This window comes from Somniosus microcephalus, chromosome 30 (assembly GCF_052327205.1).
Source record: "Somniosus microcephalus isolate GS21.2 chromosome 30, FLI_Smic_1.0, whole genome shotgun sequence".
NCBI classification, from domain to species: Eukaryota; Metazoa; Chordata; class Chondrichthyes; order Squaliformes; family Somniosidae; genus Somniosus; species Somniosus microcephalus.
Window position 1 is genome coordinate 34,365,502 of NC_141016.1, and position 144,179 is coordinate 34,509,680.

General features: G+C 47.0%; 1 protein-coding gene across 1 annotated transcript; it reads right to left on the reverse strand.

Moving 5' to 3' along the window:
• Positions 1–5,162: 5,162 nt before the first annotated feature.
• Positions 5,163–47,854, reverse strand: LOC147098122 (scavenger receptor cysteine-rich domain-containing protein DMBT1-like). Its single transcript, XM_085971335.1, has 16 exons — positions 47,809–47,854; positions 40,558–40,590; positions 39,452–39,766; positions 32,882–33,196; positions 30,085–30,399; positions 28,606–28,920; positions 26,701–27,015; positions 14,924–15,241; positions 14,764–14,841; positions 14,358–14,675; positions 14,184–14,223; positions 13,872–13,990; positions 12,796–12,903; positions 8,630–8,740; positions 5,774–5,905; positions 5,163–5,323 (listed from the first exon to the last, which is right to left on the reverse strand). The coding sequence occupies exons 1-16, from the start codon at positions 47,852–47,854 to the stop codon at positions 5,163–5,165; spliced, it is 3,039 nt and encodes a 1,012-aa protein (XP_085827461.1).
• Between the last annotated feature and the right edge of the window lie 96,325 nt (positions 47,855–144,179).

The following is a 144,179-nucleotide window of genomic DNA, read 5'->3' on the forward strand; positions in this document are numbered from 1 at the left end:
TGAGGTCAGTGACATACTTGGGAACAATGGCTTGATGTTTGCTAGTGGGGTCATGGTCAAGGCGAAGGTAGGAGGAGGTGTTGGAGAGTTTGCGTTCAGCTTCCGCACGGTAGAGGTCAGTTCGCCAAACAACAACAGCACCACCCTTATCAGCAGGTTTAATGATAATGTTAGGTTTGGATTGGACAGAACGGAGTGCTGCAAGTTCAGAGAGAGGTAGGTTGGAGTGAGAGAGGGGAGCAGAGAAATGGAGACAGCTGATGTCAAGTCGGCAGTTAGCAATGAAAAGATCTAGAGAGGGTAAAGGCCAGAGGGAGGGTTCCAAGTAGAAGGAGAATTTAGAAAACGGGAGAAAGCATCAGCCATGCGGGGGAAAACTCCTGGCCAGAGAAGTGGGCATGCAGATGAAGGCAATGGAAGAAGAGCTCAGCATCGTGCCGAGCTCGAAATTCATTCAGTTAGGGGCATAAGGGGATGAAGCTCAGGCCTTTGCTGAGGACTGATCGTTCGGGGTCAGAGAGGGGAAGGTCAGAGGGGATAGTGAAAACATGGCCAATCCTTTCTCCCGCTTTCTAAATGCTCCTTCTACTTGGACCCCTCCCTCTGGCCTTTACCCTCTCTAGATCTTTTCGTTGCTAACTGCCGACGTGACATCGGCCATCTCAATTTCTGTGCTCCCCTCTCTCACTCCAACCTACCTCCCTCTGAACTTGCAGCACTCCATTCTCTCCGACCCAACCCTAACATTATCATTAAACCTGCTGATAAGGGTGGTGCTGTTGTTGTTTGGCGAACCAACCTCTACCGTGTGGAAGCTGAACGCCAACTCTCCAACACCTCCTCCAACCTCTGCCTGGACCATGACCCCATTAGCAAACATCAAGCCATTGTTTCCAAGTGTGTCACTGTCCTCATCTCCACTGGAGATCTACCCTCCATGGCCGCCAACCTCATAGTCCCCCAACGCTGCACACCCTGCTTCTAACTACTTCCCGAGATCCACAAACAGGACTGCCCTGGTAGACCCATCGTTTCAGCCTGTTCTTGCCCCACGGATCTTATTTCTTCCTATCTCCACTCTATTTTTTCTCCCCTTCTCCAGTCTCTTCCCACCTACATTCGCGACTCTTCCGACGCCCTCCGTCACTTCAACAGTTTCCAGTTTATTGGCCCCAACCATCTCCTTTTCACTATGGACGTCCAATCCCTCTACACTTCCATCCCCCACCAGGGCGGACTTTGGGCGCTCCGTTTCTTCCTTGAACAGAGGCCCAACCAGTCCCCGTCAACCACCACCCTCCTCTGCCTGGCTGAACTTGTTCTCACGTTGAACAACTTTTCCTTTGACTCCACTCACTTCCACCAAATTAAGGGTGTTGCTATGGGAACCCGCATGGGCCCTAGCTGTGCCAGCCTGTTCATGGGATATGTGGAACATTCTTTGTTCCAGTCCTACTCAGGTCCCCTCCCTCACCTCTTTTTCTGGTACATCGATGACTGTACTGGTGCCATTTCCTGCTCTCGCCCTGAACTAGATAAGTTCATTCACTTTACTTCCAATTTCCACCCATCCCTCACCTTCACATGGTCCATCTCCGACTCTTCCCTTCCCTTCGTTGACTTCTCCGTCGCCATTTCTGGCGATCGGCTTTCGACCAACATCCACTACAAGCCCACCAACTCCCACAGCTACCTGGACTACACTTCCTCCCACCCCGCTTCCTGTAAGGACTCTATTCCATTCTCCCAGTTTCTCCGTCTCCGTCGCGTCTGTTCTGACGATGCCACCTTCCATACCAGTGCTTCCAACATGTCTTCCTTTTTCCTCAACCGAGGATTCCTCTCTACCGTGGTTGACACGGCCCTTGACCGTGTCCATTCTATTTCCCGCACTGCTGCTCTCACCCCTTCCCCTCTTTAATAGAACCACGATAGCGTTCCACTTGTCCTCACCTTTCACCTCACCAGCCTCCACATTCAATGGATCATCCTCCGCCATTTCCGCCACCTCCAACGTGATCCCACCACCAAACACATCTTCCCCTCACCTCCCCTTTCAGCATTCCAAAGGGACCGCTCCCCCCGCGACACCCTGGTCCATTCCTCAATCACCCCCAACAGCCCTTCTCCTTTGCCCGGCACCTTCCCGTGCAAGCATCTGCCCTTTTACCTCCTCCCTTCCCACTGTCCAGGGTCCCAAGCACCCCTTCCAGGTGAAACAGCGATTTACTTGTACTTCTTGCAATTTAATATACTGTACTTGCTGCTCACAATGCGGTCTCCTCTACATTGGGGAGACCAAACGCAGATTGGGCGACCGCTTTGCGGAACACCTCCGTTCAGTCCGTAAGGGTGACCCTGAGCATCTGGTCGCCTGTCACTTTAATTCACCGCTTCACTCCCGCTGTGATCTCACTGTCCTCGGCCTGTTACACTGTTCCAATGAAGCTCAAGGTAAGCTCTAGGAACAGCACCTCATCTTTTGATTAGGCACTTTACAGCCTTCCGGACTCAACATTCAGTTCAACAATTTCAGATAATTATCCCTGCCCCCATTTTTCATGCAGTATGATTTTTGCCATTCCCATTTGCAACATTTTATCTTTCCTGCCTCTTACAAAAGTACAGGATGTTCTTTCAATTCCTTCCTCCCCTCCTAACCAACCCCCCTGTCTCTGATCCTGCTTAATATCTGTTACATCTCCAGGTTTTTCCAGTTCTGATGAAGGGTCCCAGACCTGAAACATTAACTCTGTCTCTTTCTCCACGGATGCTGCCTGGCCTGCTGAGTATTTCCAGCATTTTCTGATCGAAATTTTCTTGACAGATCCTCCGTATCCCCGGGAGATGGGCCTCTGCGGGTGGAGATTTCCGCTATTTGCCCAACTTGCGCCCGCTGAATGCCTGTGAAGTTCTTATGCCTGATAAATGCAGGTGTAACGCCTGCTGTTACCAGAATAAGAGTTTTAAAAAATAGCAAACTAAAATGTGATCACTCATTTATACATAAAAAAAACTGTGGAATAATGTAAGTTGATTTTTATCCCCGTTAATACATTTAATTTTTTTTAAAAACTTAAAATTTCGTTTAAAATAATTAATTAAATGGCATTTTAATTAATTTTACAAATGTAATTTATTTATTTATTTTATGTGTTTGTTTATTTTTAAAGTGATCCCCATTCATATTTATGGGAGCTCCGGACGCACCAAACTCCCAGAAGTATGAATGGCGATTCCCTTCTTTTATTGGTTGAGCCGGCCCATGTGATCCCAGGGGCGCTTGTGAGCCGCATGCGCACCTGAGATCCCTGGGCCTCTGCCCGCGCGGACCCGGAGAAGCCCAGGATCGCGAGACTCCAAACCTCCCGGGCCACCAGGGAAATGCGGAGATTTTTTACAGGTCGGAGGCTTCCACCCGCGGGAAGCCTCCGATCGCAAATTGTGGGCCTTTGTGTTTAGACCCCACAAGGTGGCGCTATTTTCAACACACAACAACAGCGACTCCCTTATCAGCAGAATTAATGATAATGTCAGGTTTGTACCTGAGAGAATGGAATGCTGCAATTCACAGGGACATGGATCAGAGTGAGGGAAGCGAGGATTCACTGAATCACTCCTGCCCTCCATCCTATCACAGACCTTCAGCCTTTTGATCTTTTCATGCCCCCTTTTCCCTGGCTCTTTATTTACTAAAAGCGGTTAATCTGACATTTTAAATTTCTGAAGATATCACTGACATGAAACGTTAACTTTTTCTCTTCCACAGATGCTGCCTGACCTGCTGAGTGGTTCCAGCATTTCCTGTTTTATTTATAATAATGTTCGCCCTCTGCTGGTGGACACTTGCCATTGCAGTGGTCACACTGATGGAATAAGCATCGCCACCTGCTGGCGGACACTGCACGGTACAGTCGTTTTGCTGATTGAGTGACCATTGCTCCCTGCGGCTGAATAACTGAAATATTTAGCTTTTAGAATTAAAGTCCAAAAACAGTGGCCGTGGAACTCTGATTAGATTCTCCTGGTCTCCTGCCATACGCCGAATTCCCAGGGACAGGTGTCGTGCAGCAAAACAACATTGTGCTGTATCTAGGGATTGGTGTGTGTTTACTGATGGGACATAATAAAAACATGAACATGGACAAAGGCACAGATTTCAAATAATATTTAATAAATGCATTTTTATTTTTCAACGCAATGTACATCACCATTTCCAGTAGGAGACTGCAGCAGTCTCTGTACATTGAGTATATGGCGGTGCAGGGACCAGTTACAATAAAGGGAGATAAAACAGACAGACTATTCCTTTGACCCCCTGCGGGTTCTGAACAATCTTAAATGGAGGATGTAAAAGTGAAGCGGTTACAAAATGAAGTTCATATAAAACCTTCAGCAATAAACAGATGTTCTTAATCTCTTTTACACAGTTGCTTAATCCACGCAGAGCAGTGTATTACAGTATTACTGTAGACAGAGCAATGATCCGAATACATTCTTCCTGTTTTATAATGTTTAATTAAGCAGAACGCAGCCAGAATATAGACAAAAGCTAAATCTATGTATTTCAAAACAAATTAACATGGCGATTGATCAAATAAAATGATGTTTATATCGTGAAGAAAAGCACATTCAGCATGTTCACACTGTTCGTTAAGTTAATGGATATTCTCTCAGATTTAACACAGGTTATTTCCCGCTACACTGTGACACGCCCCGGGATATCGCATCCAGGATTTTCCACTTAATTCTCTCTGAAAGGAAAAAAAAACACCTTGAGAGAGCGAGAAAGAGGATTAAACAATTCAACAACACACCATACAATCAAATGGAGTCTTTTTCACTACTCAGAATGTTCTCTCTGATACTTCACTTCAATTAGCCTTTTATTTAAATAATAAATAAACAACATCTTCTCTCTGACAGTTTCAGTATCATTTGCCGTTAAACACACTCCCCACAATCACAGAATTGAATTAATTACAGCCAGTATAATGGGGTATTTATTCCCACAGTAAATACACAGCATGTTCTCTCTGCTAGTTTCAGTATCACTAACGGTTGAACACACCGCCCATTGTCACACAGTAGAATCCACCCGGGACTGAACACTCCCCCAGCACTGGGACACAAACAATGCAACAGATAATAAAACATTGCTCTTACCGGCTTGACGTAGATGTAACATTTTCAGCCACACAGTCACTGCCCATCGGTGGCGGAATGTCCGGGGTTGTGAACGTGTCACAGTGAACATGGTCATTGTTACCAGGAGTGGAAGGAACCGGTAAACCGGGATCAGTGCGGGTCTGAGAGCTGTACACTGTGGGAGAGACAGATTATGGGTTAATGATGGCGGTAAAACCCGCATCAGTGTGGGTCACATATATCTGTCAATTTGGTGAAGGGGCTGGACTTTGTTGGTCTGTGAGTGGAAGAGAATTGTTTTCTACCCACACCCCCGTGCTGTGTTTTACCGCTGGGTGACAGCAGACGAGGTGCATTTAATATCCGAGAATCGGGCGGGTCAGTTTGAGCACTGGAATGAATCCTGGTGCGAATATTAACAAGGAAGATAATCCACACTGAACAGCATCAGGGTCTCTTTTCTAGAATATCTCTTTTCTAGAACACTTCATTTCCTGTAATCACAACATGACTTAAATCAACCATCGCTCTGTGTCACCGCCGATTGAAAGGGAATTTAAAACAGCGCCAGCCCATTCCTACACAGAGGGCTGGTGACTGCGGGAATGTCAGAGATGTAACTCACCGAGAGTGGAGAGATCACCGCCGGCACTTTTGAGTGTGAGGAGAACATCAGGAGCACCGTCCAGCAGAAAGTGACCACCCTGAGTGTCAGTGACTCCAGTCTCAACATCGTCATAATCGCCCGGAACCGGACCTGGGAGGAAATAGAGATTTCCACTGAAACCAAATGCCAGCACTGAGTACTCAGAATGATATTATTATAAATCAATCTACCCGGGCCTTGCAGGGCGGGAGAGTGGACCAATGTGGTCTTCGGGTGAAGTGGGGTTATCTGGGGCAATGATTGGACCGTGTCGTGTCGAGGTAGTTTAGTCTCCGTGTTAAAGTCACAAATATCGCATTGAATCACCCACCCAACCTGCACACACAATTCACATTTCACGGCCCATAGAGCCGTGTGAGGAAACACAATGAACTGAATGTTTCCTTCCATTATACCATTGGGGGAAATCGATATGATTTTGTTTCAAATCCAAAGTATTTCCACAACATTTTGTAACTAAAATCACTGTCCAGTACTACGGATCCTTGGCGCTGTCATTTTTCGGCGAGTAAGCTCTGATGTCTTTAGTTGTTGGTTTTAGGTAATAAACTGTGTGAAGTCCAACAAATGCTTGTAGTAATTGGGATTTTTACCCACCCTGAATAGTGGCGGTGTTCCCTTCAGGATTTTCTGATCCCGGATCAATTTCACCCAAAATGTCACTGGTGTAATATTCGATCTGATTGAGGGAGTCAAAGGAACCAGAAACTGTCAAACACAAAAAATGGAGATTGATAGCACATTGGAGCAGACAACATAATCCCTTCATCGACCCATTGACAAAATCCTGGAATTTGGTAACTGACACCATTGTGGGGGATCATTCACTACAAGGACTGTAGTGGTTCAGAGGAAGGCCCACCACTACCTTATCAGGGCAACAATGGATGGACCATAAATGTCGGCCCTCCCTGCAGTCAGACACAATAATGTACAGTTCATTAGTACAGGTAATACCTCAGGTATCAGAGCAGAGAAAATAGTGTATAACACAGTCGGTTAGTACAGAGAGAGTGAGCGGGGTTTCCTGCTCATGATCCCCCTTGGACATGACAGCAGCACACCCAGCCCAGTCAACACTGCAAAGTCCTGCTCACGAACATCTGGGGACTTGTTCCAAAATTGTGCGAGCTGTCCACAGACTAGCAAGCAACAGCCTGACATATGATGCTCACAGAATCATACATTAAAGCCATTAGGTAACCTCTCCAACACCAACCCTTGGTATGTCTTGTCCCACCGGCAGGATAGACCCACCAGGGGTGGCGGTACAGTGCTATACATTCGGGAGGGAGTGGTAATGGGAGTGCTGAACATTGACTCCAGCACCATGAAGTCTTATGGCTTCAGGTCGAGCTGGGCAAGGAAACCAGCTGCTGATTACCACCTACCACCCTCCCTCAGCTGCTGAATCAGTACTCCTCCATGTTGGACACCACTTGGAAGAAGCACTGAGGGCAGCAAGGTTACAGAATTTACAGAATCAACGGTTCAGATCAAAGCTCTGCAGTCCTGTCACATCCAGTAGTGAATGGTGGCGGATAATGAAATATCTAATGGGAGGAAGAGGCTTCATCAATATCCCCATCCCCAATGATGGTGGAGCTTAGCACGTGAGTGAAAAATACAAGGCTGCAATGTTTGCAACCATCTTCAGCCGGAAGTGCCGAGTGGATGATCCATATCGGCCTCCTCCTCAGGTCCCCAATATCACAGAAGCCAGTCTGCAGCCAACTCAATTCACTCCACGTGGTATCAAGAAATGGCTGAATGCACTGGATACAGCAAAGGCTATGGGCTCTAACAACATGCCGGCTGAAGACCTGTGCTCCAGAACCAGCGACGCCTCTAGCCAAGCTGTCCCAGTACAGCTACAGCACTGGCATGTACCCAACAATGTGGAAAACTGCCCAGGTATGACTTGTTCACAAAATGCAGGACAAATCCTATCCGGCCCATTATCGCTCCATCAGCAAAGAAATGGAAGGTGTCACCATTGACCAGACACATAAATACTATGACTACAAGAGCAGATCAGAGGCTTGGTATTCTACGGCGACTGTCTCATTTCCTGACTGCCCAAAGCCTTTCCAGCATCTACAAGGCACAAGTCAGGAGTGTGCTGGAATACTCTCCACTTGCCTGGATGAGTGCAGCTCCTGCAACACTCAAGAAGCTCAACACCATTGAGGACAATTCAGCCCGCTTGATTGGCACCCCATCCAGCACCCTCCACCACCAGTGCCCCGTGGCTCCAGTGTGTACCATCTACAAGATACACTGCAGCAACTCACCAAGGCGTCTTCAGCAGTACCTCCCAAACCCGCGACCTCTACCACCTAGAAGGACAAGGCCAGCAGGCACCTGGGACCACCATCTACTGCAAGTTCCCTCCAAGTTGCACACCATTCTGACATGGAAATATATCGACATTCCTTCATCGTCGTTGGGTCAAAATCCTGTAACTCCCTCTGTAACTGCACTGTGGGAATACCCTCACCACAGGGACTCAAGCGGTTCAAGAAGGCATCTCACCTCCACCTTCTCAAGGGCAATTAGGGATGGGCAATAAATGTTGGCCTTGCCAGCCAATCCAGGAACGGAAAAAAAATCCATTGTGGGAAATTAACATGACCTTGTTTCAAATCCAAATTATTTCTACAATATTTTTTAACCAAATCCACTGTCCGGTATTGTGGGTCCTTGTCAGTGTCATTAATCGGCAAGTAAGCTTTTTATCTTTAGTTGTTGGTTTTAGGTAGTAGAAAGCGTGAAGTGCAAAAAAGAGATTGTAGGAAGTAAAAATGTACCCACCCTGAATACTGGAGGACTTCCCTTCAGGATTTTCTGATCCCGGGTCAGTGTCACCCAAAACGTCACTGGTGTAATATTCAATCTGATTGAGGGAGTCAGTGGAACCATAAACTGTCAAACACAAATAATGGATGGTTATTGGAGAGGTTGTTCAGGATATCGGAGCAGAAAACATAAACCGGATTTTCCGGGGCCTATGATCGCATACACACAACGTACATGATCATAAGTGTCCCACAAGTTCCGTGTTTCCACATGTGATGCACTTGAACAAAAACGCAGAGCTTGCAATCTGTCAAGATTCTGTTTGACAGATGGTGCTCACCCGCAGGAAATGGACATTCGCAGGCGCAGGATTCAGCTCTTTGCCCAACTACCGCCCAGCGAATGAACACAACACTTACACCTGGTAAAAGCAAGAGTAAGGCCTTCTTGTACGATAGCAAAATACTGCAGATGTTGGAAATCCGAAATAACAACAGAAAATGCTGGAAAAACTCAGCAAGTCAGGCAACATCCGTGGAGAGAAATTTGAGTTGACGTTTCGGGTTTGACCCTTCTTCAAAACTGGAGAGAAAAGGAACTAGATCGAAGGCAGGGCTGCGATCGGACAAAAGAATAAAAGAACCAAAAGAAGTAAAAGAGAAGTAAAAGGCCTTCTTGTACCAGTGTAAGCATTTAAATACACAGTAAAATACATTTATTTAAATGATTTAAACATACATAAACGTTTAAAATTAGTTTCCGATATTTTATGCCCCTTGAAAAAAGTTTAAATTTATTTTTCAAAATATTTAATTTTCTTTTAAATGTTTAATTACATTTTATTTTAATTAATTTTGACCATGTGATGATTTACTTTTATTTCAGTTTTGTTAAAATGTATTTTTTAGGGGATTCCTATTATGCTTACGTGGATTCCGTATGTAAATATTTGTCCTTCAATCAACATAACAAGAACAGATTATCCGGTCATTATCACATTGCTGTTTGTGGGAGCTTGCTGTGCGTAACTTGCCTGCCGCATTTTCCACATTGCAACAGTGACTGCACTCTAAAAGTACTTCATTAATTGTAAAGCGCTTTGAGGCGTCCAGTTGTCATAAAAGGCGCTATATAAATGCAAGTCTTTCTTTAAATTGAATCCCCATAAGAATAATGAGAACCCCCTTTGTGATTTATTGGGCTGGCCCACCTGATCCCAGGGGCGCTTGCAAGTGCTCCTGGGATACGTGGGCCTTTACACAGGCATATGCCTGGAGGCCCAGGAGCGCAAATGTCCGAAGGTCCAGGGGCAGCAGGTAGGTGCTGAGTTTACTTGTGGTTCAGAGGCATTCACCCGCGGGAAGCCTCCAACTGCAATTTCCAGCCCTATCCCGGATTTTCCGTGGCCTAAGACGGCGTACACACACCATCGTAAGTTTCCCGCAAGTTCCGGGGTTCCGCGCGTGATGCCCGACAATCCAGAACTTGCAATCTGTCCAGATTCTGTTTTACACATCGTTGGAATCCGCAGGATATTGACATTCACTGGTGCAGAGTTGGACTATTTGCCCAACTGCTGCCCAGCGAATGCCCACGAAACCCTTATGCCTGCTAAAAACAGTGGTATGGCATTTTTTTTACCAGCGTAAGGGTTTAAATAATTCTTGAAATAAATTTTTTAAAGTGATGTAAATATTTAAAATTAGTTTAGGTTATTTTTGCCCCTTTAAAAATGTTTATATTTAGTCTACAAGAAAAATGGTTTTAAATTGTATTTTAACTGATTTGGAACCTCTGATTATTTATTTTGATTTAAGTGGTGTGAAACTGCGCTTTCAATTTGCGGTCGCAGGCTTCCCGCGGGCGGTTGCCTCCGAGCCGCAAGAATAGTGCGAACCGACCTGATGGTCACGGATATTCGGACACTTGCGCTCCTGGGCCTCTCCGCGCACACCTGTGTAAAGGCCCACGTATCCCGGGGCGCACGCACTTCGCAAATACCTTGGGATCACGTGGGCCGGCCCAACCAATCATAAAGGGGAATCCCCATAATCATGATAGGAATCCCCTAAAAAAGACAATTACACACCAGTTAAATAAAAACAAATCATTACACATTCAAAATGAATTAAAATACAATTTAATGAAACTTATAAAGCTAAAGTTTAATTTTGCGAAATATAAATTTAAATGTTTTACAGGGGCTTAAAATAACCTAAACTAATTTTAAAGGTTTGTTATTTTTATCTAATTTTAAAAGTATTTTAATAGTTACTTAAAGTCTTACGCTGTTAAAAAAAAGTCCTTATCGCTGCTTTTACCAGGTGTAAATTTCACGGGCATTCGCTGGGCAGTAGTTGGGTAAATAGCCCAGCTCTCCCCAGCGAATGTTCATTTCCGGGGATGCGGTGGATCTGTCGAGCTGAAACTTGACAAATCGTATGTTCTGAGTTTTCGCGCATGTTCATCGTGGAAACCCAGTGGTTGCGGGGCACTAGCGGCTGCGTACACACCGCGTACTCGGTCATCGGCCCAAGAAAATCTGGACCATTCTGGTTACCGAGACTCCATACTAAAATGGAATCCCCATACGCAAAATAGGAATTCCCCATTGAGATTGATTGGACTGGCACACTGCTTGCGAACCGCTTGCGCCCCTGGGATATGGGGCATTTACGCATGTGGATGCCTGCAGGCCCAGGAGCGGAACAGAGCAAAGGTCTGGAGGCAGAAGGTAGCTGCATACTTTTCTTGTAGGAAGTCACACAACACCAGGTTATAGTCCAACAGCTTTATTTGAAATCACAAGCTTCCGGAGCGCTGCTCCTTCATCCACCTGACGAAGGAGCAGCGCTCCGAAAGTTTGTGATTTCAAATAAAGCTGTTGGACTATAACCTGGTGTTGTGTGACTTCCTACATTTGTCCACCCCAGTCCAACACCGGCATCTCCACATCATGGCTACTTTTCTTGTAGTTCAGAGTCGTTCGCCCGTGGCAGGACTCCAACTGCAATTTCGAGGCCAATTTTGGGCCATATTTTCTGATCAGAGACTTCCCGCGTGCGGAGGCCGTCGATCTGGAAAAAATCCACGGGCTTACCCGAGGGCTCCCGAGGTGAATATAGTTCTGCTCCTGGGCCTCTCCAAGTCTAAAGGCGCCGGGCCCACGTATCCCAGAGGCACATGCGGTTCGCAAGCGTCCCTGGGACCATGTGGGCACCGGGGAGCCAATCAAAGAAGGAAATCTCCCTTCATACACTTGACACACAGTCCGGAAACAGTAAAACTTTAAATACATTTTAAAATAAGCCATCACCTTTTGAAAATTAGTTGAAATTACAAAAAGTTAAATATTTTTTAAAAAATGAAATTTTTTGAACAAAATAATTAAAGTTTTTTACGGGGCTAGAAATAAACTGACCTTTTTGAAAGTATTTTTACATGATAACTGAGTGAAAACATTGTTTTGTTTTACTTTTTAATACTCTTATCCTGGTTAAAGCAGGCCTGCTTTTACCTGGTGTAAGAATTGTTTGGGTTTACTGCGGGCGGAGGGTCTCCAGAAAGCGGAACTCTCTGCCCGCGGAGGCCCTTCTCCAGGGCAGGCGGAGGATCTGTCTAGGCCATTCTTGACTGATCGGAAAAGCTGGTTTTCAGCACATCCGCTGTGCATGCGTGAAACCGGCATTTCCGATGTCCCTGCGGGTGCGTACACAGCGCGTAAACACCCGTAAGGATCAGAATATCTGGCCAAAGGAAAGGCGATAAGTGAAGGAATGAAGATGGTTTCAATCGATCTGTGACTTCATGTCATGTTTGAGTGAATATAAAGTAAAAGAATACAATCAGCCGCTGGGTTTATTATTCCTGGGCACAGATATCTGAGGGAGTCCGTGTGGAGCCGGGTGGGAAATAGAAACAGCGTCTCTGCTCGCTGTTTACACCCAAACCATAAACCCGCTCTTTGAGCAATGCCGACCAGTGGAAATCTTCCCAAACCATTGCTGTTCTCACTATACACATGGACACAGAGACACTCTCACTGTAATAGGACTCCTTCACATGGGGACAGTGAGCGGACTGCTGATCGTGTCCAGTCAGTACATTCACCACTAAAAGGAGTGTTTAAGGGGAGGCAACATTTGTCCAGTGAAGATTCGATATCAACGGAAAATACAGACCTGAACCCTGGGTCTGAGCGGAATCCTCGCCAGGGGGAATATTCTCAATCTCTTCATAAATTGCTTGGTACAAACCAGCAAGTGACTCCCTGCCGCGAGCGACAGCACCTGTTGGAGGGAGGGCGGGGAGATTAACATGTTGATTCACTTCACGCGCGTTTCACGGGAATTCATCTGCGAATAAATCCAAATAACAGATATAGTGATATTCAAGGGACAGAATCAGTTAGCGTGAAAGTGGAGGAGTTTAGTTGTGTTTGTGATTCCGTGTGTGTGTCTGTGTCTCTGTACAGACACATGTTCACCTCCAGCAGACTGCGGCCAGTTGTATTGACCTGGGGAAGAGGGAATGAGGGGGTATCAGGAGAAATGAGCTCCAGTTGAGCGCTCGGTTACGGGGCCACACGGGGAGTTCAGCTGAAGAGAAGCTGGGTGAAGTTGACTGATCTCTGCGGACAGCATCAGTTTGGAAGCGCGAGTGACGAGCTGATGGTTCTCTGGCATGTCCCGTCATTGTGAGAGGAGCCTCGCTGTGTACACAGAGCAGGAGTGTGTTGGGTGGGTGAGATAGGAGAGGAATAGTTGTGTTGGGATGTAGAGTAATCACCAGAGAATGCAGAAAGTCCTATAAAACTGTCACCTCTCAACATGGTGGGCAGAACCCGGTCAGAGAGTTCGAGATTGGGCATCCGGACCCAGAAACTAAAGGGGTGGAACGGATACCCAATGGATAAATGAAGAACAACAGACCAATAAATAACTGAGCGCACAGCCTAAACAGTTCAATAAACTTTCTGTCCCATTGTTGCAGCAAGTAAATTCTTCAGGAATCACATGTACCGGCTGATGAACTGGGACAGTGAATGTGAACACTTTAAATAACTCTCCATTTTAAATGTCCTATTTTACTAAATCGGGCAGCACATTGAATGGAACATTTCGCCAAAAGCTAATTCAGATTTATTGCTAACAAGACAACATGACACTCTATGGAAAATGTAGTGAACTGGAGACTCGCCCGGATATGAAGCGATCTGAGATCAAGTGTTAATTCAGCGGCAAGATATGAGCCTCACCTCTTCTTGTTGCCTTTCTCTGTATTACCGCCGTCAGTGCGATCAGCTCACAGATTAGAAGGACTCCGAGCGTTATGCAGATGGCAACAAGGAAGGAGGTGGTTTTTCCTCCCTTTCCTTAATCACAAGATTACAGAAAGATTAAAACACAGACACAGTCCGCCTTGTATTTTAAAAATGTTCCAGTCAATTTGGAACCGATCACGTGATCTTCAGAAATTAACAAAATCAAGAAAATCTCAATAACACCAATACCACTAATACGATCGCTAACATCAATACTAATAATAGTACTAATAATGATAAGTAGCTGCAGGTGTGGAAGGAGAAGCAGCAGGAGGCAAATCGAGTTCTGTGGAATATATTGTACAAACATTTCATGAACTTCAAACATTAGGATTTTATATTAAAAATATAAACGTTGTTCTTAATTTGCGAAATCCATGAGTAATGATCACAGAACGAGGAAACCCCTGCGACCCTTACCGGAACAAATCACACTGGCATGTTCCTTGGGATCACAGTCATGCTGACCTGGCGGTGAGGAACGACAGTCGGACAGAAAGGATTCACTTCCGGTGCACTTCACCTCATCCAGCCAGATAAGACCAGCACCCTGGGCCATGGCGGCCCCTCCAGCGACCAATAGAGCGGAGCCGCAACCCAGCTGTCTGCAGACAACATTGGCATCGGCCATATCCCAGGAGTCATCACACACCGTGCCCCAGCTGTTATTGGACAATATCTCCACTCTGCCGGAGCAATTGGTGTTGCCTCCAACCAGGCGCAACGGTTGTCCCGAGTCTATCAAAGAGAATCATTGATTGTTATTTATTTAGTACAAGCCTGGAATACAAGTCAGATAGTTGGTATAATGAAGAGGAGGAAGCACCTGGTGAATGTTTATGTTTAGAACCAGATTCTCGAATGCAGACCCTTGAACTGTGGGATCTCTTCGGCAGTTTGACTTCTGTTGAGAAGAGAAATATGCTGACTGTATTGGACAGCAATGTTGAAATGACACCCGCACATTGAGAGGTTCCTTGTGTTACCTGAACAAGCAACACCTGCATCCTCCCTGTGATCACAGTTGTGTTCCCCCCACGGGTCTGTCTGACACTGCCAAAGGAAGGATTCGTCCGAATCACACTCCATCGCATCGAGCCAAATGGGTCCAGATCCCGCTCCGAATATCCGAGTATCATAATCAATAGATGTGAGGGGGCCGCACTGTAACTGTTTACAGATCACTTCTGCATCATGCCAATCCAGTTTATCTGAGCACACTGTTCCCCAGGTCCCATTGTAGAACACTTCCACTCTTCCCTCACAGCGATGCTTTCCATTCACCAGTCGTATCTCTTTGTGCTCTGTCAATGAAACAAGAAATATCCAGGTGTTTCGATTGATCACTCTCTGTGTTCATACTGCACAACACATGTTGTACCGGCTGTGGTCACTCGTGTCGATAATTATTTCAGAAATTTAATAGAAATACAGCTAGAAATCGAAAATAAAACAAACAATAAAAACAGAGCATTCTGGAAATACTCAGCAGATCAGGCAGCATCTGCGGAGAGAGAAACCGAATTCGATTTCCAGGACGATGACCATTCGTCAGAACTTGAATAAAGTTAGAGATGTAACAGGTTTTAAGCAAGTACAGGAGCGGGAAATTGGGGAGGGGAGGAAGGAACAAAAGGGAAAGTCAGTGATAGGGTGGAAGGCAGGAGAGATTGAGAGACAAAAGGGATGATGGTGCGAGGCAAAAGGAGATGATAATGGGACAAGGACAGAAACAAAATACAAACGCAAAATACTGTGGATGCTGAAAATCTGAAATAAAAACAAAAAGTGCTGGAAATACTCAGCAGGTCAGGCAGCATCTGTGGAGAGAGAAACAGAGTTAATGTTTCAGGACGATGACCCTTTCGTCAGATCTGGAAAATGCTGGAGTTGGAACAGGTTTTTAAGCAAGTACAGGAGCGGGAAATTGGGGAGGAGAGAAAGAACAAAAGGGAAGGTCTGTGATAGAGTGGAAGGCAGGAGAGTTTGAGAGCCAAAAGGGATGATGGTGCAAGGCAAAAGGAGATGGTAATGGGGCAAAATAAACAAAAGATGTGTCCAGAGGAGGTATTAATAGGAATAACAGAATCATCAGCAATCGCTACTGCACGAAAACATTTGGGCAGAGGTTATGATCTGATATTGCTGAACTTAATGTTGAGTCCTGAACTCTGTAAATTTCCTTACCGAAAGATGAAGTGCTTCTTCTTCGAGTTTACATTGAGCTTCATTGACTGGTGCAGGAGTTTGAAGACAGCGAGGTCAGAGTGGGAGGGGGGCAAAGAATAAAAATGACAGGTCACTGGAAGCTTGGTGTCAGCTTGCAGACTGAATGGAGGTGTTCCACAAAGCGAACACCAATCTGCGTTTGGCCTCCCCAATGTAGAGGGGACCGCATCGTGAGCAGCGAATGCTCAATACTAAATTTAAAGAAGTACAAATAAATCGCTGTTCCACCTGGAAGGAGTGTTTGGAGCCCTGGATGGTGGGAAGGGAAGTGGTAAAATGGCAGCTATTGATTCTCCTGCGCTTGCATGGGAAGGTGCTGTGGGAAGGCGATGGGGTGTTGGGGGTGATTGAGGAGTGGACCAGGGTGTCGCAGACGCAACGGTCCATTCAGAATGCTGAAAGGGGAGGGGACATGTGTTTGGTGGTGGGAACATGCTGGAAGTGGCAGAAATGTTGGAGGTTGATCTGTTGAATGCGAAGGCTGGTGGGGTCGAAGGTAAAGACAAGGGGAACCATATCGTGGTTCTGCGAGGGAGGAATGGGGTGAGAGCAGAGGTACGGGCAATGGAAAGGACAGTTCGAGTGCCCTTTCAACCATGGTGGAGGGGACTCCTCGGTTGAGGAAAAAGGAAGACATATCGGAAACACTAGGATGGAAGGTGGCATCATCAGAACAGATGCGATGGAGATGGAGAAACTGGGAGAATGGAATAGAATCCTTCCAGGAAGCAGCCTGGGAGGAAATGTAGTTAAGTTAGCTGTGGGAGTCAGTAGGCTTATAGCAGATATTGGTTGTTAGCCTATCCCCAGAAATGGAGAGAGAGATGTCGAGGAAGGGAAGAGTCTCAGATTGACCATGTGAAGGCCAGGTAGCGCTGGAAATTGCTCACAAAGTTGATGACATTTGCCAGTTCGGCACAAAAGGAGGAAATGGCATCGATACAGTCATCAACGTTCCAGAATCAGATGTGAGGGATGGGGCCTGAGTAGGAATGGAACAAAGAATGTTCCACATATCCCACGAAAAGACAAGCACAGCTAGGATACATACGGCTTCCCATAGCAACGCCATTTATTTGGAAGAAGTGAGTGGAGTCAAATGAGACGTTGTTCAATGTGAGAGCATTTTCAGCCAGGCAGGGGAGAATGGTGGTGGATGGTGACTGGTTGACCCACCATTCAATGAAGAAGCTGAGAATATTCAGGCCGTCCTGGTGGGGGATGGATGTGTAGAGTCCATGGTGAAAAGCAGATCGGTAGTGCCAGGAAACTGGAAGCTGTTCAAGTAGTGGAAGGTGTCAGAAGATTCGTGGATGCATGTGTGAAGAGGCTGGATAAGTTGAGAAAAAAAGTCGAGATAGGAAGGAATCATTTCCATGGGGCGAGAACAGGCTGAAACATTGGGTCTACCAGGGCAGTCCTGTTTGTAGATCTTGGGGTGGAGGTAGAATCGGGCTGTGTGGGGTTGGGGGTCTATGAGGTTGGAGGCCATTGAGGGAAGATGCGGTCGGCGACCGTCTTTCAAACAATGGCTTGATGTTCGGTGGTGGGGTCTTGGTCCACGGGGAGGTACGAGGTGGCTTCAGAGACTGGGCGTTCAGACTCTACAAGTTAGAGGTCGGTTCGCCAATCAACAGCAGCGCCACCCTTGCCAGCTGGTTTAATGACAATATTAGGATTAGATACAAGAGAATGGATCGCTGCAATGTCAGAGGGAGGTAGATTAGAGTGAGTGAGTGGAGCAGAGAAACTGAGACGGCCGATGTCACGTTGGCAGTTCCCAATGAAAGGAACTAGAGACGGTAGGAGGCCAGAGCAACGGGTATAGGGGGAACGAGAATTCTGAAGATGGTAGGAAGCATCCACTGTGCGGGGGCAGATTCTGGCCAGATAAGTGGGCACGGAGGTGATGGTGATGGAAGATTAGTGCAGCATTGTGCCGATCTCGAAATTCACTGAGTTAGGGGCATATGGGATGCTGATCATATGGGGTCAGACCGGATAGTGAAAACACAGCAAGGGCTGAAATTGAAAGTTCGATGTCAGCTCAAGGAACAGCTCCTCATCAATTGATTAGACACATTACAGCCTTCCAGATTCAAAATTGAGTTAAACAATTTCAGAACATAACTTTGCTGTAATTTTTTCAGATGGCAGCCATTGCTGATGATTCTGCGGTTCCCATTTACACCTCCACTAGACCCAACTTTAGTTTCTTTACTTGTCCCATTACCATCTGCTTTTGCTTGGCACCATCACCAGTTTTGTCATTTATTCTCCCCTGACTTTGCGTATGTTCTTTGCTCCACTCCCAGCTTTCCCACTACTGTACTTGCTTAAAAACCTGTTACATATTTTTCCAGTTCTGATGAAAAACCATCGATCTCAAACGTTAACTCTGTCAGTGTCACCAAAGATGCTGCCTGACCTGCATAATATTTCCAGCATTTTCTGTTTTTATTTCAGATATCCAGCAACTACAGTGTTTTGCTTTCATATGTAATAAAGAATAACCAACATGGATTTCAAAGAGAAAGTCATGCTTTACCAACGTTATTGAATTAATGAAGAAGTTACAGAAAATATAGACAAGGGTAATGTGGTGGGTGCAATATACGGGGATTTGAAAAAGGTCTTCGATACGTTAGCGCGTCATAGAAACAGGACTGAGGTCAGGCGATGTGGAGTCAGAGGACAAGTAGCAGAATAGATAGCTAGCTGGCTACAAAACAGAAAACAGATAGTTGGGGTTAAAGGTATTTATCAGACTGGCAGAAGCTCAGAACTGGTGTTCCCCAAGGATCGGTGCAGGGACTGCTACTGTTCATCATTTACATAAACGATTTGGACTTGGGATTTGGAAGTACAATTTTAAATAAATGGAGTACACAAATCTGGGGGCTATAGTTAATACTGAGGAAGATTGCAACAAAATATTAGAAGATATTAATAAACTTGCAGAATGGGCGTGTAAATGGTAAATTAATATTTATATCAGTAAGTGTTAGGTGGTGCATTTTCATAAGCAGCATAAGGAGGCCACAAAATCTTTGGAAAATAAACGCTTAATTGGGATAGAGGAACAAAAGATAGACTTTAACTAATAATTAAAACTAGCAATGGAAGTTAACAAGGGCATAAAAACGTAAACAAAGCAAGGAGGTTCAATTCAAGTGGAATTTAATTGAAAAGCAAGGATATTACTTTAAACGATAGCAAAATACTATAGATGCTGGAAATCCGAAATAACAACAGAAAATGCTGGAAAAACTCAGCAGGCCAGGCAACATCCATGGAGAGAGAAATAGAGTCAACGTTTCAGGTCAAAACCCTTTGTCAAGTCTGAAAAAACACAGGGAGTGAAACACGTTAAAAGGCCAGGCTGGGAGAGAACAAAAGAGAAGTGATGAAACATTAAGCAGTATTCAAAACGAGACGAGATGGTGATAGGAATAGTGGAGAAAATAAACAGCTCTAGATTAGGTGTGAAATAAATGTGCTGGCAGAATGGGAGACAGCTGCCATGTGGGAGAGAAAAAAAGGGGGAGGGCCAAAACAAAGTTATGGATAAAAAATATAAGTAAAAATGTAATGGGGGCCGAGGTCTGAGTGGGAATGGGGCGGTGAATTAAAAGGACAGGCGACCGGAAGCTCGGGGTCATCCTTATGGACTGAACGGAGGTATTCTGCAAAGCGGTCACCCAATCCGCGTTTGGTCTCCCCAATGTAGAGGAGACCACATCGTGAGCAGCGAATACATTATACTAGTTTGCAAGAAGTACAAATAAATCGCTGTTTCACCTGGAAGGGGTGTTTGGGGCCCTGGCCAGTGGGAAGGGGGAAGGTATAAGGGCAGGTGTTGCATCTCCTGTGCTTGCACGGGTAGGTTCTGGGCAAAGGGGAAGGGGTGCTGGGGGTGATAGAGGAGTGGACTAGGGTGTCTTGGAGGGAGTGGTCACTACTCAATGCTGAAAGGGGAGGGGAGGGGAAGATGCGTTTGGTGGTGGGATCATGTTGGAGGTGGCGGAAGATGATCCGTTGAGTGTGGAGGCTGGTGGGGTGAAAGGTGAGGACAAGGGGAAACCTATCGTGGGTCCGGGAGGGAGGGGCAGGGATGAGGGCAGATGTGCGGTGATAGAATGGACATGATCGAGGGCTGTGTCAACCATGGTAGAGGGGAATCCTCGGTTGAGGAAATAGGAAGGCATGTCGGAATCACTGGTGTGGAAGGTGGCATCGACGAAGCAGATGCAGGGGAGATGGAGAAACTGGGAGAATGTATAGAGTCCTTACAGGAGTCGGAGTGGGAGGAAGTGTAGTCCACGTAGCTGTGGGAGTCAGTGGGCTTGTAGTGAATGTTGGTCAATAACCTATCCCCAGAGATGGAAACGGAGAAGTCGAGGAAGAAACATAGAAACATAGAAGATAGGAGCAGAAGTAGGCCATTCGGCCCCTCGAGCCTGCTCCGCCATTCAATGAGATCATGGCTGATCATCCAAACTCAGTACCCTGTCCCTGCCTTCTCCCAATATCCCTTGATCCCTTTAGCCTTAAGAAATATATCTAACACCTTCTTCAATATATTTAATGAATTGGCCTCTACTGCCTTCTGTGGTAGTGAATTCCACAGGTTCACCACTCTGTGGGTGAAGAAATTCCTCCTCAGCTCTGTCCTAAATGGCTTCCCCCTTATCCTTAGACTGTGACAATTGGTTCTGCATTCCCCCGCCATCAGGAACATCCTTCCTGCATCTAGTCTGTCTAGTCCTGTTAGAATTTTATAAGTTTCAATGAGATCCCCTGTCATTCTTCTAAACTCCAGCAAGTATAAGCCCAATCGACCCAATCTCTCCTCATACGTCATTCCTGCCATCCCAGGTATCAGTCTGGTGAATCTTCGCTGCACTCCCTCCATGGCAAGAACATCCTTCCTCAGATAAGGCGACCAAAACTGCACACAATAGTCAAGGTGTGGACTCACCAATGCCCTGTACAACTGCAGCAATACATCCTTGTTCCTGTACTCAAACCCTCTCGCTACGAAGGCCAACATACCATTTGACTTCTCAACCACCTCCTGCACCTGCATGCTTACCTTCAGCGACTGGTGCACAAGGACACCCAGCTCTCGTTGCACTTCCACTTCTCCCAAACTATTGCCGTTCAGACATTAATCTGCCTTGCTGTTTTTGCCACCGAAGTGGATAACCTCGCATTTATCCACATTATACTGCATCTGCCATGCATCTGCCCAATCACCAAACCTGTCCAAAACATGCTGGAGTTTCTCGGCACCCTCCTCACAGCACACACACCCACCCAGCTTTGTGTCGTCTGCAAACTTGGAGATATTACATCTAGTTTCCTCGTCTAGATCATTAATATATATTGTGAATGGCTGGGGTCCTAGGACCGATCCCTGCAGTACCCCAGTTGTCACAACCTGCCACTCAGAAAAAAAACCGTTTATTCCAACTCTTTGCTTCCTGTCTGCCAACCAGTCATCTATCCACGTCAGTACCTTGCCCCCAATCCCATGCGCCTTAACATTATATGCTAACCTCTTATGCGGGGCCTTATCAAAAGCCTTCTGAAAGTCCAAATACACCACATCCACTGGTTCTCCCTTATCTATTCTACCAGTTACATCCTCATAAAATTCCAGTAGATTAGTCAGGCACGATTTACCTTTTGTAAATCCATGTTGACTTTGCCCGATCTTGTCACTGTTTTCCAAGTGCTCTACTATTACATTTTTTATAATGGACTCTAGCATTTTCCCTACTACTGATGTCAGGCTTACCGGTCTATAATTCCCCATTTTCTCTCTACCACCTTTTTTGAACAGTGGGGGAACATTAGCTACCCTCCAATCCATGGGAACTGTTCCAGAGTCTATAGAATTTTGGATGATGACCAGCATTGTATCTACTATTTCTAGGGCCACTTCCTTAAGTACCCTAGGATGTAGATGATCAGGCCCTGGGCATTTATTGGCCTTCAATCGCATCAATTTCCCTAACACCATTTCCCTACAAATACCGATTTCATTCAGTTCCTCCTTCTCATTAGAACCTATGTTCGCCGACATCTCTTGGAGGTTATTTTTGTCCTCCTTTCTGAAAACAGAACCAATGTATGTATTTAATTGATCTGCCATTTCTGTGTTCCCCATTAAAAAATCCCCTGATTCTGATGGCAAGGGACCTATGTTTGACTTCACCAATCTTTTTCTCTTCACATATCTATAAAAGCTTTTACAGTCAGTTTTTATGTTCACTGAAGCTTACTCTCATACTCTATTTCCCCCTCTTGATTAATCCCCTTTTCCTCCTTTGCTGAACCCTAAACTGCTCCCAATCCTCAGGTTTACTGCTTTTTCTGGCCAATTTGTATGTCCTCTCCTTGGATCTTATGCTATCCCTAATTTCCCTTGTTACCCACTGTTCAGTCACCTTTTTTGTTTTATTTTTATGCCAAACAGGGATGAACAAATTCTGTAGTTCATCCGTGCGATCTTTGAATGTTTGCCATTGCCTATCCACCCAATCAATCCTACCCAGCTCGCAACTCATATCATTGTAGTTTCATTTATTTAAATTCAGGACCCTAGTCTCTGAGTCAACTACTTCACTCTCCATCTTAATGAAGAATTCTATCACATTTTGATCGCTCCTCCCCAAGGGGCCTAGCGCAACAAGATTGCTAATTAATCCTTTCTCATGACATAGTACGCAGTCTAAGATGCCCTTGTCTCTAGTTGGTTCCTCGGCATATTGGTCCAGGAAAGCATCCCGTATACGCTCCAGGAATTTCTCCTCCACAGTATTGTTACTTATTTCGTTAGCCCAATCTATATGTAGATTAAAGTCTCCCATGATAACTGCTGTGCCCTTATTGCACGCTTCTCTAATTTCCCATTTAATGCCATCCCCAACGTTCGCATTACTGTTTGGGGGACTGTCTGCCACTCCCACTAACGTTTTCTGCTCCTTGGTATTTCTCAGTTCTACCCATACAGATTCCACATCATCAGAGCTAATATCCTTCCTTACAATTGTGTTAATGCCCTCTTACCAGCAATGCTACCCCACCTCCTTTTCATTTTTGCCTGTCTTTCCTGAATATTGAATACGCCTGGATGTTGCATTCCCTGTCTTGGACACCCTGGAGCCATGTTTCCATAATCCCTATCATATCATATCCATTTACTTCTATTTGCACAGCTAATTCATCCACATTATTACGAATGCTCCTCGCATTAAGAGACAAAGCCTTCAGGCTTGTTTTTTAAACACTCTTAGACCTTTTAGAATTATTATTTACTGTGGCTATGTTTTGTTTAAACCCTTGATTTCTCTGACTGCCACCTTTGCTTGTCTCCTTCCTGTCTTTTGCTTCTATCATTGTTCCCCTTTCATCTGCCTCCCTGCTCACGTTCCCAACCCCCTGCCATTTTAGTTTAAACCTTCCCCTAGAGCACTAGCAAACAATCCCCCTAGGACATCAGTCCCGGTCCTGCCCAGGTGCAAACCATCCAGTTTGTACTAGTCCCACCTCCCCCAGAGCCGGTTGCAATGTCCCAGGAATTTGAATCCCTCCCCCTTGCGCCATTCCTCTAGCCATGTATTTATCTATTTCTACACTGACTAGCACGTGGCACTGGTAGCAATCCTGAGATTACTACCTTTGAGGCCCTATTTTTTAAATTTACCTCCTAACTCCCTATATTCAGCTTTTAGGACCTCATCCCGTTTTTTAGCTATATCGTTGGTACCTATATGCACCATTACAACTGGCTGTTCACTTTCCCCTTCCAAAATGGGAAGGGAAGAGTCAGAGATGTACCATGTGAAGGTGAGAGAAGGGTGGAAATTGGAGGCAAAGTGAATGGAATTGTGTAGCTCAGGGCGAGAGCAGGAAACGGCACCGATACATTCATCAATGTACCGGAAAAAGAGGTGAGGAAGGGAACCCGAGTGGGACTGGAACAAAGCGTGTTCCACATATCCCACAAAAATGCAGGCATAGCTAGGACCCATGAGGGTACCCATAGCAACACCTTTGATTTGGAGGAAATGAGTGGAGTCAAAAGAGAAGTTGTTCAATGTGAGAACAAGTTCAGCCTGTCAGAGTAGGGTGGTGGTGGATGGGGAATGGTCGGGACTCTGTTCAAGGAAGAAGCGGAGTGCCATCAGGCCATCTTGGTGGGGGATGGAAATGTAGAGGGATTGTACGTCCATGGTGAAAAGGAGGTGGTTGGGGCCAGGAAACTGCAAAATGTTAAAGTGGCGGAGAGCGTCAGAAGTGTCGCGGATGTAGGTGGGAAGAGACTGGACAAGTGGAGAAAAGATAGAGTCGAGATAGGAAGAGATAAGTTCCGTGGGGCAAGAACAGGCTGAAACAATGGGTCTAGCAGGGCAGTCCTGTTTGTGGATCTTGGGAAGGAGGTAGAAGCGGGCTGTGCAGGGATGGGGAACTATGAGGTTGGTGGCCGCTGGGGGAAGATCTCGAGAGTAGATGAGGTCAGTGACGGTCTTGGAAAAGATGGATTGGTGTTCGGTAGTGGGGTCATGGTCCAGGTGGAGGTGGGATGAGGTGTCGGATAGTTGGCATTCAGCTTCCGCTAGGTAGAGGTCAGTTGGCCAAACAACAACAGCACCACCCTTATCAGCAGGTTTAATGGCATGTCAGAGTTGGTTTAGAGAATGGAGTGCTGCAATTTCAGTGGGATGTAGGTTGGAGTTAGTGAGGGGAGCAGTGAAATGGAGACAGCCAATGTCATGGCAGCAGAACCTTTTTCCTCAACCGAGGATTCCCCTCTACCATGGTTGACATGGCCCTCGACCGTGTCCATTCTATCTCCCGCACTTCTGCCCTCACCCCTGCCCCTCCCTCCCGGAACCACGAAAGGCTTCCCTTGTCCTCTCCTTTTACCCCACCAGCCTCCACATTCAATGAATCAACCTCCGCCATTTCTGCCACCTCCAACGTGATCCCACCACCAAATGCATCTTCCCCTCCCCTCCCCTTTCAGCATTCCATAGGGACAGCTCCCTCCGAGACACTCTAGTCCACTCCTCTATAACCGCCCGCACCCATTCCCCTTCGCTCGACACCATCCTGTGCATGCGCAGGAGATGCAACACCTGCCCTTATAGCTCCCCCCTTCCCACTGTCCAGGGCCCCAAACAGCCCTTCCAGCTGAAACAATGATTTACTTGTACTTCTTGCAATCTAGTATACTGTATTTGCTGCTCACGATGTGGTCTCTTCTACATTGGGGAGACCAAACGCACATTCAGTGACCACTTTGTGGAACACCTCCGTTCTGTCCATAAAGGTGACCCCGAGCTTCCTGTCGCCTGTCATTTTAATTCACCGCTCCATTCCCACTCAGACCTCACTGTACTCGGGCACTTGCATTGTTCCATGGAAGCTCAGCATAAGCTCGAGGAACAGCACCTCATCTTCCGATTAGGCACTTTACAGCCTTCCAGACTCAATATCGAGTTCAACAATTTCAGATCATAACCTCGGCCCCCATTACATTTTAACTTATATTTTATCCACATCTTTGTTTTGGCCCTCCCCCCTTTTTCTCTCTCCCACATGGCAGCTGCCTCCCATTCTGCCAGCGCATTTCACACCTAATCTAGAGCCGTCTTTTGTCTCCAGTAGTCCTATCACCATCTCGTCTCGTTTTCAATACCTCTTAATGTCTCTTCACTTCTCTTTTGCTCTCTCCCAGCCTGGCCTTTTAATGTGTTTCATTTCCTGGGCTTTTTCAGTCTTGACAAAGGGTTTCGACCTGGCACGTTGACTCTATTTCTCTCTCCATGGATGTTGCCTGGCCTGCTGAGTTTTTCCAGCATTTTCTGTTGTTATTTTTGAAATTACTTTAAAACTTGTATGGAAACTTGGTTTAGAACCCACTTAGAGTAATGTATAGTATACTGGTCTAAAAAAGGATACACAAGCACTGCAGAAAGAGCAAAAAACGAGTTGCAAAAATGATACCAGAACACAAAGTTTAGAACTATCAAATAAGACTGAATAGGCTGCGGCTCTTTTCTCTAGAAAAGAGAAGGCTGAAGGGTGTCCTCAAAGAGGTCTTTAAAATTATGAAGGGAATAGGTAGGTGGACATAGAGAAGATGTTTCCAATTGTGGGGAGTCCAGAACAAGGTTACCTGTATATAAAATAGCCGCTTGTCCAACAGGGAATTCAGGAGAAACCTCTTTACCCAGAGAGTGGTTAGAATGTGGAACTTGCTACCACATAGAGTAGTTGAGGCGAATAGCGTAGATGCTTTTAGTTGAAGCTAGATATGTACATGAGGGAGAATGAACAAAAGGATATGGAGATAGAGTTAGATGAAGTACGGAGTGAGGAGGCACGTGCGGAGCAAAGATATCGCACAGACCATTTGGGTCAAATGGCCGGTTTCTGTGCTGTAGATTCTGTGTAAAACCTCCCGAGTAAAGCCTCGCATATAACCCTGCAGAAATGAGCAGATAGAAAGCTCCCTTACCTGAACACACCACCCTCACATCTTCTTTATGACTCCAGTCGTGTTTACCCCACGGCGCTGAGGGACATTCCCACAGAAACGATTCGTTTCCCGAACAGTGCAGTTCATCCAACCAAACTGGGCCTGAACTTTGTCCACAAGCAGCAGGAAGTTCCACATCCACCGCATTTCCGCAACCCAGCTGTTTGCAAACCACGTTAGCGTCGGCCAGGTCCCAGGAATCATCACAAACTGAGCCCCAGGTCCCATTGTAATAAACCTCCACTCGCCCAGCACATGGGCTTGCACCGCCGGACAGCCTTAACTGCACGTGTCCTGTTAGAGAACAATACAGGAGGATTATACTTCAAATATACATTTATCTCATCACTCAATCCAAACATTGCTGCTCCTCCAGCTAAAAAAATGGTGCTTTATATGTGTCTGTGACAGGTACATGATATTATATCCCGCAACATCTGTCTGCACTTACATATTACATAGAATTATACAGAATGTACAGCACAGAGTCAGGCCATTCGGCCCAAAGGGTCCAACCCGGTATTCATGCTCCACACTAACCTCCTCCCACCCCACTTCCCCTAATCCTTTCAGGATAACATTCTATTCATTTCTCCATCGTTCGATTTATTGCCTCCAGTTCTCCCGTTTGGTTTGGAATGCTGTGCACATAGATGTACAGCCAATATAATTTGTTTTTATTAATTGTGCTACTCACTTTATTTTTAACAATCAATTTATAATTCTGTTCTATAAGTGTATCTGTTCCCTAACCGTTAATCTTACCCGTATTGGTTACCTTGGTCTGACATTCACTCACACCTCCTCTTTCTTTTATCTTCAGGCTTATGTTAATTTCACCAGATTCCTCCCCCCGTAATACTAGCTTATAGACTTATCCACAGCTTTATTTATCACTTCCGCTGCACACTGCATACTGCAGAATGCAACGTACGTACAGCATAATGGAACTTACACCATTTCAGGCCCAGAATGTCTGTCTACATTCACATGCTGTGTAATAACACTAAGACCAGTCCATGCCAAAACATCCTTCCATACTTATACACAACATAATGGAACTTAGACCAGTGAATCTCCAGCACATCTGTCTGCACTTTTATGCTGCACAATGGAACTGATTTGCAAACTCGGCCGCATTTGACCGCCGAGCTGAGCTTCCAATCCCACGTGCTCTCCGTCACAAAGACCGCCGACTTCCACCTCTGTATCATCACTCACCTCCGTCCCTGCCTCGGCCCATCTGCTGCTGAAACGCCGTCCTCCCATCCTGCACCCTCCATAACCTTCAGCTCACCCGAAAACTTCTGATATCCTGACCCGCACCAAGTCACACTCACCATCATCCCTGTGCTCACTGCTCTGCATTGGCTTCCTGTCCGGCAAAGACTCCAGTTTTAAATTACCATCCTCAGGTTCAAATATCACTATAACCGCCTCCAGCCCTAATCATTTCGGGAACTCTACTTTTCTGCAAATGTGGCCTCTTGTGCATCATTCACTTCCTCCCTCCACAATTGGCGGCCGTGAATTTCTCCGTCTTGGTCCCAAGATCAGGAATTCCCTCCCTAAACCTTCCGCCTCTCCTGGTTTAAGACCAGCTCTTGATCTTACCCAAATGGCCAGGCTTTTAGTCGCCTGTTCTAATACCTTCATCTCTCTTCCTGTGAAGCACCTTACGACGGTTGTCTTTCGTTTAAGGCGCTATATAAATGCAAGTTCTCGTTTTTTTCCAGTTCTGCCCGTGTCCTCTCGCTTTTCGCTCATCCCCTGAGTTAAATAACTGGTGTAGAGACACCGAGGAACAAGTGACCAATTTACCACTTTTCTCAGCAGATTAGCTATTCCCTTTGATGGTTCTGTAAAATTGAACCATTTGTTCACCTGAACACAGGACCCCTACGCCGATGCTGTCATTGAGAGATGGATTCAATGTGAATGAGCTGCAGTTCCGGAGCTGAGGCTCGTTTCCTTCACACTGGACATCATTCACCCACACGGGCCCTTCACTCTCTCCGTACTTTGAAGAGTTATAAGCGGCTATCGCAGAGCCGCAGCCCAGCTGTCTGCAGACCACGTTGGCATCATTTAGGTCCCAGAGGTTGTCCCGCACTCTCCCCCAGCTGCCGTTGTAGTAAATCTCCACTCGGCCGTAACAGCGGCTTCCCCCATTAGTCAGTCTCGGCGGCCAACCTTCATCTACAAACAGAAACACATTGCGAGCAACGGGTAAACTGAGCCAAAATATTCCATAATTTACTAACTCTCACCCGGACAGTTATTGTTAATTTTAATGATTATATTTCTGTAATAATTACCCACAAGGTTTGTAGGCAGATCCTCTCCGCCAATTCCTTTTCTCAGTGAATTGATTTTAGAGAGATGCCGAGCAGCTTCCGGAGGCTAATCTGGGGAAAGGGGCTAAAAACTAACTGGGGGCGGGCGGCCCAGGCCAGCTATTGATACGAGCTGTGATCAAAGGCAGGAGCACGGGCACAAAATAGCTTCTGGCTGCTCACAGTTCAGCTAATGTGGAGAGAAACAAACAGAAGTGTAATTGATAGAGCGCTTCCCAGGACGGCCCAAAGCTCTTCACAGCCACTGAAGTACTTCTGATTTGTTGTCACTGCGACAGCGGTGGGACAGGCCGGAGGGGCTGAAGGGCCTCCTCCTGTCCACATGTTGCGATGTTTTAAGTGTGAAACGCGAGAGCTGATTTGCGCTCAGTCAGTCCCCACAAACAGCAATGAGATAACGAACCAGATAATCTGTTATAAGGTGGGGCTGGTTGATGGATAAATGTGTTCCAGGACACCGGGATAACTGTGATGTGCGTAAAGTTCGTGAATAATCAGAGAGACAGAGCAGTTTATGGATATTAAAACTCATCTCGCACTATTTATCTGGCAAGAAATTAACAGAATGTTCTGTGAAAATGCAGCTGATCTATGCGGAGAATTCTATGTTGATTCATATTTGAACCGCTAACATTGATAACGGTCCCAACACTGCTGCAGTGTTTCCGTGCTATAGCAGTGGTCCCGGGGGCTTTTTGCCGTTTCAATAGCTGTTGGTGGCGAACGCTGGGTGTTGCTCTGTATTTACAAAGATTTACACCGTAACACGAGATATGTATTTATTAAACGTGCACTGGATTGAAAGCCTTTGATTCATTGCTAATATACTTCAGTCCAATCGACCGACACACACACCTCAGACTCGCTTAGTGTCAGAGGAAGAAGGTGATCTTGATCAGTAAAACGAGTGAATCAGTGACTTACAGAAATAGTGCCACTGGTGTGAGACTCTGCTCGACAGGAGAACAGTTGGTGTATTTCAGTTCAATACACTGAGTGGACTCACCCGAGCAGATGACACTGGTGTCATTTCCATGTGAGCAGCTAAACTGATCCCAGGATGAAACCGGACAATCCCACAATCGGGACTCGTTCCCCCGGCACCTGTAGTTCTCCTTCCACACTGGGCCGGTTCCCTCCCCAAAGTGAGCTGCTCCCGGGGTTGCGGTGACTGCCCCGCACTGAAGGTGCTCACAGACCACGCTGGCATCTTCGAAACCGAAATAAACATCACACAGAGTCCCCCACTGGTCTCCGTGTAGCACTTCCACCCGGCCGGAGCACCTGTTCTCCCCACCGACCAATCGTGGTCCATGGTTCCCTGTTTTGGAAACAAATACAGATTCAAATAGAATGTAAATCACCTTTAGTATATATAAGGGGCAAAATAGAAAATGGGGGAAGCTTATCCACCACTATCGCACTTCCGTAATTTATCAAATAGTTATTTCTTTGTCGCAATCAAAGTTACTGCAAGACCCCAAGAAGTTGTGTGATAACTCAAAGTTGACAGCTCTTCCTGAAAAACTAATGGAATGTTGGCCGTTATCTCAACGGGCTTGGAATATAAAAGTGAGGAAGTGATGTTTCAGTTGTACCGAGTCTTGGTCAGACACAAACTGGGGCACTGCTCTCAGTTTTGGGCACCGCATTTCAGAAAAGATATATTGGCCTTGGAGGTGTTGCAGCGCAGATTCAGCAGAATGACAACAGTGCTTAAAGTGATGGAGGGACTGGATGTTTAAGGTGGTGGATGGGCAGGCAATCAAGTGGACGGCTTTCATCTGGATAGTGTCGGAATTCTTGAGTATTGTTGCAGCTGCACCCAACTAGAGAGGATTCTATCAACTCCTGACCTGAGCCTTGCCGGTGGTGGAGAGGCTTTGGGGAGTCAGAAGGTGGGCCACTCGCTGCAGAATACCCAGCATCTGACCTGCCGTATTAGACACGGCATTTATGTGGCTGATCATGTAGGGTTTCTAGTGAAAGGCCACACAGAGGATATTGATGGTGGGGGATCGGCGATGGTAAAGCCAATTAATATCAAGAGGAGGTGGTCAGAGTTTGTCATGTTGGAGATGGTCATTGCCTGACCCTTGTGTGGCAGGAATGTTACTCGTGAACTATCAGCCCAAGTCTGGATGATGTCCACGTCTTGGTGCAAGTGGCCATGGCTTGCTTCATTATCTAAGGAATTGCGAATGGAGCTGAACACTCTGCAATCATCAGCAAACAGCACCACTTCTGACGTTATGTTGGAGGGAAGGCAACTTATGAAGCAGCTGACGATAGTTGGGACAAAGACTGAAATTGGGAAGAAACTTTTCACATAAAGAGTAGTGGAAATCTGGAATTTCTCCACCTGCTCCCTAAAGGAAAGCCTTTGCATGCTGTGTTCAATCGAAATGTTCAACACTGTGATAGATTCTTGTTTGTTAAGGGTAGCAAGGAATATGGCTCAAAGGAAGATAAATAGAGTTGAGATACATATCAGTCATGATCTAATAGAATGACCGAACAGGCTAGAGGTAGGGAATCACCTATTTATGATCATATGGATTTGTTTCCCATCATATCAGCTGTGGGGAGTAAAGAGAATTGATTCCATAATATAACTGCCCAATCTTCTCCCTCTGGCCTGATTGTACTGACCAGTGCGGGAGTACAGCCGCCCCCTGATACCCTGCTGTTCAGTAAGTGTGACTCTGGACAGGGTGGGTCGAAATGCTATTGCCATGTGGTACAATTAATGGGGCCTGGTGTTCACATCAAAGTATCTAATTAGGTCAATGCGCGTTTATGAAGTCAATGTCCGACTTTTGGGGACAATGGTCAATTATCTAGGTCAGTGAACAGTTAATGAGATAAGTGATCAGTGTCTTGTTACTACGATTGATGCTAATTAAAGTGACTGCACCACTGAGAAGTTCAGTGCGGGTCCCCTAAGTCAGTGTACCGGTAAAGTTGACGGTGCACGGCTGGTGACATCATTGCGCTGTTAATCAAGTGAATGTCGGGCTAATGACCGCAGTGCAGGCACCATCACACAGGAGCATCAGCAATGGAAATGGTGCCCGGGGTTTAGGACAGTGTCGGTTTAATGACGTCAGCGGATGGGTAAGGAGCGCAGTGAAGGGACCAGAAAGTCCGTGTTTGGGCAACGAGGACAATCGACCGCCCATAACATCAGTGCACGACAAATCAAGTCAGAATCAAGGGATGGTTAACAAAAAAGGAACCAAACTAATGACGTCAATGCACAGTTCATCAAGTCAGCTTATTTTTAGGAAGGGTTCTGAGTTGTTACTTAAGTTAACCTGTAGTTAATAAAGTCTGTAATTTGTTAATGAGTCAAAGTACATTGAACGATGTTCTCGGTCAATGATGTCAGCGTGTGATTAATGATGATAACCCGTCGTGAATGAGGCGGTGTCCTATTAATGAACCTACCGTGATGGTCTATGAGGTGTGCACAAGTTTAATGAGACAGTGCGCGACTAGCGAGTTGTTAGACACCGATTGTGACATCAACTGTCTAAGAGAAAAATACGTTCAGTGCAGGCGGTAAATAAACTAGCAACAAATCTGCTTACTTCAGAAGAAACCTTTAAGTTTAGAAACTTTCTATTGACAAATTATTGCGGATATTTTGACGTGTTCGGCCAGACCTATAACAATAATAGTAAACTGTAAGGACTAGTTTATATATGATATTGTTAGAGAGAAACACAGGAATGTCACCTTCCTCAGTTTTCCCAATATTAAGGAGGAAGTTGTCTGTTGTTCAGTAAGTCTGTACTCACCGGAGCAGATCACACTGGCATCGTTCCTGTGGGTGCACTGGTGGTGATTTACTGGAGAAAGAGGGCAGCCAACCAGACTTGTCTCGCTGCCTGTACATTCAAAGGCATCACTCCGTAGAAGTCCAGTGCCCTCTCCAAAATAAGCCCCTCTTGGCACGGACACCGCGGCTCCACACTGAAGCTGAGCACAGGCCACATTGGCGTCATTCAAATCCCAGTGAAGGTCGCACACTGTTCCCCAGGTTTCACCGTACTGGACCTCCAGTCTGCCCGAGCATGGGGAGTCTCCGGATACTAGTCTAGGAAATCTGTGATCTGAATAATCATAATAATCACAATACTCACGATATTCACCATAAAATATTTACAAATGAATACACATCTGATTAATGACAGATCTGACACTATTGGTTCTCAGATTGGTTCCATTCTGGTCCAATACCGATGATGCTGTTTTTCCTCTAACGCTATTGGTTATAATGTGACTGTCTGGCTTTTTATAATATTGCTTTATTTGTTGGTACCTTACCCAGTGGCCGTCACTCTGATGTTACAAACACGCACTGTATCAGCAGAGAGAACGCGGCAAAGTATCGATAGAGAGAGAAGAGTAAATCGAAGTCAAGCAATCTCTGTCCTCCCTGCACCCACTTTGGGTTCGCTCCTCTGCGGGCCGCATCCATGTTCTCCTTCAGAAAGCAGAGGCCGAGATGGGCCGGCAGAGGGCGCCCTCGCTTTCACCCTGTAACTGAAGGACACCGAGGGGAGAATTTCCCGACCACCCCGCCTCCCTCCAGGCACACACTGCCTTTACACAACACACGATGCATCCGTTTGATGATGACGGTTGGAGCCGGTAGAGCGCATTAACCCAGAATGACCCTAAAGACGGCTTTTCGCATCTGCCTTTTCAATGATTCTATTTTCCTCAATCAATCTACACCAGATTCCAGACCAGTCCTCCATCGCTCTCTGTGAGAAGAATATCCGGACACCAGTCCTAAGTCTGTCTTTCTCTCCCTTCAGTATTTCACACCTTGTTGTATTGACATGTTCAAATTAAAGTTTTCTTTTCTCAGATTCACCATTTCGCCCCATTTACTGCCTCCAGCAGATCACTTCCCGCTACAAGGCCCATTATTCAGCACAGTGGTTTGTAGAGATCTGACTCCAGTTTTGGCTCTACACCACTTCCAGGGTTTAATTGTCCCTGCGTACCTGGTTACCGGAACTATACACGGTGCACAAGGCGAGTCCTGGACAGAGCACTGTCTAGTTTAACTCTGAGCTCTTGTGCCTCGTGACCGGATGTATACACACAGCACAAGGCGTGACTGGATGGAGCTGTGTTCGGTTTAATCCAGACACCCTGATTGGCCCTGCACTCTTTTGCTTACATAGTTGAGCATTCGGTTTGTTTGCTGATTGCTGTTGTTCGCTGATTGGGCATCAGAGGATCAAGGCCAAGAACTACGCTCGATCAAAAACAGATAGAGCCGTGAATTTCTAAATGGTGAAAAGGTAGAAACATTGAAGGCTCAAAGAAATTGAGGGGTACGTGTACACAGATCAATAAACTGCAGTGGTCAGTTACATAAACATAATAAAAAATGCTAATGGAATGTTAGCCTTTATATCTAGAGGGCTAAAATTTAAATGGGAGGAGGTTTACCTACAGCTATACAGCGCCCTGGTTACCCCACACCTGGAGAGCTGGGTACAGTTGTGGGCACCGCACCACAGAACGAAGATATTGGCCTTGGAAGGAGTGCAGCGCAAATTCACCAGAACACTGCCAGTGCTCCAAGGGTTAAATTATGAGGAGGGATGACATGAACCAGGCTTGTATTAACTGAAGTTTAGAAGGTTAAGGGGAAATTTAAATGGTGTTTATAGAATTTTGAAAGGAACTGGTAGGACAGATAGAGAGAAACTTCTTCCACTGGCGGGAAGTCTGGGACCAGGGGACAGAACCTTTAAATCAGAGCCAGGCCATTCAATAGAGTTCAGGAACAATTCTTCACATTAAGGTTGGTAAAAGTGTGGAACTCCTTCCCACAAAAAGCAGTAGATGCAAGCTCAATTAATAATATTACATCGCCATATAGGGACCGGTCTCTAACATCAGATTTAAAGTTTTACAGTGAAATTCCCATAACCACTTATTCATTTAATCAAACACTTCAGCAAATGTCCTCACAAGACGACGACTACAGTGACCATGATTGATGAAAAACACGGGCCGGAGTGCAGATTTCCAGCCATGTTCTCTCTCTTCCCCACTCGCTCTCCCCTCGGTTCCTGTTTAACTGAGACAGAGAGTGCCGATGTGAAGGGAGCCGCAGTGATCCCGATCCTCCCTCATCGACCTCCTCCACTAACAGCGAGTAACCGTTCAGCACATACACCGAATTACCTGGATTAAGTTCGGGGAACGTAGATCCACAGTCAGCACAGCTCTCAGTAAACAGGATCTCTTAACTCCGACCAACACTTATACTATCGGATCCAGGCCGTTCCCTTTGATAACCGGGTCCCAGACCGCTCCCTTTGATAACCGGACCCAGACCACTCCCTTTGATAACCGGACCCAGACCGCTCCCTTTGATAACCGGACCCAGACCGCTCCCTTTCATAACCGGACCCAGACCGCTCCCTTTCATAACCGGACCCAGACCGCTCCCTTTCATAACCGGACCCAGACCGCTCCCTTTCATAACCGGGACCCAGACCGCTCCCTTTGAGAACCGCGACCCAGACTGCTCCCTTTGATAACCGGGTCCCAGACAGATTGTGTTAATCCTGGGAAATCCGCATTTTTATTTTCTCTTACTGAAATGAACTAAATCAATGATTATATTATGCATTCTAGTTTAAAGATTTCATAGTGTTATTGCTTCATTTATAACCATACTTGTAAACCGTGATTATAACTATACTTGTAAACCCTGATGTAATATGCCATGGGTAGACCTGATTAGATTTTAAAATGGAATAAACCGAGGCGCTGGGCCTCCATTGATTAACTTTTTAAAAGTGCCTCTCAGCAAACATAATAATAAGAACAGACAGCGTGTCTGTGGGAACACAACTAGCAAGGTCCTGTGTGGCTGCCACTTTGTGGAATGTTCTGGTATCTGCAGTGAATTAAAAACATAGGCAAACAGCAAGGACACCACATCTCAGCCTATGGAGACATGTTCCGTTTGTGTTGCCAGAACTACCCCAGACATGAGTCTTGATGGTCAAAAACAGATGATGTCAGGGTGTTACGGGATGAGGGCCTGACGGGGGCGGGCGGGATCATTAGGTTCGGGGCATCCCTGTAATTGCACAGGGGCTTTCAGGTGTAAGTCAGTGATTGGGTTAACTGCTCCCCAGAGGCGTTGCTGGGATGAAGTATAAGAAGGGGGTTTCTCAAACACATAGATTGTAGAGACAGTCAGCGAAGAGCTTGGGAACATCCTCTAGACCAGCCGAGGAGGGATTCGGGTTGTTGGAGGACCCACACGCGTCACACCAAGCGGCCGGGCGAGCCTTGAGGCCAGGGCCGATTGGAGTTGAACCCTGGATATCGCGTCTTCTACCCAGGGCATAACGGGAAATATAAATCTTGATTGCACCTTGTTTAACTACCGCTCAGCTGCTGTAATGTATCAAATCTCACTTAAACTGAACAAAATATAATTACTCTCACCAATACGGGTCAAGTCGAATCTTTTGGAACTTGAGAGTGAAAGGGTTAATTGGCAACGACCCAGAACCTCTACCTGCTCCCTTTGATAACCGGGTCACAGACCGTTCCCTTTGATCAGCGGGACCCAGACCACTCCGTTTGAGAATGGCTACCATCTCTGTACAGGGATTGTTCCCCCAATAACAACAGCTGCCCCCAAATATTCCATCTTGCTTTAGTGATGATGAAATGTCATCGACCTGAAACGTTAATTCTGTCTTTCCACAGATGCTCCCTGGCCAGCTGAGTGCTTCCAGCATTATCGGATTTTAGTTCAGATTTCCAGCAGCTGGAGTATTTTGCTTTTGTTTTAGAGTGAAATTTCGGGAATTTGGTGTAAATAAACACTTTGAGTTTGGGTAGTAGCAGAATGGATAGTAAACAACACAATAAGTCATTTTTCTTGGAAGGTAAATGCCTAAATTGGGTAGAGCAGCAATGGGATCTAGAGGTACAGATACACAAATCATTAAAAGTAGTGACGCAAGTTAATAAAGCCATAGAAAAAGCAAACAAAGCCCTGGGGTTTGTTTCTAGAGGGACAGAATTGAAAGGGAGAATAGTTATGTTTGACTTGTATAGAACTTTGGTTGAACCATACTTAGATTAACATAGAAACATAGAAGATAGGAACCCCTCGAGCCTGCTCCGCCATTCAATGCGATCATGGCTGATCATCCAAATTCTGTACCCGGTCCCTGCTTTCTCCCCATATCCCTTGATCCCTTTAGCCTTGAGAAATATATCCAAATCCTTCTTGAATATATTTAATGAATTGGCCTCTACTGCCTTCTGTGGTAGAGAATTCCACAGGTTCACCACTCTCTGGGTGAAGAAATTCCTCCTAATTTCTGTCCTAAATGGCTTACCCCTTATCCTTAGACTGTGAACCCTGGTTCTGGACTCCCCGACCATCGGGAACATCCTTCCAGCATCTAGTCTGTCTAGTCCTGTTAGAATTTTATAAGTTTCGATGAGATCCCCACTCATTCTTCGAAACTCCAGCGAGTACAAGCCCAATCGATCCAATCTCTCCTCATACGTCATTCCTGCCATCCCAAGTATCAGCCTGGTGAATTTTCGCTGGACTCCTTCCATGGCAAGAACATCCTTCCTCAGCTAAGGCGACCAAAACTGCACCCAATACTCAAGATGTGGTCTCACCAAGGCCTTGTACAACTGCAGCAAGACATCCTTATTGCTGTACTCAAACCCTTTCGCTACGAAGGCCAACATGGCATTTGCCTTCTTAACCGCCTGCTGCACCTGCATGCGCACCTTCAGCGACTGGTGCACAAGGACACCCAGGTCTCGTTGCACTTCCCCTTCTCCCAATCTATTGCCATTCAGATAATAATCTCTCTTCCTGTTTTTGCGACCAAAATGGATAACCTCACATTAATCCACGTTATATTGCACCTTCCATGCTTCTGCCCAATCACCCAACCTGTCCAAATCATCCTAGAGTTTCTCAGCATCCTCCTCACAGTACACACGCCCACCCAGCTTTGTGTCGTCTGCAAACTGGGAGATATTACATCTAGTTCCCTTGTCTAGACCATTAATATATATTGTGAATAGCTGGGGTCCAAGGACCGATCCCTGTGGTACCCCACTCGTCACTGCCTGCCACTCGGAAAAAGACCTGTTTATTCCAACTCTTTGCTTTCTGTCTGCCAACCAGTTCTCTATCCAAGTCAGTACCTTGCCCCCCAATCCCATGTGCCTTAACTTTACACACTAACCACTTATGCTGGACCTTATATAAAGCCTTCTGAAAGTCCAAATACACCACATCCACTGGTTCTCCCTTATCTATTTTACCAGTTACATCCTCAAAAAATTCCAGTGGATTAGTCAAGCATGATTTACCCTTTGGAAATGTATGTTGACTTTGTCCGATCCTGTGCACAGTTCGGGTTTCCAATTTATAAAATGGATAAAGAGGCACTGAGAAAATAAAGATTTACAACGATGATTCTGGAACTGAGAGGCAATACCTATCAGGAAAGATTGAACAAGCGAGAAAAAAGACAGCTGAGGGGGTGACTTAATTGTGGTATTTAAGAAAATGACAGCATTTGATAGGGTAGAATAGAAAAGGTTTCCACATGTGGGGTGAGCAAAACTCGGAGCCATAAATATAAGCGGGTCACAAATGAACTACTCTCTGGGTAAATTTGTTTCCCCTGAACTTCCTATTGGAGTCATTTGTCTAAGATTCTGTCCTTTTTATCTTCTCAATATTTATCAAAACTCGAAATGAATGGGAATGTACAGGCAGCTGTGGGATCTTACTGTGTAGTTCCTCCCGTGCTGCCCACAGTAACCGCGGACCCATTGCCCAGGCTCCCTGAGGCTGAGAAACCTCCCTCCCCAGTCTCAGATTCACAGTCTGTGGAAAATATCAGATCGCACAACAAGCGATGAGCGCAGGCGCAGAGCCGGGCTCACGGCGCATGCCCGGTAGCGGCTGTTGGGTTGAGAATGGAGAGTTGGATTGAGATTGTGACATTTCCAGCGGGTCAGCTCATTCACTGCGGCTTTGGGGCAAATCTCAATGGAAACTTGTTCTGTCTGCATTGTTAATGTGCCGAGTGTCAGCTATTTACTGCTCCCGGTGGGGGTGTTTATTGTATAAAATAACAGTAATATTATAATAACACAAACATTAATCCTAATGTTAATAATATAACATTAATAATAACCGGGGAATACTGCAATTATAATCTCTCGCTTTCCGGGGACGGACACCCGCTGATTATTTTACTTCCGCTTTATTCCGGAAACAATCAGAGGCGGCGGGAGATGAGAGGCAGAAGAAAGATTTTTACCTGCGCAGATGACGCCGGCATCATCGGAGTGTGACCCGGAATAGTGATCCCATGGAGGTGAATCACACTCCCGCAGAGCGGCCTCGGTCCCGCCGCACCGAACATTATACGTCACAATGGGTCCGGACCCTTCCCCAAAGTGAGCCCAGCACGGTGCTGACAGCGCGGCCCCGCAGCCCAGCTCCCGGCACACAACAGCGGCGTCCGGCAGGTCCCAGAGATCATCATCCACAGTCCCCCACTGTCCCCTGTAGTGAATCTCCAGTCTCCCAGCGCACGGACTGCCCCCATTCACCAGTCTCAGCTTCACCGTCTCTGTAAAATATCAGAAATAACATCAAGCGGTTAGAGTGTATTAAACCCGCAGTCTACCAGCGCACGGACCGCCCCCATTCACCAGGCCAGAGGGACCATGTGAGGAATCAATGGGAACATCAGACTGTGTCCAGACCCCGAATAAAACCCGGAGTAAGTAAATATTAAACATGGCAAAAGGGAGAGGGAAATATTAATAAACGGTGTGAACGAGCAGGGAACCGGGAGTCAGCAGGAAGTTCCCAGCACCAGAGCGGCACCCACGGGGCCGGGTGGCGATTGGCTCAGAATATATTCCAGCCTCCAGAGGTCGGGAGATGGGCGTGGCTGCAATGGTCAGCTGTCCATCATGGTCAGTACCGATTGGCCGAACGTAGTGAGAGCACAGCCCCAGTCAGGATTGGAAGAAATTCCCCCCAATCCCCGGAGACAGTAGAGGAAGAGGCGGGGCTGGATGGTCATGTGACCCTAATGTCAGCACTGATTGGTGAGGTGGAAAGTGAGAGCTGCTGTGGGACCAGCAGCAGTGTCAGTGGAGCCGGCCCTTCACACTCTGCCCTTCAGGGACCCCGTTTATTGTCGCTCTGCATGAAGGCAGCAGCCGCCTCTCGCCTGGGATTAAAGATCTTTAGTAACAGTCCGCGGGAAACACTCTTCCTGTCCGAGGGACACACGAGGAGCTGGTTAATCGGTGATCAAAAAGACCCTGAGGTTGTCACCCAGCCTTAATATTCAATGGGATGGATCAGAGCAGAGAGATTCCAGATAACGTGAAAATAAAAGGCGATTACCTGACGGGTGAGCTTGACTGTTCCCGGGTCTGCCTGAAATAAGACATTAAGAATTAGAGTTCGCTAGGGCAAGAAATGGATAAAACTGTCAGAAAGAAAAGTCACAAATACAAAGAACTGTGCGGTAAAATTTCCCATCAATTTGCGAAAGAACTGATACCGGGGTCTGTGATTTCATCTGTTCTTCATTCCTTATAAAACCGCAAATACAATCTATGCAGCAACCTGACATTTGTAAAGTGCCTACAGTTTATCGAGAATGATTTTCACACAAACACACACTGACCCCTGGGTGCACTCTCTCCTTGTGATGACGGTGCTCGGGCCCCATTTATTACCAGTGTGTAGGTGCCCAGAGATGGCGGTGGTGATGGACCTGCTTCTCCCGAATGCTTCTCCTCAACGTTGTGCGGTCTTGGGCCAGGGATTCCCAGGTGTCGGTGGGATTGTTGCACTTTTTCAAGGAGACTTTGCGCGTGTCCTTGAAGTGTTTCCTCTGCCCACCTGAGGCTCTCTTGCCGTGTTGGAGCTCCGAGTAGAGCGCTTGCTTTGGGAGTCTCGTATTTTGCATGCGGACGTCCTGGCTCGTCGATCGGATCTGATAGAGCGTGGACAAAGTTTCGATGCTTGGCATGATGGCCTGAGCGAGAATACTGACGTTGGTGCCTTTATCCTGCCAATGGATTTGCAGGATGTTGCAGAGGCAGCATTCGTGGTAATTCTCCAGTGCTTTTAGGTGCCTTCTGTACATGGTCCATGTCTCTGAAGCATACAGGAGGGCGGGTATCACTACTGCTCTTTTGACTGTCAGATTGGTGCTGGGTTTGAGGTCCTGGTCTTCAAACACTCACTTCCTCAGGCGACCGAAGGCTGCACTGGCGGTGTTGGACTTTGTCATCGATGTCTACCCTTGTTGACAGTAGGCTCCCAAGGTACGGAAAGTGGCCCGTGTTGTCCAAGGCGTCGTCATGGATTTTGATAATCGGGGAGCAGTATTGTGTGGCGGGTGCAGGTTGATAGAGGACCTTTGCCTTACTGATGTTTAGGGTAAGGCCCATGCTCACGTACGCTTCAGTGAAGGTGTTTACGATGGTTTGGAGTTCGACCTCAGAGTGTGCGCAGAAGCAAGCATTGTCTGCATAATGTAATTCGATGAGAGAGGATGGGACGACCTTGGACCTGGACTGGAGGTGATAGAGGTTGAACAGTTCCTGTTTGTTCTGTAGATTAGCTCCACTCCAGCGAGGAGCTTACTGAGGATGAGATGGAGCATTGCAGCAAGGAAGATTGAGAAGAGCGTTGCTGTGATAACACAACCTTGCTTGACCATGGTCCATACGTGAATTGGGTTTGTGGTGGATCCATTGGTCTGGAACACGGATGGCATATTGTCGTGAAGCAGCCGAATTTGAGGGCTCTCTCACAGTGATATTAGATAGCGAGGTAAAGGATTCCCATGCAAAGTTCATGATGGAACATAAATATGATTGAAATTATGTTACAGATAATCTTATTGTGTGATGCGTTTCATCTCTTTTATTTTAAACCAATGTTTTCCACGTGGAAATTTCAAAGTTTCAATAAAGTTGTAATTGGAAGTTTCTGCTACTCATTTTATTTCTAAATTCGCCAAACAAAACAAAATGAGCCGTTTGTCAGGCGGGTTCCCACCTCCTATCTCCGCGCTGGGTGTTCCTCATTAAGTTCCTGCTGAGCGAATTCTCTTGTAAACTGTCCTCGCCGATTGGTCCATCATTTTACCCGTTAATGATGTTCGGTTAATGGTCCTCTCGTTTACTGGTTAATTTGCTGCTTTTTGAAATGCAGCCAGTTTGTTAACCTGCTCCCAACCCCCCTGATGATATTGTGTCCCACAGATCTCCAGGTCTCTTTCTATTCTCCCGGTTATATATTACAGACAACGTGACACCGATTCCTGTCCTCAGCTGCGTTTGTCAAGAATTCTTGAATGAGAGCAGTTTCCAAACAGAATCTCTCTGGTCTCGTTTTGGCCCGGGCTCTGTAATGTTGACAGAGCGTTACAAACTTCCACTCCAGGAGAGCCTCTGCAGTCCTTCCCAACACTCTGCTGTCCTGCAAATTCATCTTTTATTGTTAACCATTGACAGACTAGTGGGAAAATTCTTTCAGTATTTACTCAAAAACGTTAAAAACTCAACGCTTCTGTTAGAATTGGTCATTTTGAGATTACAAAATAGAGTCACTAGAGAGTGTTTATAAGAAAATTGTTCTCATGTCAGACTATCAGGCCTGTCAAGAATCAAAATAATTATTTTATATTAAATGATTTCAAGTCCGACTTGAACAGCTTTCACAATTAAATGAGTTCCTGTTATGTTTAAGAAGCAATTGAATAGAAAATCTTTAATTGTAGGTTAAAACCTCCAGTAAAACACCAGAGGGAGCTCACACCAAACAATCCAGACTCTGAGCGTTAACAGCGCAAAGAGTAATTTCAAACAAAATATCTCCATAGCCCTTAACTAGTGCTTGGATAAACGTTACAATGGTTAGAAAATCAGCAAACACGCATCGAATATTGACAAGAACAGGACAAAGTGCTCTGATCGCTATCTGCCGAAGTTAAATATACAAACAAAATCAGGATTTGTTACACAAAACTACCAGAGCATGGGACATGTGGAAGGAGATTGAGAAACATGTCCCGCTATCTCATTAAATGCTACATGACACTATCTAAAACTATGGAGTAATTGGAAGGATATTAAGAAACAAGTCCCTATACCTCATTAAACACTACATGACAATGTATATAAAGTATGGGACATGTGGCAAGAGATTGAGAAACATGTCCCGTTATCTCATTAAACACTACATGATTCTGTAGAAAAAGTATGGACCATGTGGAAAGAGACTGAGTAACATTAATTGTTACATGACACTGTTCGTACAAATGTATGAAATAGAAAGCTTAATTTAACATAAAAAGCTCATAGTTTTGACGATCCTCACAAATTAAACAAAAATAGCATACAGCAAAACCTGGTGTGATTTAGGATCTTTCAATAGCATCATTTATGATGAGTGTACTTGATAAGAACTCCATTAATAATGATTACTAATTGAGGCAATATTGGTTCCACCTCTAGTTAATATTTAACTTTTACAATATTTATAGTCCTTGTCAAATGCTCCAACGCTGAACACATTTTTAAAAAAAGGTCAATTCTCTGCATCACATGGTGTCAGACAGCGCTTCACTGAGAAATATCTGGGACCGAAATCTCTATGTGGGTTCATTCGGCAGTAGGTGCAGCTTTGACTGGTGTTCCACACTCAGTGAGTTCACTTACACCCCAGACTCCGATACACTCTATTCCAACAGTGACCGCGCTCTACTTCCAACAGGCTCTGTTTGAAACACCGACTGGAATATCATCTCCAGTCTGCTCTGTCTGTACGAGAGCCGCAGGGAACAAAATAAAAATAACTGGTGCAGAGTTTGTGCTCGATTTCGGTTTAAAATCTAAATTTGACACAAAGATCCTCTGAAAATTAAAGTAAGTTTTGATCAGGTGCAATATATAATACACATATTTACTGTCACCGAGAGAATTGAACAATTGTTTCCAATTTGAAGTTGATGGAATTTTAAAATCAAACAAACAACCCAAAATATGTATTAAATTAAAATTCTACAAATTAACAAAAACATTTCAATATTCACTTCACTTCACTTCATTTCATACGATCCCAATGAATGACATATTTGAATCAAATATGCCCATTATCTGTAAATTGATTTTCATCAACACGCGATTTGTGAAAATGATTCAGGGAGTGGGATACATTTCATGATTTTTCTCCGTTCTCTGATTTACAGCAAATGTTCTTTAAGCTATCTATAAAGCAGGATTTTAGTTTCCAATCAATTTTATAACATCAAATAAATCACGGTAACATAGTTCGTTAAACGTACAATGCATCTGATAACAGTGCGATAATGTTACCCTGTCAGTAAACCAGGCTTTGTTAATGATCGAGATTAATAAATATAACCAAACACACACTAAAAACTGAGAGAAACTGAATGAAGTCATCGACCGACAAACTCAGCAAAGGTTATCGAGCAGTTGGAAGGAGATTGAGAAACCAGTCCGGATATCTTATTAAACACTACCTGATATTGTATAAAAACATGGGCATGTGGAAGGAGACTGAGGTACGTTAATTATTACGTGACACTGTTAATACAAATGTATGAAATAGAATGATTAATTTCAGATAAAATGTTCATAATTTTGAAGGTCATCAGTGACTAAACAACAATAAGCACACTCCCGGACAGTGTGGAAATTTCAGGAACATATTTGTTTGGAGAGTAAACTTAACAATGATTGTACTGATAATGAATGCAAATTGAACAATATTGGTTCCACGTCTAAATAGTATTTATCTTAACAATATTTAAATTCCTTCTCCAACCCTCTAATGCTGAATAATCTATTTAAATTAGTTCAGTTCACTGTACCACACGGGGTTAGACAGCACTTCTGCTGAGAAATATCTGAGACAGAAATGTGTGTGCGTGTTCAGTCGGCAGTAGGTGCAGCTTTGACTGGTGTTCTACACTCAGTGAGTTCACTTACGCCCCAGACTCTGATACACTCTATTCTAACAGTGAATGCGCTCTACTTCCAACAGGCTCGGTTTAAATAATCGGATTAGAATTTCAACTCCAGTCTGCTCTGTCTGTGCAGGAGCTGCAGGGGACAAAATAAAACAAACTGGTGCGGTAGTGCCTTAGATTTCGGTTTTAAAATTAAATTTCGCTCAAGGCTCACCTGGGAATTTAAAATAATTGCTATTCGGATGTAAAATATTCTTATATCTGAATAGAATGACATCGACAGAAATGGGTAAAGTTTCCCTACTTGTAGTTGATGCAATTTAAAATGAAACAACCAACCCAAAATATGTTTTAAAAGAGAATTCTTCAAAATGCATCAAGCATTTCAATATTCACTTCATGCGATCCCAATGAATGACAAATTTGAAGAAAAGATGCCCGTTTTCTTCAAATTGAATGTGATCAGCAGGCGACTTGAGAAAATGATTCAGGGAGTGATACACATTTCATGCTTTTTCTCCGTCCTATGATTTGCAGAAAACGTTCTTTGAATACTAAAGTCCTGTTTTGTAGATAATTTAATCAGTTTTTAAAAATAAAATAAATTTAACCACAGATCAAGTGTCTGATAGCAGTACGATAATATTTCCCTGTCAGTAACCAGCATTTGTTATTGATAGAGGTTAATAAATATAACCAAACACACACTGGACACAGAGAGAAACTGAATGGAGTCACCGACCAAAAACCTCAGCAAAAAATATCGAGCAAGTGGAAGGAGACTGAGGAACAAGTCCCGAAATATGAATAAACCCTACATGACACTTTATAAAAAGTATGGAGAATGTGGAAGGAGATTTAGAAACAATCCCAATAGCTCATTAAATTCTACATGATTCTGTATGAAAAGAATGGGGCATGTGGACACAGACTGAGAAAGCTTAATTATTACATGACTCTGTACATGTAATTGTTAGATCTGGAAAAATAATTTAATATTAAAAGTTCAAAACTTAGAAGGTAATCACTAACTAAGCAACAACACACACAGAAAATTCTCCAAAGATTTAGGAAATTATATTAACATCAATAGTTGGAGAGTGTATTTAATTGTAATTGTACTAATGATTAATGTTAATTTTGACAATATTGATTCCACCACTAGTTAATATTTTATTAGAAAATATTTATAAACTCATCCAACATTCTAATACTGAAAAACTTTTTAAAATATTTCAGTTCACTCTATCACACGGGGGTCAGACAGCACTTCTAGTGAGAAATATCTGTCACAGAAATGTGTGTGTGAGTTCAGTCGGCAGTAGGTGCAGCTTTCAATGATGTTCTGCACTCAGAGATTTCACTTACAGCGCAGACTCCGATACAGTCTTCTCTAACAGTGACCGCTCTACTTCTAACAGGCTCAGTTTAAATAATCCGAATATATTTTCCACTCTAGTCCGCTCTGTCTGTACAAAAGGTACAGGTGGAAGGCGAATGCGAAATCAGTCCGATATCTCATTAAACTCTACAGGACACTATTAAAATTCAAGGAAACAACCTTAAATTTCCACATCACCTCAATGTCTTCAGTAGTAAAGACCAATAATTATATTAACGTGGTAATAAAAAGCGTATACATAGATAAACTAAACAACAACACTCACAGTAAACTCCACAGAGATTCAAGAAGTTTCAGTGACATATTCTTTTGGGATAGAGTAGTAAAAAATACTAAGAATTAATGCTAATTGAAACAATATTGGTTGCACCGCTAGGTAATATTTTATTATACAATATTATATACCTTGTACAACACCCTAACGCTGGACAAACTCTGCAAAACACGGGGGTCAGACAGCATTTCTACTGAGAAATATCAGTCACAGATATGTGTGCGTGTTCACTTACACCCCAGACACCGATACACTCTATTCTAACAGTGACTGCGCTCTACTTCCAACAGGCTCGGTTTAAATAATTCGATTAGAATTTCAACTCCAGTCTGCTCTGTCTGTACAAAAGCCGCAGGGGACAAAACAAAACAAAACTGCCGCGGTATTTGTGGCCGATTTATGTTTTCAATCTAAGTTTTACACAAATCTCGAGTGGGAATTTAAAATAGGTGTTAATCAGATGAACAATATTCTAAACCCGCTCATTGTCACCGACAGAAATGGAGAATTGATTCCCTATTTGAAGTTGATGGAACTTAAAATCAAACAAACTGCCCAAAATATGTATTAAATGAAAATTCTACAAATTAAATAAACCATTTCAATATTCACCTCATACGATCCCAATCAATTGCAAACTTGAATAAAATATACCAGTTTTCTGTAAATGGACCCAAAGCCCGATACACTCCATTCTATCAGTGAACGCGCTCTACTTCGAACAGGTTCAGTTTAAATCGTCCGATTAGATTTTGAACTCCAGTCTGCTCTGTCTGTACAGGAGCAGCATGTGAAGGCGATTGAGAAACCAGCCCCGATATCCCATTAAGCTCCAGATGACATTATTACAATTCAAGAAAATAACATTTGCTTTCCACATCACTTCAATATGTTCAGTAGTAAAGAGCAATAATTGTATTAATGAGGCACAGATTGTAATATTAATAATCAGCGATGACTCACAGTTGAGAAGCTGCAGTAAAAAGATGGTCAGGAAAGACCGCAGCATCGTCCCCGGAGCCAGTTGCAGCGACGGGACATGAACATTAACCGAATGTTGTTCCCGGTTACCGAGCGGGCCCTTCAGCACCTTCTGACACCCCGACTGAACTCGAACTTAATTCGTGGATTACTGTTTGTACAGAAACCAATGTTTCTTTCAAAATAACCAATAGATTTTGAAATGTGTTAACCGTGAATTGCAGCCTGGTAAAATACACCAATGAGAAGGAACCTGTCCATTAATAGATGCAAAGAGCCCAGGTTCCATCCACTGCCGTTGATCTGCGTGAGTCTGATAAACAAAATGAATCACCGACCCCGCATCCGGATCACAGAATCATACAGAACAGAAGGAGACCATTCGGCCCGTTCTGCTTGTGCCGGCTCTTAGAAAGAGTTGTTTAATTTAGTTCCACATCCCCAGCTGTTTGCCTATAACCTTATACTCCTTTCTTAAGTCTGGTGCGCAGAATTGTATCCAATACTCCAGCTGAGGCATAACCAGAGATTTGTAAAGTTTTAGCATTATTGACTAGTTTTTTATATTCAATACCCATATTTACACAGCCAAGTATCCCATACGCTTTCTTAACCACCCTCTCAACTTCCCCAGTCATCTACAAATATTTGTCAGTTCCCTCTGTTCTTGCGCCCCTCAAAATAGTGCCATTACGATTATACTGTCTCTCCATATTATTCCACTCAAAGTGCAGCATTTCACACTTATCCACGTTAAATTGCATGTTCCATGCGTCTGCCCATTTCACCGGTATGTCGATGTCTTTCTGAATTCTGCTACTATAATGTTCACTGACATAATAAAACTCACTACGCAATTGGTTTGTGCATAAAGCAAGGCTTTAATCAACTTGTTTCAGAACATGGAGGTCTAGTTGTACTCCACTAGTTCCTTGTCTTACAAAATGTCCCTGGCAGGCTGGGGCCGACGCCCGAGTATTTATACTCCTTGGATGGTGCCAACAGCTGGCCATCCAGCATTATTTTGCGAGTAGTTTCTTGATGATTTATGACATTTATAACACTCACTATTTAATACGTTGTGTAAATGTATATCGCCTGCAATATTTGAAATTGTATTCCATGCACAGAAGTCCAGGTCATTTATAGATTGCAAGAAAAGCAATGGTCCTAATACCGACACCTGGGGGACCCCGCTTCATAATTCTATCCAGTCAGATAAAAATTCCTTTACCACTACTCTCTGCCTCCTATTCCTTAGCCAATGTACAACACAAGTTACCATCATCCCTTTAATATAATGAGCGTCTATTTTCGGAATAATCTTCTGTGAGATACTTTATTAAATGGCTTTTGAAAGTCCATAGATACAACATGTACTGCAGTACCTTCATCAGTCATCTCTGTTACTTCATCAGAGAACTCAATCAGTTTAGTCAGAAACGAATTACTGCCCGTTATTAACCTATGCTTCTACAAGTGAAAATTAATTTTGTGCTTGACAATGGTCTCTAGTAGTTTTTCCCACCAGCCCTGACGTTAGACTGGCAGGCCTGTAGTTTCCTGGTTTTTCCCTCTCCGCTTTTTTGAAGAAGTGTGTGACAGTTACAATCCTCCAGCCCTCTGGCCCCACTCCAATATCCAAGGAGATTGAAAGATTGCGATCAGAGCGTCTGTTATCTCTATCCTAGCTTCCCTTAGCAAGCTAGGATTCACCCATCTGAACCGGGTGACTTGTTAACTTTGTGTGGTGCCAACATATTTAGCACCTCCTTTCTATATTTTTTATCTTATCCAATATCTCTACTCCCCACTCCTCTACTCCGGCATTAACTTCATCTTCTTCCTTTGTGAAAATAGATGCAAAGTATTCATTCAGTAGCTCAGTCATGCCCTCTGCCTCCACAAGAATATTTCATTATTTGCCCCTAATCGGCCTCACAATTCCTTTAACTATCCTTTCACTTCTTATATGTATGTAGAAGATTTGGGGGTTCCTTTTACATTACAAGCTAATATTTTAGCATTCTCTCTCTTTGCTCTTATATCCTTTTTCAATTGCCCTCTGCACTCTCTTTAATTTGCCTGGTTTCAATTGTATTCTCTATCTTCCTTTTGTCATAATCCTCAGTTTTCTGTTTTATTTTAATCTCTATTTTCTTTGTCATCCAGGGAGCTCTAGTTTTGGATACCCAATTTTCCCTCTTTATGGGGATATGTTTGTAGTGTGCCCGAAACATCTCCACCTTCAAGGCCGGTCATTGTCCCTTTACTGTTTTCCTGGTCTTTTTTTAATCCACATATGCTAGATCACTTCTCAAATCAGTGAAATTTTAGTTCTCTTCCATTTGATTATTTTCACATTTAATTTTTCTTGTACCATGTTCATAACAAGTTACACATAATTATATTATGATCACTATTACCCAGATGTTCTCACTCTGAATCACACTGCACTTGCTCTACTTCATTACCCAGAACTAGATCCAGTACTGTTTCATTCCTCAGAAATGTAACAGCTCATTTTCTGTCCCGTAACTCTAAGCTCATCTATTCAGTGTTTTAACTATCTAATATGCCGTCCCTTTCTAGAACTGTAATATTATCCTTGATCAATCTGCAAGCCCTTCTTTTCCCCTTCCCTATCCCTCCTTACTATATTGTAGCCATGAATGTTTAGTTCACATTCCTGCCCATGTTTAAGCCAGTTTTCCTTCAAAGTGAATTTATTATAAACCCACGTGGCAACTTGCACCTGTAGATCGTCAACATTATTTGTAGCAGTCCTTGCACTAACACACATGCATTCCAAAACCATGCTAGTCGGCTTTGTTTCTTTCCTCATTTTCCTTACTTCTCTTAATAAGTTATTGTTTGTTCTGTTGCTGTTCGTCCCTCCTAGATTTACTTACTGCAATTACTGTTCGTTCTGTTGCTGTTTCTATGCACCTGGTCTCTCCTCCCTGCTGCTACATCCTGGTGCCCTTTTCCCGGCCAAATTAGTTCAAATCCTCGCCCAGGGCACTAATAAAACTCCCCATGAGGACATTGGTCCCAGCCCTGCTCAGGTGCAAGCTGTCCTGCCTGTACAGGTCCCCCCTACCCGATAACTGGTCACAATGCCCCAGACATCTGAAGTCTTCCATCCTGCACCACTTCTCCAGCCACGCATTCACCTGCACTCCCTGTTTATGTGCTCACTGGCACGTGGCACTGGGAGAAATTCGGAGCAGATCACCTTTGAGGACCTGTTCTTTAATAGTTTTCCATCTTCTGAAACTCTGCCTGTTTGACCTCGGCCTTTTTCCTCCCAATGCCATTGTTTCCAATATGGATCACAACTTCTCCTGTTCCCCTTCCCCTCGCACAATGTCCTGCACCCGTTCAATGATATACTTTACCTCGGCACCAGGGAGGCAATACACCATTGAGAACTCATATATGTGGTTGCAGAAACGCCTGTCTATTCCCCTGACTATCAAATCTCCAAAGCCCCCCAGAGCTACACACTCTTGTGCCCCACTGTGCAGTCCAGACTCCAACAGTGCCGCACATTTGACTCTGACTCCAAGACCCCGCGCTAACTCCACCCGAATGTTATTCAACACTGATTACCGGTTTGTGAGTGAAAATAGGAGTCTATCAGGGAAACACGGACGTAAATCCCCATGAGAGATGATTTTGGTCTCAGACCAACTTTACTGATCGTTATCACTGATATTATCATTTTATTACATATAAAGAAGAATGAATCCTGTCACTTTCTGATGTGCTGCACCCCTTTACCCAGCACTAAAGTATTCGGAATAGGATTGAGTGATTAAACACCGACAATCAGATGGATTCAATCCCAGTTAATGCCTTTCCCAAGAGTGGTTCACAGTGTAGCGGCGCTCACTTTTTTAAATTGACTTCACCGATACAGAGAGGAGAATGTGAGATCCATGAACACTCCGAGCCGGGAGATTCCCGAGTCGGGCCGGTCACCATTCCCGCTGGCGGTCAACACCAGACGGGCTAGAGCTGGACCGATAACCCCACTGGGACAGGCCCGGAGCAGCAACAGGTCACCTCACACATGAGAGCAGCAGTTGCTTTAAATTATAACATATTGAGGTAATTATATGTAACACGTTAATATGAAATCATTCTCCATTCTGATAAATACCGTGATTGTTAATCACCCGGTAGATTTCCCTTCGTCCCTTACACGCACTAAAGCTGGAGTTTAATATCAGTGATCGGCCCCACAATGGTTCCAGTGGGTCCCCCCAGTACTGCAGCTATAATGATCTCACTCTGAACAAAGATTCAGTCTTTGGTTTATTCACTTTAACCGCGTCCCCTAGTGTTCCTCGCCCTGGACTATACAGAGGTAGAGAGCCGATCCACGGACAATTCCCCTTTAGTTGGCGGCCTATATGACTGTGTCTGGTGAAAAAGGAGACCCAGACTAAACAGTCGCTCAGGCCCATTTGCTTTTCCCGATATCACATCTGATACCTTCTGCCTCTAATGTAAAATATCCGCTACAGAACAAAACGGGATTAACAATCACAGGCTGAATGAAACTCGCTTTCACACAACTGTTCAATCTCCCGAATATAACGAAAAGCGGAACAGGAGCCTCCAAACCCAGTGACTCTTTCCAGCCACTACTAAATGTGATGTGATAATTAGGACAGCTCCATACAGAGAAAGGAACGTAGTGAGGGAGAATAAAACAAGAATTCCGGCTCCTCATAAATTTGGGGAAACTGTGACAGGTAAGGACACCAACAGACACATTTGGAGCCCGACACTGCAGTGCTGGAGTGTCAGAGACACGGAGCAGAATGACGGAGGGGCAACTGAGAGCCCAATGGTTCCAGTAAGCCAGTGTCAAGCAGTAAACACAGGTCGAGATAATGATTCCAAACCCTCTCCCTGACAGACAGACTCTATTGACCTGACTGCAGAGAGTGTAGATGCATTTTGACAGAACCAAGGGTTCGGGACCTCTTGTGTCCAAGTGTTCCACTGGAGTTTATCCAGCGGACCGGGGCCGTTTTCCAGTACAGAGCACTGGGAGGGTTCTTCAGACTACAGGTAATGCCTCCAGCGTTGTCCCCAGAGTCTCAGAGATTCCCATTTAGACGTAAGATGGGCCAACTGCCTTCAGCACGGTGGATGCTGTGACACAGGGCCGCTGGCAGGGTGTCATTCTTCTTGATGCTCTAGCAGATTAAATCCAGCACCATTTACCAGACTCACGCACCAACAACTACGGAATTGAAAATACACGGCCCCATGTTCGGGGGTTTAATAGAAGTTTTCCCATCTTGGGATTGATTGCCCCACTGTTGCTATGTCACAGTCTGCCAGTGCTCTTACCCTGAGTCCTGCCTCCATGAAATGGGTTCCCCTTTTGCCCGAAAGCCGCATCGTAACTTGGTCGTGGATCTTGTACATGGAGCAGAGGGACTGCTTTTACTGCATGTCTAGGAGGTCAGAACAATGAAGTAGAACATGCAGCACACCGGTATGATTCGGCCACTTTCCTGCCGCACTCTCTCACCCCAATCGCTCTGCCCAGCAAGGTTTAATATTCTCATCAACTCTTTAATGTCGGTATATGTCTGCCATATGCCATTAAATAAGCGTGAAGAGAAAGCCCATGAAATGGCTTTCCCAGTCTTTCTCCTTCATTTACCTTTCCCGGAAATCAGTCTCTCCCGGTTGTGCTGCTCTGTCCTGATCTTATAAAACCCTCCTGCAACTTTACCTCCCTTATCACCCTGCCTGCTCGAGGTTCTCTGTTTCCATCTTTCTATTGTCTTGTGGGCTATCTCTCTCTTCATTCCTTTATTTGGTGTACTGATTGACAACCACTCTAGTGTATTTTTTCACTGGCATGCTATCTATCAATCTATCTATCTATTTATCTATCTATCTATTTATCTATCAATCTATCTATCTATCTATCTATCTATCTATCTATCTATCTATCTATCTATCTATCCATTACTCTGATTAGTGTATAGGTTTCTCACGTGCTCCAGTTCATTGGTTTCACTCTCCTCTCTCTGTTTCAATATCTCTCTTTTCTCTCTGTCTCCCTCGCTCTCTCTGGCTCTCTCTCTATATTTTATCATTTTTCTCTCTCTATGTCTCTTTCTCTATAACGTTCTTTCCATCCCATTGATTCTTGTACAGGGTCACCTCATGCTGTAGTTAATTGCGTTCACTCTCATCTCTGTCTGTGTCTCTGTCTGCATTTCTCTCTCTGCCTGTGTCTCTCTATATCTATCCGTCTCTGTCTGCCTGTCTCTCTCTGTCTCTCCATCCCTCTGATAAAAGTACAATGTCACTACATGCTCTAGATCAAAGCTTTCATTCGCCTCTCTGTGTCCATCTCCAGTCCCACTCACTCCCACCGCTCACTGTTTCTCACATATTCTCTGTTCTACCCTCGAACGGGAAGTTCAGGCGCCAATAGTTAAACCAATATGTTTAAATAGCTTCATGTTTATCTAAATACTCTTATGTGAGTATCACCGATGGGCTGATGGAATCACTGCAATAGTGACAAATGATATTGGGTCAAAGGATCAGGATAATGAAACGGTTTGGTTGGAGATAAGGAATAATAAGGGGAAAAAGTCACTAGTGGGCGTAGTCTATAGGCCTCCTAACAGTTGCAACTCTGTTAGTTGGAGTATAAATCAGGAAATAGTTGGGGCTTGTAATAAGGGAACAGCTATATTCATGGGAGATTATAACTTTCATATTGACTGGACAAATCAAATTGGGCAGGGCAGCCTTGAGGAAGAGTTCATAGACTGCATTAGGGACGGGTTCCTTGAGCAGTATGTTACTGAACCAACCAGGGGGCAGGCAATCTTAGATCTGGTCCTGTGTAATGAGCCAGGATTAATAAAAAATGTCCAAGTAAAGGATCCACTTGGAATGTGTGACCATAACATGGTTGAATTCCAAATTCAGTTGGAGGGTGGGAGAGTTGGATCTGAAACCAGCATACTAAGTTTAAATAAAGGAGACTATGAAGGTATGAGAGCAGAGTTGACTAAAGTGGACTGGGAAAATAGATTAAGGTGTAAGATGGCACATGAGCAGTGATGTACATTCAAGGAGATATTTTGCAATTTTCAAGAAAAATACATTCCACTGAGGAAAAAGGGGCGTAAAAGAAAAGACAGCCATCCGTGGCTTAGTAACGTAATAAAGGATAGTATCCGACTAAAAACAAGGGCATATAAAGTAGCCAAATCTAGTGGGATGATAGAAGATTGGGAAGCATTTAAAAGGCAGCAAAGAATAACTAAAAGATTAATTAAGAAAAGGAAGATAGATTATGAATGTAAACTAGCAAAAAATATAAAAACAAATAGCAAGAATTTCTACAGTTATATAAAAAGTAAAAGAGTGGCTAAAGTGAATGTTGGTCCCTTAGAGGAGGAGACTGGAAAATTAGTGCTGGGGAACATGGAGATGACAGAAATGCTGAACAAATATTTTGTATCAGTCTTTACAGTAGAGGACACTAAAAATATCCCAACACTGGACAAAAAGGGGGCTATAGGGGGTAGGAGCTAAACATGATTAAAATCAGTAAGGAGATGGTACTCGGTAAGATAATGGGACTTAAGGCAGATAAATCCCAGGACCTGATGGCTTACATACTGGGGTCCTGAGAGAAGTAACGGCAGGGATTGCGGATGCATTGGTGGTAATTTTCCAAAACTCCCTGGATTCAGGAAAGGTCCCAGCAAATTGGAAAACTGCTAATGTAACGCCCTTATTTAAAAAGGGAGGTCGACAAAAGGCTGGAAACTATAGACCCATTAGCCTAACATCTGTGGTTGGTAAAATGTTGGAGTCCATTATTAAGGAAGCAGTAACAGGACATTTGGATAAGCTTAATTTAATCGGACAGAGTCAGCATGGTTTTATGAAGGGGAAGTTATGCTTGACAAATTTGCTCGAATTCTTTGAGGACGTAACAAACAGGTTGGATAAAGGGGAACCAGTGGTATGATATGGCAGCTGTTGCTCCTGTGACCGGAAAGCCCTGCAGCGGGTAGTCAAAACTGCCCAACGCATTACTGGCACCCGGCTACCGACCATAGAGAATATCTACCAGAAACGCTGTTTACGGAGGGCACTGACCATCATCAAAGACCCTTTCCACCCCAGCCACAGTCTGTTCACCCCCCTGCCATCTGGGAGACGCGACAGATGCATTCGCACCCGAACAACCAGATTTAGGAACAGCTTCTTTCCCAGGGCTGTCATCCTACTGAACTCCACAAATAAACTCTAAAGCCTGCACATCTGCCAACGCACTTTATTATGGTTATGTTTATGTATTACAAGCCAAATGAATGTTGAATGTTAAATGTCTTAACCTAAATGTACACTCTCGGGAGCCGCAAGCCTACATTTTGTTGTGCTGCACTTGTGCACTAACAATGACAATAAAGTTGATTATTATTATATTATTATTATGTGGTGTATTTGAACTTCCAAAAGGCATTTGACAAAGTGCCACACAAAAGATTACTGCACACGATAAAAAATCACGGGACTGGGAGTAATATACTGGCATGGGTGGAAGATTGGCTATCTAACAGAAAACAGACAGTTGGGATAAATGGTTCATTCTCGGGTTGGCAATCAGTGACTAGTGGTGTTCCGCAGGGGTCAGTGCTGGGACCCCAACTCTTTACAATCTATATTAACAATTTGGAGGAGGGGACCAGGTGCAACATATCCAAGTTTGCCGACGATACAAAATGGGAGGGAAAGCAGTGAGTGAGGAGGACATAAAAAACCTGCAAAAGGACATAGACAGGCTAAGTGAGTGGGCAGAAATTTGGCAGATGGAATATAATGTTGGAAAGTGTGAGGTTATGCACTTTGGCAGAAAAAGTCAAAGATCAATTTATTATCTAAATGGAGAGAAACTGCAAAGTGCTACAGTACAAAGGGATTTGGGGGTCCTGGTGCACGAAACATAGAAGGTTAGTATGCAGGTACAGCAGGTGATCAGGAAGGCCAATGGAACCTTGGCTTTGATTGCAAGGGGGAAGGAGTATAAAAGCAGGGAAGTGTTGCTTCAGTTATACAGGGTACTGGTGAGGCCACACCTGGAATATTGCGTACAGTTTTGGTTTCCATATTTAAGAAAAGATATACTTGCTCTCGTGGCAGTTCAGAGAAGGTTCACTCGGTTGATTCCGGAGATGAGGGGTTTGACTTGTGAGGAAAGGTTGAGTAGGTTGGGCCTCTACTCATTGGAATTCAGAAGAATGAGAGGCGATCTTATCAAATCATATAAGATTGTGAGGGGGCTTGATCGGGTGGATGCAGGGAGGGTGTTTCCACTGATGGGTGAGACTAGAACTAGGGGGCATTTTCTTAGAATAAGGGGCTGCCGTTTCAAAACTGAGATGAGGAGAATACTTCTTCACTCAGAGGGTAGTAAATCTATGGAATTTGCTACCTCAGAGAGCTCTGGAAGCTGCAACATTAAATACATTTAAAACGGAGATAGGCAGTTTCCTAGCTGATAAGGGAATTAGGGGTTATGGGGAGCGGGCAGAGAAGTGGACGTGAGTCTAGGCTCAGATCAGCCATGATCCTGTTGAATGGTGGAGCAGGCCCGAGGGGCCATATGGCCTACTCCTGCTCCTACTTCTTCTGTTCTTATGTTCTTATGTTCTACTCAGATATTGTTTTGGTAAAACATATGGTCGATTCGCATTGTTTAATTCTGGCTAAATTATTTCATTATTTCTTTTTTATATAATATATAACCACAACATATAATGCTGGTTCATTACATCTATTTCTCCATACAATAGGCAAGTACTGAAATGTCAAAACCAAAATACTGCGGATGCTGGAAATCCGGAACAACAACAGAAAATGCTGCAAAAACTCAGCAGGCCAGGCAACATCCGTGGAGAGAGAAATAGAGTCAACGTTTCAGGTCGAAACCCTTCCTCCCATAAGCAGAATAGCAATCACCTGATAAATACAATTTCACAACACTGAAATAAAAAAAAAATTACAAGTTCAAAGTTAATTAAAATACCCTATAATTAAAAATTTTAAAATAGATTAAACTTTTTAAATAATAAATTCAAACATTTATAAACGGGTCAAAAATAACCTGAACTAATTTTAAAAGTAAGTGAATGTTTAAAGCATTAAAAAAATTGTTTTAACATTTATTTAAATGCTCATGCATTTAAGAGAGACTTATGCCTACTTTTGCCAGGTGTAAGGGTTTGGTGGGTATTCACTGGGCAATAGTTGTGCCAATCACACAAATCTGCAACACCGAATGTGAATTTGTAGTGGCTGGTTATGATCTGCCATGAAGAAACTTGACAGATCGTAAGTTCTGGGTTATCGCACATCAGTACCTCTCCATGTTGAACACCACTTGGAAGAAGCACTGAGAGTAACAAGCGCACAGAACATACTCTGGGTGGAGGACTTCAATGTCCATCACCATGAGTGGCTCTGTAGCACCACTACTGTCCGAGCTTCCCGACTCCTGAAGGATATCGTTGCCAGTAAGGGCCTGTGACATGTAGTGAGAGAACCAATACGAGGGCAAAACCCGCCTGACCCCATCCTCACCAATCTCTCTGTTGCAGATGCATCTGTCCATGACAGTATTGGTAACATTGACAACCGCAGTCATTGTGGACACGAAGTCCCGTATTCACACTAAAGACACCCTCCATCGTGTTGTATGACACCCCCACCATGCTTAAAGGAATAGATTCAGAACAGACCTAGCAGCTCAAAACTGGGCATCCATGAGACGCTGTGGACCTTCAGCAGCAGCACGATTGTATTCCACCAAAATCAGTAACATCATGGCCTGGCATATTCCTCATGTTAATATTGCCAGCAAGCCAGGGGACCAAGCTTGGTTCAATGAGGAGTTTCGAAGAGCATGCCAGGAGCAGCACCAGCCGTACCGAACAAAGGGTGCAAACCTGGGGAAGCTGCAACACAGGACTACATGCATGCTAAAAAGTGTAACAGCAAGCTACAGAAAGGGCTAAGCGATACCAAAATCAACGGATCAGATCAAAGCTCAGCAGTCCTGCCACATCCAGTGGTGTACCATTAAACAACTAAAGGGAGGTGGAGATTCCATGAATATCTCCATCCTCAATGATGGTGGAGCCCAGCACGTGAGTGCAAAAGGCAAGGCTGAAGCGTTTGCAACAATCTTCAGCCAGAAGTGCTGAGTGGATGATTCATATCGGCCTCCTCCTGAGCTCCCCACCATCACAGAAGACAGTCTTCAACCAATTCAATTCACTCCATGTGATATCAAGAGATGGCTGAGCTCACTGGATACAACAAAGGCTATGGGCGCCGACCACCTCCCAGCTCTCGTGCTGAAGACTTGTGCTCCAGATCTTTCCGCGTCTGTAGCCAAGCTGTTCCTGTACAGCTAAAACACTGGCATCTATCTGACAATGTGAAAAATTGCCCAGGTATATCCTGTCCACTAAAAGCAGGACAAATTCAATCCAGCCAACTATTGCACCATCAGTCTGCTCGTAATCATCAGCAAAGTGATGGAAGGTGACATCGACAGTGTTAACAAACGGCACTTACTCACCAAATACCTGCCCACTGATGCCCACTTTGTGTTCCACCAAGACCACTCGGCTCCAGACCTCATCACAGCCTTGGTCCAAACATGGACAAAGCAGCTGAATTCCAGAGGTGAGGTGAGAGTGACTGCCCTTGACATCAAGGCAGCATTTGACCGAGTGTGACATCAAGGGGCCCTAGTAAAACTGAAGTCAATGGGAATCGGGGGAAATCTTACATTGGTTGGAATCATACCTAGCACAAAGGAAGGTGGATGTGATGGTTGAAGGTCAATCATCACAGCCCCAGGACTTCGCTGGAGGAGTTCCTCGGGACAGTGTCCTGGGCACAAACATCTTCAGCTGTTTCATGAAAGACATTCCCTCCAACATAAGGTCAGAAATGGAGATGTTCACTGATGACTGCAGTGTTCAGTGCCATTCACAACTCCTCAGATAATGAAGCAGTCCATGCCTGCATGCAACAAGACCTGGACGACGTTCAGGCTTGGGCTGATAAGTGGCAGGTAACATTCACGCTGCACAAGTGCCAGGCAATGACAGTCTCAACCAAGCGAGAGTCTAACCATAGTCCCTTGTCTTTCAACGGCATTACGATTGCTGAATCCCCCATCATCAACATCCTAGGGGTCACCATTGACCAGAAACTTAACTGGACCAGCCACATCAATATTGTGGCAACAAAAGCTGGTCAGAGGCTAGGTATTCTGCGTCGAGTCTCTCACCTCCTGACTCCCGAATGTCTTTCCACCATCAAAAGGCTCAATTAAAGTGTGTGATGGAATACTCTCCACTTGTCTGGATGTATGCAGCACCAAAATCGCTCAAGAAACTCGACACCATCCAGGACAAAGCAGCCCGTTTGATTGGCACCCTGTCCACCACCTTAAACATTCACTCCCTGCACCACCAGCAAACCGTGGCTGCTTTATATACCATCTACAAGATGCACTGCAGCAACTCGTCAAGTCTTCTTCGGCAGCACCTCCCAAACTTGTGACCTCTTCCACCTAGAAGGAGAAGGGCAGCAGGCGCATGGGAACACCACCACCTCCAAGATCCCCTCCAAGTCACAAACCATTCTGAATTAGAAGTATATCGCCGATCCTTCATTGTTACTGTGTCAAAATCCTGGAACTCCCTACCTAACAGCACTCTAGGAGGACCTTCACCACACGGAATGTAGCGGTTCAAGTATTCGGCTCACCACCACATTCTGAAGGGCAGTTAGGGATGGGCAATAAACGCTGGCCTTGCCAGCAACGCCTACATCCCATAAACGAATAATAAAAAAGTGCTTTAGGAAGGGAATTCCAGAGCTTAGGCCCTTGGCATCTGAAAATCCTTTAATTACCAGGAGCTGCATCAATGGTCGTTGAACAAAAACTACTGATTAAGTTCCATTGTTGAGTCGAGTATTGATGGGAAATAGGTCTGTTTTTGTTGAGTGGTGAAATTCTATAGCAAGCTGGTGTGTCTGACTAAATATTTCATTTCTTACCTGATTTCAGTAGAATTAAAATCAGCCAAGTTCTGGACAGGGCGTGCGATCTGCCCATCAGAATAATACCCAGAGGGTGAGGTTGAAATTTCACCAGAAATGTACTGGACAGACAGTATATATAGATAGAGGGGCACAGGGATCTGGCAGAAATCTCATAAGAATATAAGAACATAAGAAATAGGAGCAGGATTAGGCCAATCGGCCCCTCGAGCCTGCTCCGCCATTTAATAAGATCATGGCTGATCTGATCCTAACCGCCATTCTACTATCACAGAACCATCTCCTGAATCTAACAGAATTACACACACGAAATAGGAGCAGGATCAGGCTACACGGCCCCTGGGCCCGCTCCGCTAGCCACAGGGCCATGTCCGATCGGAACCTAGACTCATGTCCAAATTCCTGCCCGCTCCCCATAACCCTTAACTCCCTTTACTTCTAGGAAACTGTCTATTTCTGTTTTAAATTTATGTAATGATGTAGCTTCTACAGCTTTTTGGGGCAGCATATTCCATGGACCTACCACCCTCTGAGTGAAGTAGTTCCTCCTCATCTCAGTTTTGAAAGAGCAGCCCCTTATTCTAAGACTATGCCCCCTAGTTCTAGTTTCACCCACCATCGGGAACATCCTCCCCGCATCCACCCGATCCAACCCCTTCACAATCTTATATGTTTCAATAAGATCGCCTCTCATTCTTCTGAACTCCAATGAGTAGAGTCCCAATCTACTCAACCTCTCCTCATATGTCCATCCCCTCATCCCCGGGATTAACCGAGTGAACCTTATTTGTACTGACTCGAGAGCAAGTATATATTTTCTTAAGTATGGACACCAAAACTGTATGCAGTATTCCAGGTGCGGTCTCACCAATACCTTGTACAACTGAAGCAATAACTCCCTATTTTTATATTCTATCCCCCTAGCAATGAAAGCCAACATTCCATTGGCCTTCTTAATCACTTGCTGCACCTGCATACTAACCTTTTGAGTTTCCTGCAGCAGGACCCCCAGATCCCTTTGTACTTCAGTACTTTCCAGTATCTTGCCATTAAGATAATAGCTTGCTCTACGATTTTTCCTGCCAAAGTGCATAACCTCACACTTTCCAGTATTGCATTCCATCTGCCAAATCTCTGCCCATTTACTTAGCCTGTCTATGTCCCCTTGCAGGTTTTTTATGTCCTCCTCACTCACTACTTTCCCTCCCATCTTAGTATCATCTGCAAATTTTGATATGTTACACTCGGTCCCCTCCTCCAAATCGTTAATATAGATTGTAAAGAGTTGGGGACGCAGCACCGACACCTGCGGAGCACCACTAGTTACTGATTGCCATTCTGAGAATGAACCATTTATCCCAACTCTCTGCCTTCTGTTAGATAGCCAATCCTCTATCCATGCCAGAATATTACCCCCAATCCCGTGATTTTTTATCTTAAGCAATAATCTTTTGTGTGGCACCTTGTCAAATGCCTTTTGGAAGTCTAAATACACTACGTCCACTGGTTCCCCTTTATCCACCCTATATGTTACTTCCTCAAAGAACTCCAGCAAATTTGTCAAACATGACTTCCCCTTCATAAAACCATGCAGACTTTGTCCTATTAAATGATGATTATCCAAATGTCCTGTTAATGACTCCTTAATAATGGACTCCAAAATTTTACCTACCACAGATGTTAGGCTAACTGGTCTATAGTTTCCAGCCTTCTGCCTACTGCCCTTTTTAAATAAGGGTGTTACATTAGCAGTTTTCCAGTCTGCCGGGACCTTTGCTGAGTCCAGGGAGTTTTGGAAAATTATTACCAATGCATCCACAATCCCTACCGCCGCTTCCCTCAAGACCCTAGGATGTAAGCCATCAGGTCCAGGTGATTTATCCGCCTTGAGACCCATTATTTAACCGAGTACCACTTCCTTAGTGATTTTGATCGTGTTTAGCTCCTCCCCCCTATAGCCCCCTGTTTGTCTAGTGTTGGGATATTCTTAGTGTCTTCTACTGTAAAGACTGATACAAAATATTCTTTCAGTGTTTTTGCCATCTCCACATTTCCCACCATTAATTTCCCCGTCTCATCCTCTAAGGGACCAACATTTACTTTTGCCAACCTTTTTCTTTTTATATAACTATAAAAACTTTTACTATCTGTTTTTATATTTTTTGCCAATTTACTTTTATAATCTATCTTCCCCTTCTTAATCAATCTTTCTGTTATGTTTTGCTGTCTTTTAAAGTTTTCCCAATCCTCTATCCTTCCACTAGATTTGGCTACCTTATATGCCCTTGTTTTTAGTCGAATGCTATCCTTAATTTCTTTACATAGCCACGGATGGCTGTCTATTCCTTTACACCCTTTCCTTCTCAGTGGAATATATATTTTATGGAAGATGTAAAATAACTCCTTAAATGTACACCACTGATCATGTATCGTCTTACCCTTTAATCTATTTTCCCAATCCACTCTACTCAATTCCACTCTCATACCTTCATAGACTCCTTTATTCAAGCTCAGCACGCTTGGTTGAGATCCAACCTTCTCACCCTCTAATTGAATATGGAATTCAACCATGTTATGGTCACTCATTCCAAGGGGATCCTTTACGAGGACCTTTTTTATTAATCCTGTCTCGTTACACCAGATCTAAGGTTGCTTGCCCCCTGGTCGGTTCAGTTACATACTGCTCAAGAAACCCATCCCTAATACACTCAATGAACTCATCCTCAAGGCAGCCCTGCCCAATTTGATTTGTCCAATTAATATGACAGTTAAAATCCCCCATAATTATAGATGTTCCCTTATTACAAGCCTCAACTATTTCCTGATTGACACTCCGTCCAACATAGTTGCAACTGTTCGGACGCCTATAGACTACGCCCACTAGTGTTTTTTCCCCCTTATTATTTCTTATGTCCACCCAAACTGTTTCATTATCCTGATCTTATGAACCAATATCATTTCTCTGTATTACAGTGATTCCTTCCTTTATTAACATAGACACCCCACCTCCCCTCCCTTTCTGCCTGTCCTTCCTGATCGTTAAATAACCTGGTATGTTTAATTCCCAGGCATTGTCACCCTGCAGCCATGTTTCTGTAATGGCCACAAGATCATACCCATATGGAGTTATTTGTGCCATTAACTCGTCTATTTTGTTACGAATGCTACGTGCATTCAGATAGAGAACTTTCAAAGATGTTTTGTGATACTTAGTTCCTGCTTTTGCCCTTTTTATTACTTTACCTTTTACTCCATACCTTCTGCCCCTTCCTGACACGCTCTGGTTTTTAATTTCCCCACTGCTACCTAAGTCTATGACCTTCTCTGTTGTTATTTTTAATATTTGCTCTCTTGGAACCTCCCCCCACTAGTTAGTTTAAAGCCCTCCCTACAGCCCTAGCTATATGATCCGCCAGGGCTCTCGTCCCAGCACTGACCAAGTGAAGCCCGTCGCAACGGAACAGCTCCCTCCTGCCCCAGTACTGGTGCCAGTGTCCCAGGAAGCAAAACCCATTTCTCCCACACCAGTCTTTGAGCCACGAATTTAACTCTCTAATTTTATTTGTCCTAGCCAAATTCGCTCGTGGCTCAGGTAATAATCCAGCGATTATTACCCTTGAGGTTCTGTTTCTTAATTTGACCCCTAGCTGTTCATACTCCTTTAACAGAACCAGCTTCCTAGTCCTGTCTACATCGTTTGTACCAACATGGACCACGACAACGGGATCCACCCCCTCCCACTGCAAGTTTCTTTCCAGCCCAGAGGAGATGTCCTTAACCCTGGCACCGGGTAGGCAACACAGCCTTCGGGACTCTCGCTCTCGGCTGCAGAGAACTCTATCTATCCCCCTAATAATACTATCCCCTACCACTACATCATTTCTAGTTACTCATCCCTCTTGAATGGCCCCCCGTTCCACGGTGCTGTGGCCAGGTTGCTCATCCTCCCTGCAGTCCCTGCTCCCGTCCCCACAGGGAGTAAGAACCTCGAACCTGCTGGACAAGAGCAATGGCTGCGGCTCCTCCAGCTATACCTCCTGGTTCTCCATACCTGCCTCACTTGTAGTCACAACGTCCTGTCCCTGACCATAGGCTACATCTGAATGAATGAACTTCATAGGTGTGATCACCTCCTGATACACAGAGTCCAGGTACTTCTCCCCCTCCCTGATGTGTCGCAGTGTCTGAAGCTCAGACTCCAGCTCATCAACACGGAGCTGGAGTTCCTGTAGCAGCAGAAACTTGTCACAGACGTAATCACTGTGAGCCTCAATGGGGTTCACCGGCTCCCACATCTCGCAACAGTAACACATCACCTGCTCCATTCTATGTAATTAATTAAATTTTTTAATTTTAGTTATGGACACCTGATTATAGATGCTAGTATCACCTTTAATTAATTGGATTTAATTTAAATCAATCCCTCTAATTACACCAGTTTAATGGTTTACCAGCAGTCACTCTGCACCAGAAAGGCCTTATTAACTACAACCCACAGAGATAAAGATTGAAAAGAGCACCTAACACCCCACTTACCCTAACTCACACACTTACCCAAACTCACAGCACTCTCTTCTGACTCGCACTCAGTGCTTGCTCGCACTAGCCTGGTCTTTTTATACTGTTTGTTTGTTTACAGCCAAATGAGTCACCCCTGCTGATTGGTTAGAAGACTGGTTTCCACTGCCTGCTGTGCCAATTTACTCCTACTGCAGTGTAACCTTGTTTTACTCTTCTTAAACCAACAGAATCCCAAATATTTAACTTTTCCCCTTTACTTAAACTGCTTAAGTAATCTTATCAAGAATGATTTAAAGAGAAATAACAATTAAAGAACTCACACACTTACCCAAACTCACAGCACTCTCTGCTGGCTCGCACTAGGACTGGTCTTTTTATACTGTTTGTTTGTTAACAGCCAAATGAGTCACCCCTGCTGATTGGTTAGAAAACTGGTTTCCACTGCCTGCTGTGCCAATTTACTCCTACTGCAGTGTAACCTTGTTTTACTCTACTTAAACCAACAGAATCCCAAATATTTAACTTTTCCCCTTTACTTAAACTGCTTAAGTAATCTTATCAAGAATGATTTAAAGAGAAATAACAATTAAAGAACTCACACACTTACTCAAACTCACAGCACTCTCTGCTAACTTGCACTCAGTGAAATTTAACGGGCAATGTAAGGCAAAGGGGATTATTCTACTCCAGCCCCAAGGGGGGTTTAGAAAGGAGAGGGAACTTTCTCGTTGGCAATATCACAAAAAGAACACTTTTCCATCTTTTATTATATTCGCTTAACATCATTATTTTAATACAAATGCATAGCTCTGCAGATTCTGGAAATCTGAAATAAAAACAGAAAATGCTGGAAACACTCAGCAGGTCATAGAATCATAGACATTTACAGCACAGAAGGAGGCCATTCGGCCCATCTTGTCCGTGGTGTCCGACAAAGAGCTATCCAGCCTAATCCACTTTCCAAAACTTGGTCCGTAGCCGTGTAGGTTACGGCACTTCAAGTGCATATCCAAGTACTTTTTAAATGTGATGATGATTTCGGCCTCTAGAGCCCATGGGCCCCGATAACATCCCGGCTCCCGTGCTGAAGAACTGTGCTACAGAACTAGCTGCAATTCTCGCCAAGCTGTTCCAGTACAGCTAGAACACTGGCATATATCCGACACTGTGGAAAACTGCCCAGGTATGTCCTGTCTACAAAAATCAGGACAAATCAATCCCAGCCAATTACTGCCCCATCAATCTAATCCCAATCATCAGCAAAGTGATGGAAGGTGTCATCGACAGTGCTATCAAGTGACACTTAATCACCACTAACCAGCTCACTGATGCCCAGTTTAATTCCGCCAGGACCACTCGGCTCAAGACCTCATTACAGCCTTGGGCCAAACATGGACAATGGAGCTGAATTCCAGAGGTGAGGTGAGAGTGACTGCCCTTAACATCAAGGCAGCATTTGACCGAGTGTGGCATCAAGGAGCCGGAGTAAAACTGGAGTCAATAGGAATCGGTGGAAAAACGCTCCACGGGCTGGAGTCATACATAGCACAAAGGAAGATGGTTGTGGTGATTGAAAGTCAATCATCACAGCCCCAGGACATCGCTGCAGGAGTTCCTCAGGACCGTGTTCTAGGTCGATCCATCTTCAGCTGCTTCATCAATGAAATTCGCTCCAACATAAGGTCAGAAATGAGGATGTTCACTGACGACGGCACATTCAATGGCAATACGATCACAGAATCCCCCACCATCAACGTCCTGGGGGTCTCCATTGGCCAGAAACCTAACTGGACCAGCCACATAAATACTGTGGCAACAGAGCAGGTCAGAGGCTAGGTATTCTGCTGTGAGTGTATCACCTCCTGTCTCCCCAAAGCCTTTCCACCATCTACAAGGCACAATTAAGGAGTGTGATGGAATAGTCTCTACTTGCCTGGATGAGTGCAGCTCCAATTCAAGAAGCTCGACACTATCCAAAACAAAGCAGCACAATTGATTGATACCCGATCTACCACCTTAAACATGCACTCTCTTCACCACCAGTGTAACATGGCTGTAGTGTATACCATCTACAAGATGCACTGCAGCAATCCGCAAAGGCTTCTTTAGCAGCACCTCCCAAACACACGCCCTCTTCCACCAAGAAGGACAAGGCCAGCAGGCGCATGGGAATGGCACCAGCTTCAATTCCCCTCCAAGTCACACACCATCCTAACTTAGAAGTATATCACTGATCCTTCATCGTCGCTGGGTCGAAATCCTGGAACTCCCTCCCTAACAACTCTGTGGGAGTACCTTCAACACACAGTCTGCAGCATTTCAAGAAGGCGGATCACCAGCACCTCCTCAAGGGCAACTAGGGATGGACAATACATTCTGGCCTTGCCAGCAATGCCCAGATGCCATACACGAATAAAACATAACACATTGAGGCAGTGAGTTCTAGACTGCCTCCACCCTCGGGGTGAAAACATTTCTCCTCAAATCCCCTCTAAACTTACTACCAATTACTTTAAATCTATGCCCCCTGGTTATCGAACCCTCTGCTAAGGGATATAGGTCCTTCCTGTCCATTCTATCATGGCCCCTCATATTATGTACAACTAAATTAGGTCTTCCCTCAGCCTCCTTTTTTCCAAAGAAAACAACCCCAGCCTATCCAATCTTTTTTCATAGCTAAAATTCCACAACCCGGGCAATATCCTCGTAAATCTCATCTTCACCCTCCCTGGTGCAATCACATCCTTACTGTAATGAAGTGACCAGAATTGCAACAATATTCTAGCTGTCATCTAACTAGTGTTTTATACAGTGCAAGCATAACCTCTCTGCTCTTATATTATTTGCCTCGGCGAATGAAGGCAAACTTCCCGTATGCTTTCTAAACCAATTATCTACCAGTCCCACTACCTTCAGGGATCTGTGGACATTCACTCCAAAGTCCCTGAGATCCTCTGCACTTCTCTGTGTCCTACCATTTATGGTGTATTCCCTTGCCTTGTGAGCCCTTCCCAAATGCATTTCCTCACACTTCTCCGGATTTAATTCCATTTGCCACTGTTCTGCCCACCTGACCAGTCCATTGATATCTTCCTGCAGTCTGCAGCTTTCTTCTTCATTATCAACCAAACGGCCAATTCTTGTATCATCTACAAACTTCTTAATCATACTCCTACGTTCAAGTCTAAGTCATTGATATATACCACAAAAAACAAAGGGCCTAGTACTGAGCCCTGCTGAACTCACTGGAAACAGCCTCCGAGTCACAAAAACAGCCTTCGAACTTTGTTTCCTGCATCTGAGCCAAGTTCGGATCCAACTTCCACATTACCTTGGATCCCATGGGCTTTTACTTATGTGACCAGTCTGCCATGCGTGAAATAGAAACATAGAAACATAGAAGATAGGAGCAGGAGTAGGCCATTCGGCCCCTTGAGCCTGTTCCCCCATTTAATGAGATTATGGCTGATCTTTCAAATTAAGTACCCTTTCCCTGCTTTCTCCCCATATCCCTTGATCCCTTCAGCCTTAAGAAATATATCTAACTCCTTCTTGAATATATTTAATGAATTGGCCTCAACTGCCTTCTGTGGTAGAGAATTCCACAAGTTCACCACTCTCTTGGTGAAGAAATTCCTACTCATCTCTGTCCTAAATGGCTTACCCCTTATCCGTAGACTGTGACACCTGGTTCTGGACTCCCCACCATCGGAATCATCCTTCCTGCATCTAGTCTGTCTAGTGCTGTTAGAATTTTATAAGTTTCAAAGAGATCCCCTCTCATTCTTCTAAATTCTAGCGAATATAATCCTAATCGTCTCAATCTCTCTTCATATGTCATTCCTGCCATCCCAGGTGAACTTTCGCTGCACTCCCTCCATGGTAAGAACATCCTTCCTCAGATAAGGCGAACAAAACTGTGCACAATACTCAAGGTGTGGTCTCACCAAGGCCGTGTACAACTGCAGCTAGGCATCCTTGCTCCTGTACTCGAATCCTCTCGCTATGAAGGCGTGCCTAACATTTTCCTTCTTAACCAGCTGCTGCACCTGCATGCTTACCTTCAGTGACTGGTGCACAAGGACACGCAGGTATCGTTGCACTTTCCGTTTTCCCAATCAATTGCCATTCAGATAATAATCTGTCTTCCTGTTTTTGCCACCAGTGTGGATAAGCTCGGATTTATCCACATTATACTGCATCTGCCATGCATCTGCCCAGTCACCCAACCTGTCCAAATCTCAGTCGAAAACCTTGCTAAAATCCATATAGACTACATCAAACACACTACACTCATCGACACCCAGGCATCATCTGCGGAGAGAAAAACAGTTGACGTTTCAGATCGATGACACTTCAGCAGAGCTGGAAACTGGTCTACATTTAACAGTTTTTAAGCAAGTACAGAGACAATGAAAGGGAGAGGGGAGGGAAGAACAAAAGGATAGGTCTGTGATAGGGTGGAAAGCGGGAGTGATTAAATGACGAACTGGATGATGTTGCGAGGCAAAAGGGGGTCATAATGGGACAAGTAATGAAACAAAAAATGGGTCTAGATGAGCTGAGAATGACAAAAGCAGAATCATTACCAGCAACTGCTGTGCAACACAGTGGGAGCAGTGGTAATGATCTCAAAACGTTGAACTAAGTGTTGAGACATGAAGGCTCTAAAGTGCTGAATCGAATGATGAGGTGTTGTTCCTCGTACTTCCATTGAGCTTCATTGGAACAGTGTCAGAGTCCGAGGACAGTGAGGTCAGAATGGAATTGGTGTGGAGAATTAAGATGACAGGTGACTAGAAGCTCAGGATCAAGCTTGCGGACTGAATGGAGTGTTCCACAAAGCGATCACCCAATCTGTGTTTGGTCTCCCTATGGAGAAGAGTCAGGATCGTGAGCAGAAAATACAGTATACTAAATTGAAAAAAGTAAAAGTAAATTCTAGGCACCACAATTTAGGAAGGAGGTGAAGGTGAATGATTTAGAGAGTACAGGAGAACGTTACTAGAATGGATCCAGGGCTGAGGGATTACAGTTACTTGGATAGACCAGAGAAGCTTGGGTTGTTCTACTTCGAGCAGATAAGGCTATGAGGAGTTTAGATAGTGTAAATGAAGAGAAACCATTGCCAATAGCAGATCTATCGATAACTGGAGGTCACAGATTTAAGCTGATTGGCAAAAGAATCAGGGGTGAAAATGAGGCAAAACTTTATTACGCAACAACTGGTTAGGATTTTGAATGCACTTCCTGATAGGGTGGTTGATATCGATTCTACAGTAGTGTTCAATTCGGAATGTGATACATACTTGAAGGGGAAAATAAGTGCAGGGTTATGGGGCAAGAGCAGGGGAGTGAGACTAACCGGATTTCGCTTCAGAAGACCGGACGCAGACACAATGGTCCAAATGGCCACCTTCTGTGCTCTACTATTCTATTTGGGGCCCTGGATGTTGGGAATTGAGGAGGTAAAAGGGCAGGTGTTCCATGTCCTGCGTTTGCATGGGAATGTGCCGATTGGGAGAGGATGTTTAGGTGATTGAAGAGTGGACCATGGTGTCGTGGAGGCAACAGACTCTTTGTAATGATAAAATGGGAGGAGAGGGGAAGATCTGTTTGGTAGTGGTATCATGCTGGAGGTGATGGAAATGGCAGAGGATGATCCGTTGCATGTGGTGGCCGGTGGGGTGGAAGGTGAAGACAAGGGAAACCCTATCAAGGCACTGCGAGGAAGCGTAAGGGGTGAGATCATAAGTCCAATTAATGGGATGGACACGGTCGAGGGCCCTGACAATCATGGTGGAGGGGAATCCTCGGTTGAGGAAAAAGGAAGACATATCAGAAACAATGGTATGGAAGGTGCCATCTTCAGAATCGATGCGGCAGAGATGGAGAAACTGGGAGAATGGAATATAATCCTTGCAGGAAGCGGGATGGGAGGAAGTGAAATCAAGGTAGCTGTGGGACTCATTGTGCTTATAGAAGATGTTGGTCAACAGCATATCCCCAGAAATGGTGATAGAGAGGTCGAGGAAGTGAAGGGAAGAATCGGAGATGAAGCATATGAAGGCGAGGGAGAGGTGGAAATTGGAAACAAAGATGAAGGTATTTTCCAGTTTGGGGCAGAGCAGGAAGTGGCACCAATACTGGCATCAATATGCCGGAAATAGAGGTGAGGGAGGGTTCCTGACTAGAACCGGAACAAAGAATGTTCCACGTGTCCCACGCAAAGGCAGGCATAGCTAGGACCTATACGGTTTCCATAGGAACACCTTTTCTTTGCAGGAAGAGAGTGGAGTCAAAGGAGAAGTTACTCAATGTAAGGGTGGTGCATGGAGACTGCTTGGGTCTCCGCTCAAGGAAGAAGCAGAGGATCCTTAGGCCATCCTGGTGGGTGATGGAGGTGTAGAGGGACTGGATGTCCATGGTGAAATTGAGATGGTTAGTGCCAGGAACAGTGGCGGAGGGCGTTGACCTGAAATGTTAACTCTTTGTCATTCCACAGCTGCTGCCTGACCTGCTGAGTACTTCCGGCATTTTCTGTTTTTATCATCCTTTTAATTAATCCTGGATATATATATCATATTAAAGGTAGACAACTCAATAGTCTCGAAGAGAGTTCTTCCATTATGTCTGAGCACTGTAATATTTTATAGTTTAAACCTAGTGTGTTGCCCTTTTCAAACTCTTTCTACATCCTGATTACAATCAGTGTATTAATTGAGAGAGTGTGTGGTTTACAGCGTTTATTGTCAGTCACAGACTGCAAGGCCTTTAACCGAATGTTAAACAAGCCGTTAAACACACAGACAAAAACCGACCTGAACCATTCAGACATGTTGTACAATGGCCTTTATAACATGTTAGAAAATGACAGCGATAACTAGCTGAAATATCTACTTGAAAGTTCTGTTCTCCTGTCGGTGACCTAAAGGGGCCGTTTAAAAGGACCTCAGTTAAACAATTGTGCGGGTATTGATAGCATTGTGTTTGGACTGGGATTTGTGCGTCTCATTATTATAGATTCCGGTGGATTCTCCAAAATCCCAAATCAGTCTCATTAGTAGAAGAAACAGCGGAATATGGAGAATTCGCAGCGAATTTCTACAGAGATACTCAAATGATTTGATTTGCATTTCAGAGAGGGCAATCACTCCAACAGGAGACCTTTAGCAAGCTGTTGGGTTGACCTTCAGTCTGAATGTGGTCTGAAGCTCAGAATGTTTAGTTTTGCTAGTATTGATAATTAGGAACTTGGTAACAGGGCACTTAGAACATCGAAATATGATTAGGCTGAGTCAACATTGTTTTATGAAAGGAAAATCGTGCTTGACCAATCTGTTACAGGTTCTTGAAGATGTAACTGGTCGGATGGATAAGGTGGAACCAGTGGATGTAGTGCAATTGGACTTTTAAAAAGCCATCGATAAGGAGCCACACAAGAGGTTATTACACAAATATCGGACTCATTGCATAGGGGGTAGTATATTAGCATGGATTGAGGATTGGTTAATGGACAGAAAACTGAGAGTAGGAATAAATGGGACTTTTTCGGTTTGGCAGGCTTTAACTAGCAGAGTATCACCAGGATCAGTGCTTGGGCCTCAGCTGTTTACAATCTATATTAATGACTTAAATGAAGGGACTGTGCATAACATATACAAGTTTGCTGATGACACAGTATTCATTGGGAAAGTTAGCTGTGAGGAGGACGCGAAGAGGCTGCAGAGAGATATAGACAGGTTGACAGAGTGGGTAAGAACACTGTCGTCCAAAGATGTGCAGGTTAAGTTGATTGGCTATGATAAATTGACCCTTAGTGTTAGGGGGATTAAATACGTGGGGTTACGGGGATATGTGTTGGTGCAGGGGTTATGGGGATCGGGTGGGATATGTGTCGGTGCAGGCTCGATAGGCCGAAATGGCCTCTATCTGCACTGTGGGGTTTCTGTGATTCTGTGATTCTGTGATTGCAAATGGAATACACTGTGGGGAAGATTGAAGTTATCCACTTTGGTAGGGAAAAAAAATCTGAATATTTTTGAATGGTGAGAGACTGGGAAATGTTTGCATTCAGAGGGACCTGGGTGTCCTTGTACATGAATGACAGAAAGTTAACATGCACGTAGAGCAAACAATTCGGAAAGCAAATAGTATGTTAACTTTTGTTACAAAGGACTTCATGTATAACAGTAAAGAATTCTTACTACAATTATACAGGGCATTAGTCTGGCCACACCTGGAGTACTGTGAACAGTTCCAGTCTCCTTACCTAAGGAAAGGCATACTTGCATTCGAGGGAGTAAAACGAAGGTTCACTAAACCGGTTCCTTGGATGATGGGATAGTTCTATGAGGAGAGATTGGGTAGACTAGGACTATGTTCCCAAGAATTTAGCAGAATGAGAGGTGATCTAATTGAAACATTTAAAATTCATCAGGGGCTTGACAGGTGTAAATCTGATAAAATGATTCCCCTGGCGGTGTCATAGTCTCCAAATAAGTGGTCGACCATTTAGGACTGAGATGAGGAGAAATTTCTTCACTCAAAAGTTTGTGAATCTTTGGAATCTCGACCCCAGAACGCTGTGGCTGCTCAGACGTTGAGTGTATTCAAGACAGAGGTCAATATTTTTGGGGGTACGAAGCGAATTATGGGATATGGGGATAGTGGGGGAAGGTAGAGTTGAGGAAGAAGATCAGCCATGATCTTGTTGAATGACGGAGCAGGCTCGAAGGGCCAAATGGCCTTCTCCAGCTCCTATTTCTTATGTTATTTCGATGCTTCAAATAGCGGGTGCCTGCTCTATGGGTATTTAGTTCTTATTGTTAAATTGTGAGGGAAAATTCAGTGCAGTGATTCGGCTCATGTCCTTTTTTGTCTAGCTCTTGTTAGCTTGTGAGTGATGGTTCCGTACAATGATTCAGCTCCTGTCTCTTGCTCTCTTTAGTTCTTTCTGCATCGGTTCCATTATGTTCCAAACGACAATTTTAAACACATCAGTTCACTCAATAATTGTATAATTTTCCGTTGTTTATTCAGTGATTGCCAATAGAAGTTCGATCCACAATTTGGGTCAACTTTTAGAAAGCGGGTGTCCAATGAACGATCTCTGTAGTTGTCTCTCGAGGCTTATCTCATTTGTCTGCTATTGAGCACCTGCTCTGATGTTTCATTGTGGCGGTATGATGCTGAATTTCGACAAGTAGTTAAACATTACATCACACCACCGAACTCATCTTCCTCTCCACCCCCATTTAAACATTCCGAAAGGACTGTTCCCTCCATGAAACCCTGTTCCATTCTTCCATCACCCACAGCACCGGCTGCACTTCCCACGGCACCATCCCAAGCAAGCGCAGTAGATGCAATACCTACTCTTTCACCTGATCCCTTCCTACCGTCCAGGCCCCGAAATCATCCTTCCAAGTGAAACAGCGATTTACGCCTTTCAATTTAGTCTACTGCATTCACTGCTCACGATGCAGTCTCCTCTACATTTGGGGGACCAAATGCAGATTGGGTGATCGCTTTGCTGAACATTTCCATTCAGTCTGCAATCATGACCCTGAGCTTCTGGTCACATGTCATTTTAATTCTCCGCCTCACTCCCACTCTGACCTCTCTGACCGTGACCTACTGCACTATTCTAATGAAGCTCAACGGAAGCTCGAGGAACAGCACCTGATCTTTCGATGAGGTAGTTGACAACCTTTCAGACTAAACATCGAGTTCAACAGTTTCAGATCATAATCCCTGCTCCTATTCTTTCAGACAGCGGGTGCAGGTAATGAATCTGTTGTCCATTTAAACATTCCTGCCTTCCACCCTATCACAGAGCTTCTCTGTTGTTATATATCCCTGCCAACTCTCCTTACCTTGAGGTGGTTTATATTGTTTGGTGGGAATGAGGAGGCCACTTATTCCTTCGATGGTAAGAAACTAAATGGAGTAGAGGACTAAAGAGACCTGGGAATATAGATTCAGATACAGATTCAGTTTAGATTTATTTGCCATATGTAACAAGTACAAAGGAATGCTTGTTCCCCGTAGGGATGCGTCAGCTATACATACAGTGCCGCGTTCAGATTCAATACAATGGCTTCCCATGGCAGTGGGAGCACGCTGTCCCTCAGCTGCTCCGTCCTCCACTTCACCGCGGCCTTCTCCTCACTGTTGCTGACTCCATGTGTGGTGGCCTGCTTCTCCCGCTCTGGCCACCATGCCCGGCTCCCCTCCTCCCATCCGGACTGCGAGTTACCCGAAATGGAGCTGCCAGCCGACGTGCTGCAGCATGTCATGAGTCTGCTGCTGCTGCTCATTACGCTGTGCTCCTCTGCCCGACTTGCCGAGCACCCACCCAATGTGCTGGATTCATTTCTACAGGCAGAGAATATAAAAGCAGCGAGGTAATTTTAAATGTTATAGAACCTTGGTTAGATCACTTGGAGCAATGTGTGCAGTTCTGATCTGTATCAAGGATGTCACTGAGTGGCTGCAGGGCATTGTGGAGGGAGAGGGCGAACAGCCAGCTGTCATGGTCCACATTGGTACCAACGACATAGGTAAAAAAGGGATGAGGTCCTGCAACAAGTATTTAGGGAGCTAGGTAGAAGATTAAAGAGCAGGACCTCAAAGGTTGTAATCTCTGGATTACTCCCGATGCCACGTGCTAGCGAGTATAGGAATAGGAAGATAGAACAGATGAATGGTGGCTAAAGGGATGGTGCAGGAGGGAGGGCTTTAGTTTCCTGGATCACTGGTTCTGATTCTGGGAAAGGTGGGACTTGTACAAGTCGGACGGTTTACACCTGAACCAGAGGGGGACCAATGTCCTTGCGGGGAGGTTTGCTAGCACTGTTGGGGGGGGTTTAAACTAACTTGGCAGGGGGATGGGATACAGAGTGGAGCTATAGTAGGGGGTGATTTACAGCCAAATACGGAGGAAAAAACAAGTCAGCTGGGAAAGCAGAGCAAATATGTGAAGGCAAAAGGGAATATGGCAAGGCTGGAAGGCATTTATTTTAATGCAAGAAGCCTTGCAAATAAGGTGGATGAACTGAAGTTGTTGTTGAACACATGGGAGTACGATATTTTTGTTATCACGGAGACATGGTTGAGGGAGGGTCAGGACCGGCAGCTCAATATTCCGGGGTATAGAATCTTCAGGTGAGACAGAGGGGGGTGTAAAATGGGAGGGGGTGTTGCAATATAAATTAAGGAGTCAATTACTGCTGTAAGGAGGGATGATATATTAGTGGCATCGTCTAATGAGGCCATATGGGTAGAACTTAAAAACAAAAAGTGGGCAAGCACTTTGCTGGGAGTGTACTATAGGCCCCCAAACAATCAGGGGGAGACAGAGGAACAGATATGTAGGCAAATCTCAGCGAAGTGCGAAAATAATAGGGTATTAATAGTGGGGGATTTCAACTTCCCCAATATTAATTGGGATAGTCAGAGTGTGAAAGGCTTAGAGGGCGCAGAATACTTAAAGTGCATCCAGGAGAGCTTTTTGAGCCAACATGTAGCAAGTCCTACAAGAGAGGGGGCGGTACTGGACCTAATTCTAGGGAATGTAGCCGGGCAAGTGGTGGAAGTGTCAGTAGGAGAGCATTTTGGCGACAGTGACCATAATTCGGTGAGATTTAAGGTGGTCATGGAAAAAGGCAAAGACGGCTCGGAAATAAGGGTTCTAAATTGGGGGAAGGCCGATTTTAATATGATAAGGCAGGATCTGGCCAAAGTGGACTGGGAGCAGCTACTTATAGGAAAATCCACATCAAAACAGTGGGAGACTTTCAGAAGGGAAATAGAGAGAGTACAACGCCAATTTGTTCCCGTAAAGGTCAAGGGGGGGACCAACAAGCAAAGGGAACCTTGGATGACAAGGGATATACAGAAATGCATTAGGAAAAAAAGGGGGGCTTTTGGCAGTTACAAAAGACTAAAGACGGGGGAAGCCCTGGAGGAGTATAAAAAGTGCAGGGGCATACTTAAAAAAGAATTTAGGAGAGCGAGGAGGGGCCATGAAATAACACTGGCAAGCAAAATAAAGGAAAATCCTAAGATGTTTTATAAGTATATTAAGGGCAAGAGGATAACCAGGGAAAGGGTAGGGCCCATTAGGGACCAAAGTGGCAATCTGTGTGTGGAGCCAGATGATGTAGACGGGGTTTTAAATGAATTTTTTGCATCTGTGTTCACTATGGAGAAAGACGATGTAGACATAGAAATCGGGCAAGGGGACTGTGATATACTTGAACATATTAGCATCGAGAGGGAGGATGTATTGCGGTTTTAGAGGGCCAAAAAGTGGATAAATCCCCAGGCCCGGACGAGATGTATCCCAGGCTGCTGTGTGAGGCAAAGGAGGAGATTGTAGGGGCTCTGACACAAATTTTCAGAACCTCTCTGGCCATAGGGGATGTACCAGAGGACTGGAGAACAGCTAACGTAGTACCATTATTCAAGAAGGGTAGCAGGGAAAAACCAGGGAATTACAGGCCAGTGAGCCTAACATCTGTGGTAGGGAAATTATTGGAAAAAATTCTGAGGGACAAAATTAGTCTCCACTTGGAGAGGCAAGGATTAATCGGGGATATTCAGCATGGCTTTGTCAAGGGTAAATCATGTCTGACCAAACTTATTGAATTTTTCGAGGGGGTGACTAGGTGTGTGGATGAGGAAAGTGCTGTGGATGTGGTATACATGGACTTCAGTAAGGCTTTTGACAAAGTCCCGCATAGGAGACTGGTCAAGAATGTAAGAGCCCATGGGATCCAGGGTGCCTTGGCACGTTGGATCCTAAACTGGCTGAGTGGCAGGAGGCAGAGGGTGATGGTCGAAGGTTGCTTTTGTGACTGGAAGCCTTTGTCCTGTGGGGTACCTCAGGGATCGGTGCTGGGTCCCTTGCTGCTTGTGATCTACATAAATGATTTGGATGAGAATGTAAAAGGTATGATCAGTATGTTCGCAGATGACACGAAAATTGGTGGGGTGGTAAATTGCGAGGAGGAAAGCCTCAGGCTACAGGACGATATAAACGGGTTGGTCATTTGGGCGGAAAAGTGGCAAATGGAATTTAACCCTGAAAAGTGCGAGGTGATGCATTTTGGACGGACAAATAAGGCAAGGGAATACACAATGAGTGGTAGGACCCTAGGAAGTACAGGGGGTCAGAGGGACCTTGGTGTACATGTACATAGATCCCTGAAGGCAGCCGAACAGGTAGATAAGGTGGTTAAAAAGGCATATGGGATACTTGCCTTCATTAGCCGAGGCATAGAATATAACAGCAGGGAGGTTATGATGGAGCTGTACAAAACGCTGGTAAGGCCACAGCTGGAGTACTGTGTGCAGTTCTGGTCGCCTCACTATAGGAAGGATGTGATTGCTTTGGAGAGGGTGCAGAGAAGATTCACCAGAATGTTACCTGGGATGGTGCGCCTCAGCTATGAAGAAAGACTGAACAGGCTGGGGTTGTTTTCCCTGGAGCAAAGAAGGCTGAGGGGGGACCTGATTGAGGTGTACAAAATGATGAGGGGCATAGATAGGGTAGCTAAAGAGGAACTTTCCCCCTTATTAGGGTGGTCAATAACAAGGGGGCATAGATTCAAGGTAAGGGGCAGGAGGTTTAGAGGGGATTTGAGGAGGAACTTTTTCACCCAGAGGGTGGTTGGAGTCTGGAACTCACTGCCTGAAAGGGTGGTAGAGGCAGGAACCCTCACAACATTCAAGAAGCATTTGGAAGAGCACTTGAAATGCCATTGCATACAAGGCTATGGACCAAATGCTGGAAAATGGGATTAGATTGTACAGGGATTGATGGACGGCGCAGACACGATGGGTCGAAGGGCCTCTTTCTGTGCTGTATAACTCTATGACTCTATGACTATAAAAATGATAATGAAGGACTAGAGTAAATGCAGATAATGTTTTCAAGAATTATACGTGAATTGAGAAGATGCGACTGTCAGAAAGATTGGGCCGGCCAGGGCTCTGCTCTCTGGAAAAGAGAAGACTAAGAGGAGGCAGTTTAGAGATCTTCAAAATTATGAAGGAGTCTGATTGCGTGAATGTGGAGAAACTGTTGCTGCTTGTGGTTGAGTTCATGACAAGGAGGCATTAATATAAAATAGCCTCTAACAGATCAGATAAAGCAGCTAGGTGGATTTATTTTTCACACAGACGATGGTGATAATGTAGAACTCGATGCCATATGGGGTGTTTGATGCAAATAACATTGATACATTCAATGGGAGGCGTGATACTTAAATGAGAGGGAAGGTAATAGACGGGTACGGAGCATGGTGGGATGAGGTCATTGGAGTGGGAGAAGGCTTGTGTGGAATTTCCACACTGGCATAGTCCAGTTGTGCCAAGCTTCCTTTTTGTCCTGCTGTAGATTCTATGAAGTTCTTTGTAACTGTTATCATTGTATGTTCAAGTGGTTTTAAGCCAATCTGTGAATCAGTGCACTCTGAAGAAATACTGCCCAAAATTGTTTCTATCCCCATCACAAGGATCACGGTTCTGAATGATTGTTCATTTATCTTCACTGATTATTTCCTCTTGGAACATTATGTTCCACATAATTTGTTTATTTGGGTACTTATCATTGCCTACTAATATATATTTTATTTCCTGGAATTTTTGTTTACTTTTTAACAGTTCTGTTTTGGAGCCCAGCCTGCTCTGGCTATTACCACTGACTGCAGTGATTCTACATTCACCCACTGAACAGCGACCTCCATTGTTAATGCGCAGTTTTGCTGCATTTACCCAATGTACAGCGACCCCTTTGTTTATGGCCCAGTTTTTCACTGGAGCTGACCCTGCTCTGACTATTGTCGCTGACTGTTGTGATTCTACAGTCACCCTCTGTCCAGGGACCACCATTGATTCTTTCGCAGTTTTGCTGCATTGATCCACTGCAAGGCGACAGTGTGTCTGAGCCGTGCCGGTCAGAACTGCTTCACAGTCGCAGTCCATAACTTTGCAACTTTTTGGGACAAGTTGCCAGATATTTGAGGAAATGTGTTTCAATCACTCAGTGAGAATCTCAGAGAGAAGGACAGCCAGCAGACATATTTACAGGTAATCAGAAGATCTGAATTTTCACCATCGATGTACTGTACCAGGGAGAGACGTGACGTGTTCCCTATAAACGAAAAGGCAAGTGTTTTATAGATGCTGATCACTTGGAATCTAGGATGACCTTCCATAACCCCAGTGTGTGAAAAGCCGCTCGCAGTCTGCAGAGTCTTAGAGCAGTCGCTGTGTGTTTTGCTGTTCTGTTGAACTGACAGGAAGCACCTGGCTTTGTGGTGATTTCTGTGCTCGCGTTTTGTTGAATGCTCCCGTGAAATATTGACATACTGCTGCTGGACATTTAATCTGGGGGTTTGAACATAGTCTGAATATCATCCAGCGGTTCAATGTATCAGGAGGAAGCATATCTGGGTAATGTCATTAATTCACTGGAAACACATGACATCTTAGTGTCTGCAAATAAACTTAACCCTTATCGCAAAGACTGAATCAGAGTACAAGATGGCCGTAATCTGTGTAAACTTTCCCAAATCTATAACAAAAATGATTAACAGGTCAGGATAAATAGTCAGTTACTGTGTCCAAATGTATCAGTAATTTCAGGTACAACAGGAGCAGCAATTCTCCCTGTAGTTTTGAATTGAAATAGAAGAATCCAGGAGCGGTTTGGCTGATTTTTTACCTGTGTTTATAGGTCAATGAAACATTAAAGCTCTAAAGAATCTAACACAATCAGAGGGAGTGCGGCCTGTAAATGGGTAACTCGTTATGATCCAATCCAAAGAGGGGATCAGAAGCAAGACTTTCTTTTGCAGAAACTGTCCATTGTATCTCAATAAATGAAATTAAACGTGTGTCTGATTTCTCCAAGAGTGAATGTAGATCTGGAGAGTGAAAAGAGCTTGAATATTTAACACAGATCAATGAACGGACACAGCTGAGGTGTTACTATAAAGTTACCACGAGTCTGAAACAGGCAAATAATTCATTCCCAGGATGCCATGTGGAATGGAACAACTCACCAGAAATATACATTTAACGACAGAATTCCCCAAGCCGTATTGTCAGCAAGATGAAAATCAGTTAAACAGGGGAAAGCCCCTCATAACTCTGCCCCCACTCACTGGTTTTTGCAGGTGTATCCGGTCCTGCCCCGATCTGACAGACTGGGCCCCCTGAGGTGAGTTTTGTCGATATCAAACAGACTTACAATACTGTGAGTGTGAGCTCTGGGTGATGGCAGCAACCGGTTGTCACAGCAACTTGAAGCACTCGCGCAGAAAGATGGAGGTGGGAAATATTTGGAGTTGGTCTCGTGTATCTCCGAGGAGCCAATCACCTTCCTGCTCCGGTGGGAGGGAAATGCGCCACTTTAAGTAAAGATGGGAACTACAAAAATAAGCAAAGCTTTCTAGCGTGCACATATATCACCGTTCATTTATCATCACTTGGACAAAACACGTGAATTCTTCACCTAACAGCATCATGGGAACACCATTACCATAAGGACAGCAGTGGGTCAAGGAGAAGGCCCGCCACCATCTGCTCAAGGCAACGGGTGATGGGCATTAAATAGGAACACAGCACGGGATCAAATGGAAAAGAGCAGCCGGGGATGATTCTGGGACCCCGCCACACCTACAAACACTTAACAACATAGAAGGACAGGAAAATACCCTCTGCTCCGTCCAGCATGTCCCACACGTGTGATAACTTGCCTGTCATAATAAATACACTTTCCACTGCACCCGCCATCATGTGATCTCCCGGGAGAGGCGACAAACCAGCCAAAATCCATGGCCCATTTAGGGGCAATAATCTGGGAAATTCCTCTCCGACACCCCCAGGCAATCGAATCTAGACCAGGAGATCACTGCAGACTGATAATTCTATACAGTACCAACCTTTTGTACAAATTGATCTCCAGCCCGGCCAGAAACAGGTCCAGCTCTCGCTTGAAGGAAGTCAGCGAATCGGCGTCCACCGCTTGAGCCGGCAGATGGTTCCAGAGCCCCACTATTCTCTGGGAAGTGTCCCACCCCCTGACATCTCAGCTAGTGCTGGCCTTGTACTTAATATTTACAACTTAAATTTGTGACCCCTGGTCCTAATTAACCAAGTTAAACATCATTTGCCAATCACAAGCCTAAGCCCCCAACACATCAGGAGCGGCCTGAAGCAATCGAGCATCATCAGCAGTCTGGACAGGCGCAAAAATCCTAGTACTATCTGCAAACTTGCAGATCGTGCCCCCAACACCTATATCTAGATCAGTAATAAAAATGGTCAAGAGGAAAGATCCCAATACTGATCCGTATGGGACACCACTAGTGACTGGTCTCCAAACAGCTCCGAATCCATCAATTTTTTATCAATAATTTATACATTTAAAAACTAGTGCAATAAGGTAAGTTTATTTTTAGCCCCTTTAAACATTTTTATTTCTTTTTCAGAAAATTACATTTTTGTATAATATTTAATTAAATGCCATTTTAATTAATTTTAAATATGTATTTCTTATTTATTTGCTGTGTAGTTGTAATTTTGGGAGTATGCCCATTTATGCATATGGTGTTTCCATACATATGGAATCCCCATAAATATGATTGGGATCCCATTCTTTCTTTCATTGCGATGGTCCACCTGATCCCAGGGGCACTTGCAAACCACGTGCGCCACTGAGGTATGTGAGCCTCTATCCGCGGGTACCCAGAGAAGCCCAGGACCATGAATCTCCAGACCTCCCAGACCACCAGGTACACGGGCATTTTATTTGCAGATCAGAGGCAATTCATTACGGGAAGCCTCTGGCCACAAATTCAGGGCCCATATGATTAGGCAGCATCAACATGGTTATATGAAATGTAAATCATGTTTGACAAATTTATTAGAGTTTTTTGAGGATGTAACCAGCAGCGTAGATAAAGGGGAACCAATGGATATAGTATATTTGGAGTTCCAAAAGGCATTTGATAATGTGCCGCATAAAAGATTGTTAAGCAAGATAATGGCACATGGGTTTGGGGGTAAGTTATTAGCATGGATAGAGGATTGGTGATCAGAGAGAAAACAGAATGTAGGGATAAATGGGTCATTTTCAGATTGTCAGGCTGTAACTATTGTGGTGTCACAAGGATGAGCGCTTGGGACTCAGATATTTACAAACTCAGGAGATACAACATATGTTCGAATTTTTGTAGCAACCCAGCTGGAAATTAGGTACCAAAAGTAAAATATTGCAGATGCTGGAAATCAATAATAAAAACAGAAAGTGCGGGAAACACTCAGCAGGGCAGGAAAATATCTGGAGTGAGAAACCGAGTTCACGTTTCAGGTAGATGACCTTTCATCAGGCTGCTGTCCCAAGTCATACATTGCTGACCATATGGAATTCATTGTTAAGGGTGTGGAATCAGGGCACTTGGAACATCATAACCTGATTAGCAGAGTCAATTTGATTTTAGGAAAGGAAAATGTGTTTGACAGATTTATTAGAGATTTTTCAGAATGTAACTAGCAGGGTAGATAAAGTGCATGTAGTATATTTGGATTTCCAAAAGGCATTCGATAAGGTGCCACATAAAATGTTATTACAGAAGATAAGGGTACATGGAGTATAGGGTAATATAGAAGCATGGATAGAGAATTGGTTAAAGAACAGAACACAGAGAGTAGGGATAAATGGGTCTTTTTCGGGTTGGCAGGCTGTAACTAGTGGGGTGTCACAAGATCAGTGCTGGGGCGTCCGTTATTTACAATCTATATTAATGACCTAGATGAAGGGACTGAGTGTAATGTACCAAGTTTGCTGATGATAGAAACCTTGCTGATGAGCAAGCTGTGAGGAGAACACCAAGAATCTGCAAAGGGATATAGGTAATCTAAGTGAGTGGGCAGTAATGTGGCAGATGAAGTATAATGTAGGGAAATGTGTGGTTATTCACTTTGGAAGGAAGGATACAAAAACAGAATATATTTTAAATGGTGAGAATCTTTTAAATATTGATGTTCTGTGAGACGTGTATGTCCTCGTTCAAGTAGCACAGAAAGCTAGCATGCAGGTACTGCAAGCAATGGGTAAGGCAAATGGCATGTCGGCCATTATTGCAAGGGGTTGCAGTATAAGAGTAAGGAAGTCTTGCTGCAGTTGTTCAGGGTTTTGGTGAGACCACACCTGGAGTACTGTGCACAGTTTTGGTTACTTTATCTAAGGAAGGATATACCTGCCTTGGAGGTCCACGCGATTGATTACTGGGATGAGGGGGCTGTCCAATGAAGGGAAATGGTGTAGCATGGGCCTATACTCTCTGGAGATTAGAAGAATGAAAGGTGATCTCATTGAAACATAAAAGATTCTGAAGGGGATTGATAGGGTAGATCCGCTGTTGCCATGGCCACCAGGTAGCGAATGACACAGTTGGAGAGACTGCACTTCACAGAAATCACAGAAACCCCACAGTGCAGGTAGAGGCCATTTCGGCCCATCGAGCCTGCACCAACACATATCCAACCCGATCCCCGTAATCCCTACAACAACACATATCCCACCCTATCCCTGTAACCCCACGTATTTAATCCCCCTAACACTAAGTGTCAATTTATCACAACCAATCAACCTAACCCGCACATCTTTGGACTGTGGGAGGAAACCGGAGCACCCGGAGGAAACCCACACAAACACGGGGAGAATGTGCAAACTCCACACAGACAGTCACCCGAGGCCGGACTCGAACCCGGGTCCCTGGCGCTGTGAGGCAACAGTGCTAACCACTATGCCACCGAGATAGGATCACAATCGTCATTCAGTTAATTCTAAGGAAGGAAACAAACAGCGAAATTATACAATAGCAAAATACTGCGGATGCTGGAAATCTGAAATAAGAACAAAGAATGCTGGAAAAACTCAGCAGGCCAGGCAGCTTCCGTGGAGAGAGAAACAGAGTTAACGTTTCAGGTCAATGACCTTTTGTCAGAACTGGAAAAAAGCAGGAAAAGAAACAGATTTAAAAGCAAGTTTAGGGGCTTGTAAATGGGTGATGGGATGAAAGAACAGAAGGGAAGGTCTGTGATAGGATCGAAGGCAGGAGAATTAAAGAGGCATTAAGAGATATTCAAGGCAAGAGGAGAAGGTAATGGGACAGGTTAAGAAACAGAGGATGGCTCTGGATGAAGTGTTAGATATATTTCTTAAGGTTAAACGGCTCTAGGGATATGGGGAGAAGGCAGGGACAGGGTACAGAGTTTAGATGATCAGCCATGATCTCCTTGAATGGCAGAGCTGGCTCGAGGGGCCGAATGGCCAACTCCTCCTCCTATCTTCTATGTTTCTATGTTTCTAAGTGTGAATTACGCTGATAGAATGAAAGACAGCTGCCACGTGGGAGGGAAGAAAAGAAAGGAAAAGGGCAAACAAAAAGTGTGGATAAAATATCTAAATATGATAAGGGCAGAGGTTATGAGCTGAAATTGTTGAACTCTGTGTTGAGTCCAGAGGGCTGCAGAGTGCCTAATCGGAAGATGAGGTGCTGTTCCTCGAGCTTACACTGAGCTTCCGTGGAACAATGCAAGAGGCCGAGGACAGTGAGCTCTGAGTGGGAATGGAGTGGTGAATTAAAGTGACAGGCAACCAGAAGCTCGGGGTCCCTCTTATGGACTGAACGGAGGTGTTCTGCAAAGTGGTCACCAAATCTGCGTTTGGTCTCCCCAATGTAGAGGGAAATAATACGTCAGGACCGGAGCAAAAGCAACAGTTTGATGGCGTTCGGGGTGAAATGTGCAGTTTTTTTACAATAACAAGGTTGCATAGATTCAAGGTAAGGGGCAGGAGGTATAGAGGGGATTTGAGGAAGAACTGTTTCACCCAGAGGGTGGTTGGAATCTGGAACTCACTGCCTGAAAGGGCGGTAGAGGCAGCAACCCTCACAACATTCAAGAAGCATTTGGATGAGCACTTGAAATGCCATAGCATACAAGGCTACGGACCAAATGCTGGAAAATGCGATTAGATTAGACAGGGCTTGATGGCCGGCGTGGACGTGATGGGCCCAAGGGCCTCTTTCTGTGCTGTATAACTCTATGACTCTATGAATCTATGACTCTCAGTCTCACACACACACTCACTCACCCAAATACACTCACACAGGCACACTTATAGACACTCATATGAACTGTAATGTTTTCATGAAAGTTTGAAAAGTTTGTGAGACTGTCGATAATGAAGGTGCTAATGATTTACAAGCTGTACGGAGCTTGGCAATTCACACCATGATCTGATCTGTGAGTGTTCTTATGGGCCAAGCAGTTTCTGCAGTTAAATCTTACTGCAAACTCTTACACACCTTCTGCCTGGACATTGGACAATGTTGCTGTCAATGTATTGCATATACATCGGGAATGTGAGTTAATCCTGGGAATTTATCAGATCTGTTGCTTGTACAGACTCAAATGGTTATTCTCTGCTTGTCTTTTTCCCTTCTGTCTCCTATTTGACACTAAGCTGAGCTTCCGACCCCCATATCCTCTCAACCATCAAGACCGCCTATTTCCACCCCCGTAACATCACCCGTCTCTGCCCCTGCCTCAGCTCATCTGCTACTGAAACCCTCATCCGAGCCTTTGATACTCCATACACGACGATTCTAATGCTCTCCTGGCCGGCCTCCCATCTTCCCCCTCCGTATAGTTCAGCTCATCCAAAACTCTGCTGCCCCATATCGTACCTCGCACCAAGTCCGGTGCACCCAGCAACCCTGTGCTCGCTGACCTACATTGGGTCCCAGTATGGCAAAGGCTCGATTTAAAAATAATCATCCTTGTCTTCAAATCCCTCAATTGCCTCGCTCCTCTCCTTATCTCTGTAACCTCCTCCAGCCCTACAACCCTCTGAGATCTCTGCTGTCCTTCAATTCTGGCCTCCTGTGTATCCCCGATTTTCATTGCCCCACAATTGGCGGCCGTACCTTCAGCTGCCTCGGCCCCAAGCTCTGGAATTCCCTCCCTAAACCTCTCCGCCTCTCTCTCTTCCTTGAAGACACTCGTGAAAACCTACCTGTGACCAAGTTTTTGGTTACCTGTCCCAATATCTCCTTATGTGGTTCGGTGTTAAACTTTTGTCTGTCCTACGCTCCTGTGAAGTGCCAGCGGCTCCTTTCAGGCTGCGACTGGGGACATAGCTAACATTTCCCAGTTTGCAGTGAATTGCTGCATCCGTCAAGTTACAGATGCCCTATATAACAGGAGGCAGCAATTTATTTCATTCCCTTTGACACCGGAGAAGCAGCAGGAGCGTGCAGAAGGCTTTGCGGCAATAGCTGGCTTCCCCATGGTGCAGGGCGCCATTGACTGTATGCATGTGGCTTTGCGGGCACCTGTGAACAACCCTGAGGATTACCGCAACCGCAAGGGGTTCCACTCCCTTAATGTACAGCTGGTGTGTGACCACCGGCTGCTGATCCTCGCAGTCAATGCACAACTCCCTGGCAGCAGCCACAACACATTCATCTTGCGTCAGACCACAGTGGCAGACCTTTTTGAGGCCCTGGCTCACCCACGAGCTGGCTTCTTGGAGACAAGGGCTATCCTCTGTGCCCATGGCTTATGACACCGCTACGTTCGCCAAGCACCCAGGCAGAGGAGAACTACAACTCCAGCCATCAGGCGGCACAGAACACTGTGGAGCACACAATCGGCATGCTGAAGCAGCGGTTCCGATGTCTCGACCATTTGGGGGGTGCCCTGCAGTACTCGCCGGATCGAGTCACCCACATCGTCGTTGTCTGCTGCATGCTCCACAACCTCGCCATCCAATACACCCAGCCAATGCCAGCCGAGCTTGAAGGACCAGAAGAGGAGGAGGAGGAGGAGGAGGAAGACGGGAGGGTTCCCGAAACTGGAAGGGCCGTTCGTCAGAGGCTCATAACGACTCGTTTCTAGGCCCCACTGACGGATTGTTTGGTGTGTTTGGGAGAGGACCGTCCGGTTCACCGAAAGCCTATGAAGGACAGATTAAGTGTAAATAGATTAGATATCTGTGGTGATTATTTCCTATGTTTAATAAGAAGTATTGTGATTGGTGAATGGAGTGGTTGTTCTCTGTATTAGTAAGAAGTATTGTAATTGGTTGTTTGTTTCTACCTTGAGATATATGCTGTAAACTCATTGGTAGTGGATGTCAGGTGATTTGTGGTGGCCATCTTAAATTCAGTTCTCTCCAGTCATTGTTGGAGACTGGTGTTGAAAGATGTGCTACTGGGTTTTTAAAGTTAATAAAGCCGAGATTAGAAAGGCAAATCTATTCTTTATTTCAATATATTAACTTTTTATCAGAATGGAGCGATATCTTCAACCGGAACGATTCAATGCTGACCCTAATTCTGCAGGAGTGGATGATAAATGGAAACATTGGTATTGTACATTTACAAACTTTTTGGGTGTGTTGGAACAAGAGTCTCTGAATAAGCTGAATATGCTGATCAACTACATTGCTCCGGATGTGCATAAGTATATTTTGGACTGTAAATCTTACGAATTGGCTATTTCTACATTGGAGAAGATTTTTGTTAAACCAAAGAATGAGGTATTTGCACGTTACCTTCTACCTGCCCGTAGGCAGCAGGTGGGAGAATCATTGGATACTTATTTACAAGCACTTCAGCACCTTAGTGCTAACTGTAATTATAAAGCCGTGACGGCCGAAGAATATAAGGAAGAATCGGTACGGGATGTTTTTATTAATGGACTACTGTCTAGATCAATTCATCAATGGTTGTTAGAACATAAGACTTTGGATCTCAAGAGTGCGTTTGAGCAAGCTTCTAAATTGGATATGGCTCAGAGAAGTTCGGATTCTTATGCTCTTTCTAATCAGCCTGTGACTGTGGTTTCGGCAGTTCCGGATGAAAAGGAATTAGGTGGACTTAATGGGAGTGGTTTACTAGATTCTGAAATAGTTTCTACTCCAACAGCTCCACCTTCTACTTCGGCGGCTGTTGCCTCTAGGATTCAGAAGTGTTATTTTTGTGGGAACGTCCAACATCCTCGTTTGAAGTGTCCTGCCCGGGAGGCTGTATGTAGTAAATGCGGCAAGAGAGGTCATTATGCACGTGTTTGTAAATCATTAGGTTCAATTACCTTCTCTTCTGCGACTATTCAACCTGTAGAGAGGGCGTTTATTGCATCAATTTCTGCTGCATTTGCTCATGGCCTAAACAAAGCTATAGTTATGGCCCAAGTTAATGGGTTAGAAGTGAAGGCTCTCATAGATACGGGCAGTACCGAGAGTTTTATAAGTCTTCAGTTTGCGAAGGAAAAGTGTTTGAAAATCTTGCCTGTTACTTATCAGGTGTGTATGGCTCAGACGACCCTTACTTCACAAGTAGCTGGTTGTTGCCTTGTGAAATTGATTCTTCTAGGTAATATGTATACTGATATATGCCTATCTGTTTTGCCTAATCTTTGTGCGGATATTTTGATTGGTCATGATGTGCTTAAATTACACGAGTCTCTCAGTCTTTCGTTTGGAGGGGCTAAGCCACCCTTATCCATTTGTGGATTAACTTCTTTATCCATTTCTCCATTATCACTTTTTTCCAATTTGATGCCGGATTGTAAGCCAATTGCTACCAAGTCAAGAAGGTGTAGCAGTCAGGATAGAGAATTTATTAATTCTGAAGTCCAATGTCTTTTATTGGAAGGAATCATTGAACCTCGTTGTTCGCCTTGGCGGGCTCAGGTAGTTGTCACCACTAACGAGAGGCATAAGAAACGAATGGTGATAGACTACTCTCAAACTATTAATAGGTATACTCAATTAGATGCGTACCCTTTGCCTAAGATTGATGAGCTGATCAACAAAGTATCTCAGTATAAGTTTTTTAGCACTATTGATTTAAAGAGTGCTTATCATCAGATTCCTATTGTTAAGAGGGATCAACCATATACAGCCTTTGAGGCTGGTGGAAAGCTGTATCAGTTTTGCCGAATACCATTTGGTGTTACTAATGGTGTTGCTTGTTTGCAACGGGCAATGGATGCTTTTAAAAGTGATAACTCTCTCTCTGACACCTTTTCATATTTAGATGATATCACGGTGTGTGGTAAATCAAGGGTGGAGCATGATTCTAATTTAGAAAGATTCCTTCAAGCTGCGGAAAAAGTTGGTTTAACTTTTAATAAAGAGAAGTGTATCTTTTCGACTACTGAGGTAAATATACTGGGGTATATTATCTCGGGAAATAAGATTAAACCAGATCCAGAACGTCTGCGACCATTGATCAATTTACCTTATCCTACTAATTCTAAGGCTTTGCAACGAGTTGTTGGACTGTTTTCTTACTATTCTAATTGGATTGCAAACTTTTCACAGAAGATCCGGCCCCTTATCTGGGTTACGACATATACTCTATCATGGGAGGCCAGGACATGTTTTGATAAATTTAAAAAGGATATCCTAGGAGCAGTTGTGCATTCTATTGATGAGCAGGTTCCCTTTGTGATTGAGATGGATGCTTCTGATTTTGCAATTGGGGCTACTCTGAACCAAAATGGAAGACCTGTGGCCTTTTTCTCACGTACTTTGAACAATAGTGAAAAAAGGCATTCTTCAATAGAGAAAGAGGCATATGCAATAGTAGAAGCACTGCGTAAATGGAGACATTATTTATCGGGGCGACATTTCACGTTGGTAACTGATCAAAAATCTGTGTCCTTTATGTTTGATGTTAAACATTTTGGAAAGATCAAAAATGATAAAATAATGAGGTGGAGGATTGAGTTGGCATGTTACCATTTTGATATAGTTTATCGTCCGGGGAAGGATAATGTTGCTGCTGATGCACTGTCGAGGGCTTATTGTTCTGTCATTCATGGAGATACGCTTATTAATCTTCACAATGCCTTATGTCATCCTGGGGTTATGAGGATGATACACTTCGTACACAGTAAGAATTTGCCCTTTTCAGTTGAAGACGTCAAGCGGATGACTTCATCATGTTCTATCTGTGCTCGGTGTAAACCGAATTTCTTTAAGCCTCAACGAGCTCATCTTATAAAGGCTACTTCTCCTTTTGAACGTTTGAGCGTTGATTTTAAGGGGCCTCTTCCTTCAACGACTCAAAATCGATACATATTTACTGTTGTGGATGAGTTTTCAAGGTTTCCTTTTGCTTTTCCTTGCGCAGATCTATCAGCTGCTACAGTTATCAAATGTCTGACTCAAATTTTTGTCATCTTTGGGATGCCTGCGTATATCCATTCGGATCAAGGAAGTTCTTTTATGTCTTCCCAGTTGAAGGAATACCTTCAGAGTCAGGGAATTTCTACTAGTAGAACTACCCCGTATAACCCCCAGGGTAATGGACAGTGCGAACGATACAATGGGGTGTTCTGGAAGGCAGTTATGTTGGCTTTGACATCCCAAAATCTTAAGAATACACAGTGGGAAATGGTACTGCCTGATGCCCTGCATTCCATTAGATCATTGTTTTCAACGGCTACTAATGTGAACCCCATGAAAGACTCTTTAATTACCCGCGGAGATCTACTATGGGATATTCGGTACATTCATGGCTTACTATGCAGGGACCTGTGTTGCTTCGACGCCATGTTAGATTGTCAAAATATGATCCTTTAGTGGAGGAGGTGGAGCTGTTGGAGGCAAATTCCCAATATGCTCATATTCGATTCCAAGATGGGAAAGAAAGTACTGTTTCAATTAAAGACTTGGCTCCTTGTGGTGGCCAGCCCTCTTCCAAGGATACTAATAATAGTCATGATTCAGATAATGTGGATGTTGTTTGGATACTACGAATGTTTCCAATGCTATTGCAGATAATTATACTTCTATTAGTCAGCCTTTGATGGATGTTCATGACCGTCCTAGTTTACTTCCTGATGGGATTTCCAATCCGGAAACCGTTGATAATCGGGATATGGATAGCCTTCCTGCAGTTGATACTTCAGTGTCTCCGAGTGTGGGAGGGCAAGGAATTTCACCAAGGTTAAGAAGGTTGAGACGAATAAGATATCCGGTCGACCGATTGAAAATGGACTTTTAAATTGATAGTAATGTTTTAAAATTGTTGAAATATTATATTTGTATTTTAGTTCTAAATAAATTAATTATAAATTGTAAAGGTTATTTAGGTTGGAGCATGTTTTAAAAGGAGGGTTGAATGTGGTGATTATTTCCTATGTTTAATAAGAAGTATTGTGATTGGTGAATGGGGTGGTTGTTCTCTGTATTAGTAAGAAGTATTGTAATTGGTTGTTTGTTTCTACCTTGAGATATATACTGTAAACTCATTGGTAGTGGATGTCAGGTGATTTGTGGTGGCCATCTTAAATTCAGTTCTCTCCAGTCATTGTGGGAGACTGGTGTTGGAAAATATGCTGCTGGGATTTTAAAGTTAATAAAGCCTAGATTAGAAAGGCAAATCTATTCTTTATTTCAATATAAATGTAAATAAAAAATTGTCTTTATTTTCACAAAGTGGAGCCTTCCAAATTCATAAAGCAATTGCAGCAGAAAGCAAAACTAACGAAATAACACTAAAGTAACGGCTTAACACATAACTAAGGATTTAACACAAAAGTAACGGCAAAAAACATAACAAGGATTTAACACATCAGCAAGGAAATACAACTTTAATGTCTGTCAAACCCGCGACAGTAACCAACACATCCCCATCATTCACAAGAGCTGTAGAGGGCCTTGAAATGTCCTTCCCAGTGCTTCAGTGATGCCCTGCACAGTCCTTTCCTGTGCATCGGAGAAGGCCTGCGCACTCCATCCTGAGCTGCACAGAGGTCCTGGAGACTCCATGCCAGTGTGTCAATCGATCCAGGCTTTCGGCCACTCAGCAGGCCTACCCCAGCCTTGGTGAAGCCACTGGGGTCCAATTAAGGAGGAGCTGCAGGGAGGGAAGGGGGCGTTCCAGAGAGAGAAGTCGAAGCCCATCAAGGGGTCAAAAGTAGAGGGAGCTTCAGAAACTGCGAGGTTGAACAGAGCAAAGCTCCCTCTACACTGTCCCATCAAACACTCCCAGGGCAGGTACAGCACGGGTAAGATACAGAGAAAAGCTCCCTCTACACTGTCCCATCAAAAACTCCCAGGGCAGGTACAGCACGGGGTTAGATACAGAGTAAAGCTCCCTCTACACTGTCCCATCAAACACTCCCAGGGCAGGTACAGCACGGGTAAGATACAGAGAAAAGCACTCTCCACACTGTCCCATCAAAAACTCCCAGGGCAGTTACAACACAGATTAGATACAGAGTAAAGATCCCTCTAAACTGTCCCATCAAACAATCACCAGAGCAGTTACAGCACGGGTTAGATACAGAGTAAAGCACCCTCTACACTGCCCCATCAAACACTCCCAGGTCAGGAGCATCAGTGGGTAGATACAGAGTAAAGCTGCGTCTACATTGTCCCATCAAAAACTCCCGGGGCAGATACAGCTAAGGTTTGTTACAGAGCAAAGCTCCCTCTACACTGTCCCATCAAACACTCCCAGGACAGGTACAGCACGGGTTAGGTACAGAGTAGAGCTCCCTCTAAACTGTCCCATCAAACACTCCCAGGACAGGTACAGCATGGGTTAGATACAGATTAAAGCTCCCTCTACACTGTCCCATCAAACACACTCAGGGCAGGTATAGCACGTGTTAGATAGAGTAAAGCTCCCTCTACACTGTCCCATCAAACACTCCCAGGGCAGGTACATCAGTGGGTAGATACAGAGTAAAGCTCACTCCAAACTGTCCCATCCAAAACTCCCAGGGCAGTTATAACACAGATTAGCTACAGAGTAAAGCTCCCTCTACACTGTCCTATCAAACACTCTCAGGGCAGGAACAGCACGGGTAAGTTACAGAGTAAAGCTCCTTCTATACTGCCTCATCAAGCACTCCCAGGGCAGGTACATCAGTGGGTAGATACAGAGTAAAGCTCACTCTGCACTGTCCCAACAAAACACTCCCAGGGTAGGTACAGCATGGGTAAGATACAGAGTAAAGCTCCCTCTACACTGTCCCATCATAAACTCCCAGGGCAGTTACAACACAGATTAGATATGGAACAAAGCTCCCTCTACACTGTCCTATCAAACCCTCCCAGGGCAGGAACAGCACGGGTTAGATACAGAATAAAGCTCCTTCTATATTGCCTCATCAAACACTCCCGGGGCAGGAAGAGCACGGGTTAGAAACAGAATAAAGATCCCTCTACAATGTCCCATCAAACACACAGGACAGGTACAGCACAGGTTAGATTGAGTAAAGCTCCTTCTATACTACCCCATCAAACACTTCCACGGCAGGAAGAGTACGCATTAGATAGAGAGTTAAGCTCCTTCTATACTGCCTCATCAAACACTCCCAGGGCAGGTAGAGCACGGGTTAGAAACAGAGAAAAGCTCCCTCTACACTGTCCCATCAAACACAACTAGGGCAGTAACAGCATGGGTTAGAAACAGAGCAAAGCTCCCTCTACACTGTCCCATCAAACACACCTAGGGCAGGAACAGCATGGGTTAGAAACAGAGTAAAGCTCTCTCTACAGTGTCCCATCAAACACTCTCAGGGCAGGTACAGCTCGGGTTACATGCAGAGTAACTCTCCCTCTACACTGTCCCATCAAACACTCCCAGGGCATGTACAGCACGGGTTAGATACAGAGTAAAGCTCCCTCTACACTGTCCCATGAAACACCCCCAGGACATGTACAGCACGTGTTAGATACAGAGTAAAGCTCCCTCTTCACTGTCCCATCAAACAATCCCAGGGCTGGTACAGCACGGGTTACATACAGAGCAAGGCGCCCTCTAAACTGTCCCATCAAACACTCCCAGGGCAGGTACAGCACGGGTAAGACACAGAGTAAAGCCCTCTGTACACTGTCCCATCAAACACTCCCAGGGCAGTTACAACACAGATTAGATACAGAGTAAATCTCCCTCTACACTGTCCCATCAAACAATCCCCAGGGCAGGTACAGCACGGATTTTATACAGCTAAACGTTCCCTCTACACTGTCCCATCAAAGACTCCCAGGACAGTCCCAGCATGGGTTAGATACAGAGTATAGCTGCCTCTACACTGTCCCATCAAACACTCCCAGTGCAGCAGCAGCACGGGTTAGATACCGAGTAAATCTACTTCTATACTGCCTCATCAAACACTCACAGGGTAGGTAGAGCATGGGTTAGAAACAGAGTAAAGATCCCTCTAAACTGTCCCATCAAACACTCCCAGGGCAGGAACAGCACGGGTTGGATACAGAGTAAAGCTCCCTCTACACTGTCCCATCAAACAATCCCCAGGGCAGGTACAGCACGGGTTAGATACAGAGTAAAGCTTCCTCTAAACTGTCCCACCAAACACTCCCAGGGCAGGAATAGCACGGGTTAGATACAGTGTAAAACTCCCTCTACACTGTCCCATCAAGCACTCCCAGGGCAGGTACAGCACGGGTTTGATACAAAGTAAAGCTCCCTCTACACTGTCCCATCAAACACTCCAAGGGCAGTTACAACACAGATTAGACACAGAGTAAAGCTCCCTCTACACTGTCCAATCAAACAATCCCCAGGGCAGGTACAGCACGGGTTAGATACAGAGTAAAGCTTCCTCTAAACTGTCCCACCAAACACTCCCAGGGCAGGAATAGCACGGCTTACATACAGAGTAAGTCTCCCTCTACACCGTCCCATCAATCACTCCCAGGGCAGGTACAGCACGGCTAAGGTACAGAGTAAAACTCTCTCTACACTATCCCATCAAAAGCTCCCAGGGCAGTTACAACACAGATTAGACACAGAGTAAAGCTCCCTCTACACTGTCCAATCAAACAACCCCCAGGGCAGGTACAGCGCGGGTTAGATACAGAGTAAAGCTCGCTCTACATTGTCCCATCAAACACTCCCAGGGCAGGTACAGCACGGGTTAGATACAGAGTAAAGCTCCCACTACACTGTCTTATCAAACACTCCCCAGGGAAGATACAGCATGGGTTAGATACAGAGTAAAGCTCCCTCTACACTGTCCCATCAAACACTCCCAGGGCATGTGGAGCACAGGTTGGATGCAGAGTAATGCTGCGTCTACATTGTCCCATCAAACACTCCCGGGGCAGGTACAGCTAAGGTTTGATACAGATTAACGCTCCCTCTGCACTGTCCCACCAAACACTCCCAGGACAGGTATAGCACGGGTTAGGTACAGAGTAAAGCTCCCACTACACTGTCCTATCAAACTCTCCCAGGGCAGGAACAGCACGTGTTAGATACAGAGTAAAGCTCCTTCTATACTGCCCCATCAAACACTCCGAGGGCAGGTACAGCATGGGTTAAATACAGACTAATGATCCCTCTAGAATGTCCCATCAAACACTCCCAGGGCAGGTACAGCATTGGTAAGATACAGAGTAAAGCTCCCTCTACACTGCCCCATCATAAACTCCCAGGGCAGTTACAACACAGATTAGATACAGAGTAAAGCTCCCGCTACACTGTCCCATCAAACAATCCCCAAGGCTGTAAGATTCGAAAAATTTCATTGACTAATCATGCAAGAAAACAGGATTATTAATGCAGCTTTATTGACCAAAAGAAGCTTATACAGAAAAACCATTGATAAAAAAGGGGCATACAAATTGGCCGCCGGACCTCGTGATCAGTTTCTGGGACCATTTGAATTCTGTTACTGCAAGCCAGACAGGCTTGTGGATTGAGGACAGTAAGCCCGCGAAAGCCAGTATCGGGAAACCGAAACTCAGGGAACTGAGCATGCATAATAATTGGATTCTAAGTACAAGACATTTTCAGGTAACAGGATGGGGCCCATCAAGGAATGGGCGGACAATTGAACGAACACTTAAACCCATTTACTGTACAAAGGAAAGACCGTTTAACAGCCATCAAGGGCAATCTCCAGACCGATCAATATGCAAACCGAGTTACGGTGACAAAGTAAAAGACATTATCAGCCAGGAAGGCCAGTTAGGCTATCAACGGCTCCCGTTACAAGACAAAGCGCCCCTGCAGAGATTTCTGCCCGCCAAGAATATTAAAAAGACTGGACTATGATCTGGCGGGAGATAAGACTGTCCCAAAAGGGTATAACTATGGATTAAAAAGTCCATCAGGGCGCTTCGCTTCTCAGGACGCTTCTTCTTTTTGGGGGAAGAAAACCAGCTTCGCTACGCTACAATTCGTAACTTCGGGGACGACGAGAAGACTTTGGCTTGGAAGCCAGCTCGGCCAGGCAAGGCCCGGTGACGACGGGACGACGACGAGGGTGGCCCGGGTACTTTTGTCGGGAGATCATCGACGACCCAGGCCGAAGGAAAAGACACCCTCCAGCTCTGTTTCAAAGGATAACTATGACTGCATAAAGAAAGCAATTCGGTACCAGCGTCCTGCCCCGTGGAAGACCATCGAGAGACCGACGACCGAGGTCGGAGAAGAAGACACTAATGGTCCTACACTCCAGTGCCTCAACATCACATCGGTGGCAGATTCTTCCATGGGCATCCAGTTCTTCAACAACTGTTAACGGATTCAGTCATGACGAGCGCTCATCGAGGCTGTGTCCGCTGCCTCATCGCCTGAGAGAAGAGAAAAACAAGCTGTGCCAGAAGTTTCCAAATCCACGTGACGACGGAAAGCTGTGCCAAAGGGGCTGCGAAACCCCTCTTTTGCGAATCTGAAAGTGGTGAGCATGATTCCGAGTTCCTCAGGTCGAAACTTAGTCTAGGTCTAGGGGAGGGGGGTAAGGGTAATCGTAATGTGTTTCCCCTTTTTCGATGTGCCGTGTGTTTCCCATTTCCATGGAATTAAGTTTATAGATATGTGCATGCTTGTAATTGCTTTAATTTGTGCTTATGACATGTATTTTATAATGCTGCAGACTGTTTAATAATAAAAGCATCCATTTCGTGCTATTCAACCTGGTCTATTGAGTCTTTCTCTGCACTACAGTCCCCTGCACCTAAGTCCAAGCTCTAGAACCATAGGGGAGAGTGGGTCGAACCACTCAAGGGCAATTATTGCACGAAGCCTGGTAGGAGACCAGAACGAGCAAGAGAAACCCCCTACAGAAATGGCGACCGCGGCAGGACCTTGGCAGCAGGAATGTTCCGTGTTAGATCAAGGTTTGAATAAACGAAATGTGATGGGTGAGGGGATAGCGGACTATGTTTTTGGGAAGGTAAACCTTACAAAACAGTGGATATCAGACCTATTGAGAGACAGGCGTCCTCTAGACGCAGCCATCAAGTGGACAGAAGGGAAAGAGCATAAAAGTCAGTGGAAAAGGCTGATGTGCTACAAGAAGCAAGTCCAGCTTTTGGACCAAGTCGTTGTAGCGCAGACAGCCCAGATCAAAGGGCTGCTCACAGAAGTAGAGGAAAAGGTTGCGGGAGATCAGAAACTGATTCAATCGCTTAACGTACTGAATCAGGAACACCAATCCGTAACTCACCACCATGAAACCCGGATAGAGTATTTGGAATGTCAGGTCACTGAGGCCAAGGCCAGTGAAGGTAGAATGAGAGAGAGGTGTTTCCACCTAGCTAAGCAGGTAGCGACACAGGAGGAAAGTATCTTGGGGGCTAGGGCAGCTTATAAGATGACCATGCAGGACAGGTCTGAGAACACCAACCATAGCGCTTGCCACAGAGAGCTAGAGGACCTGAGAATGGCCCTAGCAAAGGCAACCGGCTTGGTGTGTCTCATAAACCCGCCAGCAAGCCAGTTACTGTAAGCCAAGGATTCAACAAGACCAATTCCACAGGAGGCAGTTAGGGTACCAACCCCCGAGCCCTCAGCACCTACTGCCTATGATGAGTCTTGGACTCCGGGGAAGGAAACGGAGATGTCAGACCCAGAGGTTCTTGAGGTAGAGGAACACCAGGTAGTAGAGTCGGGGCCGGCGCCGATGTGTCCAACTCGACACCGAAGGCTCGGTCCGAACGAAGAAAATGGCGATGACGGACCCCTCGTGAATCAGATCGTAATGCCCCACACCGCGCAACAGCTGAGGGCAATGATAAGTCACATCCCAAAACTCTCCGAGTCAGGAGATCCCTCCGTCCATTTTAGGGACGTGGAGCAGACCGCAGCAGTTAATGACTGCGACGGGGCTGAACAGTCCAAAATGCTGCTGTTCTCCCTGGACAGCTCGCTCCTCCAGTGTCTCCCTGACGAGAGCAAAAGAGGGCGAAAGACGTACAAGGAGATATGGGACGAGATCCTGGAGATTATAGGGGAGGGTGACGGAACTCCGTTCCTCCGATTGGAACGGACGGTACAGCTAGAGGGAGAACCCCCATGGGTTTTCGCCAGAAGGTTGTGGCCAGTGTACCGGCGCAGCTGCCCGGGAGGACCAGACCGGAACGCGCTAAATGATGACCAAAGGGCTCATTGGCTCTGGTGTCTGGTCGCAAATTGCTTGCCGCCGTTGAGGGAGCAGGCCAAAGCATGGTTTGACCCCACTAACCCACGCTCCATGGAGGAAGTAGTACTGGATCAGCTCACAATAAGTTACAGGAACAACAAGAGTAGGGATGTGCCTTCCTCAAAAGGAAAGGTGCATGAGGCAAGGCCTGCAGCTCCTGCTAAAAAGGAATGGCATCAGGAGGGGAATCGTGCCCCCCAAGCCAAGAGCAGTTGTTACGGGTGTGGAAAGGAGGGTCATTGGCGCCGGGACTGTAAAAATCCCTGGAAGGATTTAAAGGGAAAAACTTCCCCAGCCCCAGCCCAAGAGCCCATCCGGGAGAGGGGAGCCGATGTGTTGATCCATCCCGATATGATCGAGTCAGTTTTAGAGGCAATGTGGTCTCTAATGACCTCGCAGGGGAAGGTGGCAGTTGCCAGCAGCCCTGTTGCTTCCCCAACCGCAACCGAAGCGCCCAAATGACTGAAGCCCGCGCAGCCCATCTACCTGTGTCCGCTCCGTTATGACGCGTGGAGAAGACCCGTTGTGGAGATGGAGGTGGAAAAGGAAAAGGGTAGTTACCTGTTGGATACGGGAGCATCATGCACCGTGATCCACACAGCTAAGCCTTTTGCTTCACCTCTATCTACCCAGGCTCCATTCTCAGTAGCGGGTTTCACAGGCAGAGAACAGGCTGGCGCGTACTCCATCCCGCTCTGCATTCATTTGGGAGCACTCCACACCACATGGACGTGCGTCCTATTGAAGTGGAATGAGGGGGGTGGGAAAGGCATCCTCGGGCATGATTTCTTGGTGGAGCATGGAATCCTCGTGGACCTTAGAAATCACTGTCTCTGGGGAGCCGAGAATGGGTTAGGAAAGGTAGTTGTGAGCCCAGCGAAGGGAGAAAAGGGGACCCTGTGCACCATGAAGCCGTCAGGAGGTTACAATCTCGAGCTTATGGTCGCGGACGTCCCAACGGACTTGCAGGCGTGTGTGTCGGGCAATCTGACCGCGTTCGCCACCCACAAGCACGACTGTGGGAGAGTCACCGGGTTTGAGGTCATCGAAGACGGGGACCCCATGATCCGACCCCAAAAGCAGTATAACTTCCCCAAGGAGGCCGAACCCGACAGGGAGATAGCAATATCTTCATTGGTGCAGCAGGGCGTGTTGAGACCAATAGCCACTCACGTGAACTCCCCATTGTGGCCGGTAAAGAAGCCGGACAATTCGTGGAGGGCCACGGTGGACTATAGAGTCCTCAACAGTAACATCCCAGCCTGTGCGCCCATGGTAGCAGCAGTTGCCGACCTAATAGGTAGGGAGTATTCCAGCATCTGCGACCATGTTCACGGTGCTGGATATCTCGAATGGTTTTTGGTCCATTCCGATGTGGCGGGAGGATCAGTACAAGTTTGCCTTTACTTTTAAAGGGCAACAGTATACTTGGAACTGCTTGCCACAAGGGTTTCACAAAAGCCCCAGCATTTTCCATCAATGCATCGCGGGAAGTTAAAAGGAATTTAGCCAGCCCAATCAGATAGTATAGTATGTGGACGACTTACTCCTGTTCACGGATTCAAGGGAGGAGCACGGCCCACTATTAGCCGAATTATTGGAGCTGCTGGAAAGAGAGGGTTTTAAAGTAAACCCAAAGAAAGCACAGATTGGCCAGCAGGAGGTGAAATTCCTGGGTCTGGCCATCCATGCTGGGGAAAGAGCCATAGATAAGGCTAGACGGGAATCGGTGCAAGATCTACCGATCCCCAACAGAGTAACGGGTGTAAGGTCCTTTTTGGAATTGACCGGGTACTGCAGGGATTTCATCGAGGACTATGCAGCCACAGCAGCCCCGCTACTCCGACTCTTACACAAGGGAGTCGAGTGGTCTTGGGATGAGGGTTGTCAGGCAGCATTCGAGAAGTTGAAAAGAGATCTGCAGACCGCGCCAGCCCTAGGGGCCATAGATGGGGGGGTAGAGTTTTTCCTGGAAGTAGCCGCTAGTGGAGACAGCCTGAGCGCCGTGCTGCTCCAGGAACGACACGGCAAGCTGAGACCAGTAGTCTATTCCTCCAGGGTACTTATGGATGTGGAGAGGAGTTTTTCCAATTGCGAACGGTGTCTCCTGGCCATGCATTGGGCTGTGAACAGATCAGTGATCTTCACAGGAACCTCTCCCATCATGCTCCTCACCCATCACACCCCCACAAAGATGCTTCTGGATGGAAGGATTAAGGATGGGACTGTAAGCAGCGCTCGGATTGCACACTGGACCCTCCTCCTTTCCCAGATGGATCTCAAAGTTAAAGGTCTCTGCGAGCCGAAGCTCGCAGCCAACCTGGTATATCCCGGAACAGCCCATCGGTGTTCCGTAGAAGGGGTATGGGAGGTCGACATAGGTTTACGGGCCGGGATACACCCCACAGGCCGCGAAATCTATGTAGACGGATCCAGCACGGTATCTGCTGGCGAACGACTCACAGGGTGTGGAGTTTATGACCCTGTGGCAGACATTGCCCTGGCGATTAAGCTCCCCAGCACTATGAGCGCACAGAGGCTGAACTGTCTGCGGTGGCGTATGTGGTTACCCACCCGGAGACATTCCCAACCCCATACACGATTTGCTCGGACAGCATGTTCACGTGCAATTCGTGTACAGAATACCTTGCCATCTGGTCTCATCGCGGATATACCTCCGTGGACGGACGACCTTTAACTGTTAAGCCCTTGCTGGAAAAGATCCTGGCAGCAGTGGGGGCGGAAGGGGAGGTGTTCATCCACAAGGTGAAGGCTCATTCCACCACAGAACCCCGCGGTCAGGATAACCAGCAGGCGGATATGCTAGCCAGGGAGGGTGCCCGCATCGGCATTTTCTGGGACCCCTATGGACCCGGACCCGTGGCGGTGATCCGAGACGGGGAGGGGACTCTAGGGAACACAGGGGTGGCACTAACCCTAGACCTAAAGACCGTCCAGACCCTGGACCCCGCCCTTAAAACAGTCCTCAAAGCCATTTCTGAGGGCAAGCAGGTAGAGGGTCCGTACAGTACGGCAGCCCTTTCAGTCAAGGAAGGCATGCTGTTCCGAGAGGGACAGTGGGTTGTGCCACAGCAGCACCGGAGGGAATTCCTTCAACTGGCCCATGAGGGTCCAGGGGCAGGACACCCCGGGCCTGAGGTTACCTGGCAACGGGTAGAGCAGGCGGGATGGTGGCCAGGACTTAGAGACGATGTCCGCGAGTTCTGTGCAAGCTGTCTTGTGTGCGCTGCAAACAACCCAGACCCCCAGAAAAGGAAGGTGCCCATGGGGCACATCAGAAGGGTAGAGGGCCCATGGCAGTCGATTCAGGTCGACTACACAGGGCCCCTGCCCGCCGCCCAAGGCGGCTATAAGTATTGCCTTGTCCTGGTGGATGTATTGACAAAATGGGTAGAAGCTTTCCCATACAGAACAGTTACGGCGCTGGGTACTGCCAAGATCTTGGTCCGGGAAGTGTTGTCACGGTGGGGGCTCCCCCGTTTTGTGGAGTCCGACCAAGGGAGTCAGTTCACCGGTCAAGTGATGCAGAACACCCTCATGCTCTTGGGCATTGAAGGGAAGTGGCACGTAGCGTACAATCCCCAGTCATCCGGGATTGTTGAACGCATGAACCGGACCCTCAAGGAAAAGCTGAGGAAAGAGACAATGGGCTCGCCCCAGAAATGGGCGGAGATCCTGCCTTCAGTCCTCATGGGGATCCGGGCCAGCCAGTCCAAAAGTACGGGGTACTCCTTGCACGAATTAATGACTGGAAGGATCATGCGAACACCCACCCATGTACTAGCCCCGGTGCTCACTGAGGGCCAGCTCCAAGAGGTGAAGCGAGAGAAGTTCGTGCAAACCCTTTTGGGGCACCTGAAACAGATTTATGGGCAGGCGGCTGGGAACATGGGGAGACAGCACCAGTGAAATCAACTGTTGCTGGAACCTCGTAAGCAACAAGAGTGGGAAGTCGGTTAGGAACTATGCCCGGGTGGGGAGTTTTGAACCACTGTACATGGGGCCTTACAGCATTGTAGACAAGGCCAGCCCCATGGTTTATGCATTGAAGGTGCCCCGACGTACTAAATGGTTTCACATAACCAGTGCAAACTGTTTAAGTCGGGTGCACAAGGGCCAACAACCGGGGCCAGGTCTGAGGACAAAAATCCTCAGCCTGCGACAGAGTCACAGACCACACAGGCTGGAACAGTGGCCTGCGTGAAGGGAGGAGTCATCCCATTGGAGTGGGTGGTCTCCCCTCTGATTTGGGATTCGGACGAGGAAGAGCCCGAACAGCTCGACCCCGCCCTAGACCAGATCACAGAGGAGGAAGAGTCGGAGGACGAAGATCCCGCCCTCGACTCAAGCTTAGGGGAGGTAGAGATTGGGGGCGGAGACTCACTACCTGCAGGGACAGGCGAGGTGGAGTCGGATGTCACAAATCCTGGCCCCGGGGGGGCGGAGCCAGAGGGAGTGGAGCAGGAGCTGGCAGCTGTGGTGGAACCACAGGCTGTGACGGTGAAAGTCCCGACCCCCGGTCCATCAGCCCTGGGAGCCTCACCCAAGGCAGCCCCTCGTAGGTCGACTCGAATGCCCCAGCCCAGAAAGCAATGGCCAAATTCTCCCTATCTTCCCCAACCTCGGTGCAGAGCAGCCCAAGAAAGGCACGATTCCCGTTCAGCAGCGACAGGCTGCGGGGGATCAAAGCCGAAGGTCAGTGCAGCCCCGCCACAGGGAGCGGCACGCTGCAGCCCTCACAGGAATTAAGTAGGCTGCCCGGAGGAGGGCGGCGCTGAACATAGGTTTAGGTAATGATAAGTTAAGTTAGGTAAGTGATTAATGTTAGTTTAAGATGGGTAAAGTGTAAGATGATGGGGATGTTTAAAAGGTAGTTTTCGGAGTCTGCCCAGAATGTGTGGTTGTTTGGAAGCGGGGTCAGGGGACCCCAGCGTCCGTTTAATTAAGCCAGCACCTGTTGGGAGCCTGGCTACATCATCTTATCGATTACAGAAACCCGAGATACGATGGAAAGGATTCTCGTAGCGATCACGGCGATCCGGTGCGGGCTGGCCTACCGGGGCTGCACCAAGGACATCATCGTGTTCGGATGTTCCGGGGACACAGCCCCCATCACGACGGATGGGACGGGGAAGCGAAAGGTTGAGGAAACCGCCACCTACTTCCACCAAGGGAGATGGCCAGGATGGCTGGGGACGAATTCTATGGAATACTCCAGCAATTTCGGTTTCGCCTAACAAGAGACTTCATTATCGTGCCCTCGGGTGAGGATCCTTGCACCCAGAGTCAGCGCTACCGTGGGAAAGAGGATCTGTTTGGTGTGTAATGGGAACATACCGTTAAGTAGATGGTGGTGGTTACGAAAGCTGGGGAAGGACATGAAGAACTCTACCATCGAGTGGGAACGACTGGGTAACAATACCCATCGGACAATTACGGGGACTCACGGACAATTACGTGTGTGTTGGGACAAATGGTGGGAACCAGATGAAGGGATATATGTCTGTATGTGGGGTTCGAAACGCGCTTGCCCCAAGGGCGTATCCATCTTTTTCCAGAGGCAGTGGCAAGATGAAGGAAAGGGGATGAGATGGGATGTCAGCACTCGGGCATGCGGAGCCCCATACTCCCCGATTCCAGTAAACGCCACTGAACTCATCACCCGCCCACGAAAGCCCCTGCCCACGATTCCAGTAGCACTAGCCCAGAAGGAAGGGTGCCCCACCACCACAAAGGGACCCGGGAATGGTCTAGTATTGGTACCCACCGGTCAGGTGCTGTACCAAGGGGTACACTATGCGGTGGCTTCAGTGATTTTAAATCTCACTGAGGTACGATTGCCGGAGTGGTGTCCCAGGGAAACAGAACAGTTGTACCAGGTACTGTTAACCCGAATGTTCAGACAATTTTACGAGTTTGACTTTGCCGACATCGACAAGGCCAAATTATACACCACACCACAGGAAGTTTTGGATCGGGTAGGAAGGCAAAGAAGGGGTACTGTAAATGACATTTTCACTGCTTTTAACACCGGAACATCTGTTGTCAACGCTCTCGACAACGTGGAGCTGCAGACACAGATCAATGGTTTAAAAACACAGTTGAGGAACATACTGACAGGCGAAAATAAGGTAGTGGGTTCTGAGCTGCATGAAGACCAAGCCATGACACTACACTTAAAGGAAATAATCGCTGAGCTGGAGAAGCACGCTAGGACGGTAAATGCGCTCATTAAGGAGGATCGGAATGCGTCCGATCAGTCTGCGCAGAACGAGGCTTGTGTGCTATACGGGGCGTGGTTACTGGGCGAGGGCCGCAGTAATCTGGAGGATTTGAAACAAGGTTTGGTCCCGTCCTGGATCAGCAACAAGCACTTGCAAGCACTCCACCCTTTTGAGAATGCATTAAGTCCGTGCCAGCTCAGACTAGCTGCAGAAGCGTACCCAGTCCCAGTGGACTGCAGACGCTCAAACCACACTATCATGGGAATAGTGGTAAGGATGCCGGTGTTGGGTCCCACAGCAAAGCCCGCCCTGGTATACAGGGTGGAGAACATTGGAGTCATTCAGGGGGGTGCGCACATTCATTACACAGTGGTCCCACCTTATGTCATCAGATGGGAGCGTACGATGACAGGCACCGACCTCTCGGGGTGTCGTAGCTGGGGAGCACACATCACCCTGTGCCCCCAGCATTTGAATGCCTTTTTGAAACCACAGTGCGGGTTCAGAGCCGCTAGCGTGAAGCCGATAAATTGCACCATGGAGGCAATGACAAAGGACCATGTGCCCCCGCAGGTGGCATATATCGGAGGTGGGATATGTGTCACCACTGCAGCGCCTCACTACCGCCACGGACAGCACGAGGGGTGTCCGGTCAGTGACAGCAGTTTCTGTTTCAAAACCAGGGCTGAAGTTCAAGTGGCACAACAACGGATTGTCCCCATTCCTGCACCCTCCACCGTTCACCTCACTGTAAAAGAGAATTTCACGGACTTGCAGCGATTCATCGCGCATTTCAGATATGTCATTCCCCCTCTCCCCGAACACCTCACCAAGATCTTAAAAGCCGTTACAGTTTCACAGAAACATTTCTACACACTGGAGCAGAAGACAATAGAGATAGGGAAAGACATATTGGACATAGTCACCCCACCATGGTGGGTCCTGTTCACCAATATAGAGATCCCGGCCTGGATTAGAATAGCATCCCACATCCTAGTAGTGTGTCAGGTGTTAATTGTAATATTTTTATTGTTCGTGCATTGCAAAAGAGGCAAACGCCTCCAGAGGCACGAGAACACAGGAGAATGGAGAGAACGCTATGTACGAGTGGGGGAAGAGGACACCCCAGTGTAAGCGGCTAGTATTAAAAGTTAAAGCGGCCCTCCATTTTTGGATGTCAGCCACAGTATGGTTTAAGTGTGTGAATACTGTTATGTTATAGCCGTTGGTGAAGTTTTGTTTTGATTGATTAATAAAAGGTGCATGCAGGTGGTGCAAGGGGCATTGGCCCCCTTCACATCTGAATAAATGAATGTGTTATAGTATAAGATAATACTGCCTATTATTGTCCAACTGTACACAAGGTAATTTTTCTGAAATGGGAACTGCATATGCCGTGGGGGTCATAGATAGTTAATTACCAGGAGTGTTTGGATGAGAGGAATCAGGGAAAATTTGCTCACCGAGCAAGAGAAACACCGTACAAGGCAGGTACAGAACGGGTTAGATACAGAGTAAAGCTCCCTCTACATTGTCCCATCAAACATTCCCAGGGCAGGTACAGCACGGGTTTGGTGCAGAGTAATGTTCCCTCTACACTGTCCCATCGAACACTCCCAGGACAGGTACAGCATGGGTTAGATACAGAGTAAAGCTCCCTCTACACTGTCCCATCAAACACTCTCAGGGCAGGTTTAGCACGTGTTAGATAGACGAAATCTCCCTCTACAGTGTCCCATCAAACACTCCCATGGCAGGTACATCTGTGGGTAGATACAGAGTAAAGCTCACTCTAAACTGTCCCATCCAACACTCCCAGGGCATGTACAGCATGGGTAAGATACAGTGTAAAGCTCCCTCTACACTGTACCATCAAAAACTCCCAGGGCAGTTACAACACTGATTAGATACAGAGTAGAGCTCCCTCTACACTGTCCTATCAAACACTCCCAGGGCAGGGACAGCATGGGTTAGATACAGAGGAGAACTCCTTCCATACTGCCTAATCAAAAACTGCCACGGTAGTAGAGCATGGGTTAGAAACAGAGTAAATCTCCCTCTACACTGCCCCATCAAACACTCCCAGGACAGGTACAGCATGGATGTTAGATATAGGGTAAAGCTCAGTCTATACTGCCTCATCAAAAACTCCCAGGGCAGGTAGAGCACGAGTTAGAAACAGAGTAAACTCCTTCTACACTGTGCCATCAAACACTCTCAGGGCAGGTACAGCACGGGTTAGATACAGAGTAAAGCTCACTCTACAATGTCCCATCAAGCAATCCCCAGGGCAGGTACAGCACAGGTTAGATACAGAGTAAATCTCCCTCTACTCTGTCCCATCAAGCACTCCCAGGGCAGGTGCAGCACAGGTTAGTTACAGAGTAAAGCTCCCTCTACACTGTCCCATCAAACACTCCCAGGGCATGTACAGCACGGGTTAGAGGCAGAGCTAATCTCCCTCGACACTGTCCCATCAAACAATCCCAGGGCTGTGGACATCACGTGTTACATACAGAGTAAGGCTCCCTCTACACTGTCCCATCAAAGCTCCCAGGGCAGTTACAACACAGATTGATGCAGAGAAAAGCTCCCTCTACACTGTCCCATCAAACAATCCCCAGGGCAGGTACAGCACGGGTAATATACAGAGTAAAGCTCCCTCTACATTGTCCCATCAAACACTCCCAGGGCAGGTACAGCACGGGTAATATACAGAGTAAAGCTCCCTCTACATTGTCCCATCAAACACTTCCAGGGCAGGTACAGAACGGGTTAGGTGCAGAGTAATGTTCCCTCTACACTCTCCCATCAAACACTCCCAGGACAGGTACAGCATGGATTAGATACAGAGTAAAGCTCCCTCTACACTGTCCCATCAAACACCCTCAAGGCATGCTTAGCACGTGTTAGGTAGAGTAAAGCTCCCTCTACACTGTCCCATCAAACACTCCCATGGCAGGCACATCAGTGGGTAGATACAGAGTAAAGCTCGCTCTACAATGTCCCATCAAACATCCCAGGGCAGGTACAGCACGTGTTAGATACAGAATAAACCTCCCTCTAAATTGACCCATCAAACACTCCCAGGATAGGTACAGCACGGGTTAGATACAGAGTAAAACTCCATCTACAGTGTCCCAGCAAATATAATCAGGGCAGGTATAGCACGTGTTAGATCAAGTAGAGTGCCCTCTACACTGTCCCATCAAACACTCCCAGGGTAGGTATATCAGTGGTTAGATACAGAGTAATGCTCTCTCTACACTTTCCCATCAAGCACTCCCAGGGCAGGTACAACACTGATTAGATACAGAGAAAAGCTCCCTCTACACTGTCCCATTAAACACTCCCAGGGAAGTTATCTTAAGGGTTAGACACAGAGTAAAGCTCCCTCTACGCTGTTCCATCAGACACTCCCATGGCAGGTACTACACGGGTTAGATGCTGTGTAAAACTCCCTCTACACTGTCCCATCAAACACTCCCAGGGAAGGTTCAACAAAGATTAGATACAGAGTAAAGCTCAATCTACACTGTCCCATAAAACGCTCGCAGGGCAGGTACTGCATGGGTTAGATGCAGATTAAATCTCCCTCTACATTGTCCCAGCAAACACTCCCGGGGCAGGTACAGCACAGGTTAGATACAGAGTAAAACTCCCTCTACACTGTCCCATCAAACACTCCCAGGGCAGGTACAGCACGGGTTAGATCCAGAGTAAATCTCCCTCTACACTTTCCCATCAACACTCCCAGGGCAGGTACAGCACGGCTTAGAGATAACGTAAAGCTCCATCTAAAATGTCCCATCAAACACACCCAGGGCTGGGACAGCATGGGTTAGATACAGAGCAAAGCTCCCTCTACACTGTCCCATCAAACAATCCCCAGGGCAGGTACAGCACGGGTTAGATGCAGAGTAAACCTCACTCTACATTGTCCCATCAAACACTCCCGGGGCAGGTACAGCACGGTTTAGGTACAGAGTAAAGCTACCTCTACACTGTCCCATCAAACATTCCCAGGGCAGGAACAGCACCGGTTAGGTACAGAATAAAGCTCCCTGTACACTGTCCCATCAAACAACCCCCAGGACAGGTACAGCACGGGTTAGATACAGTGCAAAGCTCCCTCAACATTGTCCCAGCAAACACTCCCAGGGCAGGTACAGCACGGGTTAGATACAGAGTAAAGCTCCCTCTACATTATCCCATCAAACACTCACGGGGCAGGTGCAGCACGGGTTAGATGCTGAGTAAAGCTCCTTCTAAACTGTCACATCAAACACTCCCCAGGGCAGCTACAGATAGGGTTATGTACAGATTAACGCTCCATCAAACACTCCCAGGACAGGTCCTGCAGAGATTAGTGTAACGCTCCCTGTACAGTGTTCTATCAAACACTCCCAGGGCAGGAACAGCACGGATTAGATACAGAATAAAGCTCGCTCTACACTCTCCCAGCAAACAATCCCAGGGCAGGTACAGCACGGGTTAGATACAGAGTAAAGCTCCCTCTACACTGTCCCTTGAAACACCCCCAGGGCAGGTACAGCACGGGTTAGATACAGTGTAAAGCTCCCTCTAGATTTTCCTATCAAACACTCACGGGACAGGTACTGCACGGGTTAGATGCAGAGTAAAGCTCCCTCTACACTGTCCCATCAAGCACTCCCAGGGCAGGTACAGCACGGGTTAGAAACAGAGTAAAGCTCCGTCTACACTCTCCCATCAACACTCCCAGGGCACGGACATCACGGTTTTGATACAGAGTAAATCTCCCTCTACACTGTCCCATCAAACACTTCCAGGGCAGGAAAAGCACAGGTTAGATACAGAGTAAATCTCCCTCGACACTGTCCCATCAAACACTCCCGGGGCAGGAACAGCACGGGTTAGATACAGAGTAAATCTCCCTGTACACTGTCCCATCAAACACTCCCAGGGCAGGAACAGCACCGGTTAACTACAGAGTAAAGCTCCCTCTAACTGTCCCATCAAACACTCCCAGGGCATGTGCAGCACGGGTTCGATACAGAATAAAGCTCCATCTACACTGTCCCAACAAACACTCCCCAGGGCAGTTACAGCAGGGGTTAGGTACAGAATAAAGCAGCCTCTACACTGTCTCATCAAACACTCCCGGGGCAGGTACAGCACGTGTTAGATACAGAGTAAAGCTGCCTCCACATTGTCCCATCAAACACTCCCGGGGCAGGTACAGCACGGGATAGGTACAGAGTAAATCTCCCTCTACACTGTCCCATCAAACACTCCCCTGGGCAGTTACAGCACACGTTAAATACAGAGTAAAGCTACCTCTGCATTGACCCAGCAAACACTCCCGTGTCAGGTACAGCGCGGGCTAGATACAGAGTAAATCTCCCTCTACACTGTCCCATCCAAATCTCCCGGGGCAGGAACAGCACAGGTTAGATACAGAGTAAAGCTCCCTGTTCACTGACCCATCAAACACTCCCGGGGCAGGTACAGCTAGGGTTAGATACAGACTACAGCTCCCTCTACACTGTCTCATCAAGCAATCCCTAGGGCAGGTAGAGCATGGGATTGGTTCAGAGTAACCCTTCCTCTACACTGTACCATGAAAACACCCAGGGCATGTACAGCTGAGGTTAGATAGAGAGTAACGCTCCCTCTACACTGTCCCTTCAAACACTCCCAAGGCACGCACAACGCTGATTAGATACAGAGTAAAGCTCCCTCAACACTGTTCCATCAAACACTCCCAGGGCAGGAATAGCGCTGGTTAGATACAGAGTAAAACTCCCTCTACACTGTCCCATCAAACACTCACAGGGCAGGTACAGCACGGGTTAGATACGGAGTAAAGCTCCCTCTACAGTGTCCCATCAAACAGTCCCAGGTCAGTTACATCATAGTTTAGATTCAGAGTAAAGCTCCCTCTACACTGTCCCATCAAACAGTCCCAGGGCAGGTACAGCACGGGTTAGATAGAGTAAAGCTCCCTCTACATTGCCCCATCAAACACTCATGGGGCAGGTGCAGCACTTGTCAGATACAGAGTAAAGCTCCCTCTACACTGCCCATCAAACACTCCCCTGGGCAGTTACAGCACGGTTTAGTAACAGAGTGATGTGCCTCAATGAATCCGAGACCCAACATTAACGGAGCAAAGCAAGGCTTTTATTAACTCAGAAAGTAATACACAGTGGAGAAGTGTCTCTCATCCAGAGATCTGCTGTACTGCCTGTGAGACACGCTGGGGCCTGCTTAATTAGGGGCCAGGTATGGGCGGAGCCCTACACACAATACAATACAGGTAAGGAAATGGAACAGAAACTAAACTCCCCTGCTTGTCACAGTCGCAGGCACAATCAAACACAGAGAATACAGCGTGCCTGATGAATGGAATATTTCATCACATTCACCCCTTCTACAGATTTAGTCTGTTCGGGGGTTTGGTAGTCCTCTGTGATCAACGTAGCTGTTGTGGTGCCGCGGGTGTCGGCTGGGTGTCCCCGGTGGCCTCCTGGGTCTCTGCCGGGGGCGCCGCCAGGGTTGTTGAAGGGGTAGTTGGTGAGGGCACCGTTGGTCTATGTTCTTCCGGGGGTGATGAAAGAATTGTGGGTGGGTAAGAGTTGCTGTGATCGTTGTTGCTGTTGTTGTCATGGTTGTTGTTGTTACCGGCTGGGGCGATGTCTTTTATGGACACGGTGTCCTCCCTTCCGTCGGCGTGCCGGACATACGCATATTGGGGGTTGGCGTGGAGTAGGTGCACTGACTCCACGAGAGGGTCCGTCTTGTGACCCCTCACATGCCTTCGTACAAATATCGGACCTGGGGTGGAGAGCCATGACGGCATGGATACGCCTGAGGTGGATTTCTGGGGAAAGACAAACATTCGTTCATGAGGCGTGGCATTAGTGGCAGTACACAATAGGGACCGTATCGAATGGAGCACATCTGGGAGGACTTCCTGCCAGCGGGAGGTAGGGAGGCCCTTGGTCCTTAGAGCTAGAGTGACTACTTTCCATACTGTCCCGTTCTCTTGCTCCACCTGACCGTTACCCTGGGGGTTGTAGCTGGTGGTACGGCTCGTGGCGATCCCCCTGGACAGCATGTACTGGCGTAGCTCTTCACTCATGAAGGACGCCCCCCTATACGTATGGATGTAGCTCAGCATACCGAACAGGCAGAACAGGCTGTTGAGGCATTTAAAGACCGTGGCGCTGGTCATGTCTGGGCAGGGGAAGGCGAATGGGCAACGGGAGTATTCGTCCACAATGTTCAGGAAGTAAACATTGCGGTTGACTGATGGGAGGGGGCCCTTGAAATCTAAGCTGAGCCGCTCAAAGGGCCGTGTAGCTTTGATTAAGTGGGCTCTATCTGGGCAGTAGAACCGAGGCTTGCACTCAGCGCAAGTGCGGCAGTTCCTGGTCAGAGACCGAACTTCCTCAATCGAGTAGGCTAAGTTGCGGGACTTTATGAAGTGGAACAGCCGTGTGACCCCTGGGTGGCAGAGGTCGTTGTGGAGGGTCTGTCGCCGATCCCCGGTGGCGCTGGCACACATCCCTCGTGAGAGGGCGTCGGGGGATTCGTTAAGGGCCCCTGGCCGGTAAATGATATCATACTCGAAGGTGGAGAGCTCGATCCGCCACCTGAGAATCTTATCATTTTTAATCTTCCCCTTCTGTTTATTATTAAACATAAACGCTACCGACCGCTGGTCGGTAAGTAGGGTGAAGCGTTTGCCGGCTAGGTAGTGGCGCCAGTGGCGCACTGCCTCCACGATGGCTTGGGCCTCCTTTTCCACAGAGGAGTGTCTGATCTCGGGCCCTTGGAGGGCCCTCGAGAAGAAAGCTACGGGTCGCCCCCCCTGGTTGAGGGTGGCCGCCAAGGCAAAGTCAGACGCATCACTTTCCACTTGAAAGGGAGTGTTCTCGACCACTGCCTGTAGCATGGCCCGCTCAATATCCCGCTTAATGCTTTTGAAGGCGGCGTGGATCTCAGCAGAGAGCGGAAAAGAGGATGCTTTCAAGAGGGGGTGGGCTTTGTCGGAGTAGTTGGGGACCCATTGGGCATAATAAGAAAATAACCCCAGGCACCTTTTCAGGGCTTTGGGAGTGTTGGGCAGGGGCAGCTCCCGTAGGGGGCGCAATCGGTCGGGGTCTGGTCCGATTTCCCCATTCTCCACCACGCTGCCTAGTATGCAGAGGCGCGTGGTGTTGAAAACGCACTTGTCCTTGTTGTAAGTGAGGTTGAGTTTTTGTGCGGTTTTCAGGAACCTCTCGAGGTTCGAGTCGTGATCCTGCTGGTTGTGACCACAGATGGTGACGTTGTCGAGGTAGGGGAAGGTTGCCTGCAAGTGGTGGTCATCGACCATGTGGTCCATCTCCCTCTGGAAGACCGAGACCCCATTCGTCACCCCAAAGGGGACTCTGAGGAATTGGTAGAGGCGTCCGTTCGCCTCGAAGGCGGTGTACGGGCGGTCCTCTGGTCTGATAGGGAGCTGGTGGTACGCTGACTTGAGGTTGATGGTGGAGAACACCCGTTATTGGGCAATTTGGTTCACCATTTCTGATATGTGGGGTAGCGGGTAGGCGTCTAGTTGGGTGTACATGTTGATCGTTTGGCTATAGTCGATCACCATCCGTTTCTTCTCGCTACCCCTCACCACCACCACTTGGGCGCGCCACGGGCTGTTGCTGCGTTCAATAATGCGCTCCCTCAGCAGCCTGTCCACCTCGGTCGCGATAAACTGCCTGTCCTCCCAGCTGTACCTCCTGCTTTTGGTCGCTATTGGCCGGCAGTTGGGAGTAAGGTTCACGAATAGCGAAGGCGGCTTTACCTTCAGGGTAGCCAGGCCGCACACTGTGAGGGGCGGCTGGGACCCACCGTAATTGAGCGTGATGCTTTGGTGGTGGCACTGGAAGTCCAGGCCCAAGATCACGCTCGCACATAGACTCTTCATGATTAGTAATTTAAAATTATCGTATACAGTTCCGTTAATGGACAATTGTACCGCACAGTAACCCATAATAGTTGATGTCTGGGTTTTATCAGCCATAGAGATGGTGCCCCAAGCAGGCACCACCGTTAGAGAGAGTTGTTGGACTAGTCCAAGGTGAATAAAACTCTCCGTGCTTCCACTGTCAATTAAACATTTAACCCCGCACCCATTTACCTTGATGTCCACCATTGATTTGGATAACGGGTGCGATCTGGTCTGGTCCACTGTGACCGATGCCACTGTAGGGCCCTGATCGAGACAAGATGGCGTCCACGCTGTCTGCTCACAAGATGGCGGACCCCACGAGGTCGGGCAAGATGGCGTCCAAGATGGCCGCTCCCACAGCGCACACGCGGCGGTGGCGGGTTATCCAGCGGGGTTCCCTCTGCACACCTTCCCGAAGTGCCCCTTCTTACCGCACTTAAAGCAGGTGGTGCCTTTCGCTGGGCAAAGGTTTCTGGTGTGCTTCGGCTGCCCGCAGAAGTAGCAGTTGGTGCCCCGACGCATCGCGGCTGTCGTAGGGCTTCTGGGGGGGAGAGCGGGGCCCTGACGGTGTCAGGCTGCCGGGCGGGGAAGATGCCTTCCAAGATGGTGGTGCCCTTGGTGCACACGTGGTGGCATGGGCGGCGCGGGCTGAAGAGTAGGCGTCCGAGTTTCTCTGGGCCACATCCAGGGATCGCGCTGTGTCCACAGCCTGTTTCAGGTCCAATCCCGTTTTTTCCAGTAGTCTCTGCCGGATGTAAGTGGAGCTGAGGCCTGTGATAAAGGCAGCACCAACAAGCTCGTCAGTGTACACTGCGGCTTTTACATCTTGGCACTTGCAGTCTTTGCCAAGCATTTTCAGAGTGACTAGGAACTCATCCAGCGATTCCCAAGGTCGCTGTGTGCGAGTAGTGAGCAGAAGCCTAGCATACACCTCGTTCGTAGGCTGCTGGTAATGCACCTTTAGGATGTCACAGGCGGACAGGTACATGTCGGCGTCTTGGATGAGGGGGTAAACCCGGTGGCTTACCCAATTCCGCAGGATTCCGAGTTTCATACTTTCAGCATCCGTAGCGTCTATGATGGCTGCGGAATTGTCCAGGAAGAATTCAATACACTTAAACCAGTGTCTGAATCATGCCGATGCGTCCGAAGCATGCGGGTCCCAATCCAAACGTTCGGGTTTCAAGAGTCGATCCATTGCGTTGAAAACTGAGTTAATAAAATTGATGTGCCTCAATGAATCCGAGACCCAACGTTAACAGAGCAAAGCAAGGCTTTCATTAACTCAGAAAGTAATACACAGTGGAGATGTGTCTCTCATCCAGAGATCTGCTGTACTGCCTGTGAGACACGCTGGGGCCTGCTTAAGTAGGGGCCAGGTATGGGTGGAGCCCTACACACATTACAATACAGGTAAGGAAATGGAACTGAAACTAAACTCCCCTGCTTGTCACAGTCACAGGCACAATCATACACAGAGAATACAGCGTGCCTGATGAATGGCATATTTCATCACACAGCGTAAAGCTCCCTCTACACTGTCCCATCAAACACTCCCGAGGCAGGAAATGCTAGGGTTAGATACAGAGTAATGCTTCCTCTACACTGTCCCGTCAAACACTCCCAGGACAGGTAGGGCATGCGTTAGATACAGATTAAAACTCCCTGTACAATGCCCCATCAAACACTCCCAGGGCAGGATCAGCACCGGTTAGATACAGAGTAAAGCTCCCTCTACACTGTCCCATTAAACACTCCCAGGGCAGGTACAGCACGGGTTAGAAACAATGTAAAGCTCCCTCTACACTGTCCCATCAAACACTCCCAGGGCAGGAGCAGCACAGGTTAGATACAGAGTGAAGCTCCCACTGCATTGTCCCATCAAACACTCCCGGGGCAGGTACAGCACGTGTTAGATACAGAATAAAGCTCCCTCTACACAGTCCTATGAAACACTCAGATCAGGTATAGCACGGGTTAAATAGAGTAAAACTCCCTGTGCACTGTCCCATCAAACACTCCCAGGGCAGGTACAGCACGGGTTAGATACAGAGTAAAGCTCCCTTTACATTGTCCCATCAAACACTCCCGGGGCAGGTACAGCACGGGATAGGTACAGAGTAAAGCTCCCTCTACACTGTCCCATCAAACACTCCCCAGGGCAGGAACAGCTCCGGTTAGTTACTGAGTAAAGCTCCCTCTACACAGTCCTATCAAACACACTCAGATCAGGTATAGCACGGGTTAAATAGAGTAAAACTCCCTGTAAACTGTCCCATCAAATACTCCCAGGGCAGGGACAGCACGGGTTAGATACAGACGAAAGCTCCCTTTACATTGTCCCATCAAACACTCCCCAGGGCTGGTAGAGCATGGGTTAGGTACAGAGTAACCCTCCCTCTACATTGTCCCATCAACACTCCCAGGGCAGGTACAACACGGGTTAGATAGAGTAAAGCTCCTTCTATGCTGGCCCATCAAACACTCCAAGGATATGTACAGCACGGGTTAGAAACAGAGTAAAGCTCCCTCAACACTATTTCATCAAACACTCCCAGGGCAGGAACAGCACGGGTTAGATACAGAGTAAAGCTCCCTCTACACTGTCCCATCAAACACTCACAGGGCAGGTCCTGCAGAGGTTAGAGTAACGCTCCCTCTACAGTTTCCCATCAAACAGTCCCAGTTCAGTTACATCACAGTTTGAATTCAGAGAAAAGCTCCCTCCACACTGTCCCATCAAACACTCCCAGGGCAGGTACAGCACAGGTTAGATAGAGTAAAGCTCCTTCAATACTGGCCTATCAAACACTCCCAGGACACGTACAGCACGGGTTAGAAACAGAGTAAAGCTCCCTCAACATTGCCCCATCAAACACTCCCAGGGCAGGAACAGCACGTGTCAGATACAGAGTAAAGCTCCCTCTACACAGCCCATCAAACACTCCCCTGGGCAGTTACAGCACGGGTTAGGTACAGAGTAAAGCTCCCTCTACACTGTCCCATCAAACACTCCCGGGGCAGGAAATGCTAGGGTTAGATACAGAGTAACGCTTCCTCTACACTTTCCCATCAAACACTCCCAGGACAGGTACAGCATGCGTTAGATACAGATTAAAGCTCCCTCTACACTGTCCCATCAAACACTCCCAGGGCAGGATCAGCACCGGTTAGATACAGAGTAAAGCTCCCGCTACACTGTCCCATTAAACACTCCCAGGGCAGGTACAGCACGGGTTAGAAACAGAGTGATACGCTTATCAATTACTCCATAAAAGACGATGAATCAGGAAGGTGATGAAAAGGCTTTTATTAACTAGAGAACAGAGCACGCCTCTCGTGGGTGGCTGGTTCCAAGAAGGAAGTGATTCGGCGATACCCCCACCTTTATGCCTGGTCATGTGGGTGGAGTCTGCTGAGGCATGCCTTGGTACACAGCGCCACCCAGAGGTAACAATATACAATAACAGTGGTTTACCACATTCACCCCTTGTTTAAAATTAAGTCCGGCGTGGTGAAGGGTACGACAAGTTCGTGTAGTTAAGTCTATCAGGAGGCCTTGTCTGACGTCCTGATCATCGTGGTGGCGGCGGCGGTGTTGCAGCATCCAACGTCGGATCTGGTGTCTGGGTGGTCAACGAAGGGTCCTGGGGCTCCGGCATGTCGTCTACAGAGGTTGGATTGGGAGGGGTGGTGGGGGATAACGGTGGTAGTTCAGGGGTACCCGAGGGTGCGAGATCTCGTATGGAGACCGTGTCCTCCCGCCCATCTGGGTATGTCACCCAGGCATACTGGGGGTTGGCGTGTAGGAGGTGCACGCTCTCGACCAGGGGGTCCGTTTTATGTGTCCTTACGTGCCTCCGCAGTAGGACGGGCCCAGGAGAAGTCAGCCATGCCGGTAGCGAGGTTCCCGATGTGGACTTCCTGGGGAAAATGTACATTTGCTCATGAGGGGTGGCATTAGTGGCAGTACAAAGCAGTGACCGGATGGAGTGGAGCGCCGCAGGGAGGACCTCCTGCCAGCGAGAGGTCGGAAGGCCCTTAGATTTTAAGGCTAAGAGGACGGCCTTCCAAACCATCGCGTTCTCTCTTTCCACCTGGCCGTTCCCCCGGGGGTTGTAGCTGGTGGTTCAGCTCGTAGCAATACCTCTCGCTAGCAGGTACTGCCGAAGTTCGTCGCTCATGAAAGATGAGCCCCTGTCGCTATGTTTTCGCTAGGGAACCCGAACAAGGCGAAGAGGTCATTCAGACATTTGATGACCGTGGTACTGGTCATGTCTGGGCAAGGGATGGCAAACGGGAAACGGGAGTACTCATCAATTATGTTGAGGAAGTACACATTGCGGTCAGAGGAGGGGAGGGGCCCTTTAAAATCGACACTCAGGCGCTCGAAGGGGCGAGTGGCCTTGATCAGGCTTGCTCTGTCCGGCCTATAAAAGTGCGGTTTGCACTCGGCACACATTTGGCAGTTCCTGGTCATGGTCCTGACCTCCTCGATGGAGTAGGGCAGGTTACGGGATTTGATGAAATGGAAGAACCTGGTGACCCCCGGGTGGCAGAGGTCATTGTGGAGGGTCTGCAGTCTATCAACCTGCGCCTTGGTGCATGTACCACGTGATAGGGCGTCTGGGGGCTCATTTAGTTTCCCGGGCCGGTACAAGATATCATAATTGTAGGTGGAGAGTTCGATTCTCCACCTCAAGATCTTGTCGTTCTTGATTTTGCCCCTCTGCTTATTATTAAACATAAAAGCTACTGAACGCTGGTCAGTGAGCAGGGTAAACTGTTTTCCGGCCAGGTAATGCCTCCAGTGACGCACCGCTTCCACAATAGCCTGGGCCTCCTTTTCGACAGAGGAGTGTCGGGTCTCGGGGCCCTGGAGGGTCCTTGAGAAAAAGGCCACGGGTCTGCCCGCCTGGTTAAGGGTTGCAGCTAGGGCGAAGTCGGATGCATTGCTCTCCACTTGGAAGGGGATCGACTCATCCACTGCGTGCATTGTGGCCTTCGCGATATCGCTCTTGATAAGAGTGAAGGCTGCACATGCCTCTGGTGTCAGGGGGAAGGAGGTGGATTTGATGAGGGGTCTAGCTTTGTCTGCATAGTGGGGCACCCACTGGGCATAGTAGGAGAAAAACCCCAGGCATCTCTTCAGTGCTTTTTGGCAGTGGGGGAGGGGTAGCTCCATTAGGGGGCGCATTCTGTCGGGGTCGGGCCCGATGACTCCGTTCTCCACCACGCAGCCGAGAATGGCGAGGCGTTTGGTGCGAAACATACATTTCTCTTTATTGTGCGTTAGGTTCAGCCATTGGGCCGTACGGAGGAATTTTTCTAGATTAACGTCATGGTCCTGCTGGTCGTGGCCACAGATGGTGACGTTATCCAGATAGGGAAAGGTGGCCTGCAGCGCGTTCTCGTCAACCATCCGGTCCATCTCCCTTTGGAAGACCGAGTCCCCATTGGTGACGCCGAAGGGAACCCTAAGGAAGTGGTAGAGGCGGCCGTTCGCCTCGAAGGCAGTATACTGGCGGCCCTCATGGTGGATGGGGAGCTGGTGGTATGCTGACTTAAGGTCAATGGTGGAGAATACTTTGTATTGCGCAATCTGGTTGACCATATCAGATATGCGAGGAAGGGGGTATGCGTCCAGCTGAGTGTACCGGTTTATGGTTTGGCTGTAGTCAATGACCAGGCGGCGTTTATCAGTGGTTTTAACGACTGCAACCTGGGCTCGTCAGGGGCTAGTGCTCCCTTCGATAATGCCCTCCTTCAAGAGCCGCTCCACCTCAGAGCTAATGAAAGCTCTGTCCCTGGCGCTGTACCGCCTGTTCTTGGTAGCGATGGGTTTACAGTCGTGGGTGAGGTTAGCGAACAAGGGAGTGGGGGGGACTTTTAGTGTGGAAAGGCTGCAGGTGGTTTGCGGCGGGCGATTTAAAAGGTGTTGGTTGCAGACTGTGAGTGGGGGGAGGGGTCCACCGTATGCTAATGTGACACTTTTAAGGTGGCACTGAAAATCCAACCCTAGCAGCACGGCAGCGCAGAGACGGGGCAGGACTAGAAGTTTAAAATTTTTATATTCTGTGCCCCCAACCGAAAGGGTCACCACACAGTAGCCGCCGACGTCCATTGAATGGGACTTGGACGCCATAGAAATCCGATGGCGCGTCGGCAGGACCGTGAGGGAGTGGCTACGTACCGTGTCTGGGTGAATTAAACTCTCTGTGCTCCCACTGTCGATTAGGCAAGTGGTGGCACGGCCGTTTACCGTGATATCCATCATGGAGCTGGATAGATGATGAGGGAGGGCTTGATCCAGCGTAACGGAGGCCAGTGTATGGCTTAGTGAGTTGGTATGGTCCTCCGACGAGACGGTGGTCGAGTCCGGAGATGAAGTGGCGGTTGAGTGCGGCGGATAAAATGGCGGCGGCCATGCGGCCGGAGGTGCATAAAATGGTGGATAAGATGGCTGCCCCCATGGTTCGCACGCGGCGCTGCTGGCGTTCGCTGGTTTCCCCCTGCAGGCATTGTCGTAATGGCCCTTCTTCCCGCAGCCCGAGCAGGTAGCGGTCTAAGCCGGGCAGTGCGCTCTAGGGTGTTTTAACTGGCCACAGAAATAGCATTTTTGGGCCTGGTTACGGGGCATCGCTGCGGTTCTTACCGGGGGCGGCTGTCCCAGTTGATTTCGGGACATCGCTGCAGCAGTTGGTGCCGAGGGCGGCGGTCCCATGTCCCACGGTCGCGATGGCCATGGCGCAGCGCCGTTACGTGAGTATGCTTCGAGGTTTTGGTGGGCCGCATCGAGCGAGAGCGCAAGGGCTACGACCATCTTCAGGTCGAGCTCCTTGCATTCGAGCAGTCTCTGCCGGGAGTAGTCAGACTGGAGGCCCCTGACGAAGGCATCACAAGTAAGTCCCACCGCGTGCCCCACAGCTGTTACCTCCTTACAGTCGCAGTCTCTGCAGGGTGTCTGTAACGCCCGTAAAAATGCCTCTACCGATTCCCCCGGTTGCTGCCTGCCTGATCCCAAGAGGTTTCTGGCGTAAATCGTGTTCACTCGGCGCATGTATTGCCCTTTTAGTAGTTCGAGGGCCGCCGTGTACGTAGTAGCGTCCCGGATGAGCGTATATACTTGAGGGCTCACCTGGGCGGTCAAAACTTTTAGTTTGTTCTCCTCCGATGTCACGGCGGAGGCTCCTAGGAAGGATTCAAAGCAGCTCAGCCAGTGTTCGAAATTGGTTGGTGAACCCGCAGCTTGAGGGTCGAGGTCCAGCCATGCCGGTCTGAGGGCTCGCAGCAACGCCTGCTGTTGTTGCTGTTCAGGTGTCGCCATTTTACTTCCAGTTAATAAAATTGATACGCTTATCAATTACTCCATAAAAGACGATCAATCAGGAAGGTGATGAAAAGGCTTTTATTAACTAGAGAACAGAGCATGCCTCTCGTGGGTGGCTGGTTCCAAGAAGGAAGTGAGTCGGCGAAACCCCCACCTTTTTCCCTGGTCATGTGGGCGGAGTCAGCTGAGGCATGCCTTGGTACACAGCGCCACCCAGAGGTAACAATATACAAAAGCAGCGGTTTACCACACAGAGTAAAGCTCCGTCTACACTGTCTCATCAAACACTCCCAGGGCAAGTAGAGCACGGGGTAGATAAAGAGTAAAGCTCCCTCGACACAGTTGCATCAAACACTCCCAGGGCAGGAACAGCACAGGTTAGATACAGAATGAAGCTCCCACTGCATTGTCCCATCAAACACTCCCGGGGCAGGTACAGCACGTGTTAGATACAGAATAAAGCTCCCTCTACACAGTCCTATCAAACACTCAGATCAGGAATAGTACGCGTTAAATAGAGGAAAACTCCCTGTACACTGTCCCATCAAATACTCCCAGGGCAGGTACAGTATGGGTTAGATACAGAGTAAAGCTCCCTCTACATTGCCCCATCAAACACTCCCGGGGAAGGTACAGCACGGGTTAGATACAGAGTAACCCTCCCTCTACACTGTCCCATCAACAGTCCCAGGGCAGGTACAGCTGGGGTTAGATACAGAGTAACGCTGCCTCTACACTGTCCCTTCAAACACTCCCAAGGCATGTACAACACAGATTAGATATAGAGTAAAGCTCCCTCTACATTGTCCTATCAAACACTCCCAGGGAAGTTATCTCACGGGTTAGATACAGAGTAAAGCTCCCTCTACACTCTCCATTCAAACACTACCAGGGCAGGAACAGCACAGGTTAGATACAGAGTAAATCTACCTCTATACTGTCCCATCAAACAATCCCCAGGGCGGGTACAGCACGCGTTAGATACAGAGTAAAGATCCACCTACACTGTCCCATCAAACGCTCCCAGTGCTGGTTCAGCATGGGTTAGATACAGAGTAAAGCTCCCTCTACAATCTCCAATCAACCACTCACAGGGCAGGTACAGCACGGGTTAGATACAGAGTAAAGCTCCATCTACACTGTCCCATAAAACACTCCCAAGGCTGGTACAGCACGTGTTAGATAGAGAGGAAAGCTCCTTCTATACTGCCCCATCAAACACTCCCAGGGCAGGTACAGCACGGTTTCGAAATAGAGTAAAACTCCGTCTATACTGTCCCAACAAACACTCCCAGGGCACGTACAGCACGGTGTAGATACAGAGTAAAGCTCCCTCTGCATTGACCCAGCAAACACTCCTGGGGCAGTTACAGCACGGGTTACATAGAGATTAAAGCTCCCTCTACACTCTTCCATCAAACACTCCCAGGGCAGGAACAGCACGGGTTAGATGCAGAGCAAAGCTCCCTCCAGACTGTCCCATCAAACAATCCCCCGGGCAGGTACAGCATGGGTTAGATACAGTGTAAAGCTCGCTCTACATTGTCCCATCAAACATTCACGGGGCAGGTATAGCACGGGTTAGATACAGAGCAAAGCTCCCTCTACACTGTCCCATCAAACACTCACAGGGCAGGAATAGCACGGGCTAGATGCAGAATAAAGCACCTTCTATACTGCCCCATCAAACACTCCCAGGGCAGGTGCAGCACGGGTTAGATACACAGTAAAGCTCCCTCTACACTGTCCCATCAAACACTCCCAGGGCAGGAACAGCACAGGTTAGATACAGAGTAAAGCTCCCTCTACACTGTCCCATCAAACACTCCCAGGGCAGGTACAGCACGGGTTGGATACACAGTAAAGCTCCCTCTACACTGTTCAATCACACACTACCAGGGCAGGAACAGCACGGGTGAGATACAGTGTAAAGCTCCCTCTACATTGTCACATCAAACAGTCAAGGGGCAGGTATAGCACGGGTTATATACAGAGTAAAGCTCCATCTACACTGTCCCATCAAACACTCCCAGGGCTGGTACAGCACGTGTTAGATACAGAGTAAAGCTCCTTCTATACTGCCCCAACAAACACTCCCAGGGGAGGTGCAGCACGGGTTAGAAACAGAGTTAAGCTCCGTCTACACTCTCCCATCAAACACTCCCAGTGCACGTACAGCACGGGTTAGATACAGAGTACATCTCACTCTACACTGTCCCATGAAACACTCCCAGGGCAGGAACAGCACGGGTTAGATACAGAGAAACCTCCCTCTACACTGTCCCATCAAACACTCACAGGGCAGGTACAGCACGGGTTAGATATGAGTAAAGCTCCCTCTACATTGGCCCATCAAACACTCACGGGGCAGGTGCAGCATGGGCTAGATACAGAGTAAAGCTCTCTCTACACTGTCCCATCAAGCACACCTCAGGGCAGCTACAGATAGGGTTATATACAGAGTAACGCTCCCTCAAACACTCCCAGGGCAGGTCCTGCAGAGATTAGAGTAATGCTCCCTCTACAGTGGCCCAACAAACACTCCCAGGTCAGTTACATCACAGATTGGGAGGCACGGTGGCATAGTGGTTCGCACTGTTGCCTCACAGCGCCAGGGACCCGGGTTCAAATCTGGCCTCGGGCGACTGTCTGTGTGGAGTTTGCACATTCTCCCTGTGTCTGCGTGGGTTTCCTCCGAGTGCTCCGGTTTCCTCCCACAGTCCAAAGATGTGAAGGTTAGGTTGATTTGGCTATGATAAATTGACCCTTAGTGTTAGGGGATTAAATACGTGGGGTTACGGGGATAGGGTGGGATATGTGTCGGTGCAGGCTCGATGGGCCGAAATGGCCTCTATCTGCACTGTAGATTCTGTGATTCTGTGATTAGATTCAGAGTAAAGCTGCCTCTACACTGTCCCATCAAACACACCCAGGGCAGGTACAGCATGGGTTAGATAGAGTAAAGCTCCTTCCATACTGGCCCATCAAACACTCCCAGGACACGTACAGCACGGGTTAGAAACAGAGTAAAGCTCCCTGTACACTGTCACATCAAGCACTCCCAGGGCAGGAATAGCGCAGGTTAGATACAGAGTAAAGATCCCTCTACACTGTTCCATCAAACACTCCCAGGGCAGGTACAGCACGGTTTTGATACAGAGTAAAGCTCCCTGTACACTGTCACATCAAACACTCCCAGGACAGGTACAGCACGGGTTCGATACAGAGTAAAGCTCCCTTTACACCGTCCCATCAATCACTCTCAGGGCAGGTACAGCACGGGTTAGATACAGAATAAAGCTCCCTCTACAGTGTCCCATCAAACATCCCCAAGGTAGGTACAGCACGGGTTAGAAACAGAGTAGAGCTCTGTCTACACTGTCCCATCAAACACTCCCAGGGCAAGTACAGCACGGGTAAGATTCAGAGCAAAGCTCCCTCTACACTGTCCCGTCAAACACTCCCAGGGCAGGAACAGCACAGGTTAGATCCAGAGTAAAGCTCCCTCTACAGTGTCCCATCAAACATCCCCAAGGTAGGTACAGCACGGGTTAGAAACAGAGTAGAGCTCTGTCTACACTGTCCCATCAAACACTCCCAGGGCAAGTACAGCACGGGTAAGATTCAGAGCAAAGCTCCCTCTACACTGTCCCATCAAACACTCCCAGGGCAAGTACAGCACGGGTAAGATTCAGAGCAAAGCTCCCTCTACACTGTCCCATCAAACACTCCCAGGGCAGGAACAGCACAGGTTAGATACAGTGTAAATCTCCTTCTACACTGTCCCATCAAACACTCCCAGGGCAGGTGCAGCACGGGTTAGAAACAGAGTAAAGCTCCGTCTACACTGTCCCATCAAACACTCCCAGGGCACTTACAGCACGGGTTAGATACACAGTAAAGCTCCCTCTACACTGTCCCATCAAACACTCCCAGGGCAGGAACAGCACAGGTTAGATACAGAATAAAGCACCTTCTATACTGCCCCATCAAACACTCCCAGGGCAGGTGCAGCACGGGTTAGAAACAGAGTAAAGCTCCGTCTACACTGTCCCATCAAACACTCCCAGGGCACTTACAGCACGGGTTAGATACACAGTAAAGCTCCCTCTACACTGTCCCATCAAACACTCCCAGGGCAGGAACAGCACAGGTTAGATACAGAATAAAGCACCTTCTATACTGCCCCATCAAACACTCCCAGGGCAGGTGCAGCACGGGTTAGAAACAGAGTTAAGCTCCGTCTACACTCTCCCATCAAACACTCCCAGGGCACGGACAGCACGGGTTAGATACAGAGTACATCTCACTCTACACTGTCCCATGAAACACTCCCAGGGCAGGAACAGCACAGGTTAGATACAGAGTAAAACTCCCTCTGCATTGACCCAGCAAACACTCCCGGGGCAGGTAAAGCACGGGTTAGATACAGAGTGAAGCAGCCTCTACACTTTCCCATCCAACACTCCCCAGGGCAGATATAGCACGGGTTAGGTACAGAGTAAATCTCCCTGTACACTGTCCCATCAAACACTCCCAGGGCTGGTACAGCATGGGTTAGATACAGAGTAAAGATCCCTCTACACTGTTCCATTAAACACTACCAGGGCAGGAACAGCACGGGTTAGATACAGAGTAAAGCTCCATCTACACTGTCCCATCAAACATTCCCAGGGCAGGTACAGCACGGGTTAGATACAGCGTAAAGCTCTCTCTACACTCTCCAATCAAACACTACCAGGGCAGGAACAGCACGGGTTAAATACAGAGTAAAGCTCCATCAACACTGTCCCATCAAACACTCCCAGGGCAGGTACAGCACGGTTTCGAAATAGAGTAAAGCTCCGTCTATACTGTCCCAACAAACACTCCCAGGGCACGTACAGCACGGGTTAGATACAGAGTAAAGCTCCCTCCAGACTGTCCCAGCAAACAATCCCCCGGGCAGGTACAGCATAGGTTAGATACAGTGAAAAGCTCGCTCTACATTGTCCCATCAAACATTCACGGGGCAGGTATAGCACGGGTTAGATGCAGAGTAAAGCTCCCTCTACACTGTCCCATCAAACACTCCCAGGGCAGGAATAGCACGGGCTAGATACAGAATAAAGCACCTTCTATACTGCCCCATCAAACACTCCCAGGGCAGGTGCAGCACGGGTTAGAAACACAGTAAAGCTCCGTCTACACTGTCCCATCAAATACTCCCAGGGCAGGAACAGCACAGGTTAGATACAGAGTAAAGCTCCCTCTACACTGTCCCATCAAACAATCCCCAGGGCAGGTAAAGCACGGGTTAGATACACAGTAATGCTCCCTCTACACTGTTCAATCACACACTACCAGGGCAGGAACAGCACGGGTGAGATACAGTGTAAAGCTCCCTCTACATTGTCACATCAAACAGTCAAGGGGAAGGTATAGCACGGGTTATATACAGAGTACAGCTCCGTCTACACTGTCCCATCAAACACTCCCAGGGCACGTACAGCACGGGTTAGATACAGAGTAAAACTCCCTCTGCATTGACCCAGCAAACACTCCCGGGGCAGTTACAGCACGGGTTAGATACAGAGTAAAGCATCCTCTACACTTTCCCATCCAACACTCCCCAGGGCAGATATAGCACGGGTTAGGTACAGCGTAAAGCTCCCTCGACACTCTCCAACCAAACACCACCAGGGCAGGAACAGCACGGTTTAGATACAGAATAAAGATCCCTCTAAACTGTTCCATTAAACACTACCAGGGCAAAAACACCACGGGTTAGATACAGAGTAAAGTTCCTTCGATGCTGCCCCATCAAACACTACCAGGGCAGGAACAGCGCAGGTTAGATACAGAGCAAAGCTCCCTCTATACTGTCCCATCAAACAGTCCCCAGGGCAGGTACATCACACTTTAGATACAGAGTAAAGATCCCCCTACACTGTCCCATCAAACGCTCCCAGTGCTGGTACAGCATGGGTTAGATACAGAGTAAAGCTCCCTCTTCAATCTCCAATCAACCACTCCCAGGGCAGGTACAGCACGGTTTAGATACAGAGTAAAGCTCCATCTGCACTGTCCCATAAAACACTCCCAGGGCTGGTACAGCACGTGTTAGATACAGAATAAAGCTCCTTCTATACTGCCCCATCAAACACTCTCAGGGCAGGTACAGCACGGTTTCGAAATAGAGTAAAGCTCCCTCTACACTGTCCCAACAAACACTCCCAGGGCACCTACAGCACGGGTTAGATACAGAGTAAAGCTCCCTCTGCATTGACCCAGCAAACACTCCTGGGGCAGTTACAGCACGGGTTACATAGAGAGTAAAGCTCCCTCTACACTCTTCCATCAAACACTCCCAGGGCACGAACAGCACGGGTTAGATGCAGAGTAAAGCTCCCTCCACACTGTCCCATCAAACACTCCCAGGGCACCTACAGCACGGGTTAGATACAGAGTAAAGCTCCCTCTGCATTGACCCAGCAAACACTCCTGGGGCAGTTACAGCACGGGTTACATAGAGAGTAAAGCTCCCTCTACACTCTTCCATCAAACACTCCCAGGGCAGGAACAGCACGGGTTAGATGCAGAGTAAAGCTCCCTCCACACTGTCCCATCAAACAATCCACCGGGCAGGTACAGCATGGGTTAGATACAGTGTAAAGCTCGCTCTACATTGTCCCATCAAACACTCACGGGGCAGGTATAGCACGGGTTAGATACAGAGTATAGCTCCATCTACACTGTCCCATCAAACATTCCCATGGCTGGTACAGCACGTGCTAGATACAGAGTAGAGCTCTGTCTACACTGTCCCATCAAATACTCCCAGGGCAAGTACAGCACGGGTAAGATTCTGAGCAAAGCTCCCTCTACACTGTCCCATCAAACACTCCCAGGGCAGGAACAGCACAGGTTAGATACAGTCTAAATCTCCTTCTACACTGTCCCATCAAACACACCCCAGGGCAGTTACAGCACAGGTTAAATACAGAGTAAAGCTCCCCCTGCATTGACCCAGCAAACACTCCCGTGTCAGGTACAGCGCGGCTTAGATACAGAGTAAATCTCCCTCTACACTGTCCCATCCAACACTCCCCAAGGCAGGTACAGCACGGGTTAGGTACAGAGTAAATCTCCCTGTACACTGTCCCATCAAACACTCACGGGGCAGGAACAGCGCAGGTTAGATACAGAGTTAAGCTTCCTGTACACTGTCCCATCAAACAATCCCGGGCCAGGTACAGCTAGGGTTAGATATACAGTAACACTCCCTCTATACTGTCCCAACAAACACGCCCAGGACAGGTACAGCATGGGTTGGATACAGAGAAAAACTCCCTCTACACAGTCCCATCAAACTCTCCCAGGGCACGAACAGCACGGGTTAGATACAGAGTAAAGCTCCATCTACACTGTCCCATCAAACACTCCTAGGGCTGGTACAGCATGGGTTCGATACAGAGTAAAGCTCCGTCTACACTGTTCCATCAAACACTACCAGGGCAGGAACAGTACGGGTAAGATAGGGAGTAAAGATCCCTCTCTATTGTCCCATCAAACATTCCCAGGGCAGGTACAGCACGGGTTAGATACAGAGTAAAGCTCCCTCGACACTCTCCAAACAAGCACTCCCAGGGCTGATAGAGCACGGGTTAGATACAGAGTAAAGCTCCATCCACACTGTCTCATCAAACACTCCCAGGGCTGGTACAGCACGTGTTAGATACAGAGTATAGCTCCTTCTATACTGCCCCATGAAACACTCCCAGGGCAGGTACAGCACGGGTTAGAAACAGAGTAAAGCTCGGTCTACACTGTCCCATCAAACACTCCCAGGGCAGGTACAACACGGGTTAGATACAGAGAAAAATTCACTCTACACTGTCCGATCAAGCACTCCCAGGGCAGGAACAGCACAGGTTAGAAACAGAGTAAAGCTCCCTCTACACTGTCCCAATAAACAATCCCCAGGGCAGGTACAGCATGAGTTAGATACAGAATAATGCTCCCTCTGCATCGACCCAGCAAACACTCCCGGGTCAGGTACAGCACGGGTTAGATACAGAGTAAATCTCCCTCTACTCTATCCCATCAAACACTCCCGGGGCAGGAAAAGCACAGGTTATATACAGAGTAAAGCTCCCTGTACACTGTCCCATCAAACACTCCCGGGGCACGTACATCTAGGGTTAGATATAGAGTAACGCTCTCTGTAAACTGTCCCATCAAACACTCCCAGGACAAGTACAGCATGGGTTGGAAACAGAGTAAAGCTACCTCTACACTGTCCCATCAAACTCTCCCAGGGCAGGAAAAGCACGGGTTAGATGCAGTGTAAATCTCCCTCGACACTGTCCCATCAAACACTCACAGGCAAGGTACAAAACAGATTAGATACAGAGTAAAGCTCCCTCTTAATTGTCCCATCAAAAACTCCCAGGGCAGTTACTACACAGATTAGATGCAAAGTAAAGCTCCCTCTACCCTATCCTATCAAACACTCCCAGGCCAGGAATAGCACGGGTTAGTTACAGAGTAAAGTTCCCTCTGCACTGCCCCATCAAACACTCCCAGGGCAGGAACAGCACGGGTTAGATACAGAGCAAAGCTCCTTCTACATTGCCCCATCAAACACTCCCGGGGCAGGTGCAGCACGTGTTAGATACAGAGTAAAGCTCCCTCTACACTGCCCATCAAACACTCCCCTGGGCAGCTACAGCACGGGATAGGTACAGAGAAAAGCTTCCTCTACACTGTCCCATCAAACACTCCCGGGGCAGGAAATGCCAGGGTTAGATACAGAGTAACGCTTCCTCTACACTGTCGCATCAAACACTCCCAGGACAGGTACAGCATGCATTAGATACAGATTAAAGCTCCCTCTACACTGTCCCATCAAACACTCCCAGGGCAGGATCAGCACCGGTTAGATACAGAGTAAAGCTCCCTCTACACAGTCCCATCAAACGCTCCCAGGGCAGGTACAGCACGGGTTAGAAACAGAGTAAAGCTCCGTCTACACTGTTGCATCAAACTATCCCAGGGCAGGAACAGCACAGTTTAGATACAGAGTATATCTCCCTCTACACTGTCCCAACAAATACTCCCAGGGCAGGTACAGCACGTGTTAGATACAGAGGAAAGCTCCCTCTACATTGTCCCATCAAACCCTCCCCTGGGCAGGTAGAGCATTGGTTAGGTACAGAGTAACCCTCGCTCTACAATGTCCCATCAACACTCCCAGGGCAAGTACAGCTGGGGTTATATACAGAGTAAAGCTCCGTCTACAGTGTCCCATCAAACACTCCCAGGGCACGTGCAGCATGGGTTAGATACACAGTAAAGCTCCCTCTACACTGTCCCATCAAACAAACCCTGGGCAGAAAAAGCACGGGTTAGATACAGAGTAAAGCTCCCTCTACACTGTCCCATCAAACAATCCCAGGGCAGTTACAGCACGGGTTAGATACAGAGTAAAGCGCCACCTGCACTGTCCCATCAAACACTCCCAGGGCTGGTACAGCATGGGTTAGATACAGAGTAAATCTCCCTCTACACCGTTCCATCAAACACTACAAGGGCAGGAACAGCACGTGTTAGATACAGAGTAAAGCTCACTCTACACTGTCCCATCAAACATTCCCAGGGCAGGTACAGCATGGGTTAGATATAACGTGAAGCTCTCTCTACACTCACCAATCAAACACTCCCAGGGTAGGTACAGCATGGGATAGATACAGAGTAAAGCTCCATCTACACTGTCCCATCAAACACTCCCAGGGCTGGTACAGCACGTGTTAGATACATAGTAAAGCTCCTTCGATACTGCCCCATCAAACACTCCCAGGGCAGGCACAGCACGGTTTAGAAACAGAGTAAAGCTCCGTCTACACTGTCCCATCAACACTCCCAGGGCACGTACATCTCAGTTTCGATAAAGATTAAAGCCCCCTCTACACTGTCCCATCAAACACTCCCAGGGCAGGAACAGCACCGGTTAGAGATGTTGCCTGACTTGCTGAGTTTTTCCAGCATTTTCTGTTGTTATTTCAGGTACAGCACGGGTTAGATACAGAGTAAAGCTCCATCTAACTGTCCCATCAAACACTCCCAGGGCAGGAACAGCACCGGTTAGATACAGAGTAAAGCTCCCTCTACACTGCCCCAGCAAACAATCCCGGGGCAGGTGCAGCACCGATTAGATACAGAGTAAAGCTCCCTCTACACTGTCCCATCAAACACTCCCCAGGGCAGTTACAGCACGGGTTAGGTACAGAGTAAAGCTGCCTCTACACTGTCCCATCAAACACTCCCAGGGCAGTTACAGCACAGGTTAAATACAGAGTTAAGCTCCCTCTGCATTGACCCAGCAAACACTCCCGTGTCAGGTAAAGCGCGGGTTAGATTCAGAGTAAATCTCCCTCTACACTGTCCCATCCAACACTCCCGGGGCAGGAACAGCACAGGTTCGATGCACAGTAAAGCTCCCTGTACACTGTCCCCTCAAACACTCCCGGGGCAGGTACAGCTAGGGTTAGATACAGAGTAAACTCCCTGTACATTGTCCCATCAAACACTCACGGGGCAGGTGAAGCACGTGTAAGTTGCAGAGTAAAGCTCCCTCTACACTGTCCCATCAAACACTCCCGGGGCAGGAACAGCACCGGTTAGATACAGAGTAAAACTCCCTCTAACTGTCCCATCAAACATTCCCAGGGCAGGAACAGCACGGGTTAGATCCAGAGTAAAGCTCCCTCTACACTGCCCCATCAAGCATTCACGGGGCAGGTGCAGCTCGGGTTAGATACAGAGTAAAGCTCCCTGTACACTGTCCCCTCAAACACTCCCGGGGCAGGTACAGCTAGGGTTAGATACAGAGTAAACTCCCTGTACATTGTCCCATCAAACACTCACGGGGCAGGTGCAGCACGGGTTAGATGCAGAGTAAAGTTCCCTCTACACTATCCCATCAATCACACACAGGGCAGGTCGTGCAGAGGTTAGAGTAACGCTCCTTCTACAGTGTCCCATCAAACAGTCCCAGGTCAGTTACATCACAGATTAGATTCAGAGTAAAGCTCCCTCTACACTGTCCCATCAAACACTCCTCAGGGCAAGTACAGCACGGGTTAGATAGAGGTAAGCTCCTTCTATACTGGCCCATCAAACACTCCCAGGACGCGCGCAGCACGGGTTAGAAAGAGAGAAAAGGTCCCTCAACACTATTTCATTAAACACTCCCAGGGCAGGAACAGCACGGGTTAGATACAGAGAAACCTCCCTATACACTGTCCCATCAAACACTCACAGGGCAGGTACAGCACGGGTTAGATATGAGTAAAGCTCCCTCTACATTGGCCCATCAAACACTCACGGGGCAGGTGCAGCATGGGCTAGATACAGAGTAAAGCTCCCACTACACTGTCCCATCAAGCACTCCTCAGGGCAGCTACAGATAGGGATATATACAGAGTAACTCTCCCTCAAACACTCCCAGGGCAGGTCCTGCAGAGATTAGAGTAACGCTCCCTCTACAGTGGCGCAACAAACACTCCCAGGTCAGTTACATCACAGATTAGATTCAGAGTAAAGCTGCCTCTACACTGTCCCATCAAACACACCCAGGGCAGGTACAGCACGGGTTAGATAGAGTAAATCTCCTTCCATACTGGTCCATCAAACACTCCCAGGACACGTACAGCACGGGTTAGAAACAGAGTAAAGCTCCCTGTACACTGTCACATCAAGCACTCCCAGGGCAGGAATAGCACAGGTTAGATACAGAGTAAAGATCCCTCTACACTGTTCCAACAAACACTCCCAGGGCAGGTACAGCACGGGTTTGATACAGAGTAAAGCTCCCTGTGCACTGTCACATCAAACACGCCCAGGACAGGTACAGCACGGGTTAGATACAGAGTAAAGCTGCCTCTACACTGTCCCATCAATCACTCTCAGGACAGGTACAGCACGGGTAAGATACAGAGTAAAGCTCCATCTACACTGTCCCATCAGACACTCCCAGGGCTAGGACAGCATGGGTTAGATACAGAGTAAAGCTCCCTCTACACTGTTCCATCAAACACTACCAGTGCAGGAGCAGCACGGGTTAGATCCAGAGGAAAGCTCCCTCTACAGTGTCCCATCAAACATCCCCAAGGCAGGTACAGCACGGGTTAGAAACAGAGTAGAGCTCTGTCTACACTGTCCCATCAAACACTCCCAGGGCAAGTACAGCACGGGTAAGATTCAGAGCAAAGTTCCCTCTACACTGTCCCATCAAACACTCCCAGGGCAGGAACAGCACAGGTTAGATACAGTGTAAAGCTCCATCTATACTGTCCGATCAAACACTCCCAGGGCTGGTACAGCATGGGTTAGATACAGAGTAAAGCTCCCTCTACACTGATCCATCAAACACGACCAGTGCAGGAACAGCACGGGATAGATCCAGAGTAAAGCTCCCTCTACAGTGTCCCATCAAGCATCCCCAAGGCAGGTGCAGCACGAGTTACAAACAGAGTAGAGCTCTGTCTACACTGTCCCATCAAACACTCCCAGGGCAAGTACAGCACGGGTAAGATTCAGAGTAAAGCTCCCTCTGCACTGTCCCATCAAACACTCCCAGGGCAGGTACAGCTGGGGTTAGATACAGTGTAAATCTCCCTCTACACTGTCCCATCAAACACTCCCCAGGGCAGTTACAGCACAGGTTAAATAGAGAGTAAAGCTCCCCCTGCATTGTCCCAGCAGACACTCCCGTGTCAGGTACAGCGCGGATTAGATACAGAGTAAATCTCCCTCTACACTGTCCCATCAACACACATGGGGCAGGAACAGCACAGGTTAGATACAGAGTTAAGCTCCCTGTACACTGTCCCATCAAACATCCCGGGCCAGCTACAGCTAGGGTTAGATACAGAGTAAACATCCCTCTACACTGTCCCAACAAACACGCCCAGGACAGGTACAGCATGGGTTGGATACAGAGTAAAACTCCCTCTACACAGTCCCATCAAACTCTCCCAGGGCACCAACAGCACGGGTTAGATGCAGAGTAAAGCTCCATCTACACTGTCCCATCAAACACTCCCAGGCCAGGAATAGCACGGGTTAGATACAGAGTAAATCTCCCTCTACACTGCCCCATCAAACACTCCCAGGGCGGGAACAGCACGGGTTAGATACAGAGCAAAGCCCCTTCTACATTGCCCCATCAAACACTCCCGGGGCAGGTGCAGCACGTGTTAGATACAGAGTAAAGCTCCCTCTCCACTGCCCATCAAACACTCCCTTGGGCAGTTACAGCACGGGTTAGGTACAGAGAAATGCTTCCTCTACACTGTCCCATCAAACACTCCCGGGGCAGGAAATGCCAGTGTTAGATACAGAGTAACGCTTCCTCTACACTGTCGCATCAAACACTCCCAGGGCAGGATCAGCACCGGTTAGATACAGAGTAAAGCTCCCTCTACACAGCCCCATCAAACACTCCCAGGGCAGGTACAGCACGGGTTAGGAACAGAGTAAAGCTCCCTCTACACTGGCCCACCAGCACTCCCTTGGGCAGTTAAACAACGGGTTAGGTACAGAGAAATGCTTCCTCTACACTGTCCCATCAAACACTCCCGGGGCAGGAAATGCCAGTGTTAGATACAGAGTAACGCTTCCTCTACACTGTCGCATCAACCACTCCCAGGGCAGGATCAGCACCGGTTAGATAAAGAGTAAAGCTCCCTCTGCACAGCCCCATCAAACACTCCCAGGGCAGGCACAGCACGGTTTAGAAACAGAGTAAAGCTCCGTCTACACTCTCCCATCAACACTCCCAGGGCACGTACATCTCAGTTTCGATAAAGATTAAAGCTCCCTCTGCACTGTCCCATCAAACACTCCCAGGGCAGGAACAGCACAGGTTAGATACAGAGTAAAGTTCGCTCTACACTGTCTCATCAAACAATCCCAGGGCAGGTACAGCACGGGTTAGATACAGAGTAAAGCTCCATCTAACTGTCCCATCAAACACTCCCAGGGCAGGAACAGCACCGGTTAGATAAAGAGTAAAACTCCCACTAACTGTCCCATAAAACACTCCCAGGGCAGGAACAGCACGGGTTAGATACAGAGTAAAGCACCCTCTACACTGCCCCAGCAAACACTCCCGGGGCAGGTGCAGCACCGGTTAGATACAGAGTAAAGCTCCCTCTACACTGTCCCATCAAACACTCCCCAGGGCAGTTACAGCACGGGTTAGGTACAGAGTAAAGCTGCCTCTACACTGTCCCAACAAACATTCCCAGGGCAGTTACAGCACATGTTAAATACAGAGTAAAGCTCCCTCTGCATTGACCCAGCAAACAATCCCGTGTCAGGTAAAGCGCGGGTTAGATTCAGAGTAAATCTGCCTCTACACTGTCCCATCCAACACTCCCGGGGCAGGAAGAGCACAGGTGAGATGCACAGTAAAGCTCCCTGTGCACTGTCCCCTCAAACACTCCCGGGGCAGGTACAGCTAGGGTTAGATACAGAGTAAACTCCCTGTACATTGTCCCATCAAACACTCACGGGGCAGGTGAAGCACGGGTTAGATGCAGAGTAAAGCTCCCTCTACACTGTCCCATCAAACACTCCCGGGGCAGGAACAGCACCGGTTAGATACAGAGTAAAACTCCCTCTAACTGTCCCTTCAAACATTCCCAGGGCAGGAACAGCACGGGTTAGATACAGAGTAAAGCTCCCTCTACACTGCCCCATCAAGCATTCACGGGGCAGGTGCAGCTCGGGTGAGATCCAGAGTAAAGCTCCCTCTACAGTGTCCCATCAAACATCCCCAAGGCAGGTACAGCATGGGTTAGAAACAGAGTAGAGCTCTGTCTACACTGTCCCATCAAACACTCCCAGGGCAAGTACAGCACGGGTAAGATTCAGAGCAAAGCTCCCTCTACACTGTCCCATCAAACACTCCCAGGGCAGGAACAGCACAGGTTAGAAACAGTGTAAATCTCCCTCTACACTGTCCCATCAAACACTCCCCAGGGCAGTTACAGCACAGGTTAAATACAGAGTAAAGCATCCCCTGCATTGACCCAGCAAACACTCCCGTGTCAGGTACAGCGCGGCTTAGATACAGAGTAAATCTCCCTCTACATTGTCCCATCCAGCACTCCCCAAGGCAGGTACAGCGCGGGTTAGGTACAGAGTAAATCTCCCTCTACACTGTCCCATCAAACACTCACGGGGCAGGAACAGCACAGGTTAGATACAGAGTTAAGCTCCCTGTACACTGTCCCATCAAACAATCCCGGGCCAGGTACAGCTAGGGTTAGATACAGAGTAAACTCCCTGTACATTGTCCCATCAAACACTCACGGGGCAGGTGAAGCACGGGTTAGATGCAGAGTAAAGCTCCCTCTACACTGTCCCATCAAACACTCCCGGGGCAGGAACAGCACCGGTTAGATACAGAGTAAAACTCCCTCTAACTGTCCCTTCAAACATTCCCAGGGCAGGAACAGCACGGGTTAGATACAGAGTAAAGCTCCCTCTACACTGCCCCATCAAGCATTCACGGGGCAGGTGCAGCTCGGGTGAGATCCAGAGTAAAGCTCCCTCTACAGTGTCCCATCAAACATCCCCAAGGCAGGTACAGCATGGGTTAGAAACAGAGTAGAGCTCTGTCTACACTGTCCCATCAAACACTCCCAGGGCAAGTACAGCACGGGTAAGATTCAGAGCAAAGCTCCCTCTACACTGTCCCATCAAACACTCCCAGGGCAGGAACAGCACAGGTTAGAAACAGTGTAAATCTCCCTCTACACTGTCCCATCAAACACTCCCCAGGGCAGTTACAGCACAGGTTAAATACAGAGTAAAGCATCCCCTGCATTGACCCAGCAAACACTCCCGTGTCAGGTACAGCGCGGCTTAGATACAGAGTAAATCTCCCTCTACATTGTCCCATCCAGCACTCCCCAAGGCAGGTACAGCGCGGGTTAGGTACAGAGTAAATCTCCCTCTACACTGTCCCATCAAACACTCACGGGGCAGGAACAGCACAGGTTAGATACAGAGTTAAGCTCCCTGTACACTGTCCCATCAAACAATCCCGGGCCAGGTACAGCTAGGGTTAGATACAGAGTAACGCTCCCTCGACACTGTCCCAACAAACACGCACAGGACAGGTACAGCTTGGGTTGGATACAGAGAAAAACTCCCTCTACACAGTCCCATCAAACTCTCCCAGGGCACGAACAGCACGGGTTAGATACAGAGTAAAGCTCCATCTACACTGTCCCATCAAACACTCCTAGGGCTGATACAGCATGGGTTCGATACAGAGTAAAGCTCCGTCTACACTGTTCCATCAAACACTACCAGGGCAGGAACAGTACGTGTTAGATACAGAGTAAAGCTCCCTCTCTACTGTCCCATCAAACATTCCCAGGGCAGGTACAGCACGGGTTAGATACAGAGTAAAGCTCCCTCTACACTCTCCAAACAAGCACTCCCAGGGCTGATACTGCACGGGTTAGAAACAGAGTAAAGCTCCATCCACACTGTCTCATCAAACACTCCCAGGGCTGGTACAGCACGTGTTAGATACAGTGTAAAGCTCCTTCTATACTGCCCCATGAAACACTCCCAGGGCAGGTACAGCACGGGTTAGAAACAGAGTAAAGCTCGGTCTACACTGTCCCATCAAGCACTCCCAGGGCAGGAACAGCACAGGTTAGAAACAGAGTAAAGCTACCTCTACACTGTCCCAATAAACAATCCCCAGGGCAGGTAAAGCACGAGTTAGATACAGAGTAATGCTCCCTCTGCATCGACCCAGCAAACACTCCCGGGTCAGGTACAGCACAGGTTAGATACAAAGTAAAGCTCCCTCTACACTGACCCATCCAAAACTCCCCAGGACAGGTACAGCACGGTTTGGGTACAGAGTAAATCTCCCTCTACTCTATCCCATCAAACACTCCCGGGGCAGGAAAAGCACAGGTTATATACAGAGTAAAGCTCCCTGTACACTGTCCCATCAAACACTCCCGGGGCAGGTACATCTAGGGTTAGGTATAGAGTAACGCTCTCTGTAAACTGTCCCATCAAACACTCCCAGGACAAGTACAGCATGGGTTGGAAACAGAGTAAAGCTACCTCTACACTGTCCCATCAAACTCTCCCAGGGCAGGAAAAGCACGGGTTAGATGCAGTGTAAATCTCCCTCTACACTGTCCCATCAAACACTCACAGGCAAGGTACAACACAGATTAGATACAGAGTAAAGCTCCCTCTAAACTGTCCCATCAAAAACACCCAGGGCAGTTACTACACAGATTAGATACAAAGTAAAGCTTCCTCTACCCTATCCTATCAAACACTCCCAGGCCAGGAATGGCACGGGTTAGATACAGAGTTAAGCTCCCTCTACACTGCCCCATCAAACACTCCCAGGGCGGGAACAGCACGGGTTAGATAGAGAGCAAAGCTCCTTCTACATTGCCCCATCAAACACTCCCGGGGCAGGTGCAGCACGTGTTAGATACAGAGTAAAGCTCCCTCTACACTGCCAATCAAACACTCCCCTGGGCAGTTACAGCACGGGTTAGGTACAGAGAAAAGCTTCCTCTACACTGTCCCATCAAACACTCCCGGGGCAGGAAATGCCAGGGTTAGATACAGAGTAACGCTTCCTCTACACTGTCCCATCAAACACTCCCGGGGCAGGAAATGCCAGGGTTAGATACAGAGTAACGCTTCCTCTACACTGTCGCATCAAACACTCCCAGGACAGGTACAGCATGCGTTAGATACAGATTAAAGCTCCCCATACACTGTCCCATCAAACACTCCCAGGGCAGGTACAGCACGGGTTAGAAACAGAGTAAAGCTCCGTCTACACTGTCCCATCAAACACTCCCAGGGCTGGTACAGCACGTGTTAGATACATAGTAAAGCTCCTTCGATACTGCCCCATCAAACACTCCCAGGGCAGGCACAGCACGGGTTAGAAACAGAGTAAAGCTCCGTCTACACTCTCCCATCAACACTCCCAGGGCACGTACATCTCAGTTTCGATACAGATTAAAGCTCCCTCTACACTGTCCCATTAAACACTCCCAGGGCAGGAACAGCACAGGTTAGATACAGAGTAAAGTTCGCTCTACACTGTCTCATCAAACAATCCCAGGGCAGGTACAGCACGGGTTAGATACAGAGTAAAGCTCCATCTAACTGTCCCATCAAACACTCCCAGGGCAGGAACAGCACCGGTTAGATAAAGAGTATAGCTCCCTCTAACTGTCCCATAAAACATTCCCAGGGCAGGAACAGCACAGGTTAGATACAGAGTTAAGTTCGCTCTACACTGTCTCATCAAACAATCCCAGGGCAGGTACAGCACGGGTTAGATACAGAGTAAAGCTCCGTCTACACAGTTCCATCATACACTACCAGGGCAGGAACAGTACGGGTTAAATACACAGTAAAGCTCCCTCTACACTGATCCATCAAACAATACCAGTGCAGGAACAGCACGGGTTAGATCCAGAGTAAAGCTCCCTCTACAGTGTCCCATCAAGCATCCCCAAGGCAGGTACAGCACGGGTTACAAACAGAGTAGAGCTCTGTCTACACTGTCCCATCAAACACTCCCAGGGCAAGTACAGCACGGGTAAGATTCAGATTAAAGCTCCCTCTGCACTGTCCCATCAAACACTCCCAGGGCAGGTACAGCTGGGGTTAGATACAGTGTAAATCTCCCTCTACACTGTCCCATCAAACACACCCCAGGGCAGTTACAGCACAGGTTAAATAGAGAGTAAAGCTCCCCCTGCATTGTCCCAGCAGACACTCCCGTGTCAGGTACAGCGCGGATTAGATACAGAGTAAATCTCCCTCTACACTGTCCCATCCAACACTCACCAAGGCAGGTACAGCACGGGTTAGGTACAGAGTAAATCTCCCTCTACACTGTCCCATCAAACACTCACGGGGCAGGAACAGCACAGGTTAGATACAGAGTTAAGCTCCCTGTACACTGTCCCATCAAACATCCCGGGCCAGGTCCAGCTAGGGTTAGATACAGAGTAACGATCCCTCTACACTGTCCCAACAATCACGCCCAGGACAGGTACAGCATGGGTTGGATACAGAGTAAAACTCCCTCTACACAGTCCCATCAAACTCTCCCAGGGCAACAACAGCACGGGTTAGATACAGAGTAAATCTCCCTCTACACTGCCCCATCAAACACTCCCAGGGCGGGAACAGCACGGGTTAGATACAGAGCAAAGCCCCTTCTACATTGCCCCATCAAACACTCCCGGGGCAGGTGCAGCACGTGTTAGATACAGAGTAAAGCTCCCTCTACACTGCACATCAAACACTCCCTTGGGCAGTTACAGCACGGGTCAGGTACAGAGAAATGCTTCCTCTACACTGTCGCATCAAACACTCCCAGGGCAGGATCAGCACCGGTTAGATACAGAGTAAAGCTCCCTCTACACAGCCCCATCAAACACTCCCAGGGCAGGTACAGCACGGGTTAGAAACAGAGTAAAGCTCCCTCTACACTGGCCCACCAGCACTCCCAGGGCAAGTAGAGCACGGGTTAGATACAGAGTAAATCTCCCTCTACACTTTTGCTTCAAAAAATCCCAGGGCAGGAACAGCACAGTTTAGATACAGAGTATAGCTCCCTCTACACAGTCCCATCAAATACTCCCAGGGCAGGTACAGCACGTGTTAGATACAGAGAAAAGCTCCCTCTACATTGTCCCATCAAACACTCCACAGGGCAGGTAGAGCATTGGTTAGGTACAGAGTAACCCTCGCTCTACAATGTCCCATCAACACTCCCAGGGCAAGTACAGCTGGGGTTATATACAGAGTAAAGCTCCCTCTACACTGTCCCTTCAAACACTCCCAAGGCAGGTACAACACAGATTAGATATAGAGTAAAGCTCCCTCTACACTGTCCTATCAAACACTCCCAGGGGTAGTTATCTCACGGGTTAGAAACAGAGTAAAGCTCCGTCTACAGTGTCCCATCAAACAAGCCCAGGGCACGTGCAGCACGGGTTAGATACACAGTAAAGCTCCCTGTACACTGTCCCATCAAACACTCCCAGGGCAGGAACAGCACAGGTTAGATACAGAGTAAAACTACCTCTACACTGTCCCATCAAACAACCCCTGGGCAGAAAAAGCACGGGTAAGATACAGAGTAAAGCTCCCTCTACACTGTCCCATCAAACAATCCCAGGGCAGTTACAGCACGGGTTAGAAACAGAGTAAAGCTCCATCTGCACTGTCCCATCAAACACTCCCAGGGCTGGCACAGCATGGGTTAGATACAGAGTAAATCTCCCTCTACACCGTTCCACCAAACACTACCAGGGCAGGAACAGCACGTGTTAGATACAGAGTAAAGCTCACTCTACACTGTCCCATCAAACATTCCCAGGGCAGGTACAGCACGGGTTAGATACAACGTGAAGCTTTCTCTACACTCACCAATCAAACACTCCCAGGGCAGGTACAGCATGGGATAGATACAGAGTAAAGCTCCATCTACACTGTCCCATCAAACATTCCCAGGGCTGGCACAGCACGTGTTAGATACATAGTAAAGCTCCTTCGATACTGCCCCATCAAACACTCCCAGGGCAGGCACAGCACGGGTTAGAAACAGAGTAAAGCTCCGTCTACACTCTCCCATCAACACTCCCAGGGCACGCAAATCTCAGTTTCGATACAGATTAAAGCTCCCTCTACACTGTCCCATCAAACACTCCCAGGGCAGGAACAGCACAAGTTAGATACAGAGTAAAGTTTGCTCTACACTGTCTCATCAAACAATCCCAGGGCAGGTACAGCACGGGTTAGATACAGAGTAAAGCTCCATCTAACTGTCCCATCAAACACTCCCAGGGCAGGAACAGCACCGGTTAGATAAAGAGTATAGCTCCCTCTAACTGTCCCATAAAACACTCCCAGGGCAGGAACAGCACGGGTTAGATACAGAGTAAAGCTCCCTCTACACTGCCCCATCAAACACTCCCGGGGCAGGTGCAGCACCGGTTAGATACAGAGTAAACCTCCCTCTACACTGTCCCATCAAACACTCCCCAGGGCAGTTACAGCACGGGTTAGGTACAGAGTAAAGCTGCCTCTACACTGTCCCATCAAACACTCCCAGGGCAGTTACAGCACAGGTTAAATACAGAGTAAAGCTCTCTCTGCATTGACCCAGCAAACACTCCCGTGTCAGGTAAAGCGCGGGTTAGATACAGAGTAAATCTCCCTCTACACTGTCCCATCCAACACTCCCGGGGCAAGAACAGCACAGGTTAGATGCAGAGTAAAGCTCCCTGTACACTGTCCCCTCAAACACTCCCGGGGCAGGTGCAGCTAGGGTTAGATACAGAGTAAAGCTCCCTCTACATTGTGCCATCAAACACGCCCAAGGGCAGGTAGAGCATGGGTTAGGTAGAGAGTAACCCTCCCTCTACACTGTCCCATCAACACTCCCAGGGCATGTACCACTGGGGTTAGATACAGAGTAACGCTCCCTCTACACTGTCCCTTCAAACACTCCCAAGGCAGGTACAACACTGATTAG

Bases quoted from the DNA above. Each gene is read 5' to 3' on its own strand.
- LOC147098122 (XM_085971335.1), bottom strand. From the start codon at position 47,854: ATGCTGCGGTCTTTCCTGACCATCTTTTTACTGCAGCTTCTCAACT. The intron at 33,197-39,451 runs GTAAAAATCTTT...ATGATTATTCAG, and splicing joins TGCCGGCGTCATCTGCGCAG to ATCACAGATTTCCTAGACTA. The intron at 28,921-30,084 runs GTGAGTCCACTC...TTCTGTTTGTAG, and splicing joins CACCAGTGTCATCTGCTCGG to ATGAAGGTTGGCCGCCGAGA.